The sequence below is a fragment of the Schistocerca gregaria genome, chromosome X, assembly GCF_023897955.1.
Source record: "Schistocerca gregaria isolate iqSchGreg1 chromosome X, iqSchGreg1.2, whole genome shotgun sequence".
Taxonomy (NCBI): domain Eukaryota; kingdom Metazoa; phylum Arthropoda; class Insecta; order Orthoptera; family Acrididae; genus Schistocerca; species Schistocerca gregaria.
The window spans coordinates 391,147,225-391,291,403 of record NC_064931.1 but is presented as its reverse complement, the minus strand read 5'-3'; the positions used below and the strand labels follow the sequence as shown (position 1 = coordinate 391,291,403).

Genomic DNA, 144,179 nt, shown 5'->3' with positions numbered 1-144,179 from the left:
CAGTCAATGCTTACATTGAGTCGTATTTGATTTCCGTCCTTGTGGCTGGGAGTTCGCGGTTCTTGTCTGTAGAATACAGAGAGGAGAAGATAGTATTAGATTATACTAGTCAGAGAACAGTCTTCTGCCATCCTAGTGTTTAATGAGTTATTTAATTAGTGGCTGGAGTTCTTCCATCGTCGCAGTCGTGCACGAGAAGCATCACTCCAACAGACTAACGCAGTACATTCTCTGATATTGCTAATTGCTTCGGCTTATTAGGGCTGTAAAGCTGAACAGCTGCGATCACTTAAGTTTCATTTCCACTGAGGTTGCAAACCGTTATAGATCATCTTTGAAACTAGAGTCTTCCAGCGTTTGGGACGTAGATGATGTCATTCACCTCGCTTTTCTTATATTAAGTCGTGTAGCCATAAAAAGGGGCACATTTGGGCAGTTGATCAATAATATTAGTCAGGAAATTCGTTTGTATCTCTTTATGTTCACTGCACATCGTTATATAACATTTGAAATATAGAAAGGGGTAGTCAGACAGGGCAAAATCTTTATTTTCGCATTCAGTATTTTCCATTGCACACATTCATTTCTACACCCGTATTTCAGTACCCAAAACATCTTCAATACAATCAGCCTTATTGATAAATTTCTTCGTCACCTCCTAAGTATCTACAAGAAAATAACAGTCGGCAGTTGCACTCTGCAAGACACGAAAATCATCGGCACATGCACCTCCCTCCACATCTGGTCCAGGATGCAGAAATTCGCAACTTCTCCGCCAGTGTATACCTCACTAATTATGCAAACAACAAACGAGAAGAACGAAACAGTATGACGACAAGGATACTTAATGTAATTCTATCCTAACACATAACGTTACGTAACGGTTAGTCATGACTCAACTTTACGTGTTTAAACGTAGTGAGCCACATTTATTGCTCCAAATGAAATACATTGCCCATTAAAAACGGTGAAAACTACCACAAAACTCCGACTTCTCGACAAAAATCACCTTCCCCTCCTAAGAAGCTATGCATGGTTAACAAATTGTTCAAATGGCTCTGAGCACTATGAGACTCAACATCGATGGTCATCAGTCCCCTTCATTCCAAGTTTAAACGCAGCCAAAACCTCTCAGACAAACCGAATCTAAACGATGTCAAAGTTAGCGTAGGGAGGGCTATGCGTGAAGCGCTCAGTGAATTCGAAAGTAAAATTCTATGTACCGACTTGACAGAGAATCCTAGGAAGTTCTGGTCTTACGTTAAATCAGTAAGTGGCTCGAAACAGCATATCCAGACACTCCGGGATGATGATGGCATTGAAACAGAGGATGACACGCGTAAAACTGAAATACTAAACACCTTTTTCCAAAGCTGTTTCACAGAGGAAGACCGCACTGCAGTTCCTTCTCTAAATCCTCGCACGAACGAAAAAATGGCTGACATCGAAATAAGTGTCCAAGGAATAGAAAAGCAATTGGAATCACTCAACAGTGGGAAGTCCACTGGACCTGACGGGATACCAATTCGATTCTACACAGAGTACGCGAAAGAACTTGTCCCCCTTCTAACAGCCGTGTACCGCAAGTCTCTAGAGGAACGAAAGGTTTCAAATGATTGGAAAAGAGCACAGGTAATCCCAGTCTTCAAGAAGGGTCGTCGAGCAGATGCGCAAAACTATAGACCAATATCTCTAACGTCGATCTGTTGTAGAATTTTAGAATATGTTTTTTGCTCGAGTGTCATGTCGTTTTTGGAAACCCAGAATCTACTCTGTAGGAATCAACATGGATTCCGGAAACAGCGATCGTGTGTGACCCAACTCGCTTTATTTGTTCATTAGACCCAGAAAATAGTAGATACAGGCTCCCAGGTAGATGCTATTTTCCTTGACTTCCGGAAGGCGTTCGATACAGTTCCGCACTGTCACCTGATAAACAAAGTAAGAGCCTACGGAATATCAGACCAGCTGTGTGGCTGGATTGAAGAGTTTTTAGCAAACAGAACACAGCATGTGGTTATCAATGGAGAGACGTCTACAGACGTTAAAGTAACCTCTGGCGTGTCACAGGAGAGTGTTATGGGACCTTTGCTTTTCACAATATATATAAATGACCTAGTAGATAGTGTCGGAAGTTCCATTCGGCTTTTCGCGGATGATGCTGTAGTATACAGAGAAGTTGCAGCATTAGAAAAATGTAGCGAAATGCAGGAAGATCTGCAGCGGATACGCACTTGGAGCAGGGAGTGGCAACTGACCCTTAACATAGACAAATGCAATGTATTGCGAATCCATAGAAAGAAGGATCCTTTATTGTATGATTATATGATAGCGGAACAAACACTGGTAGCAGTTACTTCTGTAAAATATCTGGGAGTATGCGTGCGGAACGATTTGAAGTGGAATGATCATACAAAATTAATTGTTGGTAAGGCGGGTACCAGGTTGAGTTTCATTGGGAGAGTCCTTAGAAAATGTAGTCCATCAACAAAGGAGGTGGCTTACAAAACACTCGTTCGACCTATACTTGAGTATTGCTCATCAGTGTGGGATACGAAGCAGGTCGGGTTGACAGAGGAGATAGAGAAGATCCAAACAAGAGCGGCGCGTTTCTTCACAGGGTTATTTGGTAAGCGTGATAGCGTTGCGGAGACGTTTAGCGAACTTAAGTGGCACACTCTTCAAAAGAGGCGCTCTGCATCGCGGTGTAGCTTGCTGTCCAGGTTTCGAGAGGGTGCGTTTCTGGATGAGGAATCGAATATATTGCTTCCCCCTACTTATACCTCCCGAGGAGATCACGAATGTAAAATTAGAGAGATTCGAGTGCGCACAGAGGCTTTCCGGCAGTCGTTCCCGCGAACCATATGTGACTGGTACAGGAAAGTGACAGTGGCACGTAAAGTGCCCTCCGCCACACACCGTTGGGTGGCTTGCGGAGTATAAATGTAGATGTAGATGTGGATGTAGATGTAGATGGTTAACATCTTATACATTTCCAGACATTGAGCCCCACTCATTGATGATAGGCAAAACTAACCTCATATTTACACATGCTCAGAACAGAGTCCGAGTTTACTTGACACATGTCACACATGAAAACAGAACTGAAAAGCTGCTAAAAGGTACAGTGACGCCACGTGATACTCGCAGGAAAAAAAAAAAAACAGTCAGTGCACTCACCCACTGCGCACTGATGCTGTCTGTTGAAAAACTGCAACCATGTAGAAATCGGGGGCATCGTATCCACATAGGTTGACTGCTAAGGTTCCTCTTTCACTGAAAAATACAGGTGACACACACCTTTGACATCAAAATGTAGAGGTTTAGGATGGATGACCTCTACACATGGAGGTCTGAGTTGAGGTGCTGGATTATTGTCGCGATGATGATCTATGGCTGTTAATAAAAACTTCACTGTTAGTCATACATTTTACTGGAGAACAAACTAAAACATTCTGTGGTGCAATGTCTTCCATATTGTGTGCTGAAGACAGCGGGTTTTAAGGAACTCACGCAACAGGTGGCCATGGTCGCAAACGACTGCCCTCTATAGCGGAAAACTGGTTGCACCTGGTAGTTGGCCCACTTACTGGAAGATGCTAAGCCCACACAACTAATCTTAAAACCAGCAGCAGGGGCCCACAGGTAGTGGAGGCCATCTCTCGAGGTGGTTGCTTGAAGCATCATGTCGCCTCGAGGAGTGGCATACAGCTCTTCTCGTAAATAGTAGCTACCAGTCTGAGACACCTTTGACTGAAAGTAATGGTATTTATGTTGGGACAGAGTGTTCTTGCTTCACAAATCACAGCATCCATCCATGCAGACCAGAAGAAGTCTGTTGATTGGATGTGTAGTAACTGGCCTAAGAACGCCTTTCTGCTGTGTCGTCGTTACGGCGGTGCCACCCCCTTTCCTGGAGCACATTGTGGGAATATGCATCGGACTTAGCAGTTAAGTCCAATAAGATTTCACATACATTTGAACATTGAACTAAACTCTACTTTTCTGACCGCTCGCAGCCCATAGCTCACAGCTCAGGTCAGTGCCTCGAATATCACATAGGGCGCAGCACGCCACCGCTTGCGCAAGCCACTGATGCAGTGACGTCACAGCCTCGCTCAGTGCGGAGCAGTGAGTCCGCGGCCCGAGGGCTGCATCTCCATACGCGACTCTGTCTAGCCCGTGGCATAGAAGTTGTTTCGCAACAGCACTGCTCGGCCCTTGGGGTGACGTCAGGGACTCGCTCGCTCGCTCGGCCCGAGGCTGCTGTAGCCCAGTGCGGCCGCATGACTCTGCACCGTGCGACCCGTCGGACCTCCATGTGACTGCCCCAGCTGAACCGGCTTCGCTGGGCAAGGCTAGCACGGCTGGTATGGCTAATCTCCTAGACGGACCGCGCTTCGATGCCCACCTCTCTTGCAAACTGCACAACAAGAGCTCACTCCCAGCCGGTTGTCACCGTCCGATTGACATCATACAAGCCAACTGCTACGTCACTCCAGCAGTGGCTGTATCAATTCCCACAGGTAGACACATCCCTGAACTGACTTAACCTTGTTGTACACGTCTTGAATGACTACTCATGTAAGAGCCAGTATCGAAGTCAAATACACACCTGGAAATTGAAATAAGAACACCGTGAATTCATTGTCCCAGGAAGGGGAAACTTTATTGACACATTCATGGGGTCAGATACATCACATGATCACACTGCCAGAACCACAGGCACATAGACACAGGCAACAGAGCATGCACAATGTCGGCACTAGTACAGTGTATATCCACCTTTCGCAGCAATGCAGGCTGCTATTCTCCCATGGAGACGATCGTAGAGATGCTGGATGTAGTCCTGTGGAACAGCTTGCCATGCCATTTCCACCTGGCGCCTCAGTTGGACCAGCGTTCGTGCTGGACGAGCAGACCGCGTGAGACGACGCTTCATCCAGTCCCAAACATGCTCAATGGGGGACAGATCCGGAGATCTTGCTGGCCAGGGTAGTTGACTTACACCTTCTAGAGCACGTTGGGTGGCACGGGATACATGCGGACGTGCATTGTCCTGTTGGAACAGCAAGTTCCCTTGCCGGTCTAGGGATTGTAGAACGATGGGTTCGATGACGGTTTGGATATACCGTGCACTATTCAGTGTCCCCTCGACGATCACCAGAGGTGTACGGCCAGTGTAGGAGATCGCTCCCCACACCATGATGACGGGTGTTGGCCCTGTGTGCCTCGGTCGTATGCAGTCCTGATTGTGGCGCTCACCTGCACGGCGCCAAACACGCATACGACCATCATTGGCACCAAGGCAGAAGCGACTCTCATCGCTGAAGACGACACGTCTCCATTCATCACTCCATTCACGCCTGTCGCGACACCACTGGAGGCGGGTTGCACGATGTTGGGGCATGAGCGGAAAACGGCCTAACGGTGTGTGGGACCGTAGCCCAGCTTCATGGAGACGGTTGCGAATGGTCCTCGCCGCTACTCCAGGAGCAACAGTGTCCCTAATTTGCTGGGAAGTGGCGGTGCGGTCCCCTACGGCACTGCGTAGGATCCTACGGTCTTGGCGTGCATCCGTGCGTCGCTGCGGTCCGGTCCCAGGTCGACGGGCACGTGCACCTTCCGCCGACCACTGGCGACAACATCGATGTACTGTGGAGACCTCACGCCCCACGTGTTGAGCAATTCGGCGGTACGTCCACCCGGCCTCCCGCATGCCCACTATACGCCCTCGCTCAAAGTCCTCCAACTGCACATACGGTTCACGTCCACTCTGTCGCGGCATGCTACCAGTGTTAAAGACTGCGATGGAGCTCCGTATGCCACGGCAAACTGGCTGTCACTGACGGCGGCGGTGCACAAATGCTGCGCAGCTAGCGCCATTCGACGGCCAACACCGCGGTTCCTGGTGTGTACGCTGTGCCGTGCGTGTGATCATTGCTTGTACAGCCCTCTCGCAGTGTCCGGAGAAAGTATGGTGGGTCTGACACACTGGTGTCAATGTGTTCTTTTTTCCATTTCCAGGAGTGTATATCGGAGGAAAATGTACGACACCAAGAAAATTTTTCTTTCTTTATGTTTATGAAATATTTGTGTACCAGAAAGTCCACAAATGTTTAATAAGTACATGTAATAGTTTCTACGACAATGAAGAGCAGAGAAGCCTTCACATTTTTTCTGCGACCAGCTAGGAGATTCCTGTCTGTTTCGTATCGTCCTTCGTTCTTCAGCTTTCGCTATGTATGCATCCATCTTTTTAGCTCTTAAATACCATGAACATATGAGGGGCATTTGAAAAGTCCGAGCAAAAATAAAAACTGCTTACGTGTTTGTAGTAAACCTTTTTTATTGTTCAACATAGTCTCCTTTTATGCTTATACAATTCGTGCCACGCTATTCTAATTTGTTCATCCTTTCCAAATAATAGGAATTGTCTAAGTCTTCGTTATAGCTAATAGCTGCTGCAATCTCCTCCTTGTATGAATCAAATCTTTGTCTCGCCAGACATTTCTTCAAATTTGGGAACAAATAGTAGTCCGAGGGAGCCAGGTCTGGAGAATAGGGGGGTATGGGGAAAAGGCTGGAATACTATTTCCATTAATTTTGCCACCAGAACTGCTTAGGTTTGTGCTGGTGCATTGTAATGATGGAAAAGGACGGTCCTATGATAATGAATAATATTCGCCTGTAATAGTTTTACCCTTCTCCAGATAGTCGATGAGGATTTTCCCTTGCGAATCCTAAAAGACAGTCGCCATAACCTTTCTGACCGAAGGAATGGTCTTCGCTTTTTTTGGAGCAGATTCTCCCGTGGTAACCTATTGTTAGATTATTGTTTGGTCTCAGGAGTATAGTGATGTATCCATATGTCATCCACAGTGACCAAACAACGCTCAAAGTCCTGCGGATTCTTCTGGACAGCTGTAACCATCCTTGCAACACTTCACACGATTCCATTTTTGGTCAAGCGTGAGCAATCGCGGAACGCACATTACGGATAGGTTTCTCATTCCAAATGTTCACGCAAAATATTATGTGTCCGTTCATTCGAGATGCCCACAGAACTAGCAATCTCACGCACCTCAACCCTTCTGTCTTCTATTACCATATTATGTATTTTATCAATGATTTCTGGAGTCGTAACCTCCGCAGGGCGTCCAGAACGTTCAGCATCACTTATGCCCATATGGCCACTACTAAAATTTTGAAATCACTTATAAACAGTTCTCATCTAAGGCGCAGAGTCCCCGTAAACTTTATTAAGCTTCTCTTTAGTCTCCTGAGGCGTTTTGCCTCTCATAAAGTAATGTTTAATCAACATACGAAATTATTTTTCGTCCATTTTTTGACAATCACTCGACTTCCTTGATTCACACGGATGCCAAACACAAATAAATAGACCTATATGACTGAAACTTGGTTTGCGTTCTTTCCAGAGATGCTACTAACTTAACATGACCTCTAAAGGCGCCGATAGTGGAATCTCGCGGACTTTGCACAGACTTTTCAAACACCCTTCGTATTCAAGTATGTTTAAATTAATACCTTTTACATGTATTAATTTAACAAACTAAACATATCGCTTTATATTAATGTCTTTATCAGCTTTGTATACAGCTAGTCATGAAAGAAATGCAAAACTGCTGATGCCGTCCGTTGTGGCCGAGCTCTTCTAGGCGCTCCAGTCCCGGACTGCGCGACTGCTACGGTCGCAAGTTGGAATCTGCTCGGGCACTGATGTGTGTGATGACCTTAGGGTAGTCACGATTAAGTAGTTTATCAGTTCTAGGGGACTGTTTAAATGATGACCTCAGATGTTAAATCCCATAGTGTTCAGAGCTATTTGAACCAATTTAAAACTGCTGCCATGGAGCCCGTCCGTCATTGGTGTGATCCAAATACTGATTAGTAATTTATCAGATCTTTTATGATGCACCAATCAACCTACTGTCTTTATGAAAAAAAGTCCGATACCAATTTAACTATACAGCATAATTCGATAGACCGACCGCGTTATGCACTTGCCTTATGAAAATAACATGGGAGCCACATCTGTAAGTTTGCGTTTCTCTCGAACACAAACCTGGAGTAACAGCAAATCACAACAGCAATCAACAAGCACTGCTCAGCAAATTTCAATTGCCAATACTGAGCTGACTATTTGCTGGTAAGTGGTAGGTGATCACGACTATTTTCTTTACATTCTCTATCTTCCTTCACTCTTCCTGCTCTTGATAGATCACTGAGCCAGTCTAACGATACTGCCTGCAATAAGCAGCCGACAATGTTAGAATGTCTTTGTGCAAGAAGCTCTCTGAGAAGGGAAAAATAGCCCGAAATGATAATACGATGATGGAAGAACCTTTTACGTTATGTATGCTATTCGATTACTGTAATTCTTATACCATATCGTTTCTTTTATAGCTTTTAAAAGATAAGAGTTTTTCTAGCTCTTCAAAGCGGTGTCCAAAGAATTAGACCTGGAGAATCACCTACACTGCACCTTCTGTTGACATGGACAATGACAAAAGTTAAAGCATTTGAGTCAGGCCCCCCAGAACAGAGAGGTTTCTGAAATTGGACTTTTACATAAACGCCTCAAATGTAAAGCTATTTGTCCAGAGATGCTGTGAGGTAGCAACATTCCTCTGGTGACCATTCGTCATTTAAAAATGGTATCTGAAGATAAGAGGCGTAAAGTCATGAAAAGGATACAATACTTTTCCTTCCTCATACTTCTCCAATCCCAGTATACACTCTAACGATATTCCCCTTTACAGCTTCTCTAACCGTCTTTTCTCTCTAGTTCTCACTAGTGGCTTCGAACGGATATGTCTTACCTTTCGATCTAGAAATAGTTATTACATTGTTCTCTGTTTTCTGGAAGTTACAAAAATAACATTTAATGCTTTGAAATATGAGATACGCTCATTCCTACATGTTCCTAGAAAACTGGTATCATGGTAATCGTTGGGAATCCATGTTTTCCTAAATTAAAGTTTGAATTTTAGCCGTATATGTACTGAAATATGACTTTGCTGTCCTGCGATAAAAAACAGAGGAGTAATGAGACTGGACATGTATTTCAGAGCCCCACCCCATCAAAGAACATATCTTGTTGAAGCACATAAATTCTGCTACTCCATCCGGTGGATTTCTAGTTGTGAAATGGGAAGATGGGAGTGAGACATTCAGGTAGCCTACACTCGATATTATTCAGCATCTACAACGAACAAGCAGTAAAGCATAAAGGGATAAATTTGTAAACAGAATTAAATATTAAGGAGAGGAAATAAACATTTTGAAGTTTACCGGTGACACTGCAATTCTGTCAGAGACACCAAAGAACTTGGAATAACAGTTGAATGGAATAGATAGTGCCCTGGAAAGGAATTATAAGATAACCCCAAATGGAACTAAATGAAAGGTATTGGAACGTATTCGAATTAAACCTAGCAGTGCCAACGGATTTTAAATATCGTGTACTACAAAGAGGGATGTCATATATGACCAACACAAAGATATACTTATTTCGTTCATTTTCGTTGTCTTTTACGCACAACACGATATAAAATAAAGACTGACTACAGCAAGAAAAATATTAATGAGAAAGAGGGATTTCGTAACATCGAATATAGATTTAAGTGTTAGGAAGTATTGCTGTAACGTATTTGTATGTTTCAGGCGGGTGCAAAAATGAGTGTGCACAATGGAAAATACTGATCACGAATGTAAAGATTTGGCCCTGTCTGACTACCACCTGAAGCAGATCTTAGGGTCTCGTAACGGTGATATTATATTCTGATTCTTGCTCTTTAACATATAAATTACAACATAAAAATAAATGTATGATTAAGGGAACTGGTAACCACTATTTATTAATGTTTTTTCTGCTTATACATTTATTGTAGATTAAAACCGATTTATACATATTAGAAATGTTTATATGTCGATTTGCAATGGCCATAAAGGTATACAATTGAATTTCCCGACTAGTATTATTAATCAACTGTCCAAATGTGCCCCTTTTTATGTCCACGCGATCTCGCGACCTAACATAAATAATTAGAGCTGACAGATATCATCTACGTCCCAACCACTAGAATACACTACTTTAAAAAAGATCTACAGTAGTGTGCAGCCTCAGTAGAAATGAAACTTACATGCACACAGCTGTTCAGCTTTATAGAATTAATAAGCCGAAGCAGTTTCCAATATCACCGTATCTACTGCGTCCGGTGAGTTGGAGTGATGGTTCTCGTACACGTCTGCGACGATGGAAGACCTCCAGCCTAAAAATAAAAAAAATCATCAAACATTAGGACGGCAGAAGGCGGTCCTTTGTCTAGTACAATCTAACACTATATTTTTCTGCATTCGACAAACAAGAAAGGCGAACTCCCACCCACAAGGAGGGAATTCAGATAACGTCTTATTGTGAGTATTGACGGGAGAAGTGCTCTCAATCACTGAGCGCTGCGTACTCAACGACGACTCCCTACCCAGAGGCGAAGTCCAGAATTGTATAAGTTAGCAACACCTTCGGTCACCTAATGAAAATTCCCTGTGCCTTGCGGCACTATATCATGCAAATTAAGCATTATTGATTTTGGCCGCATTTGTTCTATCATTACAAAAGAACACTGCGACGGTATTTCACTGGTGACAGCTTTCCCTAGCTTTAGCATTATCCCCCTAAGTTCCACTGCACGTCATCGAAAGTAAGTTTCGGCATGATGCTTGATGAGAAAGTCTATCACTGGGATTGCACAGCGATCTTCGCCTGCATCACGCATTACACTGCAAGTGTTGTCACTTTTGTCAATCTCCTAATCCACTGGCACGAGCCTTGTCAGCCCGATCATAAACCTTACAAACACATTTCCTCTTTCATCTCCTCCCACCTTCTGAGGAGGCAGTGCCGTCAAAGATGGTGCCGAACCTGCGGCCTTCGGAAATACTGAATGCGTTTGTACCATTTCAGTACCCAAAATATCTGCAATACAATCCGCCATATTGATAGCTTTCTGTGTCACCTCCTAAGTATCTAAAACAAAATTACTGTCGACAGTTGCACTCTGCAAGACACAAAAATCGTCGGCATATACACTTCCCTGTACAACTTCTCCGCCAGGAGGTCCCCCACTAATTATGCAAACAACAAACGAGGAGAAGAAAACAGTACAACAAGGAAACTTACTCTAATTCTATCCTAACACTTACTGTAACTTATCTTCTCTGCTCGAGCGGCTACTCATGTCTACTACTTTACGTGCTTAAACGCAGTGAGCCACATTTATTGCTCAAAATGAAATACATTGCTCATTCAAAATGGCGAAAACTACCACAAAATTCAGACTTCTCGATGAAACTCATATTCCCCTCCTAAGAAGCTACGCATAGTTAACACCTTATACACTTCCAGACAATCACACCCAATCAGTGATGACAGGTAAAAATGACGTTCATATTTACACATCCTCAGAACACAGTCTGAGTTTACTTGACACATGCTACACATGAAAACAGAACTGAAAAGCTGCGAAAAGGTGCACTGAGTCGACTTTATACACGTAGGGGGTAAAATACAACCGTTAGTGCACTCACCCACTGCATACTTGGCTTCAAAAGGCTCTGAGCACTATGGGACTTAACTTCTGCGGTCATCATTCCCCCAGAATTTAGAACTACTTAAACCTAACCAAGCTACGGACATCACACATATCCATGCCCGAGGTAGAATTCGAAACTGCGACTGTAGCCGTCGCGCGGCTCCAGACTGAAGCGCCTAGAACCTATCGGCCACTCAGGAGGGCCCACTGCATACTGATGCAGTGTGTCGACGAAACTGCAACCCTGAGGTAGTCGAGAGTCATTGTCTCCAGCCAGAGTGGCTGATAAGGTTCCCCAGTCACTGAAATGTAGAGGTGACACACACCTCTGACATCAACATGTGAATGTCCAGGATGGATGACTTCTACACGTAGAGGTCTGAGTTGAGGTGGTGGATTGTTGTCGGGATGATGATCGATGACGGCTCATAAAATTTTCACTGTTAGTCATACACTTTACTGAAGAACAAACTAGAACTTTCTGTAGTGCATCTTCCTCCATAGTGCGTCCTGAAGACAGCGAATGTTAAGGAACTGACGCAACAGGTGAGCATGACCTCAAACGACTGCCTTCTATGGCCGAAGGCTGGTGGCACCTGGTAGTTGTACCACAGACTGGTTGTTGCTAAGCTCACAGCACTAATCTTAAAACCAGCAGCAGGGGCCCACAGTTAGTGGGGGACAAATCCCAAGGTGGCTGCTTTTAGCCTCATGTCGCCTCGTGGAGCGCCATAAACCTCCCTTGTAAATAGTAGCTACCAGACTGTTGAACCTTTGACTGACAGTAATGGTAATTTATGTCGGGATAGAGCGTTCTTGCTTTGAAAATCAGAGCTTAAAACCATGTAGACCATAAGACGTCTGTTGGTTGATTGTGTAGTTACTGGCCTACCAACGCCTTTCTGCTGCGTCGTCGTTATGGCGGTGCCAGACCCTTTCCTAGAGCACAGTGTGGAAGTCTGCCAGTGGCATTGCAGCACCTGACGTAATGGTGTTTGGTCGGCTCTGAACTGGCCCACTCCCAAGATCTTTTGTCACACCCATGGTAACATCACAATATTTCTCAGTAGCACCGAAAATAGTGGTGGCACTGCAGATCGAGTAACTGATAAGATGATATTGTGTCGAACTGTGAAAACAAGTAATTTATGGCACAACTTCGTTTCATAGGGCATATCGTAAGGCATCAAGGAACTGTCAGTTTGGTAATGGAGAGAAATGTGTATATGTGGGTGTTAAAATTGTAGAGCGAGGGAAAGTCATGAGTACAGTTAGCAGGTGCAAAATGATATACATTGCATTAGCTGTGCAGTGCTGTAGAGACTTGTACAGAATAGACTAGCTTGGGCAGCTTCATTAAACCAGTCTTCAGACTGAAGACCACAACAACAACATTGGGGAAGGGAGGGGAGAGAGATGTACGCTTCTGGTTCAAAACTTTGCTAGTGCTGTACTGGGAGAACTCATGAGTAAGGTCGATCTTATGTGATTCAGCATCCTCAGCTGTAGACATGGGAAAAGACTTTTATATATTGCTCTTAATTAACGGCGCGGTCCATTCTTGTATGAGAAAAGCTATTTATCTCTCGCTACTGGCCGATGCAACCAACTGAGGTAGCGGTTCTTGTATTCTTTTGTTGCTGTAAACAGAAATGTGTCTGGTATGACGTTAAATTGCAACCACACGTGGAGTGACTATTGTATAAGCAACAATAGCAGCAACCTCTCTGTAACGTGGCTGAGCGAATAGAAGTTGTGACCTGTACCTGTTACCTTACCTGCTTGCGAAGGTGGAAGGAAGATAGAGAAAGCAAAGAAAATAGTCGTGATCACCAACCACTTTTCAGCAGGTAGTCAGCTCAGTAACGTTAATTGAATTAACCAAGCGTTGCTTCTTGATCCCTGTTGTTAATTCCTATTAACGCAGGATGGTGTTCGAGTGAAACGCAAAGTTACAAATATGGCTCGAATGTAATTTTCTTAAGGCAAGTGCATAATATGATCGGTCAGTCGCATCATGCTGTATAGTTAATTGAGTATCGGACTTTGTTTCTGAAAGACTGCAGATTCGTTGGTGCACCATAAAAGATCTGATAAATAGCTCATCAGTATTTAAATCACACCAATGGCGGACGGGCTCCACGTCGGCAGATTTGCATTTCTTTCACGAATAGCTGTACATGAAGATGATAAAGACATTAATACAAAGATATATGTTTAGTTTGTTAAATTAGTACATCGGAAAGGTATAAATTTAACTATACTTAAATATATTCATGATTCTTTCGAGCTAAAAAGATAGATGCTTACATAGCGAAAGCTGAAGAACAAAGAACGATACGAATCAGGAAGGCATCTCCAAGCTTGTCGCAGAAAAATGTGATGCCTAGTCTGCTCTTTATTATCATAGAAAGTATTTTATGTACTTATTAACTTTTGTGGACTCTCAGCTAAACACATATTTCATAAAAAAATAAAGAAAGAATAATATTCTTGGCGTCTTACGTTTGTCTACAATACATTTGACTACCACAATGGCCGTTACAAAAGTAGTCATTCAAATCGTAAGCACAACAAAACCACAAGATTGGTGCATACAAGAAAAAACAATACACAATTTGACATGTTTTAAACGATCAGTTTGACAAATCATTTTCATTGATATGGGAGATATTTGTACAAGATCCACTAACTTAAAATTAGAGAGTTATCATTGTTCTGAGTAAAAGAGGGTAAGTCAGTTCAGAGACGTATCTGCCCTTGGGAATGGATGCAGCGACTGCTGGAGTTGCATCGCAGTTGGTTCATATGATGTCAATCGGTTGGTGACAACAGGCTGAGAGCCAGCAGTTTGTAGCAGAGGTGGGCATCGAGGCTCGACCAGTCCGAGCGCAGCAATGTCAGCCGTGCGAGCCTTGCCTCGTGCTGCCGGTTCAATCAGGGTAGCGTCATCGAGGTCCGACGGGCCGCACGGTGTATAGTCGTGCACAGAGGCCCGACCCGAGACCTGCGGCTGCACTGGAATGCAACACTCTCGGGCCGAGGGAGTCCCTGACGTCACCCCAAGGGCAAAGCAGTGCTGTTGTGAAACCAGCTGTATGCCATGAGATCAGCAGAGTTGTGCATGGAGACACAGCCCACGGGCCGCGGCCTCACTGCTCCACACTGTGCAAGCCCATGTCGTCACTGCACCAGTGCTGCAGACTACGTCCTGTCGCTAGTACTGACCGCAGTTGCAAGATACGGGCAACGAGCGTTGACTAGAGCAGTGTTTAGTGGGGTGGTGGGATGATGATTGATGGCTGCTCATAAAAACTTCATTATTTCTCATACATTTTACTGTACTACAAACTAGAGCATTCTGTGGTCTCAAACGACTGCCTTCTATGGCCAAACGCTGGTTGTACCTGGTAGTTTGCCCACAGGCTGGAAGATGGTAGGCTCACAGCACTGATCCTAAAACCAGCAGCAGGGGCCCACAGTTAGTGGAGGACCAATCCCATGGTGGCTGCTTTTAGCCTCATGTCACCTCGTGGACCGCTATACACCTCCCCTCTTAAATAGTAGCTACCAGACTGTTACACCTTTGACTGAAAGTAATGGTAATTTATGTTGGGACAGAGCGTTCTTGCCTTGCAAATCTCAGATTGTAACCATGTAGACCATAAGAAGTCTGTTGATTGGATGTGTAGTTACTGGCCTTCCAACGCTTTTCTGCTGTGTCATGGTTATGGCGCTTCCAGTCCCATTCCTGGAGAACAATGTGGGAATCTGCCAGTGGCATTTCTCCATCGGACGAAATGGTGTTTGGTTGACTGGCCCACTAGCAAGATCTTTTGTAACATCCATGTTAACATCACAATTTCACTCAGTAGCACCTAAAAATAGTGGTAGCACTGCAAATCGAATAACTGATAAGAAGATACTGTGTCGAACTAGGGAAAACAAGAAATTTATGGCACAACTTCGTTTCATAGGGCGTATCCTGTGGCATCAAGGACTTGTCTGTTTGGTAATGGAGAGAAGTGTGTTTATGTGTGTATTGGGGAGGGGAAGGTATTGAAATTTTAGAGGGAGACGAAGTCTTGAATACAAGTAGCAGGTTAAAACCGATGCACATTGCATTAGCTGTGCAGTGCTGAAAAGGCTTGGACAGAATAGGCTAGCTTGGGCAGCGGCATCAAACTAATCTTTAGACTGAAGACCACACCAACAACATTGAGGAAGGGGGTGGGAGGGACAGATGGGCTTCTAGTGCACAATTTTGCAAATTCTTTTCTGGGACAACTCATCAGTACGGTAGATCTCGTGTGATTCAGCGCCCTCGGCTGTAGACAAGGAAAAAGACGTTTCTGTATTGCCCTAAATTAAAGGCGCTGCTCATTCTAGTATGAGAAAAGTTATTTATCTCACACTGTTCTCCTATGCAAACAACTGATGTAGCGGTTCTTGTATTATTACGTTGTTGTAAACAGAAGTGTCTCTGGTATGACGTTAAACGGCAACCATACAGTATAAGCGGTCCCTATCCGACAATAGCAACAACCACTCTCGAAGGTGGATGAGCCAGTGGAAGTTGTGAGCTGTAACTGTTACCTTGCCTGCTTGCGAAGGTGGAAGGAAGATAGAGAATGTAAAGAAAATAGTCGTGATCACCTACCACTTACCAGTAGGTAGTCAGCACAGTATTGTCAACTGAAATTAACTGAGCAGTGCTTGTTGATTCGTGATGTCATTTCCTGTTACTCTAGGTTTGTGTTCGAGAGAAACGAAAACGTTACAGATGTGGCTCCAATGTAATTTTCATAACGCAAGTGCATAACGCGATGCGTCAATCGAATTATGCTGTATAGTTAGTTGAGTATCGGACTTCGTTTCTGAAAGACTGTAGGTTCTTTGTTGCACCATAAAAGATCTGATAAGTTGATAATCAGTATTTGGATCACACCAATAGCGGAAGAGTTCCACGTCAGCAGTTTTGCATTTCTTTCACGAATAGCTGTATACGAAGCTGATAAAGACATTAATACAAAGAGATATGTTTAGTTTGTTAAATTAGTACATCTGAAATGTATTAATTTAAATATACTTAAATACGAGGTGTGTTTGAAGAGTCTGTGAAAGTCCGAGAGATGCCACCACCGGCGCCTATCGAGGTCATGTTTAGTTATTAGCATCTTTGGAAAGAACGCACACCAAGTGTCAGTCATATTGCTATTTTTTTTCTGTTGGGTATTCGTGTGAATCAAGGAAGTCGAGTGATTGTCAAAAAATGGGCGAAAAAGAATTTCGTGTGGTATTTAAACATTACTTTATGAATGGCAGAACGCCTCAGGAGACTAAAGAGAAGCTTGATTAACTCGCTTAGAACAGTTTATATGTGATTTCTAAGTTTTAGTAGTGGCCATATGGGCACAAGTGATGCTGAACGTTCTGGACACCCTGTGGAAGTTACCATTCCAGAAATAATTGATAAAATCCATGATATGGTGATGGATTACGGAAGAGTTCAGGTGCGTGAGATTGCTAGTGCTGTTGGAATCTCGAATAAACTGGTGCATTATATTTTGCATGAACTTTTGGATATCAGAAAGTTATCCGTAAGATGCGTGCCGCGATTGCCAACATTTGACCAAAACGGAACTGTGCGAAGTGTTGCAAGGGTGGTTTGCAGCTGTTCTGTAGAATCTGCAAGACTTTGAGCGTTGTTTCGTCACTGTGGATGAGACGTGGATACATTACTATACTCCTGAGACCAAACAAGAATCTAAACAATTGGTACCGAGGGAGAATCTGCACCCAAAAAGGCGAAGACAATTCCTTTGGCCGGGAAGGTTGTGGACACTGTCTTCGGGAATCTCAATGGGTAATCCTTATCGACTTTGTGGAAAAGGGTAAAACTATTACAGGTGAACCTCGGCGGTTGTGGACGCAAAACTAATGGAAAAAGGATTCCAACTCGTTTCACATCCCCCACTCCAGATATTCTCCAGACCTGGCTCGTTCGAACTACTATTTGTTCCCAAATTGAAGAAATGGCTAGTGGGACAAATATTTAATTCAAACAAGGAGGTGATTGCAGCAAGTATTAGCTATTTCACAGACTTGGTCAATTTATATTATTCGGAAAGGATCAACAAAATACACTCCTGGAAATGGAAAAAAGAACACATTGACACCGGTGTGTCAGACCCACCATACTTGCTCCGGACACTGCGAGAGGGCTGTACAAGCAATGATCACACGCACGGCACAGAGGACACACCAGGAACCGCGGTGTTGGCCGTCGAATGGCGCTAGCTGCGCAGCATTTGTGCACCGCCGCCGTCAGTGACAGCCAGTTTGCCGTGGCCTACGGAGCTCCATCGCAGTCTTTAACACTGATAGCATGCCGCGACAGCGTGGACGTGAACCGTATGTGCAGCTGACGGACTTTGAGCGAGGGCGTATAGTGGGCATGCGGGAGGCCGGGTGGACGTACCGCCGAATTGTTCAACACGTGGGGCATGAGGTCTCCACAGTACATCGATGTTGTCGCCAGTGGTCGGCGGAAGGTGCACGTGCCCGTCGACCTGGGACCGGACCGCAGCGACGCACTGATGCACACCAAGACCGTAGGATCCTACGCAGTGCCGCAGGGGACCGCACCGCCACTTCCCAGCAAATTAGGGACACTGTTGCTCCTAGGGGTATCGGCGAGGACCATTCGCAACCGTCTCCATGAAGATGGGCTACGGTCCCGCACACTGTTAGGCCGTCTTCCGCTCACGCCCCAACATCGTGCAGCCCGCCTCCAGTGGTGTCGCGACAGGCGTAAATGGAGGGACGAATGGAGACGTGTCGTCTTCAGCGATGAGAGTCGCTTCTGCCTTGGTGCCAATGATGATCGTATGCGTGTTTGGCGCCGTGCAGGTGAGCGCCACAATCAGGACTGCATACGACCGAGGCACACGGGGCCAACACCCGTCATCATGGTGTGGGGAGCGATCTCCTACACTGGCCGTACACCTCTGGTGATCGTCGAGGGGACACTGAATAGTGCACGGTACATCCAAACCGTCATCGACCCATCGTTCTACCATTCCTAGACCGGCAAGGGAACTTGCTGTTCCAACAGGACAATGCACGTCCGCATGTATCCCGTGCCACCCAACGTGCTCTAGAAGGTGTAAGTCAACTACCCTGGCCAGCAAGATCTCCGGATCTGTCCCCCATTGAGCATGTTTGGGACTGGATGAAGCGTCGTCTCACGCGGTCTGCACGTCCAGCACGAACGCTGGTCCAACTGAGGCGCCAGGTGGAAATGGCATGGCAAGCCGTTCCACAGGACTACATCCAGCATCTCTACGATCGTCTCCATGGGAGAATAGCAGCCTGCATTGCCGCGAAAGGTGGATATACACTGTACTAGTGCCGACATTGTGCATGCTCTGTTGCCTGTGTCTATGTGCCTGTGGTTCTGTCAGTGTGATCATGTGATGTATCTGACCCCAGGAATGTGTCAATAAAGTTTCCCCTTCCTGGGAGAATGAATTCACGGTGTTCTTATTTCAATTTCCAGGAGTGTATATGATGTCCTTAGGTTAGTTATGTTTAAGTAGTTTTAAGTTCTAGGGGACTGATCTCCTAAGATGTTAAGTCCCATAGTGCTCAGAGCCTTTTGAACCATTTGAACCATAGACAATGACAATGTTAAAGGATTAGAGTCAGGCGCCCCAGAAAAGAGAAGTATCTGAAATCTTACTTTTACATAAACGCCTCAAATTTTAATTAGATGGAAAGCTATTTGTCCAGAGATACGTTGAGGTAGCACCTTTCCTCTGGCCACCATTCGTCATTTAAAAATGATATCTGAATATAAGAGGCGTAAAGTCATGAAATGGATACACTAGTTTTCCTTCTTCATACTTCTCCCATCACGCAATACATTCTAACGACATTTCGCATTACTGCATCGTCAACCGTCTTTCTATTTGTTCTCGCTAGTGGGTTTGAACGGAACTGGCTTACCTTTTGATCTAGAAATACTTATCTCAACGTAGTCTGCTCTTCAGGAAGTTACTAAAACATCATTTAATGTTCGTAAATAGGAGAGACGCTCATTCCTACATATTCCACCACAACTTGTTACATGTGAAGCCTTGGGAATCCGTGTTGTCCTAAATGAAAGTTTGAATTTTTGCCGTAATGCACTGAAATACGAATTCTGCAGTCTTCAGGTAAATAGAAGAGAGGAGTAATGAGGCTGGACATGTATTTCACCGCGCCACCCCACCAAAGAACAATTCAAGTTGAAGCTCATAAATTCTGCTACTTAATCTGCTGGATTTCTAGTTGTGCAATTTGAATATGAGAGTGAGACATTCGGGTAGCCTACACTCGTTGTCCTCCCCCCATGAAGCATCGACTTTGCCGTTGGATGGGAGTCTTGCGTGCCACAGCGATGCAGATGGCTGTACCGTAGGAGCAACATCAACTTAGGGGTATCTGTTGAGAGGCCAGACAAACGTGTGGTTCCTGAAGAGGGGCAGCAGAATTTCAGTAGTTGCAGGGGCAACAGTCTGGATGACTGACTGATCTGGCCTTGTAACACTAATCAAAACGTCCTTGCTGTGCCGCTACTGCGAACTGCTAAAATCAAGGGGAAACTACAGCCGTAATTTTTCCCGAGGCCATGCAGCTTTACTGTGTGGTTAAATGATGATGGCGTCCTCTTGGGTAAAATATTCCGGAGGTAAAATAGTCCCCCATTCGGATCTCCGGGAGGGGACTACTTAGGGACTACTTAAGAGGATTCGTTATCAGGGGAAAGAAAACTGGCGTTCCACCGATCTGAGTGTGGAATGTCAGACTCCTTAATCGGGCAGGTAGGTTACAACATTTAAAAAGGGAAATGGATGGGTTAAAGTTAGACAGAGTGGGAATTAGTGAAGTTCGGTGGCAGGAGGAACAAGACTTTTGGTCAGGTGAATGCAGGGTTATAAATACAAAATAAAATAGGGGTAATGCAGGAGTAGGTTTAATAATTAATAAAAAAATAGGTTTTCGGGTAAGCTACTACAAACAGCACAGTGAATGTATTATTGTGGATACGATAGCCACGAAGCCCACGCCTACTACAGTAGTACAAGTTTATATGCCAACTAGCTGTGCAGATGATGAAGAAATTGATGTAATGTATGATGACATTAAAGAAATTATTCAGGTAGTGAAGGGAGACGAAAATTTAATAGTCATGGGTGACTGGAATTCGAGAGTAGGAAAAGAAAGAGAGGGAAGCATAGTAGGCGAATATGGATTTGGGGTAAGAAATGAAAGAGAATTTTGCACAGATCATAACTTAATCATAGCTAACACTTCGTTCAAAAATCATAATAGAAGATTGTATACATGGAGGAATCCTGGAGGTACTAAAGGTATCAGATAGATTATATAATGGTAAGACAAAGATTTAGGAACCAGGTTTCAAACTGTAAGACATTTCCAGGGGCAGATGTGGACTCTGACTACTATCTATTGGTTATGAACTGTAGGTTAAAACTGGAGAAACCGCAAAAAGGTGGGAATTTAAGGAGATTGGACTTGGATAAACTGACTAAACCAGAGGTTGTAGAGAGGTTCAAGGAGAGCTTTAGGGAATAATTGACAAGAATGGGGGAAAGAAACACAGTAGAAGAAGAGTGGGTAGGTCTGAGGGATGAAGTAGTGAAGGCAGCAGAGGGTGAAGTAGGTAAAAAGACGAGGGCTAGTATAATTCCTGGGTAACAGAAGAAATATTGAATTGAATTGATGAAAGGAGAAAATAAAAAAACGCAGTAAATGAAGCAGACAAAAAGGAATACAAACGTCTCAAAAATGAGATCGACAGGAAGTGCAAAATGACTAAGCAGGGATGGCTAGAGGTCAAAAACCAGGATGTAGAGGCTTATCTCACTAGGGATAAGATAGATACCCTTGGAGAAAAGAGAGCCACTTGTATGAATATCAAGAGCTCAGATGGAAACCCGGTTCTAAGCAAAGAGGGAAAAGCAGAAAGGTGGAAGGAGTATATAGAGGGTTTATACAAGGGCGATGTACTTGAGTACAATATTATGGAAATGGAAGAGGATGTAGATGAAGATGAAATGGGAGATACGATACTGCGTGAAGAGTTTGACAGAGCACTGAAAGACCTGAGACGAAACAAGGCCCCGGGAGTAGACAACATTCCATTAGAACCACTGATGGCCTTTTAGAGCCACTCCTGACAAAACTCTTCCAACTGGTGAGCAAGATGTATGAGACAGGCGAAATACCCTCAGACTTCAAGAAGAATATAATAATTCCAATCCCAAAGATAGCAGGTGTTGACAGATGTGAAAATTACCGAACTATCAGTTTAATAAGTCACAGCTGCAAAATACTAACACGAATTATTTACATACGAATGGAATAACTGATAGAAGCCGACCTGGGGGACGATCAGTTTGGATTCCGTAGAAATGTTGGAACACGTGAGTCAATACTGACCTTACGACTTATTTTAGAAGAAAGATTAAGGACAGGCAAACCTACGTTTCTAGCATTTGTTGACTTGCAGAAAGCTTTTGACAATGTTGACTGGAATACTCTCTTTCAAATTCTAAAGGTGGCAGGTGTAAAATACAGGGAGCGAAAGGCTATTTACAATTTGTACAGAAACCAGATTTCAGTTATAGGAGTCTAGGGACATGAAAGGGAAGCAGTGGTTGGGAAGGGTGTGAGACAGGGTTACAGCCGCTCCCCGATGTTATTCAATCTGTATATTGAGCAAGCAGTAAAGGAAACAAAAGGAAAATATGGAGCAGGTATTAAAATCCATGGAGAAGAAATAAAAACTTTGAAGTTCGCCAATGAGATTGTAATTCTGTCAGAGACAGCAAAGGACCTGGAAGAATAGTTGAACGGAATGGACAGTGTCTTGAAAGGAGGATATAAGATGAACATCAACAAAAGCAAAACGAAGATACTGGAATATATGGAAGTGAAACTTGGACGATAAATTGTTTGGACAAGAAGTGAATAGAAGCTTTCGAAATGTGGTGCTGCAGAAGAATGCTGAAGATTAGATGGATAGATTACGTAACTAATGAGGAGGTACTGAATAGAATTCGGGAGAAGATGAGTCAGTGGCACGACTTGACAAGAAGAAGGGACCGGTTGGTAGGGCATGTTCTGAGGCACCAAGGAATCACAAATTTAGCATTGGAGGGCAGCGTGGAGGGTGAAAATCGTAGAGGGAGACTAAGAGATTAATACACTAAGTAGATTCAGAAGGATGTAGGTCCCAGTAAGTACTGGGAGATGAAGAAGCTTGCACAGGATAGGGTAACATGGAGAGCTGCATCAAACCGTCTCAGGACTGAAGACCACACAACATAAACATTAATCAATTTCATTCAACATCCACTCGGAACGAGCAGTAAAGCATACAAGGATAAATTTGTAAACAGACTTAAATATCTGGGAGAAGCAATTAAAATATTGAATTTTATCGGTGACACTGCAATTCTGTCAGAGACAACAAAGAGCTTGGAATAAAGGTTGAATAAAATAGACAGTGGCTTGGAAAGGGATTATAAGACAACCCTCAATGCAACTAAATGAAAGGCAATGTAACCTATTCGAACTGAACCTAGCAGTACCAAAGGATTTTCCATAACGTGTACTACAAAAGGGGGTTGTAATATATGATCAGCACAACGATATACGGATTTCGTTAACTTTCGTTGTCTTTTACGCACAGCATACTTTTGAAAGATATATTTATGTGTAAGAAGAGTCATAAACCTAAAAATATGTATATGACACATGTTCTGAAAATTCATGTGCACTGATAAGACCTAAATCTTTTCGTTAATTTTTACTCAAAAGTTTAAAACGTAATCTGGTAGAAGAAATTATTAATAATCACAAATACATTTTTTCAAAATTTTAAAATATAATGTAATGACTAGATTGCAGCATTCTGAAAAGGTAGGCAAAAAGTACCCCTTCCCTCTCCCTTGGTATTCCGAGGGTTGAATCAGGTAGTGTTAAGGGAATCTGATTACGGAATGACACACTAAAAGAACTATTGGGCAGCAAAATAACTGATGATGGCCGAAGTAGAGAGACTACAAAATGAACAGTGTCTACAGCAAGAAACGTATTAATGAAAACGAGGGATTTGCTAACGTCGAATACAAATTTAAGTGTTAGGAAGAATTTCTTGAAGGCATTTGTATGGTTTCCAAGATGCTGCTCCAGGCGGGTGTAAAAATGAATGTGCGCAGTGGAAAGTAATGGACGCAAATATACAGATTTGACCCTGTCTGACTACCCCCGGAAAAATGTCTTAGTATCTCTTAACGGTGATATTATTTCCCGCTATTTGCTCTTTAACATATAAATAACAACATAAAAATAAATGAATGATTAAAGGGACTAGTAATAACTAAATATTAATGTTGTTTCTGATTATTAAGTTATTGTACATTTAAACCTCTTTATATGTTACAAATGTTTATATGTCGATGTGCAATGGACATAATTGATACAAATGAAGTTCCTGACTAATATTATTGATAAACTACCCAAATCTGCCCCTTTTATGGCTACGCGATCTAATATAACTAACACGAGATGACTGATATCATCTACGTCCCAAACACTAAATGACTCTACTTTCAAAGATGATCTATAGCGGTTTGCAACCTCAGTGGAAATGAAACTTAAGTGATCGCAGCTGTTCAGCTTTACAACCCTAATAAGCTGAAGCAATTAGCAATATCAGAGAATGTACTGCGTTAGTCTGTTGGAGTGATGCTTCTTGTGCACAGCTTCGACGATGGAAGAACTCCAGCCACTAAATAAGTAACTCATTAAACGCTAGGACGGCAGAAGGCGGTCCTCAGACTAGTATAATCTAATACTATCTTCTCCTCTCTGTATTCTACAGACAAGAAACGCGAACTCCCAGCCGGAAGGACGGAATTCAGATAACGTCTCAATGTGCGTATAGGCAGGAGAAGTGCTCTCAATCACTGAACGCTGAGTACTCAACGACCATTCACTACCCGGAGGCGAAGTCCAGAATCGTGTTAGTTAGCAACACCTTCGGTCACCTAAGACAAATTCCCAGTGCCTCGTGGAAATATATGACGCAGATTAAGGCTTAGTGATTTTGCCCGCATTTGTTCTATCATGATATACGAACCTTGTGACAGTATTTCACTGTCGGCAGCTTCCCCCAGCTTGAACATTATCCCCCTGAGTTCCACTGCACGTCATCGAAAGTCAGTTTCCTCATGATGCTTGATGAGAACGTCTAGCCCTGGGATTGCACAGCAGCCTTCGCCTGTATCACCTATTACACTACAAGTTTTGTCACATTTGTCAATCTCCTGATCCACTGGGACAAGCCTTGTCGGCCCGATCATAAACCTTACAAACACATACGCTTTTTCTTCTCCTCCCGCCTTCTGAGGAGGCAGTGCCATCACAGATAGTGCCGAATATGCGTCCTCCGGAAATACTAAATGCGTCTGTACCATTTCAGTACCCAAAACACCTGCAATACAATCAGTCTTATTAATAGCTTTGCATGTCACTTACTTACTATCTACAACAAAATTACTGTCAGCAGCGGCACTCTGCAAGACACCAAAATCTTCGGCACATCCACTTCGCTCCACATCTGGTCCAGGCTGCAAAGATTCGCAACCTCTCCGCCAGGGTATACCTCCCTAATTATGCAAACAATGCACACACAAACAGTGTGACTACAAGGACAATTAATGTAATTCTATCCTAACACTTACTGTTACTTAACTTCTGCACTTTAGCGGCTACTCATGACGACTACTATACGCGCTTAAGCGCAGTGAGACAAATTTATTGCTCAAAATTAAATACATTGCCCATTAAAAACAGCGAAAACTACCACAAAACTACGACTTCTCGACAAAACTCATCTTCCTCTTCTAAGAGTCTACGCATAGTTAACACCTTATACACTTCCAGTCAATGAGCCACACACATCCATAATAGGCAGAAATAACGATCGTATTTACACATGCTCAGAACACAGTGGGCGTGTACTTGGCACATGTCACACAAGGAAACAGAACTAAAAAGCTCCTAAAAGGTGCAATGCTTTAATGTGATAGTCGCAGGGGAAAAAATACAGTCAGTCCACTCACCCACTGCACACTGATGTTGTGTGCCGACGTAACTGCAACACTGAGGTAGTCGAGAATCATCGTCTCCAGGGAGAGTAGCTGGTAACGTTCCCCTGTCACTGAAATTTAGACGTGACAAGCACTTCTGACATCAAAATGTGAAGGTCCAGGATGGATGACCTCTACATGTGGAGGTCTAAGTTGAGGTGGTGGCTTGTTGTCGGGGTGATGATCGATGGCTGCTCATAAAAACTTAACTTTTAGTCATACATTTTACTGAAGAACAAACTAGAACATTCTGTGGTACAACGTCCTCCATAGTGTGTGCTGAAGACAAAGGGTGTTAAGGAACTGACTCAACAGGTGGGCATGGCCTCAAGCGACTGCCTCCTATGACCGACTGCTTGTTGCACCTGGTAGTTGGCACACGGTGTATAAGATGCTAAGCTCACAGCACTGATCTTAAAACCAGCAGCAGGCGGCCACAGTCAGTAGAGGCCAAGTAACGTGGTGGCTGCTTGTAGCCTCATGCCGTCTCGTAGAGCGCCACCTCTTCTCTTAAATATTAGCTACCTCACTGATACGTCTTTGACTGATAATTATGGTAACTCATGTTGGGACAGAGCGCAGTTCCTTTCAAATTACAGTTTGCAACCATTTAGGCTATAAGAAGTCTGCTGATTGGGTGTGCAGTAACTGGCCTACTAACGCCTTTCTGCTGAGTCGTTCTTATGGCGGTACCAGCCCTTTTCCTGGAGCACAATGTGGGAATCTGCCAGTGGCATTGCTGCATCTGACGTAATGGTGTTTCGTTGGCGCCGATTTTTTGCAATAGCCATGGCAATGTCACAATTTTACTCAGTAGCGCCGAAAAATAGTGGTGGCACTGCAGATCGAATAACTGATAAGAAGATACGGAGTCAAACTGGGGAAAACAAGGAATATATGGCACAACTTCGTTTCATAGGGTATATCCTAAGGCATCAAGGACTTGTCAGTTTGGTAATGGAAAGATGTGTGTATGTATGTGGGTGTTGGAGAGGGGGGGACATTGTTAAGATTGTAGAGGGAGACAAAGTCTTGAATACAGTTAGCAGGTCCAAACTGATTTACGTTGCGTTAGCTGTGCAGCGGTAAAGAGGCTTTCACAGAATAAACTACACTCCTGGAAACTGAAATAAGAACACCGTGAATTCATTGTCCCAGGAAGGGGAAACTTTATTGACACATTCCTGGGGTCAGATACATCACATGATCACACTGACAGAACCACAGGCACATAGACACAGGCAACAGAGCATGCACAATGTCGGCGCTAGTACAGTGTTTATCCACCTTTCGCAGCAATGCAGGCTGCTATTCTCCCATGGAGACGATCGTAGAGATGCTGGATGTAGTCCTGTGGAACGGCTTGCCATGCCATTTCCACCTGACGCCTCAGTTGGACCAGCGTACGTGCTGGACGTGCAGACCGCGTGAGAAGACGGTTCATCCAGTTCCAAACATGCTCAATGGGGGACAGATCCGGAGATCTTGCTGGCCAGGGTAGTTGACTTACACCTTCTAGAGCACGTTGGGTGGCACGGGATACATGCGGACGTGCTTTGTCCTGTTGGAACAGCAAGTTCCCTTGCCGGTCTAGGAATGGTAGAACGATGGGTTCGAAGACGGTTTGGATGTACCGTGCACTATTCAGTGTACCCTCGACGATCACCAGAGGTGTACGGCCAGTGTAGGAGATCGCTCCCCACACCATGATGCCGGGTGTTGGCCCTGTGTGCCTCGGTCGTATGCAGTCCTGATTGTGGCGCTCACCTGCACGGCGCCAAACACGCATACGACCATCATTGGCACCAAGGCATAAGCGACTCTCATCGCTGAAGACGACACATCTCCATTCGTCCCTCCATTCACGCCTGTCGCGACACCAATGGAGGCGGGCTGCACGATGTTGGGGCGTGAGCGGAAGACGGCCTAACGGTGTGCGGGGCCGTAGCCCAGCTTCATGGAGACGGTTGCGAATGGTCCTCGCCGATACCCCAGGAGCAACAGTGACCCTAATTTGCTGGGAAGTGGCGGTGCGGTCCCCTACGGCACTGCGTAGGACCCTACGGTCTTGGCGTGCATCCGTGCGTCGCTGCGGTCCGGTCCCAGGTCGACGGGCACGTGCACCTTCCACCGACCACTGGCGACAACATCGATGTACTGTGGAGACCTCACGCCCCACGTGTTGAGCAATTCGGCGGTACGTCCACCCGGCCTCCCGCATGCCCACTATACGTCCGTCAACTGCACATACGGTTCACGTCCACGCTGTCGCGGCATGCTACCAGTGTTAAAGACTGCGATGGAGCTCCGTATGCCGCGGCAAACTGGCTGACACTGACGGCGGCGGTGCACAAATGCTGCGCAGCTAGCGCCATTCGACGGCCAACACCGCGGTTCCTGGTGTGTCCGCTGTGCCGTGCGTGTGATCATTGCTTGTACAGCCCTCTCGCAGAGTCCGGAGCAAGTATGGTGGGTCTGACAAACCGGTGTCAATGTGTTCTTTTTTACATTTCCAGGAGTGTAGCTTGGGCAGCTGTATCAAACCACTCTTCAGAATGAAGACCACAACAAGAACATTAAGGAAGGAGATGGTAGCGAATGGTAGGGTTCTGGGCCATAATTGCAAGTTCTTTCCTGGGAGAACTACTGAGTAAGGTAGATCTCGTGTGATTCAGCAACTTCGGCTGTTGACAGGTTTCTATATTACTCTAAAATAACGGTGCCGCTTATTCCCGTATGTGGAAAGCTATTTAGCTCACACTATTCACCGATGCAGCGAACTGAAGTAGCGGTTCTTGTATATTTTGTTGTTGTAAACAGAAATGTCTGTGCTATGACGTTAATCTGCAACCACACGTGGAGTGACCACAGTATAAGTGGTCCCCATCCAACAACAGCAACAACCTCTCTGGTAGGTGGATGAGCGAGTGGAAGTTCTGTGCTGTAACTGTTACCTTGCCTGCTTGCGAAGGTGGAAGGATGATAGAGAATGTAAAGAAAATAGTCATGATCTCCTACCACTTACCACCAGGTAGTCAGCTCAGTAATGTCAATTGAAATTAACCGAGCATTGCTTCTTGATTCCTGTTGTGATATAATTTTACTCCAGGTTGGTGTTCGAGAGAAATGCAAAGTTACAGATGAGCCTACAATGTAAATTTCATAAGGCAAGTGCACAACGCGATCGGTCAATCGCATTATGCTGTATAATTAATTCAGTATCGGACTTCGTTTCTGAAAGACTGCAGCTTCGTTGCAGGACCATAAATATCGGATTAATTGCTAATCAGTATTTGGATCACACCAAAGGCCGTCGGGCTCCTAGTCAGCAGTTTTGCATTTCTTTTACGAATAGCTGAACACAGATCTGATAAAGACATTATACTAAGAGATACACTCATGGAAATTGAAATAAGAACACCGTGAATTCATTGTCCCAGGAAGGGGAAACTTTATTGACACATTCCTGGGGTCAGATACATCACATGATCACACGACAGAACCACAGGCACATAGACACAGGGAACAGAGCATGCACAATGTCAGCACTAGTACAGTGTATATCCACCTTTCGCAGCAATGCAGGCTGCTATTCTCCCATGGAGACGATCGTAGAGATGCTGGATGTAGTCCTGTGGAACGGCTTGCCATGCCATTTCCACCTGGCGCCTCAGTTGGACCAGCGTTCGTGCTGGACGAGCAGACCGCGTGAGACGACGCTTCATCCAGTCCCAAACATGCTCAATGGGGGACAGATCCGGAGATCTTGCTGGCCAGGGTAGTTGACTTACACATTCTAGAGCACGTTGGGTGGCACGGGATACATGCGGACATGCATTGTCCTGTTGGAACAGCAAGTTCCCTTGCCGGTCTAGGAATGGTAGAACGATGGGTTTGATGACGGTTTGGATGTACCGTGCACTATTCAGTGTCCCCTCGACGATCACCAGAGGTGTACGGCCAGTGTAGGAGATCGCTCCCCACACCATGATGCCGGGTGTTGGCCCCGTGTGCCTCGGTCGTATGCAGTCCTGATTGTGGCGCTCACCTGCACGGCGCCAAACACGCATACGATCATCATTGGCACCAAGGCAGAAGCGACTCTCATCGCTGAAGACGACACGTCTCCATTCGTCCCTCCATTCACGCCTGTCGCGACACCACTGGAGGCGGGCTGCACGATGTTGGGGCGTGAGCGGAAGACGGCCTAACGGTGTGCGGGATCGTAGCCCAGCTTCATGGAGACGGTTGCGAATGGTCCTCGCCGATACCCCAGGAGCAACAGTGTCCCTAATTTGCTGGGAAGTGACGGTGCGGTCCCCTACGGCACTGCGTAGGATCCTACGGTCTTGGCGTGCATCCGTGCGTCGCTGCAGTCTGGTCCCAGGTCGACGGGCACGTGCACCTTCCGCCGACCACTGGCGACAACATCGATGTACTGTGGAGACCTCACGCCCCACGTGTTGAGCAATTCGGCGGTACGTCCACCGGGCCTCCCGCATGCCCACTATACGCCCTCGCTCAAAGTCTGTCAACTGCACATACCGTTCACGTCCACGCTGTCGCGGCATGCTACCAGTGTTAAAGACTGCGATGGAGCTCCGTATGCCACGGCAAACTGGCTGACACTGACGGTGGCGGTGCACAAATGCTGCGCAGCTAGTGCCATTCGACGGCCAACACCGCGGTTCCTGGTGTGTCCGCTGTGCCGTGCGTGTGATCATTGCTTGTACAGCCCTCTCGCAGTGTCCGGAGCAAGTATGGTGGGTCTGACACACCGGTGTTAATGTGTTCTTTTTTCCATTTCCAGGAGTGTAGTTTGGAATAATTATTTCTCTATTTCAAGACCTTTTGTGGGGTGAATTAAATATCAGGCAAGTAATATTAAGGGGGTAGTACTCTTCGGAAGTGACCAATGGTCACAATAAAACCACATGTAACAATACGTTCAAATACTTGCGAGTGCTAGTATTAACCCTTTCGCGGCTGGAAGGCTGAGCGTCCTGCCTGCCTGGCCGGGTGACAGGGACGAGCGCACTGCGCGCCTGGCCGGCGGCGGCTGTCGCAGCCCTGTGGCCGCTGCAGGCTACGGCCGCCGCAGGCTTCCCGCGTGTTGCCGCGTGCACAGAACCACTGTTCAGCAGCACCTTAAAAAAACACTATACTCTGTATGGTCACTTTGGTTATAGTTTCTGATAACAACGAAAGAGAGCTTCGAAAATAGCCAACACTTTCAGTTATATGTTTATTATGGGCTGAAAAATGGTTGGTTTAGAAAAATGATAGGAACTTTTTTAATAGTAATTCCAAAATCCTCTAACTAGAGATTTACACCGTCGATGTATGTGCCTAAAACATATTAAAATTCCACTATCATCACATGAATGTATTTCAAGATATATAGTTTTAAATAGAGTTGTGCGTAGCGAAAACGCCCAAATCTCGAACAATATTCTTACTACGGTCTTAAATAGATAATAATTACAGAAATTTAAAACCTAATTTTGTCATGCAATCGGACTAAAAGTTAAACAAGGAATATATCTGCATAACTCATTTTGCGATAGGCCCTTGCCTTCGTTTGTAATTAAAACCTAAAGTCGATTCTCCACAGTAAGAAATTGGATAGTAAACGCCTACCTTCTTCTAGCTCGCTGTCTTCTTTTTCAGCCCGTCACGTTCAGTACGGTTTACTTTAATGGTTTCCCATCCTCATTTTCGACGCAGGCTTTGGACTGCCGCTGGCTGAGTTAAAAACCATTTTTTTTACTTTTATCTGCTTTTTTTTGTCCGCAGCTCGTGGTCTCGCGGTAGCGTTCTCGCTTCCCGAGCACGGGGTCCCGGGTTCGATTCCCGGCGGGGTCAGGGATTTTTCACCTGCCTCGTGATGACTGGGTGTTTGTGTCGTCTTCATCATCATCATCAATCATCCCCATTACGGTCGGAGGAAGGCAATGGCAAACCACCTCCACTAGGACCTTGCCTAGTATGGCGGCGCGGGTCTCCCGCGTCGCTCCCCTACGCTCGGTAAACGGAGTATGGGACTCATCATCATCATCTGCTTTTTATTTTTATTTTTTTATTTTTTACTTTTATCTATTTGAAACGTACAAAGTTACTAAAACGTGCTAATATTTCTTTAGCGTGTGGTAATTTTCGAAACATGGCACCATGCAGAGAGCCACATCGCACTTTTTGCATCTTATGCGTGTCATTTTTCGTTGTGAATGAGCAGTGCATACTACACAGCGTCTCTGGGGAATCTCCTTTTTCTCCGTTGCTACGAGGAACCCTGGATAATGTCCCTCTTTATTCTGCAGTCGGAAAGGGCTTTCTTCTTTGGTTGTCCGTGGGATCGCACTTTTACACGTTTGACTATGAAATCTGTCAAGCAATTGACGGATTAGCTCCAAGTGGTATTTCGCTAGTGGTATCTTCTGTTGCTTTTGTATTTCAAAAACAGTTTTTGCGTTCAGCACACACAAGTCAGTCAAATGAAAGAATACTTTCTTGTACCACTTCAGTGTCTTTCGGATGCACTGTACAGAAGATAATAGCATGTCTGTCTTATCCACTGCACCCATTGACTTATTATAGCTCACGACACAGGTGGGTTTCAATTTGTTTTGGCCTGTTCTATGTTCTTTCTTCTGTGTCTCCACAAACTCTGGTCCATTTACGGTCGAAAGCATCCACACTTCTTTCTTGTCCATCCATTTTAGTGCCATTAATGTTCCACAAGATTTGAACTGTACTTCCCCTTTTTTCAGCTTGTCTGGTAACGGTGGTAGATGTTTCCTGTTTTTTCGTACTGTTCCGACGGCGTTTGTACATTTTTTGTGGAGCCATAGAAATAATTCTGGGCTCGAGTACCAATTGTCCAAATAAATGGTATGACCTTTGTTGAGGTATGGCAATAACAAACTCACAACAACATCGCCTGATTTTCCCCAATCAGAATTTCCAGATTCTATTTCCGTGGCAGCACCAGTGTAGATAATATAATCCAGAATATAATTCGTTTCTACGTCACAAAGGACGAAAATTTTAATGCCAAAACGACTACGTTTATTTGGTATGTACTGCTTGAATCGGAGCCTTCCCTTGAAAAGTAGCAAACTTTCGTCGATCACTAGGTTTTCAAAGGGTACTACTGCCTCGCGGAATTTATTTCTTGTGTGACCTACAATGAGACGTATCTTTACAAGAATATCTTGAGACGCGGTGGAATTGTCACAGAAGTGCAATAAACGCAGAATCAATTTGTACCGGTCCCTGGCCATTATGTTAGAAAATATTGGTGTCTGAAGCAAAGAATCTGTCGACCAATATTCATTCACTTCTAACTTTTTACTTCTAGGCATAAGCAGAGAACATGCTAGGAAACAATAAAATTCTGATGGCTCTATATGCTTCCAGCGTGCTAATCTACTGGGCACTGTCGTCATTTTTTCAGTAATAAATTTATAATAATTATTGATCTGTGTACAAATGGCAGAAACAAATTCCATGGACATGAAGTACAAAAAGAAATCTAAATGACTTGCTGACTCTTCGAAGTCCACCTTTAACCCGCTAAATGTGTTCACAAAACGGTGTCGTTTCGTCACAGGATGATTCTCCGTCCAGTCATACTTTCTTTTTCCTGACGAAGTTTCACTTACTCTATCTTCTTTTCCGTCTTCAGAGGAAGAATCTTCTGTTCGTGATACCGAGGATTCAGCAATAAGTCCAGGAGCATCCAACTCTTCATCGGAAGAAAGCTCCGAAGTATCACTACAATCTTCGTCACTGCTATTCATGAGGATATCCATGATTTCCTTGTCCGATAAACTGTGTCCCGACATGGCAAAGTCTACACACGCGAACGCTGTCGTCTCACCAGAAGCGAAAAACGGACTAGCCGATTGTTAGACTCGTAAGCAGAAAGTGTGCAGGGGAGGGGAAAACTATAGTGCTTTCTCACTTTACAAAGAAGACCAGACAATGAAAGTGTTGTCTGAAAAGTGGACAACAGCCAGCAGCCGCTCTATTGTGAACGTTTACCTGTTCCCGAGCCCGGGCGTATATGTATGCCATTAGCCGTCTGGTATTCCCGCCTGCCGGGCGTAGATGTATGCCCGTAGCCGCCTGGACTTCCCGCCGGCTGGGCATACATCTACGCCCGTAGCCGTCTGGTCTTCTAACTGCCGGGCATACATGTATGCCCGTAGCCGCGAAAGGGTTAAGTAAAATACTTCCGAGTGCTGAAGTTAAGCTGAATTACTGGCGTGTGTACTATATGTTGGAAATATTTAAGAAATGGCGTGTGCGGGACTTGAAATTAGAGACGAGCACTTCCACGTGTTGAGTACGGTGTGAGTCTCAATCTGTGGATGACACTAGGGATAAAGAGAAGTGCTCGTGCAAGGTATCAGTTGAGGACTCGCGTGTGTGACGAATATGATCTTAATATTGCCTTTGCGTGTTATGTTTCCGTGTGACGCTTGATTCAAACTCTAATACTCTGAGAGAGAAGTATGATGAGTCAGCCGTGTATCGAGCAACGCCAGTTGCATTGCACAGAAAGACGTGCATATATCCTCCAGAGTTCATAGTAGGAAATAAAAGTTACGAAGTGGGGCAGTGTCTTGTGAAACTGGGATGAATACTAATTGAAGTGGGAAAGGTGAAAGTGAAGTGATTCTAACGTTGTGACTATTCTTTGTGGTGTATTCTGTGTTGTCAGTAGGATGTATTTCATGTAATGTAAGAATGTGTGGTCTGCATGGGAGAGTAGCAAGATAGGTTCAGAGGCAATGGGTAATTCATGTTCCTTTTTGTACCGCTCGGTCTGGAGGAAATTTTCGTGATGATGGGTGTGAGAGTTGAAGTGTGAGATATAGCAAAAGATCCACCATCCTATCCAGAAAGTGCAGTGTAGCGTTAGATAATTACGAAACCATTAGATAATCACTAATGCAAAGCCATGCCCACTGGGCGGAGTTTCTCATGTGTAATTGTAGTCTAAAATGTAATGGTGTGTTTAGGTTATCTGTGAATCATAATAGAATTTATCTGAATAAAAAAGATAGTTAAAGAAAAAGATAGGTGGCCTTGTTCTTCGAATAGTGTGTAGACATGATTTCCAGACTTTATAACGTGTGCGCCATTCATATTCTACATCTACATCTACATGACTACTGTGCAATTCACATTTAAGTGCTTGGCAGAGGGTTCATCGAACCACAATCATACTATCTCTCTACTATTCCACTCCCGAACAGCGAGCGGGAAAAACGAACACCTAAACCTTTCTGTTCGAGCTCTGATTTCTCTTATTTTATTTTGATGATCATTCCTACCTATGTGGGATGGGCTCAACAAAATATTTTCGCATTCGGAAGAGAAAGTTGGTGACTGAAATTTCGTAAAAAGGTCTCGCCGCGACGAAAAACGTCTATGCTGTAATGACTTCCATCCCAACTCGTGTATCATATCTGCCACACTCTCTCCCCTATAACGCGATAATACAAAACGAGCTGCCCTTCTTTGCACCCTCTCGATGTCCTCCGTCAATCCCACCTGGTAAGGATCCCACACCGCGCAGCAATATTCTAACAGAGGACGAACGAGTGTAGTGTAAGCTGTCTCTTTAGTGGACTTGTTTCATCTTCTAAGTGTCCTGCCAATGAAACGCAACCTTTGGCTCGCCTTCCCGACAATATTATCTATGTGGTCCTTCCAACTGAAGTTGTTCGTAATTTTAACACCCAGGTACTTAGTTGAATTGACAGCCTTGAGAATTGTACTATATATCGAGTAATCGAATTCCAACGGATTTCTTTTGGAACTTATGTGGATCACCTCACACTTTTCGTTATTTAGCGTCAACTGCTTCCTGCCACACCATACACCAATCTTTTCTAAATCGCTTTGCAGCTGATACTGGTCTTCGGATGACCTTACTAGACAGTAAATTACAGCATCATCTGCGAACAGTCTAAGAGAACTGCTCAGATTGTCACCCAGGTTATTTGTATAGATCAGGAACAGTAGAGGTCCCAGGACGCTTCCCTGGGGAACACCTGATATCACTTCAGTTTTACTCGATGATTTGCCGTCTATTACTACGAACTGCGACCTTCTTGACAGGAAATCACGAATCCAGTCGCACAACTGAGACGATACCCCATAGCTCCGCAGCTTGATTAGAAGTCGCTTGTGAGGAACGGTGTCAAAAGCTTTCCGGAAATATACAAATACGGAACCAACTTGAGATCCCCTGTCGATAGCGGCCATTACTTCGTGCGAATAAAGAGCTAGCTGCGTTGCACAAGAGCGATGTTTTCTGAAGCCATGCTGATTACGTGTCAATAGATCGTTCCCTTCGAGGTGATTCATAATGTTTGAATACAGTATATGCTCCAAAACCCTACTGCAAACCGACGTCAATGATATAGGTCTGTAGTTAAATGGATTACTCCTACTACCCTTCTTGAACACTGGTGCGACCTGCGCAATTTTCCAATCTGTAGGTACAGATCTATCGGTGAGCGAGCGGTTGTATATGAGTGCTAAGTAGGGAGCTATAGTATCAGCGTAATCTGAAAGGAACCTAATCGGTATACAATCTGGACCTGAAGACTTGCCCGTATCAAGCGATTTGAGTTGCTTCGCAACCCCTAAGGTATCTACTTCTAAGAAACTCATGCTAGCAGATGTTCGTGTTTCAAATTCTGGAATATTCCATTCGTCTTCCCTGTTGAAGGAATTTCGGAAAACTGCGTTCAATAACTCCGCTTTAGCGGCACAGTCGTCGATAACAGTACCATCGGCACTGCGCAGCGAAGGTATTGACTGCGTCTTGCCGCTTGTGTGCTTTACATACGACCAGAATTTCTTCGGATTTTCTACCAAATTTCGAGACAATGTTTCGTTGTGGAACCTATTAAAGGCATCTCGCATCGGAGTACGTGCCAAATTTCGCGCGTCTGTAAATTTTAGCCCATTTTCAGGATTTCGCGTTCTTCTGAACTTCGCATGCTTTTTCCGTTGCCTCTGCAACAGCGTTCGGACCTTTTTTGTGTACCACGGGGGATCCGTTCCATCTCTTACAAAATTGCTGTTGCTACTATATCTTTGAATTTGAGCCACATCTCGTCTACATTCGCATAGTCAGTTCGGAAGGAATGGAAATTGTCTTTTAGGAAGGCTTCTAGTGGCACTTAATCCGCTTTTTTAAATGAAATTATTTTGCGTTTGTTTCTGATGGATTTGGAAGAAATGGTATTGAGCCTAGCTACAATGACCTTGTGATCACTAATCCCTGTATCAGTCATGATGCTCTCTATCAGCTCTGGATTGTTTGTGGCCAAGAGGTCAAGTGTGTTTTCGCAACCATTTACAATTCGCGTGGGTTCGTGGACTAACTGCTCGAAATAATTTTCGGAGAATGCATTTAGGACAATCTCGGAAGACGTTTTCTGCCTACCACCGGTTTTGAACAAGTATTTTTGCCAACATACCGAGGGTAGGTTGAAGTCCCCACCAACTATAACCGTATGAGTGGGGTATTTATTTGTTACGAGACTCAAACTTTCTCTGAACTGTTCCGCAACTGTATCATCGGAGTCTGGGAGTCGGTAGAAGGAGCCAATTATTAACTTAATTCGGCTGTTAAGTATAACCTCCACCCACACCAATTCGCACGGAGTATCTACTTCGACTTCACTACAAGAAAAACCACTACTGACAGACACAAACACTCCACCACCAATTCTGCCTAATCTATCTTTCCTGAACACTGTCTGAGACATCGTAAAAATTTCTGCAGAACTTATTTCAGGCTTACCCAGCTTTCTGTACCTATAACGATATCAGCTTCTGTGCTTTCTATTAGCGCTTGAAGCTCAGGGACTTTTCCAGCGCAACTACAACAATTTACAACTAAAATTCCGACTGTTCCTTGATCCAAGCACGTCCTGTAATTGCCAAGCACCCTTTGACATTGCAGCCCATCCCGCACTTTCCCGAGGCCTTCTAACCTAAAAAACCGCCCAGTCCACGCCACACAGCCTCCGCTACCCGTGTAGCCGCCAGCTGAGTGTGGTGAACTCCTGACCTATTCAGCGGAACCCGAAACCCCACCACCCTATGGCGCAAGTCTAGGAATCTGCAGCCAATACGGTCGCAAAACCGTCTGAGCCTCTGATTCAGACCCTCCACCCGGCTCTGCACCAAAGGTCCGCAGTCGGTTCTGTCAGCGATGCTGCAGATGGTGAGCTCTGCCTTCATCTCGTAAGCAAGACCGGCAGCCTTCACCAAATCAGATAGCCGCTGGAATCCAGAGAGAATTTCCTCAGATCCAAAGCGACACACGTCATTAGTGCCGACATGTGCCACCACCTGCAGCTGGCTGCACCCTGTGCTCTTCATGGCATCCGGAAGGACCCTTTCCACATCAGGAATGACTCCTCCCGGAATGCACACGGAGTGCACACTGGATTTCTTCCCCTCCTTAGCCGCCGTATCCCTAAGGGGCCCCATTACGCGCCTAACATTGGAGCTCCCAACTACCAGTAAGCCCACCCTCTGCGATTGCCCGGACCTTGAAGGCTGAGAATGATCCTCTGAAACAGGGCAGGCAGCTGCATCTGGCTCAGCCAGAGACAGTGCCTGAAACCGGTTTGTCAGACGCACCGGGGAGGCTTTCTGATCAGCCTCCGGGGACGCCTTTCGCTGCCTGCCACGCCTTGGAACGACCTCCCAATCAACCACAGGCGAGGGCTCAGCCCCACTGCGGGCAGCAACCGGGGCAACCACAGCGGCAGACCGATCTGGGGACAGACGGGACGAGGTTGACATCCCCGTGATACCCGAGTCCGGCTCCCCACAGTGGTGCCCATTGGCAACAGCCTCAAGCTGCGCGACCGAACTCAGCGCCGATTGCAGCTGTGAGCGAAGGGATGCCAAGTCAACCCTCATCCGAACACAGCAATCGCAGTCCCTGTCCATTCTAATCGATGTTTAACAACAGTTACCGAAACACGAGTCCGTGCCTAGATAACGCAAGCGGAACACGCAAAGAATGTATCAACTAACCTGTACAAATGCCTAACGACTGCGCTACAATCTGCTGAATTTACGATTACAGTAACTAAAACTCGAAATTGCACCTCCTATACGAAACTCACACGCAATTTAAATAAGAATCTACGAAGTAAACACTAAAGCGCGATGCTACAACCCTCAAATACTATAATACGCCCGAAATATAAGAATTAAACAATGCAAGTACCCAAAAACACGCAAAGAAATTAATTAAACTATCTAACAAATAAGTAAGCTAGGGTTATACGACTTGCTGCTGCAGCTGCTTGTCCAACGGCGGCAGGGAGCTACGTGTTGATCAAAGCCGTTGGGCGAGAAAGAAAATGTGGTATTGCCAATGCATAGTGAACGATCATCCTTTTTGTGTAAATTTTTAATAGTCACACGTGCGTTATCCGTTGCGTAATATTCAACCAGGAGATAAATTTGTAGCTTAATTGTGGGTACTTGAGCTCACAATCAGTCATTGATCTTTTGCGATAAATAAGAATAAATCCACTCGCTTGGCAGACCACTCATCTTGCAGGCCTGACTGCTTGATGCCACAGTATGAGCAAGGCATGTGGGTGCCTCTCATAATTTCGACCCTGCCAGGACTGTACTATTAGGGTTTGCTGTTAAGATTTTTTAAATTTTTTGATGGGATTTGTCAAGATTTTTAAGTATATTGTGATAGCGCTAAGAAGTAAAATTTTTTGTTTGCAATTTCTTTCTGGTTTGGTGAGGATATTTTTTTTTTATGTAATTGATTGCTATGTCGTCCCAGGCTGGAAGGTCGTTGGATAATTTTTTTTTGCGAAATGTCCGTAGTGACTAGGTCGCAGTCGAAATGTGTAGTCACCATGGGGAGGAGTGATTCTGGGGTGAATGTAGCAGTGGAGCAGGAAGTAGGTGTCGACCTTGGGTTAATGAGCGAGAACGGCAAACATTCGTAAGGGGCTGATTTGGTCAGTGGACCGCGGCTAGGTGAACCTTTAGGCAGCGGGCTTTGTCCACAATCGGGAGCTTTTCCCGACGACGCTGGCGAGCCGGGACTATGTCAGGTATGCAGTGAAAGTGTAGCTACCCTTAGCGAAGCTACGGTTTCTCAGGCGAACGAGGTGAGCGCACCGAAAGTAGCAAATTACAATGTGGTACTGCAGTTTTTACAGAGGATGGATAGAGATAATAACGAAAGATTAGAAGCGATGGATAAAGATAATGAGGAAAGATTGGAAGCGGTGGATAAAGATAGTAAGGAAAGATTGGAGGCAGTGGTTAAGGGAAATAAAGAGGCAATGAGGAAGCTGCGTCTGCCCGCTGTTAATAATCGGTTAGATGAGGGGGAGAAGAATCTGGGCGCGTTGAAGCAAGTATGTGACGCCATGAAAGAAAAAGCCAATAATTTCGCGGTACAAGTGATTGCAATAGAGAGTGATATTATAGAACCTAAGGGCATGTTGCCGTATGAGCGAATCAAAGAGGAAGACGAACTCAGAGAATTAGAAGAGCAGTTGTGTCGGATAAAACAGGTGGCAAACCCAACTGGGTATAGTCCAAGGACGGAAAACATAAATGCAGAAGAAGGCACTTCCTGTCGGTACAAACGTACACTTGTTTTCCGGATCCTGATAACTACCAACATCCATGCCTGTGGCTGTCTCAATTTCAAGATTCATTACCTTCATCATGGGGACCGCTCCTCAAAATGAAGTTTGTGTGTAATCATTTGAGTGACGAGGCTAGAGCGAAAATGCAGGAAGTTATTAAAGACATTTTGTGACAAGTTTTTAAATGAACTCTGGTCGAAAAGTAAGCAGGACCAGGTTAAGCAAAGATTACTGATGATGCCAAATTGTAACGAAGGTGGTATATAAGACCCAGTGGTGTGCTATCAGGAAATGCTGAGACGAAATAGGTATTTGGATGTGCCATGCGAACCTGGGGACCTCCTTAGGATCTGTATAACGAAGTTGCCAGTGAAATTGCGCAGAGATATAGCGATAGCAGACATAGGATTAGACGATTCTGCGTCATTTCAGCACTTGTTACAGGAACTGAGTTATGAGAGCAATATCGTGAACGGAGGCACGACTTATAGGTCATACAGAGTCGAGGATAGGAACGGCAGAAACTGTCATAATGACAGGAGGTCATGGAATCCTGGCATTTCATTCTCGTCATAATGGATTGATGGGTAGGAGAAACTAATCCAACATATCAGCCCTTAGTATATTGCCTTAAAACGCATGCCGCTGGCACAGAAAATTGTCCATGTAGCAGACATACTCTACTGATATGTAGGAATGCAAATACCATACTTCTAATCATAGAATAAAACAGCAGAAATGACATATGATAGGCTGGTCTCTCAGTGCATACAGACAGTAAAGCTTACAAAAATTTGCAAATTTTGATTTGGAACACTAAATTAAAAGGACTGTTTCCTTTAAAAAATCCAGTTGCTAAAAATGTTATATAGTAATGTCAATGAGTACAGTTTAATTAGTGCGATTTGACTACCGCAAGTACTTAACACGTAATTTAAAAAGTCAACATTGTGATCTGTATGGCATGGGGTAGATTTAAACTGCTGTTACAGGTAACATCAGCTATGTGATCGAAGTTTTTAGATTAGCTGCCGACTGATATATAGTATGTCATTGCCGTGGTGACAGTTATAATGAAGTGCTGCGTATGGTTGTTCGGAATCTGGTGTTATGGAAAGAGGCCACTGGCACCAAAGTTTCTAACACTTGTGTTGTCGCTTTCTCCCAGCTTATATATTCTCTGCACACATTTAATTGTCATGTAAGCACAGATTCCTAACTAGCAAATTCTTTACTGTGTATAGTGAAACATTCAGAGTGAGGCAGATAGTCCATGAAAATGCTGTACTGATTGAGACGAGCAAGGGAAAACAATCGTGTGGGCTTTTTAACATTTTTAACATCAAATTATGGAAAAGTTAAAGATAGATCGAAAGTAGGCGAGTTATGGTAGATAGTCAGTGTATTTATTTGTGGTGTGTATCGCTGTGCAGGGTCAAATCGAACATAAGAATTTTCAGGTGGGATGCCAAGAAGAATGACAGAATAGACTGGTCGAATGAGTCATGAACAGGAGTCGACAGACAAGAAGAATGACAGAATAGACTGGTCGAATGAGTCATGAACAGGAGTCGACAGAGTGGTGTATGTACGTATTTTTGTCATAGGAATAAAGATCAAGCAGAAACGACGTGGTGATTAATGTGTGTATAACAATGGTAGATGGAGAGAGAAGCGACGTGATAAATAGTAGTGGATAAAGGTGATATTTACGGAGGGAAGCGACGTGAGGAAGTGTGATTAATAAAGAGAGATTCGACATGATGAAATAGTGGTAAATAAAGGTGAGTAGAATTGAGTAATGTGGAGATGTCTTAGATGTATGTTACAGAGAGGCCTGTGTATGCTGCAATCAAGATTGATGCGAATGGAGAAGGAAGATCAGGAAATGATGGAGTAATCGACGGACAGAGAGCCGAAATATGAAGAGATGAGGACAACTGCAACGTGAAAGGACACAAATGGAGTATGAGACCCAGATGGTGAACGTTGTGGAATACTGACGTAAGATGTAATATAAGTGTAAATCTAATTCTTACCATTAAATTTGCAATATGGCAAAAATAATATTTTTTTGTTGTTGTTGAATCCTGGTACCAGTATAACTAATCAAAACGGTCGCAAGAATGTGTACAGTTATTTTGCAGGATGAATAATTTGTGTATTTTTTGTTCTTAGATGAAATTTCGCAATTCTAAGTTGATATTTAGCAGGATGAATAATCCGTAAAGTGAATGCAGAGGTAAGCCGATAAGGAGAGGGGCCAGAGTGAAAGGACGAAATCGGAGACTGTATTGCTATCTCCGAAACAACTCCATGTGTTATGTGGTTGAGTATAAGGGAGAAAAGGTATGTTACGTTGACGGGAGTGTGGTGGTGTTAAGGTTAGCTGACTGCTATACCTATTATGTTGGTGTATTAATGGATCGAATGAGAAGGAAAAATGTGGTGTCAGTTGAGTGAGAGTCGTAGAGTAGTGTGATCAACGCGCACACCCCTGTAAACGGGATGCTACCTATCAATAAGTAAAACATTATTGTGCTTTATTGTTTGATTAGGATGAACCTCGATGGTAGATTAGGATATGACGTCATGTGGATGGAACATACATGTCCTAGAAATGTTGTTATAAATAATAAAAGGTAAAAATATGTAAAGAGATACTAATTTCTGTCTGTCACAAGCACGAAGGTGCAGTGTATATTGTAGAGTTAGAATCATCAGTTTCTAAAATGTTTATTGTGTTAGGATGTAAAAATAGTTTACTATTTAATATTATGTAATAGGTAACTGTGAGCTGTATAGATTGTTTCTTATTTTTTTGTTAGAACACTTTCAAGGGGAATTAATTTCAGTCTGTCACAAACACAAAAGTGCGTTGTATATTGTAGTTTTGCAATCAACAGTTTCTACTATATTCACTGTGATAGGATGTTAAAGTAGTCTACTATTTGATATTGTAATTATGAGCTGTATCGATTGTCTCTTATTTCTTTTTTTTTTTAACACTTTCATGTTTTATATGAGGGACGACAGTTACAATCAATAGCACAAGTGTGGGCTGTTTACAGAAAAGGGATAAATGTTGATGTTGTGTGTCTAGAAAGCTAGGGTGTATGATTTTATGTCTTTTAGAACAAAGATTCCTTTATTACCAATGTATCTAATAGATCATACATGTAATCAATGAGTATTTAAATACTGTAAGAATATCCTTTTGTCTGTAATTTTGAGAGATGCACGGAAGTGTCTGACTGATTGGGTGTCATAGTGCTGAGGTGACCACGCAGAACGCGCCCGTACCTACATAAAAATCCGGGAGGCCAAGCTGACGTCGGCATGGGAGAGGCGACAGAGCCGCTGCGTTCCCTACTCCACTGTCGGTCGGGGTACACTCCACGCGCCCGCTACAACAGGTCAACGACCTGGGGCGACACGCATCTACCACTGTCATTCATAAGTTGGGTCACCCTTACGAATGGAGACAGTAACCCGCAGAGGCAACAGCCGGTGGTTTTTCTGCTCAACGGCTCGCCTGGCGGTGGCGCGACGGTAGAATGAACGACGCGCGGCAGAGTCCGGCGGGGATTTTTTAACAGCAGCTATTAACTAGTACTGGACTGTGGAGCCGTGAAACAAGATGACTGCTCGTATGTCTCAATAAGTTGGAATGTGAAGGACTGGTGTTTCCACGTTGTGAGTGGTGGAAAAGTTTTTGTCTTTAGCAGAAAGGACGATTGTTTTGTTTTTTCTTGACCACTGGACAGTGGGATCCATAAACGTTTGGGAGTGACTTGTTAAGTGTGCTTTGTAAAATGCATGTGGGACGCTTGTTATACTTAAAGAGGACAGTTGTCTTTTGGTGACTAATTGTTGTCTGAACATAAGAACCTAAAGTGGGACATAGACATTTGCATTTGTAGTAGGAGACATTTCTTTAATTGTTGCGAGAATAAGTTCTGTTTGTTGGAACATAAAGACTTTTAATTACACCACGAACTGAAAGGAAATGACCGTTGGTAATAGTTGTTGTAGAGCCATTTCTGGACGACCAGATTCGTGTGGATGGTAATCTGAGAGTGACTATGACAATTGAGTTTAATGTGAGATACAGTTTATTGTTCAGTGCGTATTCAAAATGCCGATTTGAGTGACCTAAAGACTTTCGTCCGGGTAACCATGGAAGAGCTTTGACACCGAGGCAGTGTTTCTAGGAAAACTGTCAGCAACTTTTTGACCCCAAGAGAATCACAGAATGATATGGTTCCATGTGACTCACAAGATAGGGAATAATATATTTATTTTTGTAATTGTGTAAAAAAATTTTTATATGTTTTATTCCTGAAGGGACAGCAAGTGTAATTGTATTTCAGTAACATATGTGTTTAGAATAGTAGTGTGTGCTTTTTTTTTTTTTTTTTTTTGTTCTGGGTTATCAAGTTCATGTAGCATGTTTATTGGAGTATTTGGTAGAAGGATGCTTTAATTATTAGCCAGTGTCGCAATACTAACGTAGCGGCTCTTGTTGCATTGGTCGGAATTAACTGATGCATTTTGATGTGGTGGACAGTAATAATCTAGTTGGTGTGTTGACTGAAGCCACTTATTTGCATTATCGCAGTGGTGATATTTCACATTGAAGTGTAACGGAGGCTAGTAGAAATGCAAGTTCTTGTCATCTAGATATATAACAACAGAGAAATGAGCAGTAGAGTAAAATACGAGAGCTACTGGTGGATTCAAGCACTTATTGCTAACTATTTACTGCGTGTATTGATCGAAGATGATAGACTGACTAGCTCAGCTGCAGGTATTTATACTGCTGAACAAGGATAAGGTGGAAACTAACAGTTGAGTAGTGGTGGCAATTTTTTAAGTGATAATAGTTAATGAGGTATGACATTTTGTCTTAGATTGACTATATTACGTAACCAGTATGTAACTTGTGTCATATTTCATTGTTTTTTTCCTCTTTTTTATTTCTCTGTAGGTTTGATGTACATTTTAAAGTAATGGTATGGAGCCTGACATTCTACATGTAACTAGTGTACGCAAATTTTTTTCTTTTCTTGATTTTGTTTCGTATTTCGAAATTGCTGTGTAAAGATTATTAGCCCGAAATTTATGTATGTCAGATTACTTGCTCTGTGTGGAAGGTGAGCTATTTAAAATTTCATGAGTACAATTAGTATTTTTTTTATTTGTTATAGAATTAGTAAAGTTTCGATTACTCCTAAAAAACGGAGATCCAGGTAACTAAGCCAATTTTATCTCACCATTTTTTATTTGTATGATGTAATGTTTTATTTGTCATTTGGATTGTTGTCAATTTCTATGTGTACCTTACTCCTAATTGTTGAGAGTACAATAATACGACAACTGTGTCAATAAGTTGGTAAAGTAACAGCATTTGGATGTCTACTTAAGGTCACAAGGGACTAAGGTCTCCTTCTGGTTATTATCGTGACTTGCTACGTTTGTTCGAATACAGATTTCTTAAAAACATTTTCGGAACTACCCTCGCATTGCAAGGACAGTACCGCCTGACATTGAAAATAGGTACAACATTCTTCGTTATTCATGGCAGAACAACATATTTTTTATGGGTAATAACTCAGTTTCACTTAATACATCAAAGCCGGATACCATTGTAGGAAAGAATGACAAATTATTTATTTAATTGATCACATGTGCACTCCCACAAAACAAATCCCTACATCCAATTTGGTGAGATCTGTGAAATGAATTAATGTATGGTCGTCTTCTAAGTGCACATAGTGAATGTGCAATATATGATCACCTGTAAGACGGTCCTTTGGTCACCTTCGATTGAACCAAAGAGGAAATTTACCTGATCATTGAGCGCCTGAAATGTGGCTAACCATTACGGTAACATGGTGCTCCCCCACCTTAACGGAGGTGCGAGCTGACCTGAAGAATGGCCATGTTTCAGCACTCTGGCGCTCGATCTTGTGTTGGTAAGACCTGTCTCAGGTGTGCTCCGTAAAAGACAAAAGAGTGGAGCGATGGTATCCATGTGAAATACATAAGAGTAGTTTGGAATAAGTAGTTCTCTATTTCAGGAATTTTTGTGGAGAGAATTAAATCTCAGTCAGGTTATATTAAGGGGATTATACTACTCTTCAGAAGTGACCAATGGTCACAATGAAATCACGTGTACCAATAAGTTGAAATACTTCCGAGTTCTAGTATTAAGTTGAAATACTTCCGAGTGCTATAGTTAAGCTAAATTACTGGCGTGTGTCCTATAAGTTGGAAATATTTAATAAATGGTGTGTGCGGGACTTGAAATTAAGGACGAGCACTTCCACGTGGTGAGTACTGTAAGTAAAGTGCACTGGAGCATTAGATAATTACGAGACCATAAGATAGAGAATCACCAATGCAAAGCCATGCACTCTGGGCGGAGTTTCTCATGTGTAATCGTAGTATAAAATATAATGGTGTGTTTAGGTTTTCTGTGTGTCATAATAGAATTTATCTGAATAAAAAAGATAGTTGAAAGAAAAGGATTGGTGGCCTTGTTCTTCGAATAGTGTGTAGTCATGAAATCCAGAATTTATAACGTGTGCGCCATTCATATTCAGTGCTATGGCTACGTGTTGATTAAAGCCGTTGGGTGCTAAAGAAAATGTGTTATTGCCAGTGCGTAGTGAACAATCAGAGTGTATAAATTTTTAATGGTCAGATGTGCGTTATCAGTTTCCATTGTGTAATATTGAAACAGGAGATTAATTTGTAGCTTAATTGTGGTTACTAGAGCTCACAATAAGTCACTGATATTTTGCGATAAATAAGAATAAATCCACTCGCTTGGTAGACCACTCATCTTGCAGGCCTGACTGCTTGATGCCACAGTATGAGCAAGGCATGTGGGTGCCTCTCAAAACAATAAACATTTTGCAGTGTACCGGTGACACTGCAGTTCTATCAGAGACAGCAAAGAACTTGGAATAACCCTTTAATGGAATAGACAGTGCCCTGGAAAGGGATTATGAGATAACCCTCAATGGAACTAAATGGAAGGTAATGGAACGTATTCGATTGAACCTAGCATTACCATCGGGTTTTCCATAACGAATTCACCAAAAGGGGGGCGTATTATGTGATGAAAACAAAGATATACGGGTTTCGTTAATTTTCGTTGTCTTCTACGCTTAACATACATTTTAAAGATGTATTTATGCGTAAGGAGTGTCCTAAACCTGAAAATATGAATATCACACCTGTTCTGAAAATTCACATCCAATGAGAAGACCTAAGCTTTTCCTTTAATTTGTACTGAAATATTTAAAACAATTACTATATCTGGTAGAAGAAATCATTAAATACAACAAATATATATTTTTTATTTAAAATATGATGTACATGACTAGATTACAGTATTCTGAGAAGGTAGGCAAATAGTACCCCTTCCGTCTCCCTTGGTATCACGTGGGTTAAATCAGGAAGTCTTATGGAATCTGATTACGAAATGAGACACTAAACGGACTATTGGGCAGCAAAATAACTGATGATGACCGAAGTAGAGGGGATATAAAATGAAGACTGACTAACAAGAAACGTATTAATGAAAAAGAGGGATTTGCTAACATCAAATATAAATTTTAATGTTGGGAAGTATTTACTTAAGGTATTTGTATGGTTTCCAAGATGCTGCTCCAGGCGGATGTAAAAATGAATGTGCGCAATGGAAAATACTGAACGCGAAAATAAAGATTTGGCCCTGTCTGTCTACCCCTTGAAGCAGGTCTTAGGATCTCATACCTGTGATATTATTTCCTCCTCCTTGCCCTTAACATATAAATTACAACATAAAAATAAATGAATGACTAAGGCAACTAGCAACTACTAAATTATAAATGTTGTTTCTGCTTATAGATTTATTGTTAATTAAAACACCTTTATATATTACAAACGTTTATGTGTGGATGTGCAATGGACATATAGAGATACAAATGAATTTCCTGACTAATATTATTGATAAACTGCCAAATCTGCCGATTTTATGGCTACGTGATCTAATATAAATAACGCGAGATGACTGATATCATCTACGTCCCAAACACTAGAAGACATTGGTTCAAATGGTTCAAATGGCTCTGAGCACTATGGGACTCAACTGCTGTGGTCATCAGTCCCCTAGAACTTAGAACTACTTAAACCTAACTAACCTAAGGACATCACACACATCCATGATCGAGGTAGGATTCGAACCTGCGACCGTAGCAGTCGCACGGTTCCGGACTGCGCGCCTAGAACCGCGAGACCACCGTGGCCGGCTAGAAGACATTGCTTTCAAAGATAATCTACAGTGGTGTGCAACCTCAGTGGAAATGAAACTTACACTATCACGGCTGATCAGCTTTATAGCTCTAATATGCTTAAGCAATTAGCAATATCAAAGAATGTACTGTAGTGATGGATCTCGTGCACGTGTGCGACGATGGAAGAACTCCAGCCACAAAATAAAAACTCATTAACACCAGGATGGGAGAAGGCGGTCCTCTTACTAGTATAGTCTTCTCCTCTCTGTATTCTACAGACAAGAAACGCGAACTCCCAGCCGCAAGGACGGAATTCAGATAACGTTTCAACGTGACTATAGACAGGAGAAGTGCTCTCAATCACTGAACGCTGCGTACTCAACGACGATTCCCTACCCGGAGGTGAAGTCCAGAATCGTGTAAGTTAGCAACACCTTCGGTCACCTAAAGCAACTTCGCAGTGCCTTGTGCCCATATACCATGAAAATTAAGCTTTTGTGATTATGCCCACATTTGTCCTATCATGATAAACGAAATCTGCGACGGTATTTCACTGGTGACAGCTTCCCCGAGCTTGAACATTGTCCCTTTGGGTTCCATAGCTCCGCATGGCTAACACCTTATACACTTTCAGACAATGAGCTACACTCATTGATGATAGACAATAATAATGTTCATATTTACACACACTCGGAACACAATCAGAGTTTACTTGCCACATGTCACACATGAAAACAGAACTAAAAAGCTGCTAAGATGTGCACTGACTCGACGTGTTACTCGCAAAGTGGGTAAAATAGAACAGGCAGTGTACTCACCCACTGCATACTGATGCTCTGTGTCGACGAAACTGCAACCCTGAGGTAGTCGAGAGTCATTGTCTCCAGGGATGGTGGCTGGTAAGGTTCCCGTGTCACTGAAATTTAGACGTTACGCACACTTATGACATCATAATGTGGAGGTGCACGATGGATTGCCTCTACACGTGGTGGTCTGAGTTGAGGAGGTGAATTGTTGTTGGGATTATGATCGATGGCTGCTCATAAAAACTTCACTGTTGGGCATACATTTTACTGAAGAACAAACTAGAACATTCCGTGGTGCAACGTCCTCCATAGTGTGTGCTGAATACAGCGAGTGTTAAGAAACTGACGCAACAGGTGGCCATGGTCTCAAACGACTACCTTCTATGGCCGAAGGCTAATTGAACCTGGTAGTTGGCCGACAGGCTGGAAGATGCCAAGTTCACAGCACTGATCTTAAAGCCAGCAGCAGGGAGCCAGAGTGAGTGGAGGCCAAGTCTTGTGATGGCTGCTGGTAGCCTCATCTCGCCTCGTGGAGCGGCAACATCTCTCTTCTTAAATAGTAGCTACCGGACTGAGCACCTATTACTCAAAATAATGGTAATTTATTTTGGGATAGACCGCACATGATTTGCAAATCACAAATTGCAAACATGTTGACTATAAGAAGTTTGGTGATTTGATGTGTAGTTACTGGCTTACCAACGAATTTCTGCTGTGTCGTCGTTATGGCGGTGCCAGCTATTTTCCTGGAGCACAATGTGGAAATCTGCCAGTGGCACTGCTGCATCTGACGTAATCGTGTTACGTCGGCGCTCGGCTGGCCCAATTCCCAAGATCTTTTGCAACAGCCATGCCGACATCACAATTTTACTCAGTAGCGCCGAAAAATAGTGGGGGCACTGCAGATCGAATAACTGATAAGAAGATACTGAGTCGAGCTGGTGAAAACAAGAAATTTATGGCACAGCTTCCTTTCATGGGGCATATCCTGAGGCATCAAGGACTTCTCATTTTGGTAGGTAATGGAGAGAAGTGTGTATATGTGGGCGTTGGGGGGAAGGGGTGTTAAAATTGTAGAGGGAGACAAAGTCTATAATACCGTTAGCCGGTTCATTAGCTGTGCAGCGCTGAAGAGGCTTGCACAGAATAGACTAGCTTGGACAGCTGCATCAAACCAGTCTTCAGATTGAGTACCGCAGTAACAACATTGCGGAAGGGGCAGGAGGGAGAGGTAGGCTTCTGGTCCAAAATTTTGCGAGTTCTTTACTGGGACAAGTTGCGAGTAAGTTAGAACTAATGTGATTCAGCGCCCTCAGCTGTTGAAATGTCAAAAGACGAATATATATTGTTCTTAATTAACGGCGCTACCCATTCTCGTATGAGAATAGATATTTATTTCATACTGTTGGCCGATGCGACCAACTGATGTAGTGGTTTTTGTATTATTTTATTGTTGTAAACAGAAGTATCTCTGGTATGACGTTAAACTGCAACCATACATTGAGTGACCACAGTATAAGTGGTCCATATCCAACAACATCATCAACGTGTATGGGGGAGTGGAAGTTGTGAGCTGTAACTGTTACTTTGTCTGCTTGCGAAGGTGGAAGGATGATAGAGAATGTAAAGAAAACAGGAGTGATCACCTACCACTTACCACCAGGTAGTCAGCTCAGTAATGTCAATTGAGATTAACTGAGCTGTGGTTGTTAATTCCTGTTACTCCAGGTTGGTGTAAGAGAGAAACGCAAATCTGCACATGTGGCTCCAATGTAATTTTCATAAGGCAAGTGCATAACGTGATGGGCCAATCACATTATGCCGTATAGTTAATTGAGTATCTAACTTCGTTTCCGAAAGACTGTAGGTTCTTTGGCGCACCATAAAAGATCTGATAATTGCTAATCACTATTTGGATCACACCAACGTCGGAAGAGCTTCACGTAAGCAGTTTTGCATTTCTTTCACGAATAGCTGTATACAAAGCTGATAAAGACATTAATAAAAAGAGATATGTTTAGTTTGTTAAATTAATACGTCTGAAAGGTATTAATTTAAATATACGTAAATACGAGAGTCATTTGAAAAGTCTGTGCAAAGTCCGAGAGATGCCACCACCGGCACCTAACGAGGCCATGTTTAGTTAGTAGCATCTTTGGCAAGAACGCACATCAATATTCATTCATATTGGTCTATTTCTTTGTGTTATGCACTTGTGTGAGTCAAGGAAGTAGAGTGATTGTCAAAAAATGGATGAAAAAGAATCTTGTGTGATGATCAAACTTTTCTTTATGAAAGGCAAAAGCCCAGGAGACTAAACAGAAGCTTCATAAACGTTACGGTGACTCTGCGCCTTCGATTAGAACAATTTTTAAGTGATTTTAAAATTTTTGGAGTGGCCATATGGACACAAGTGATGCATAACGAGCCGGCCGGAGTGGCCGAGTGGTTCTAGGGGCTATAGTCTGGAACCGCTCGACCACTACAGTCGCAGGTTCGAATCCTGCTTCGGGCATGGATGTGTTTTATGTCCTTAGGTTAGTTATGTTTAAGTAGTTCTAAGTCTAGAGTACTGATGAACTCAGATGTTAAGTCGCATAGTTCTCAGAACCATTTGATGCTGAAATTTCTCGATACCCTGTGGAGGTTACAACTCCAGAAATCATTGATAAAATCCATGATAAGGTGATAGATGACAGACGAGTTAAGGTGCGTTAGATTGCTAGTGTTGCGGGCATCTAGAAGTTACGGTTACATAATATTTTGCTTGAACATTTGGACTTGAGAAAGCTATCCGCAAGATGCGTTCCGCGATTGCTCCCGCTTGACCAAAAGCGGAATTTTGCGAAGTGTTGCAAGGATGGTTACAGCTGTTCAGAAGAATCCGCAGGGCTTTGAGCGTCGTTTCGTCACTGTTAATGAAACATGGATACCTTTCTATGCTCCTGAGACCAAACAACAATCTAAACAATTGGTTACAAAGGGAGAATCTGCACCAAAACAGGCGAAGACCATTCCTTCGGCCGGAAAGGTTATGGCGACTATCTTTTGGGATTCGCGAGGAATAATCGTCATCGACTATTTGGAAAAAGGTAAAACTATTACAGGTGAATATCATTCATTGTTATAGGACCGTCCTTTCCCATCATGACAATGCACCAGGACAAATCTAAGCAGTTCTGGTGGCAAAATTAATGGGAATATGATTCCAGATTGTTTCACATACAACACTATTCTCCAGACTTGGCTCCGTCGGACTACTATTTGTTCAGCAATTTGAAGAAATGGCTGGCGGAACAAATATTTTATTCAAACGAGGAGGTGATTGCAGCAACTATTCGTTATTTTGCAGCCTTGGACAACTCCTATTGTTTGGAAGGGATCAACAAATTAGAACAGCGTTGGACGACATGTATAAGTCTAAAAGTAGACTATGTTGAAAAGTAAAAAAGGTTTACCTCAAATACGTAAGCAGTTTTTATTTTTGCAGGGACTTTTCAAACGCCCCTCGTATATTCATTGTTCTTAAGAGCTAACAAGATAGATGCGTACAAAAAATGGTTCAAATGGCTCTGAGCACTATGGGACTCAACTGCTGTGGTCATTAGTCCCCTAGAACTTAGAACTACTTAAACCTAACTAACCTAAGGACATCACACACATCCATGCCCAAGGCAGGATTCGAACCTGCGACCGTAGCAGTCACACGGTTCCGGACTGCGCGCCTAGAACTGCGAGACCATCGCGGCCGGCAGATGCGTACATAGCGAAAGCTGATGAACAAAGGACGATTCGAAACTGGAAGGCGTCTCCTAGCTGATGGCAGAAAGAAATGTCAAAGCTTCTCAGTTCTTCGTTATCGTAGAAAATATTACATGTACTTATTAACTTTTGTGGTCTTTCCGTTACACAGATATTTCATAAACATAAAGAAAGAAATTTTTTTTGGTGTCTTACATTTTCCTACGATATATTTTACTACGATAATGGTTGTTACATGAGTAGTCATTTAAGTCGTCAGTACAACAATATTACAAGATTGGTGTATACAAGCAAAAACAATACACAATTTGACATGTTGTAAATAAACAAATCAGTTTAATTGGCATACGAGATATTTTTACAAGATAGAGTAACTTAAATTTCAGAGGAATCATTGTTCTGAGGATAAGAGGTTAAGTCAGTTCAGGGAAGTTTCTGCCCATGTGATTTGACGCAGCCACTGGTGGAGTGACATCGCAGTTGGCTTGTATGATGTCAATCTGTCGGTGACGACCGGCTGAGCTGGAACTCTGGTTGTGCACTTTGTAGCAGAGGTCGGCATCGAGTTTCGGACCGTCCAGGACCTTAGACATGACACACGTGCGAGCCTTGCCTCGCGCTGCCGGTTCTGTCGCGGCAGCCGCATCGAGGTCCGACGGGCCGCACGGTGCAGAGTCATGCAGGGACAATGGGCTACAGCAGTCTCGGGCCGAGTGAGTCCCTGACGTCACCCCAAGGGCCGAGCAGCGCTGTTGCGAAACAACTTGTATGCCACGGGCTAAGCAGAGTCACGTATGGAGGCACAGCCCACGGGCCGCGGCCACACTGCTCCGCAATGAGCGAGGCTGTGACGTCACTACATCAGTGCCTTGCGCAAGCGCTGGCGTGTTGCCGCCTACGTGCTGTTGGTAGCACTGACCGCAGCTGTGAGCTACGGGCTGCAAGCCTTGAGTAGAGCAGTGTTTAGTGGGATGGTGGGATTTCTATATTTTCGTCGTAACGCACAAAATGAGGTTGGAAAGGAGAGGAAGGAGCGCATGTCAAGAAAAAGGGGAGTAAAAGAAAAATTAATCAGTGATGAGTGGAGAGCCACACAGCTTGAAGCGTATCTTAAAAGTTCAGTTTGGACCGTGTTGAAGCCTATTTTAAATGGCGTTAGGAGAAGCGTTCATTTTGTTTGCAGTTCACTGTGCTCTGAAATTTACTCTCATGCTAAAGGATCAAGTGGCACTTCGCCCATTTCTCGCCATCCATGCGTGTCTAATAAACAAGGGTCTTATGCGGACGAGGAGCAAGTTCCTAAATCTGCTCAGGAGGTAACTGTCGATAAATGCGTGGCTATGTGTGCACGAGATGTTAGGTCGTATGGAACTATAAGAGGTGAAGGTCTTATGGATCTTGTTCAGACGTTAATTGACACTGCAAAGGCAATTATGTCTCACCCCACAAATGTGTCGCGGTACATGGAAGGGAGTGTTAAAACCTTACGACATATAATTATGCCTGAGGTAATTGCTCATATAACAGAAGGTGAATACCCAGCAACTACGGACATGTGGACGTCCAATGCGAGAAGAAACCATTACTCATATGTACTGTCTCCTGTTTCGTTGACTGTACTCTCAGACCTCGCATTTTGTTTCCAACTCAGTTTCCAGATGAATCAAAAACGGGCGGTAACATTCTAAGAGAACTGTTCAGACGATTAATGTCTCTTGGTATACACGACTCTACTTTGAAAAACATACAGCACACAACTGATCAAGATACCAACGCCGTCGTTGCAAGTGCGCGATTACACAAGATTGAAATGTTCCTGCCTTATGATCGATACAAGGCTACGAAATAATTATGATGCGGAGTATATATGCGTCAATTGCCCATAACTTGATGGTCTTTTGACTGTGGCGAAAGAACGCATCAATAACGTAAACAAAAGTGGTCTTCTTAATGCTCTTGATAGATCACTGAGCCAGTCTAACGATACTCGCTGGAATAAGCAGCTGACAATGTTAGAATGCCTTTCTGCTAAAAACTCTCTGAGAAGGGAAGAATAGCCTCAAATGAAGGAACTGATATCACGCTTATGCAAGAACTTTTGACGGTATTTATGCTATTGTATTGCTGTTATACTTATATGCAAACGTTTACTTCAAAGCTTTTAAAACATGAGGGTTTTTGTAGCTCTTCAAAGCGGCGTCCAAGGAATTACAACTGGAGGAATCACCTACAGTGCACCTTATATTGACATGGACAGTGACAATGTTAAAGCATTTGAATCAAACTCCCCAGGACAGAGTAGCTTCTGAAACGGGACTTTTACATAAACACATCAAATTATTCGTAGATCAAAAGCTATTTGTCCAGATATACTGTGAGGTAGCAACTTTTCTCTGTCCACCATTCGTCATTTAAAAATGATATCTGAAAATAAGAGGCGTAAAGTCATGAAAAGGATACAATCTTCTTTCTTCCTCATACTTCTCCAATCCCACAATACACTCTAACGACATTTCCCTTTACTGCATCTCCAACCGTCTTTTCTCTTTGTTCTCGCTTGTAGGTTCGAAAGCATCTGGCTTGTCTCTCGATCTATAAATAGTTATCTCAATGTACTCTGCTCCTCTGGAAGTTACAAAAATAACATTTAATGCACTGAAATAGGAGAGACGCTCACTCCTACATGTTCCTCCACAACTGGTAACACGTGAATTCTTGGGAATCCATGCTGTCCTAAATGAAAGTTTGAATTTTTGCCATATTTGCACTGATATATGAATTTTGCTGTTCTCAGGTAAAAAGAAGAGATGTATAATGAGGCTGGACATGTATTTCAGATTTCCCCCCCCCCCCCCCCACCCCTCTCCGCCCCAAAAGAAAAAAAAACATGTTGAAACACGTAAATTCTGCTTCTCCATCCACTGTATTTCTAGATGTGCTTTTTGAAGATGGAAGTTAGACATTCGGGTAGCCGACACTCGACGTTACTCAACATCTACACTGAACAAGCAATGAAGAATACAATTATAAATTTGTGAACAGAATTAAATAAGAGGGAGAAACAATAAACGATTTGAAGTTTACTGGTGACACTCAAGTTCTGTCAGAGACAGCAAAGAAATTGGAAGAACAGTCGACTGGAATAGATAGTGCCCTGAGAAGCAATTATAAGATAACCCTCAATGGAACTAAATGAAAGGTAATGAAACGTATTTGAATTAAACCTAGCAGTACCAACGTGTTTCCCATAACGTGTACTACAAAATGGGGGCGTAGTGAATGACCAATACATAGATATACGGATTTCGTTACTTTTCGTTGTCTTTTACTCACAACATACTTTTTAAAGATACATTTATGTGTAAGAAAGGTCCTAAACCTGAAAATATGAATATGACACCTGTTCTGAAAAATTCACATTCACAGACATGACCTTAATTTTTGGGTTAAGTTTTACTGAAAAACTTAAAACAATTACGGAATCTGTTAGAAGAAATGAAATGGTTGGTTCAAATGGCTCTGAGCACTATGGAACTTAACATCTGTGGTTATCAGTCCCTTAGAAATTAGAACTACATAAACCTAACTAACCTACGGATATCACCCATATCCGTGGCCGAGGCAGGATTCGAACCTGCAACCGTAGCGGTCACGCGGTTCCAAACTGAAGCGCCTAGAACCGCATGGCCACACGGGCCGGCTAGAAGAAATCATTAAAAATCATAAATATATATTTTTTCAAAATTTTAAAATGTAATGCACATGACTAGATTACAGTGTTCTGGAAACGTAGGAATAAAGTGCCCCTTCCGTCCCCCTTGGTAATGCGAGGGCTAAACCAGGTAGTGTCAAAGGACCAGATTACGAAAAGAGATACTAGGACTGTTGGGGAGCAAAATAACTGATGATGGCGGAAGTAGAGAGGATATAGAATGAAGACTGTCTATACCAAAGAAACTATTTACTAACATCGAATATAAATTTAATGTTAGGAAGTATTTCCTGAAGGTATTTGTGTGGTTTCCTAGATGCTACTCCAGGCGGGTGTAAAAATGAATGTGCGCAATGTAAATTCCTGAACGCAAAAATAAATATTTGGCCCTGTCTGACTACCCCCTGAAGCAGGTCTTGGGATCTCTTAATGGTGATATTATTTCCTCCTTCTTGCTCTTTAACGTATAAATCACAACATAGACGTAAAAGAATGATTAACGAAACTAGTAACCACTAAATATGAATGTTCCTGCCTATACATTTATTGTAGATTAAAACCCCTTTATTTATTACAAATGTTTATATGTCAATGTGCAACGGACATAAAAAGATACAAATGAATTTCCTGACTAATATTACTGATCAACTGCCCCAAGTCTACACTTATTTATGGCTACGAGATCTAATATATATAACGTGAGATGACTGACATCATCTACGTCACAAACACTAGAAGACACTGCTTTCGAAAATGATCTACAGTGATGCGCAACCTGAGTGGAAATGAAACTGACGTGATCACAGATGTTCAGTTTTATAGCCCTAATAAGCCGAAGAAATTAGCAATATCATCGAATGTACTGCGTCCGGTGCGTCAGAGTGATGGTTGTCGTACACGTCTGCGACGATGTAAGATCTCCAGGCATAAAATAAAAAAAATACTGATTAAACACTAGGACGGCAGAATACGGTCCTCTGACTAGTATAATCTAATAGTATCTTCACCTCTCTGTATTCTACAGACAAGAAACGCGAACTTCCAGCCACAGGAACGGAATTCAGATAACGTCTCAATGTTAGTATTGACAGGAGAAGTGCTCTCAATCACTGAGCGGTGACGATTCCCTATCCACAGGGGGGAAAGTCCAGAATCGTATAAGTTAGCAACACCGTCTGTCACGTAAAGCACCTTTCTAGTGCCTTGCGGCACTATATCATGCAAATTAAGCATTAGTGATTTTCCCCACATTTGTCCTATCATGACAAACGAACATTGCGACGGTATTTCACTGGTGACAGCTTTCCCCAGCTTTAACATTATCCCACTGAGTTCCATCACACGTCTTCGAAAGTCAGTTTGGGCATGATGCTTGATGAGAAAATCTAGCCCTAGGATTGCACAGCAGCCTTCGTCTGGATGACGCATTATACTGTAAGTGTTGTCAGTTTTGTCAATCTCCTGATCCACTGGCACAATCCTTGTCGGCCCGATTATTAACATTAGAAACCATTTCGTCATTCTTCCCCTCCGACGTTTTGAGGAGGCAGTGCCGTCACAGATGGTGCAGAATCTGCATAGTTCGGAAATACTAAATGCGTCTGTACCATTTCAGTACCCAAAACATCTCCAATACAATCAGCCTTATTGATAGCTTTCTGTGCAACCACCTAAGTATCTACAAGAAAATTACTGTCTGCAGTTACCTTCTACAAGACACAAAAATCAGCGGCACATGCACTTCCCTGCACATCTGGTCCAGGCTACAGAAATTCGCAACCTCTCCGCCGGGGTATACCTCACTAATTACGCAAACAACAAACGAGGAGAACAAAACAGTACGACGACAAGTACACTGTATGCTACCGCTTCTGCCGGCCGGAGCAGCCGAGCGGTTCTAGGCGCTTCAGTCTGAAACCTCGCGACCGCTACGGTCGCAGGTTCGAATCCCGCCTCGGGCATGGATGTGTGTGCTGTCCTTAGGTAAGTTAGGTTTAAATAGTTCTAAGTTCTAGTTGACTGATGACCTCCGATGTTAAGTCCCATAGTGCTCAAAGCCATATGAACCATTTTGCTGCCGCTTCTGTTTTGCTCTTTTCTGCTGATGGGTAAGCCTGGGAGCCGAACATATTAGTGAAAAATTTTGCACAACTGATTTTATAACGCTAATTAGTTGCCCTGACACTTATACGCTCTCCAGAAGGGTAAGCTTATCCTTTGCTCTACATGTGACATCAACTAGTTGTATGCAAATCTGGTTGATGTAACATTACAGGACATATTGGGACATATTGAAGTATTCGATACTGTAGACTTTTAGGGGATGTCGATACAGATATGCAAAATGTAAAGGGAAACTTTGGTGATGTTTAAATATTGTACTGTGTCAATATTAGGACATTTTGCACAGAAAGAACAAAAATAGAATTAATGTAAATATATATTAGTGTTAGTAACCTATTTTCATTCAATTTTGTAATTATATTTCATTTTGTAAAAGAAAGACTCACTGTTTGCTGTAGCTCTGATTAATTGTATAAATTATCAGTTTTGAGCTAAATTATTTCGTATAATATGGACCAGATACTTTTAAAAACTCACCAGCTAAAGAGAAAGTCTGTAAATGAACGTTTAATGCACACTTCTGGAACTTTCTATGGAGAAATTCTATATTATGATCGCAAAAATACGAAAACTTGTGAAAACTGTTTCATAACCTAATTTCGAAACACGATTTGTATCAAGAAATATTGCTAAAAAGATTTATTTACGTTTTGAAACACGATTTAAATCATTTTACATATAAATAGTTGTTCTAAATCACTCAAGAAATATCCAGAATCAAATGTCAAGATATTTCTGGAAACATCGGTACAAATCTGATGAAGGTTATCCAGAAGCTGGTAGAAAAATGTTATAAGAAGTCTATTTGGAAATTATGCTTTTAAAAATTTATATGTGCTGATCCTTTTACTTGCTTTAATCTGTGCTAAAGTTCTGTAATGTCTGATTTGGTTTTAAGTCGTGAATTGCTATCGTATTGTGAACAAAGCATTGTCAAATACTCTCATTGTTTGGAAGGATATTAGTATACCTAGGAGTTGTCAGTTGCCAGTTCGGATATGCAGTGCGGCTAGCTCTGAGAGTCAGTTGTTGAGTCTGTGCAGTCTGTCAGTTCTGTTTGTAAATAAACGTCTGTATTGAAGAATTACTTGTTGTCAAAAATGGCTCTGAGCACTATGGGACTCAACTGCTGTGGTCATCAGTCCCCTAGAACTTAGAACTACTTAAACCTAACTAACCTAAAGACATCACACACATCCATGCCCGAGGCAGGATTCGAACCTGCGACCGTAGCAGTCGCACGGTTCCGGACTGCGCGCCTAGAACCGCGAGACCACCGCGGCCGGCTACTTGTTGTCGTCAATATGAACTCAAGACCTTTTGCACGAAGCAGACACCTCCTAATGCAACGTTTTAATTTGGTTGAGGAAGCTGGGATCGCTATAAGTGCAAACAAATTGAAGTGGAACGTTTTAATTTGGTGTTGAGGAGCTGAAATGTTATATTGGTTTCTAACAATCTCCTCAGTATAGGCTAGAATGTTGAGATGTGCTGACCTACATTAAATTCTTCACTCTTCTGAAATTTACTCTATACAAGATTACACAGTACGACCAACATTTTAGTTCTAACTATTCACATTTGGTAATCGACTGTCCTGTGATATATTCGCGGTTGTTAATCCAAGGGCGGAATACTGACATCAGCTATGGCAATTGCAATTACGTTTAGAGCTTCACTCACGACTAGCAACGTGAAGCCTCAGCATAGAACGAAAATACAGCAGTTTACTCTACTACCCTAACCATCGTTGCGAATGCACTACAGTGATCTAACGCTTATCGCTGCAAAGGTTCTCGCCTCAGCGAGATAACATAAATTCTGCCTCACCAAAAGCTTCCGTAGGCACCCCCACGGCAGCCGTGGAACACCAAACGATCCTCAGGCTCTCGCTACATGTACTCTGTCCCAGTAACGAGGCCGCACACGTCGCCAGGACCTACCTCTCTCCTCGACACCACAGGAACAAGTGTTTCACAGTCGCAACGCTTTTTCGTAGCTCCTGTTCTTCTTCCTTCCCCCCTTTAATGTGTGTGGCCAATAATTTTGCTGGAAGGCGTTCGTTTCCGATCGCTGACCAATCTCAGTTTTGCAATCGACCAAAGCTTCTAGAAGTTTCCAGACTCTTCCAGAAGCTTCTGCTCCGGCCGTTCGGAAAACCACCTACACGCCGCCACGCGTTTTGTGAGCGAGACCCTGTGTCTTCTCCTTGTCCTCGCCCATGTGGCTCCCGCTAAGCCGCGGTCCACCCGCCTGGGTTTTTACAGGAGCTTACGTTCGATGTTGTTTACAGCTCTCAGGCCTGCCTGCCTCGCTTGTGTCTTTCGCGTTCTCCTGCCAGCCTCCCGTCTCCGTCCGCTTCACTATCGCCCAACGTGCAGATATTCTGCTACAAATTAAGATCCCTAGTCGATGTTAGTATCGTTAATGGTTTCCTGTTTCGATGTTTATACTATTAAAGGGTCTTCTTTCCGGAGTGGTAGTTGTAATGTGGCTCAAAATCATGCCACCTTACAACACTTAATCTAATTTTATGCTAACACTTACTGTAACTTAACTTCTCCGCTTGAGCGGCTACTCATGACTACTACTTTATGTGCTTAAACGTAGTGAGCCACATCTATTGCTCGAAATAAAATACATTCCCCATTCAAAACGGCGTAAACTACCACAAAACTCCGACTACTAAACAAAACTCATCTTCCCCTCCTAAGAAGCTTCACATGATTAAAACCTTATACCGTTCGAGATAATGAGAAACACCCATTGATGATAGAGAAAAATAACGTTCATATTTACACATCCTCAGAACCCAGTGAGAGTTTACTTGCCACATGTCACACATGAAAACAGAACTGAAAAGCTGTTAAAAGGTGGAATGACTCGATGTGACACTCGCAGGATGAAAGCAGAGCTGACCATTTGCAGCATAGTCGACAGGACCGATTGCGGACCTCTGGTACAGAGCCGAGTGGTGGGTCTGAATCAGAGGCTCAGACGGTTCTGTGACCGTGTAGGCTACTGATTCCTAAACTTGCGCCAACTGGTGTTTGGGTTTCGGGTTCCGCTGAATAGGTCAGGTGTCCAATATACGCAGGAGGTGGCTACACGGGTAGCAGGGACTGTGTGCCGTGGATTGGGCGGTTGTTCAGGTTAGAGGGTCTCGGGTAAACGCAAGAAGGGGTTCAATCACAAAGGAAGCAAGGTGAACGCAGGAAGAACGTCGATACAGGAATCATTGGTATAAGAGTTGTAAATTGTCTTAGCTGTGTTGGGAAAGTATCAGAGCTCCAAGCGCTAATAGAAAGCACTGATGCTCAATTCGTTATAGGCACTGAAAGCTGGCTAAAATCGGATATAAGCTGAGCCGAAATTTTTGCGAAGAACCTAACGGAGTGCCGGCCGCGGTGGCCGAGCGGTTCTAGCCATTTCAGTCCGGAACTGGGAGACTGCTACTGTCGCAGATTTGAATATTGCCTGGGGCAGTGCTGGGCCCTTCTCCACCAGATGTCACGGCGCCTAGAGTATCAGCAACCAGACTGACAGCCTACAGCCGCGGGTTGCCCACCTCTCAGGCACATCGAAGCACTACACAAACGACAGGCAATATTGATGAACTTCCACAACAACAACCACAACAACAACACCACAGCAAAGACACAAGCGGCCACCAGGGCCACTACCGGCCCACATAAACATAAGGAAGACGTCACTGCAGATTTCGGAACTATTTTCACACGTCAAACCACGTTTTAGGAAATATTTCCAAGGCACTCATCCGGCAAAGCGCTATAAAGGCCGGCGCTCGGCTGCACATTGGCAGTTCATCGACCTCCAGCAGACATGGATAGCTGCCGTCACGGCAGCTCGGCTTGGATCTTGTCGCTGGTCTCTGGATTAGGCTTGGTATATCGGAGAAGTCTCTGGTGGAGACTAGTAGGAAATTATTTAAGTTGTTTTCTACATTATTCTCGTATGTAGTTGTGATTAAAATATGGGTCATTGTTTTGTGTTGGTGTTATACTTGGAGAATTTGTTTTGCTTATCTGAACAGTCCAATAAATTGTTGTCGGACATTGATCGTTAGTTGCTTCTGCTTACGCAGACATAGCACTTAGGGTAGTTGGGGTTTTAGTAGTTCTAAGTTCTAGGGGACTGATGACCTGTGATGTTACGTCCCATAGTGCTCAGAGCCATTTTGAACTTAAGTTTGAAAGAGCACATAGAAACTGTTACGGGGAAGGCAAAAGAAAGGCTGCGTTTTATTGGAAGGACACTTAGAAAATGTAACAAATCTACTAAGGAGAACACTACACTACAATTACGAAAACTTGTTTCAGTCCACAGCCCAGCATGGCAATGCTAATGCTTAGTCTCGTCTACCTATCGATCCTGTCGAAGTGTCTGATTCTTCCGAATGGTCCTGCATGTTTACTGATTCGCAAGATAAGGAATTAGCTGATGGTTTTCCGGTGGACTTTCGTCGCATTGCTTCCGCGACAGCCGTGGATGCTTCTTTGAAGATTCTTTTGCAGTATATTCGTACTCAATGGCCTCCATCTGCTATGCAGGTACGTGATCCACTTGATCGACGTTACTTTGCGCAACGTCACAACTTAGCTGCACACCAGTGATATCTTGTTACGAACTGACAGTGGTCAGTCTCGTGTGGCTGTACCTCGTTCGTTGCAGTCGAAAATTCTCTGCTTCCTGTATGCTGGTCATTGGGATATAGTGCGGATGAAGCAAATAGCGCATCGTCACTGCATTTGGGTCAGCATTGATAACCATATTGACAATTTGCTTGCTAACTGTCGCTGTCGCGAGGAGCATCAATTTGCTCCCCGCCAGCGCTTCTTTCCGTGGGGCCGAAACCTACTGCGCCTTGGAAGCACGTTCATATTTATTTTGCGGTCCGTACTGGGACACTCGATGGTTAATAGTCATTGATCCGTACAGCTACTTTCCTTTTGTTGTACCTACGTCTTCTACTAAATCTGCCAGTACTATTCTGGCTTTGCCGTCTATTTTCTGTATTGAGGGCCTTCCTGGAGTTATTACCTCCAACAATAGCCCCCATTTCGTGTCCTCAGAGTTTGAACCGTTCGGTACTGCTAATGGCATTTGCATCTGACCTCAGCCCCATTGCACCCCCAGGCAAACGGCACGGCAGAACACTTTTTGCGTACGTTTATGTCGCAGATGAGCAATTTTCGCGCCACGCATTCTTGCGAGCATGCGTTGTAGACTTTCCTTGCTTCATATTGATCGCAACCGTTCGGCACCCGTTCCCCAGTGGAATTGCTACATGGCCGCGCCCATCAGTCGCTCTTGCAGCTATTGCACCCACCGGCGCGCGCTCCCGCTGCTTCGCCTCGATGTGGGTTGGCGCCACATTGTTTAGTGTTCGATTGCGTTTACTCTAGCAGGCAGCGCTGGGAGCAGGGACTCATTCTTCTCCAGCTTGGCCGCGCCTTATTTGTTATTTCTGGTCCCTCTGGTACTGACAAGCGACACCCGAATGAAATCCGTTTCTGCCGTCCTTGGTTTTCTGCCGCTGGTTGTTTTCTGGCAGAATTGGAGGCTTCACGGATTCCGCCACATCAGCCCACGACTCCAACGATGGCCCTCAGCTCCTCGCAACCCCACCACGGTCGCCTCGCCTGCCGTCGTCGAAGTCGTTGCTGCCAATCCGGTTACCTGCACGGGACAGGCGCCTCTCGCCACCATCAAGGCGGCGGCGTCGCCGCCGCCGCCGCCGCCGCCGTGTTCCTCCGTTTTGCCGGTGCCGATGGCAGCTGAGACTGCCGTCACGCAGTCGCCGCCGCCGCCGCCGCCGCCGCCGCCGCCTGTTCATCCGAGTATACCCAGTGGCGGTGCGTGGCCTTGGCAGGTTTTCCACGAGCAATTCGGAGTCGCGAGTGGACAGCACAGCTCAGTAGTTCCACTGTCCGCCCCTTCAGCTGCGCACCCCCTGGGTTTCTCCACCTGTCGTCGGAATCCCTTCTCAATGACGTTGCATCGTTTCATGGGGTGTGATGTGGTATCGATAGCTACGATGCCACAGTGTAGGTTAAAGTTCTTAAGTTGATACTACAACAGGCACCGACGACAGTGCCCTCTGGCCGGTGCTGTGATGGTCTATGAGCTCCATAACGGATTCTGCCCATCTTGATCAAGAGCAGACCGTAGGGGGACTTTGCTTCCTATTGAGACTATGAACTACCTACGATCAGACTAAGGCTTCCCACCTTAGTGCAAAGTTACGTAATCAGGTAATATTGTGATATAGTACACCCATTCCTAAGAGCAGTACCAAGAGATTTTCACCTTTTCCTGCTCCTACTCACTTCCTTCATACACTCTAACTTGTGCACGATTTCAGTGAAGTAATGTGTTCATTGCAAATAAGTATTGTAGTAGTTCTATTACATGTTTCTTCCTTCATAAATAACTAAAATTTTATAATTCAAATTGCGTGCATTAGTGTTTGTAAAATTATTCTTACATACAGTGTTAATTAAAAAAAAGTTAACAATTCCACATGGAACCAGTGAAAAGTATATTAGCTTATTTGTTTCAGTTGTAAATATTTGTAGTGTGTTAGTGTTTTTTCTCAAATGTCCTACATCCTGGATGACCACTTCACTATGGATCAATTGAAATGAAGGTAAATCTAATCTAATCTAATCTTGAACCTCTACATTTTGATGTAAGAAGTACGTGTTCCTTCCAAATTTCACTGACAGAGGAATCTTACCAGCCACCCTGCCTGGAGACGATGAATCTCGACTACCTGAGGGTTGCAGTTTCGTCAGTACACAGCATCAATATTCAGTGGATGTGTGCACTGATTGTTCTTTTTTCCACCTGCGAGTGTCACATCAAGTCAGTACACCTTTAACCAGGTTTCAGTTCTGTTTTCATGTGACATGTGGCAAATAAACTCAGATAGTTTACTTTTGCCTATCTTCAATGAGTTTTGCTCATTGTCTGGAAGTGTATAAGCTGTTAACCATGTGTTGATGAGTTTTGTCGAGAAGTCGGAGTTTTATGGTAGCCTTTTTAATGGGCAATGTATTTCATTTTCAGCAGTAAATGTGGCTCACTGCGTTTAAGCGCGTAAAGCATTAGTGATGAGTAGTCGCCCAACTGGAGAATTTAAGTTACAGTAAGTTGTTATAGAATTAGCTCAAGTGTCCTTGTCGTGGAATTGCTATGTTCTCCTCGTTTGTAGTTTGCATAATTACTGGCGGGATACCCTGGCGGAGAGGTTGAGAATTGCTGCAACCTGGACCAGATGCTCAGGGAAGTGCATGTGCCGATGCTTCTTGTGTCTTGCAGAGTGCAACTTCCGCCAGTAATTTTGTTCTAGTTACTTAGAAGGTGACACAGAAAGCTATCAATATGACTGATTGTATTGGAGATGTTGTGGGTAATGAAATGGTACAGACGCATTTAGTACTTCCGAAGAACGCAGATTCGGCACCATCTTTGACGGCACTGCCTCTTCAGAAGGTGGGAGAAGAAGAAAGAGGAAATGTGTTTGTAAGGTTTATGATTGGGCCGACAAGGTTTGTGCCAGTGGGTCAGGAGGTTGACAAAAGTGACAAAACTTGCAGTGTAATGCGTGATGCAGGTGAAGGCTGCTGTGCATTCCCAGATCTAGATTTTCTCATCAAGCATCATGCCGAAACTGACTTTCTATGACGCGTGGTGGAACTCAGGGGGATAATGTTGAGCTGAGGAAGCAGTCATCAAGTTTCGTTTATCATGATAGGACAAATGCGGGCAAAATCACTAATGATCAATTTGCATGATATAGTGCCCCAAGGCACTGGGAAGTAGCTTTAGATGACCGAAGGTGTTGCTAACTTACACGATTCTGGACTTCGCCTACGGGTAGGGAGTCGTTGTTGAGTACGCAGCGTTCAGTGATTGAGAGCCCTTCTTTGTCTATACTCACGCTAAGACATGTAAATGCCGTTCTTGTGACTGGGAGTTCGCGTTTCTTGTCAGTGGAACACAGAGAGGAGAAGATAGTAATAGACTATACTAGTCAGAGGAGCGACTTTTGCCGTCCTAGTGTTTGAACGAGTTTTATTTTGTGGCTGGAGTTGTTCAAATGGCTCTGAGCACTATGGGACTCAACTGCTGTGGTCATCAGTCCCCTAGAACTTAGAACTACTTAAACCTACCTAACCTAAGGACATCACACACATCCATGCCCGAAGCAGGACTCGAACCTGCGACCGCAGCAGTCGCACGGTTCCGGACTGCGCGCCCAGAACCGCGAGACCACCGCGGCCGGCGCTGGAGTTGTTCCATCGTCACAAACATCTACGAAATCCATCACTCCGACGCACGGGACGCAATACATTTGGTGATATTGATTGCTTCGGCTTATTAGGGCTACAAAGCTGAACAGCTGTGACCACATTAGTTTCATTTCCGCTGATGATGCACACCACTATAGATCATCTTTTAAAGTAGTGTATTTTAGTGCTTGGGACGTAGATAGCATCACTCAACTCGCGTAATTTATATTAGATCGCGTAGCCATAAAAAGGAGCAGATTTGGGAAGCTGAGGAATAACATTAGTCAGGGAATTCATTTGTATTTCTTTATGTACATTGCACACCGACATTTTAACATTGGTAATAAAAAAGGGGTTTCAATCAACAATAAATGTATAAACAGATACATTAACATTTAGTAGTTACCAGTTCCCTTAATCATTCATTTTTATGTTGTAATTTATATGTTAAAGAGCAATAATATCACCGTTAGCAGATCCTAAGATCTGCTTCAGGGGGTACTCAGACAGGGCAAAATTTTGATTTTTCTCGTTCAGTATTTTCCACTGCGCACATTCATTTTTACACCCGCCTGGAGTAGCATCTAGGAAACCACACAAATACCTCCAGGAAATACTTCCTAACACTTAAATTTTTATTCGATGTTAGCAAATCCCTCTTTTTCATTAATAGTTTTTTTTTGTATGGGCAATCTTCATTTTATGTCCTCTCTACTTCGGCGTCATCAGTTATTTTGCTGCCCAATACACCTTTTACTGTCTAATTTCGTAATCATATTCCCTTAACAGAACCTCATTTTATCCTCACAATACCAAGGGGAGGGGTACTTTATGCTTAAGTTTCCAAAACAATGTAATCTAGTCATATACATTCTATTTTAAAATTATGAAAAAATATATTTGTGATTTTTAATATCTTCTATAAGATTCCGTAATTGTCAGTGCATGTAAAATTTCAGAACAAGTGTCATATTTATATTTTCAAGTTTTGGACCCACCTTACACATAAATATATCTTTGAAAAGTATGTTTATCGTAAATGACAACGAAAACTAACGAAACCCGTATATCTTTGTGTTGGTCATATATTACGCCCCCCCCCCCCTTTTGTTCTACACGTTAGGGAAAATCTGTTGGTACCGCTAGGTTTAATTCGAATACGTTCCACTACCTTCCAACTTGCAACTTCCCATTGCCTTGGGTCACTATATCATGCAAATTAATCATTAGTGATTTCGCCCGCATTTGTCCTATCATGATAAACGAAACTTGGTGACTGCTTCCTCAGCTCAACATTATCACCCTGAGTTCCACCACGCGTCACCGAAAGTCAGTTTCGGCATAATGCTTGATGAGAAAATCTAGATCTGGGAATGCACAGCAGCCTTCGCCTGCATCACGCATTACACTGCAAGTTTTGTCACTTTTGTCAATCTCCTGACCCACTGGCACAAACCTTGTCGGCCCAATCATAAACCTTACAAACACATTTCCTCTTTTTTCTCCTCCCACCTTCTGAAGAGGCAGTGCCGTCACAGATGGTGCCGAATTTGCGTTCTTCGGAAGTACTAAATGCGTCTGTACTATTTCAGTACCCACCACATCTCCAATACAATCAGTCATATTGATAGCTTTCTGTGTCACCTTCTAAGTAACTAGAACAAAATTACTGGCGGAAGTTGCACTCTGCAAGACTCAAGAATCATCATTACATGCACTTCCCTGAGCATCTGGTCCAGGTTGCGGAAATTCGCAACCTCTCCGCCAGGGTATCCCGCCAGTAATTATGCAAACTACAAACGAAGAGAACATAGCAGTTCCACGACAAGGACACTTCAGCGAATTCTATCCCAACTCTTACTGTAACTTAAATTCTCCAGTTGGGCGACTACTCATCACTAATGCTTTACGCGCTTAAACGCAGTGAGCCACATTTACCGCTGAAAATGAAATACATTGCCCATTAAAAAGGCTACCATAAAACTCCGATTTCTCGACAAAACTCATCAACACATGGTTAACACCTTATACACTTCCAGACAATGAGCAAAACTCATTGATGATAGGCAAAAATAAACTATCTGAGTTTATTTGCCACATGTCACACATGAAAACAGAACTGAAACCTGGTTAAAGGTGTACTGACTTGATGTGACACTCTCAGGTGGAAAAAAGAACAATCAGTGCACACATCCACTGCACATTGATGCTGTGTACTGTCGAAACTGCAACCCTCAGGTAGTCGAGATTCATCGTCTCCAGGCAGGGTGGCTGGTAAGATTCCTCTGTCAGTGAAATTTGGAAGGAACACGTACTTCTTACATCAAAATGTAGAGGTTCAAGATTAGATTAGATTAGATTTACCTTCATTCCAATTGATCCATAGTGAGGTGTTCATTCAGGGTGCAGGACGTTTCAGAAAAACACTAATACACTACCAATATTTACAACTGAAACAAATAAGCTAATATACTTTTCACAGGTCATTTGTGGAATTGTCAGCTTTTTTTTATGAAGACTATACGAAAGAATAATTTTACAAGCACTAATGCACGTAATTTGATATTTAATTTGTTTTATTTATGAAGGATTAAACATGTAATAAAACTACTGCAATACTTCTTTGGAATGAACACATAACTGCACCGAAATGGTGAAGAAGAAATCAACTGGTCCTACTGAGAAGTTCATCAATGGAGTAAGAGGAGTTGGCCACCAATAAATCCTTTAGGCTTCTCTTGAACGGAATTTAATTGGTTGTTAAGCTTTTTAGCCGGCCGAAGTGGCCGTGTGGTTCTAGGTGCTACAGTTTGGAACTAACGGGCCGCTACGGTCGCAGGTTCGAATCCTGCCTCGGGCGTGGATGTGTCTGATGTCCTTAGGTTAGTAAGGTTTAATTAGTTCTAAGTTGTAGGTGACTGATGATCTCAGAAGTTAAGTCGCATCGTGCTCAGAGCCATTTTTGTTAAGCTTTTTATGGCTGCTGGCAAGTTATTGAAAATGTTATTTCCTGAATACTGCACACATTGTTGTACAAGAGTAAGTGACTTTAATTCGTTGTGAAGATTATTCTTACTTCTAGTATTGATTCCATGAACTGAGCTGTTGGTTTGAAAAAGTGATATATTTTAATGACGAATTTCATTAAGGAATGAATATATTGAGAAGCAGGTGTTAGTATCCCCAGTTCACTAAACACGCTTCTGCAGGATGTTCTTGAGTTCACACCACATATAACTCTTACGGCACGTTTTTCTGCCAGGAAAACTTCAGCTTATCTTGATGAATCACCCCAAAAAAATAATCCCATATGACATTGTGGAATAAATGTAAGCATAGTATGCCAGTTTTTTCATGTTTATATCCCCTGGATCTGACACAATTAGCATTGCAAATACAGATTTGTTAAGATGCTACAGCAATTCTATGGTGTGCTCCTCCCATTTGAATTTATTATAAAGCTGTAAGCCCAAGAATTTGACACTGCCCACTTCTTCCATCTGCTTGTCATTGTATGTTAGGCATATACTTGTGGGACACCCCTTACAAGTTCTGAACTGCATGCAGTGATAATGTTACTGATGAAAGGTCATTGATATACAGAAGAAAAAGTAAGGACCCTAAAATGGAACCTTCTGGGACCCCACATATAATTAGTGCCCAGTTGGGTAATGACTTATAGCTTAATTCATGTCTCTTTCCTAATATCACCCTTTGTTTCCTGCAGAGATATTAGATTTGAACCATTTGCAGCATTTCCCATTACACCATAATATTCTAATTTACTTAAAGTGTTATTGTGATTTACACAGTCAAATGCCTTTGACAGATCACAAAACATACCAGTTCCATGCATTTTTTTGTATAATGAATTAAACACATTTTCACTGTAAGTATAGATAGCCTTCTCAATACTCAGAATACTTTAGAAATCCGAACTGCGACTTTGACAGTATGTTATTTGAGATAAGGTGGTGATAAAGCCGATTATACATTACTTTTTCTAATATTTTTGAGAATGCCGGCAAAAGTGAAATTGGATGGAAATTTGATGCTATTTCTTTATCTCCCTTCTTAAACGGGGACTGAACTTCAGCATATTTTAACGATTCAGGTAATATTCCACTGCTAAACGACTTGTTACACAGATAGCTTAATATGTTACTCAACTCAAAATCACATACTTCAATTAACTTTGTTGATATTTCATCATACCCACTAGATGTCTTTGATTTTTGACATTGACATTATTTCAGGTGGGGTAGTGAGTGACAAATTCATATTATGGAAGTTACTTGAAATGTCTAGTCTGAGGTATTCCATAGCAGCATCTACAGAACCAGACAACCCCATCTTTTCAGTAACAGTTATAAAATGTTCGTTGAAAAGTTGTGCAATACTATACACACCTGTCACCAATGTAACATTTACTCTTAATGCTATTTGTCCCCCTTCATGTCTGGTTCTATCGGTCTCCTCCCTCACTACATCCCATATTGTCTTTATTTTGTTATCGGATATGACTATCTTTTCCTTGTAATATATTTTGTTTGATGTTCGTATTATAGTCTTTAATATTTTGCAATATTTCTTGTAATGTGTTATAGCAACAACACAGAACTGTTTAAGATTGGCAGATACAGTTTTCATTCTGTTTTACAGGAGGAGGAGGAGATTAGTGTGTAACGTCCTGTCGACAACGAGGTCATTAGAGACGGAGCGCAAACTCGGGTTAGGGAAGGACGGGGAAGGAAATCGGCCGTGCCCTTTGAAAGGAACCATCCCGGCAATTGCCTGAAAGGATTTAGCGAAATCACGGAAAACCTAAATCAGGATGGCCGGAGATGGGATTGAACCGTCATTCTCCCGAATGCTAGTCCAGTGTGCTAACCACTGCGCCACCTCGCTCGGTTTTCTGTTTTACAAGATACCCTTATTCCTTGAGTAATGCATGGCTTCTTTGTAGACTTTGCTCTAACCTTGGTTAGTTTTGGGGGATAACAGTGTTCAAATAAGGTGAACATCGTATTAGCAAAATTGTTATATTTTTCATTCATGCCATGAGCAGTGTGTAAACATCAGTCCAGTGAATGTCTCTGAAGAGTGTCCTAAAATAATCAATTTTTGGCTTATTGATTACCCTCTTGAGCTCAGCTTTAACAGATTTTGTATCCTGTTCAGTATTAACATTTAACAGAAGGAATTGCATGTCATGGCCTGAGAGGCCATTGACTATTAGTTTTGTAATATAATTTTGTCCATTTGACTTTTCTATAAAGATACTATCAACAGCTGTTTGAGAGCAATTGGCTACCCTAGTGGGGAACTTTACAGTGGGAATTAAGTTGAATGATATTGTTACTAACTCAAATAATTTCTTATTGGGAGAGTCTTTAAGGAAATCTACATTGGAATCACCAGCGACCACTATTTCATTGTTTTTGGTTGTTAAATGGGCGAGTACAACGTCAACGTGGTTTATGAACAGATTGAAGTTACCTGCTGGTGCTCGATATACACTTAATGTTATGAAGGTTTTTTGTAAAATTCTACCTCTGTTCCACTTGCTTCCATATGCTGTTCTATGCAAAATTTGTGAATGTCTGTGTTCTCAAATTTATGACAGTTCATGATGCATGTGGCAACTCCTCCTTTCTCCATTCATGCTCTACAAAAGTGAGATGCTAACCTAAACCCTGTAAGACTAAAAAGTTCTGTAGCAGTGATCACATGATGTTTAGAGAGGCCGATTATGTCGGATGCCTTTGAGGATTCTAATTCATCTATACAGATAATTAATTCATTCATTTTATTTCTCAGTCCTCGAATATTTTGATGCAATAAAGATAGCTGACATTTCACATTGACTGAGTTAAAGTTGGGTAGTGTGGAAATATCTGTTGGTCGTTGAAAATTTTTAACGAATAGCTGTCTATGCTGATGTAATGAGCTAGAATTATGTTTTTTGGTTCCTTTCTCAAACAGAAGGTTTGTCTCAGTCCTAACCTCTCTGAAAATTGGGTTTCTTTCTGTCCTCCCTAACCTAAAAAAAATGGTGTTCTCTGAACCCTGTAACCACTGGTATTTTATCACTCATGACAGTGCATCCCCCCTTTAATTTTCCTGCTATTTTCCCAGCCACTTTACCCTTCCCTTTCCTTTTGAGGTGAAGGCCATGCCTAGTATAATCCTACCTATTGAGATAATCAACAGGAACCACACCAATGTGTGACCCTGCACACAACATAATCAGCTGTACGAACTCCAAATTAACTCTCTTGACTGAAGGGTTCAAATGAGGTCGGTCATGGCCCCCAAGAACAGATACAAACTCAACACTAGTATGCGTCGATGCTGATGCAATCTTTGCAAGGTCACACTCAATACTGTACCCAGGATCTCTGTCAACACTATTACCTGGCGCTCCCACTATAACCACGGTGTCTTCCTTAGTGAAATCTTCGCAAAGTGATAGTAAATCTTCTGTCACCTGCTCCAGACCAGCACTAGGTTTAACAAAAATTGGTGACCTGGTAATGTGATCCTAGTTCATCCTGCAAAAGTTGGCCAACACCTCTTCCATGGGAACTACCTATAAATAACACTTTCTTTTTCTTTACTGATTTCCCTACATTCTTACTTTTCAATTTGCTGCTGAAAGTTTTTTTGTGCCCTGTCTATACCTGCAACTACTTGAGGCTCTCCAGCTTATAACTGAAGCAACAGGTCAAACCTATTTTTCACATTCCCCACGAAGCTGTCAGACAAGATGGATGCCCTCTACATGTGGAGGTCTAAGTTGAGGTGGTGGATTGTTGTCGGGATGATGATCCATAGCTGCTCATAAAAACTTGACTATTATTCATACATTTTACTAAAGAACAAACTAGAACGTTCTGTGGTGCAACGTCTTCCATAGCGTGTGCTGAACATAGCGAGTTTTAAGGAACTGACGCAACAGGTAGCCATGGTCTGAAACGGCTGCCTTATATGGTCGAAGGCTGGTTGCACCTTGTAGTTGGCTCACAGGCTGGAAGATACTCAGCATTCAGCACTGATCTTAAAACCAGCAGCTGGGGCCCACAGTTATAGGAGGCTAAATCTCGTGGGGGCTGCTTGTAGCATCATGCCGCTTCGAGGAGCGGCATACACCTCTACTCGTAAATATTAGCTACCAGACTAAGACACCTTTGACTGAAAATAGCGGTTATCGATGTTGGAACAGAGCGTTCTTGCTTTGCAAATCTCAGCTTGTAACCATGTAGACCATAAGAAGTGTATTGATTGGATGTTTAGTAAATGGCCCAAAAGCGCCTTTCAGCTGTGTCGTCGTTATGGCGGTGCGAGCCCCTGGAGCACAATGTGGGAAGATGCTAGTGGCACTGCTGCATCTGACGTAATGGTGTTTGGTCGGCTCTGAGCTGGCCCACTCCCACGATCTTTTGCAACAGCCACGGCAACATCAAAATTTTACTCAGTAGCGCCGAAAAATAGTGGTGGAGCTGCATATCAAATAACTGATTTGAAGATACTGAGTCGAACCGGGGAAAACAAGAAACTTATGGCACAACTTAGTAGGGCGTATCCTGAGGAATCAAGGAATTGTCAATTTGGTAATACAAAGAAGTGTGTGTATGTGGGTGTTGGGGAGGGGGAGGTGTAAGAACTGTAGAGGGATTCAAAGTCTTGAATACAATTAGTAGATTGAAACTGATGTACTTCTATTAGCAGTGCAGCGCTGAAGAGGCTTGCACAGAACAGACTATCTTGGGTAGCTGCATCACTCTGGTTTTCAGACTGAAGACCACTACAACAATATTGGGGGAAGGGGGCAGAATGGAAAGGTAGGCTTCAGGTTCACAATTTTGCAAATTCTTTCCTGGGAGAAATCATGAGTAAGGTAGATCTCATGTGATTCAGCACCCTCGACTGTTGACATGCGAAGAGACGTTTCTACATTCCTCTAGAGAAGCCGTCCGGGGTGGCCGAGCGGTTCTAGGCGCTACAGTCTGGAACCGCGTGACCACTATGGTCACAGGTTCGAATCCTGCCTCTGGCATGGATGTGTGTGATGTCCTTAGGTTAGTTAGGTTTAAGTAGTTCTAAGTTCTAGGGGACTGATGACCTCAGAAGTTAAGTCCCATAGTGCTCAGAGTCATTTGAACCATTAGAAAATAGAGAATGTAAAGAAAATAGTCGTGTTTACCTACCACTTACCAGCTCAGTAATATCCATTAAAATTAACGGAACAGTTTTTGTTGATTAGTATTGCGATTTCCGATTACTCCAGTTTTGGGGTTCGAGAGAAAAGCTAAGTTACAGGTCTTGCTCCAATGAAATTTTCATACGGCAAGTGAATAACGCGATTGGTCAATCGCATTATGCTGTTTAGTTAATCGAGTAACGGATTTAATTTCTGAAAGGCTGTACGTTCCTTTGTGCACCATAAAAGATCGGATAAACTGCTAATCAGTATTTGGATCTCACCAATGGAGGACGGGCTCCACGTCAGCAATTTTGCATTTCTTTCACGCTACCTGTACACAAAGCTGAAAGGTATTAATTTAAATGTACGTAAATATATTCATGGTTCTTAAGAGCTAACAAGATAGATGCTTACAGAGCGAAGGCTGAAGAACAAAGTTATTAACATTTGTGGACTCTCTGGTACACAAATATTTCATAAACATAAAAAGAAAAACTTTCTTGGTGTCTTAAGTTTGCCTACGATACATTTGAGTACGATACTGGCTGTTTTATGAGTAGTTATTCAAGCCGTGTACAACTAAATTACAAGATTGTTGTATACAAGAAAAACAATGCACTATTTGACATGTTTTAAATAAATAGTTTGACAAATCATTTACATAGGCACGGGAGATTTTTGTAGAAGGTACACTTACTTAAAATTTGAGAGGTATCAACGTTCTGAGGATAAGAGGTTCAATCAGTTCAGTGATGTGTCTGCCTGTGGGAATTGTTGCAGCCACTGCTGGAGTGATGTCGCAGTTGACTTGTATGATGTTAATCGGTCGGTGACATGTTTTAAATAAATAGTTTGACAAATCATTTACATAGGCACGGGAGATTTTTGTAGAAGGTACACTTACTTAAAATTTGAGAGGTATCAACGTTCTGAGGATAAGAGGTTCAATCAGTTCAGTGATGTGTCTGCCTGTGGGAATTGTTGCATGACAAATCATTTACATAGGCACGGGAGCTTTTTGTCGAAGGTACACTTACTTAAAATTTGAGAGGTATTAACGTTCTGAGGATAAGAGGTTCAATCAGTTCAGTGATGTGTCTGCCTGTGGGAATTGTTGCAGCCACTGCTGGAGTGATGTCGCAGTTGACTTGTATGATGTTAATCGGTTGGTGACGACCGACTGAGTGCGAGCTCTGGTTGTGCACGTCGCAGCAGGGGTGGGCATCGAATCGCGGCCTGTCGAGGACTGTAGCCATGAAAGCCGCGCGAGCCTTGCCTCGCGCTGCCGGTTCACCTGGGGCAGCCGCATCGAGGTCCGACGAGACGCAAAGTGCATAGTCTCGCTACCACACTGGACTTCAGCTGTCTCAGGCCGAGCGAGTCGCTGACGTCACTCCAAGGGCCGAGCAGTGCTGTTGCGGAGCAACTTGTATCCCACTGGGACAGCAGAGTCGCGCATGTAGACCCAGCCCACGGGCCGCGGCCTCACTGCTCCGCACTGAGCGAGCTCGTAACGCCACTGTACAAGTGCCTTGCCCAAGCGCTGGTGTGCTGCGGCCTACGGGCTGTTGGTAGCACTGACTGCAGTTGTGAGCTAAGGGCTACGAGCGGTTAGTGGAGTAGAGTTTAGTTCATATGTTCAAATGTGTGTGAATTCTTATGGGACTTAACTGCTAAGGTCAGTAGTCTCTAAGCTTACACACTACTTAACCTAAATTATCCGAAGGACAAACACACGCACCCATACCCGAGGGACCATTCACACAGTCCATGACTGCAGCGCCTTAGACCGCCAGAGTTTCGTGGAGTGGTGGGATTTCTTCTTTTTTCTCGTAACGCACAAAATGGATGCGGAAACTAAACGTGGTTCGCAGAAGTAGGAGCACATGTCAAGAAAAGGGAAATAGAGAACCACAACGCCTGAAGAGAATTTTAAAGGTTCAGTTTGGCCGTGTTAAAGCATATCGTGGATGGTGTTAGGAAAAGCGTTCATTTTGTTTGCTGTTCACTATGTGATGAATTTTTCTCTCATGTTTAACGATCAAGTGGCACATCGCACATTTCTTGACATCCAGGCGTCTCTAATATACAAGAGTCTTAGGTGGGCGAGAAAACGACTTCCTAAACCCGCTCAGGAGATAACTGTCGATAAATGCATTTCTATGCGTGCACGTGACGTCAGGTCGTACGGAACTATAAGAGGTGAAGGTCTTAGAGATCTTGTTCAGGCGTTAATTGACACTGCAAAAGCTATTATGTCTCACCTCTGTCGTGGTACGTGGCAGAAAGTGTTAAAAGCCTATGACATCTAATTATGCCAGAGGTAATTGCTCATACAACAAAAGGTGAATACTCAGCAACTACAGACATGTGGACATCCAGTACGAGAAGGAAACAATTATCTGACATGTACTGTCTCCTGTTTCATTGACTAGACTCCCAGATCGCTCATTTTGTTTACAACTCAGTTTCTAGATGAACCAAAAACGGGAGGTAACATTCTAAGAGAATTGTTTAGTCGATTTATGTCTTATGCATCACCTAACTGATCAAGGTACCAACATTGTCGTTGAACTGCGCGATTATTCACAATTGATTCGTTCCTGCCATATGCTAAATACAGCTCTATGAAATAATTTTGATGCGGAGTATATATGCGTCAGTTGTCCGTTAGTTCATGGACTTTTGACTGCGGGAAAGAACGCGTCACTTACGTAAAGAAAAGTCGTCTTCTTAATGCTCTTGATAAATCACTGAGCCAGTCTAACGATACTCGCTGGAATAAGCAGCTGACAATGTTAGAATGTCTTTGTGCGAAAAGCATTCTGAGAAGGGAAAAAAAGCCCGAAATGAAGGAACTTATATCACGCTGATGAAAGAACTTTTTACGGTACGCATGTTATTCTATTACTGTAATTCTTATACGCACTCGTTTATTTTATTGCTTTTAAAACTTAATGGTTTTCGTAGCTCTTCAAAGCGGCGTCCAAGGAATTAGACCTAGTTGTGCAATTTGAAGATGGGAGTGAGATATTCGGGTAGATTACATTCGATGTCGATCATCATGTACACCGAACAAGCAGTAAACCATACAAGGATAAATTTGTAAATAGAATTAAATAACAGGGAGAAGCAAAAGACATTTTAAAGTTTACCAGTGACACTGCAGTTGTGTCAGGGACAGCAAAGTACTTAGAATAACAGTTTAATGAAACAGATAGTGCCCTGGAAAAGGATTATAAGATAACCCTCAATGGAATCAAATGAAAGGTAACGTAACCTATTTTTAAAGATATATTTGTGTGTAAGAAAGGTCCTTAACATGAAAATATTAATATGACAACTGTTCTAAAAAATTCACATCCACTGACAAGACCTAAATTTTTGCGTTAAGTTTTACTGAAAAATTTAAAACAATTACGTAATCTGCAAGAAGAACAATAAAGATCACAAATATTTTGTTTTTCAAAATGACTAGATAACACTATTCTGAAAAGGTAGGCATAAGGTACCCCTTCCCTCTGCTTTGGTATTGCGAGGGTTTAATTAGGTAGTGTTAAGGGAATGTGATTACGGAATGAGACACTCAAAGCACTATTGGGCAGCAAAATAACTGATGATGGCCGAAGTAGGGAGACTACAAAATGAATAGTGACTACAACAAGAAAAGTATTAATGAGAACGAGGGATTTGCTAACGTCGAATATAAATTTAAGTGTTACGAAATTTTTGTGGAAGGTATTTGTAAGGTTTCCAAGATGCTGTTCCAGGCGGGTGTAAAAATGAATGTGCGCAGTGGAAAATAATGGACGCAAATGTACAAATTAGGCCCTGTCTGACTACCCCCTGAAAAATATCTTAGTATCTCTTAACGGTTATATTATTTCCTGCTTCTTGCTCTTTAACATATAAATTACAACATAAAAATAAATGAATGATTAAGGGAACTAGTAATTACTAAATACTAATGTTGTTTCTGGTTATACAATTATTGTAGATTTAAACCTTTTTATATGTTACAAATGTTTATATGTCGATGTGCAATGGACATAAAGAGATAAAAATGATTTTTCCCGACTAATATTATTGATCAACTGCCCAAATCTGCCCCTTATATAGCTACGCGATCTAATATAAATAACGGGAGATATCTTAATTCATCAACATCCCAACCACTAGAACACACTACTTTCAAAGATGATCAACAGTGGTGTGCAACCTCAGTGGAAATGAAACTTACGTTATCACAGGTGTTCAGCTTTATAGCCCTAATAAGCCGTAGCAATTACCAATATCACCGAATGTACTGTGTCCCATGCGTCGGAGTGATGGTACTCGTAAACGGCTGCGACGATGGAAGGACTCCAGCCACAAGATAAAAATCTCAATAACCACTGGGATGGCAGAAGGCGGTCCTCAGACTAGTATAATCTAATGCTATCTTCTCCTCTCTGTGCTCTACAGACAAGAAACGCGAACTCCCAGCCACAAGGATGGAATTCAGAGAAGGTCTCAGCGTGAGTATTGACAGTAGAAGTGCACACAATCACTGAACGCTGCGTACTCAACGACGATTCCCCACCCGGAGGTGAAGTCCAGAATCGTATAACACCTTCGGTCACCTAAAGCATATTCCCAGTGCTTTGTGGCACTATATCATGCAAATTAAGGGTTAGTGATTTTGCCCGTATTTGTCCTATCATTATAAACTAACCCTGCCACAGTATTTCATTGGTGACAGCTTCCCCCAGCTTGAACATTATCCCTCTGAGTTCCACCGCGCGTCATCGAAAGTCAGTTTTGGTATGATGCTTGAAGAGAAAGTGTAGCCCTGGGATTGCACATCAGCCTTCACCTGCATCACACATTACACTACAAGTGTTGTCACTTTTGTCAATCTCCTGATCCACTGGCATAAGAATTGTCGGGCCCATCATAAACATTACAAACGCATTTCCTTTTTCTTCTTCTCCTCCCACCTTCTGAGGAAGCAGTGCCATCACAGATGGTGCCGAATCTGCTTCCTCTGGAAATATAAAATGCGTCTGTAGCATTTCAGTACCCAAAACATCTGCAATACAATCAGTCATACTGATAGCTTTCTGTGTCACTTTCTAAGTAACTAGAACAAAATTAATGGCGGAAGTTGCACTCTGCAAGACTCAAGAATCATCGGCATATGCACTTCCCTGAGCATCTGGTCCACGTTGCAGAAATTCGCAACCTCTCCTCCAGGGATTCCCGCCAGTAATTATGCGAACTACAAACGAGGAGAACAAAGCAGTATGACAAGGATAGTTAAGCTAATTCTATCCTAACTCTTACTGTGACTTAAATTCACCAGTTGAGTGACTACTACTCCGTTTGAGCAGCTACTCTTGACTAATACTTTACGCGCTTAAACGCAATGAGTCACATTTATTGCTTAAAATGAAATACACTCCTGGAAATGGAAAAAAGAACACATTGACACCGGTGTGTCAGACCCACCATACTTGCTCTGGATACTGCGAGAGGGCTGTACAAGCAATGATCACACGCACGGCACAGCGGACACACCAGGAACCGCGGTGTTGGCCGTCGAATGGCGCTAGCTGCGCAGCATTTGTGCACCGCCGCCGTCAGTGTCAGACAGTTTGCCGTGGCATACGGAGCTCCATCGCAGTCTTTAACACTGGTAGCATGCCGCGACAGCGTGGACGTGAACCGTATGTGCAGTTGACGGACTTTGAGCGAGGGCGTATAGTGGGCATGCGGGAGGCCGGGTGGACGTACCGCCGAATTGCTCAACACGTGGGGCGTGAGGTCTCCACAGTACATCGATGTCGTCGCCAGTGGTCGGCGGAAGGTGCACGTGCCCGTCGACCTGGGACCAGACCGCAGCGACGCACGGATGCACGCCAAGACCGTAGGATCCTACGCAGTGCCGTAGGGGACCGCACCGCCACTTCCCAGCAAATTAGGGACACTGTTACTCCTGGGGTGTCGGCGAGGACCATTCGCAACCGTCTCCATGAAGCTGGGCTACGGTCCCGCACACCGTTAGGCCGTCTTCCGCTCACGCCCCAACATCGTGCAGCCCGCCTCCAGTGGTGTCGCGACAGGCGTGAATGGAGGGACGAATGGAGACGTGTCGTCTTCAGCGATGAGAGTCGCTTCTGCCTTGGTGCTAATGATGGTCGTATGCGTGTTTGGCGCCGTGCAGGTGAGCGCCACAATCAGGACTGCATACGACCGAGGCACACAGGGCCAACACCCGGCATCATGGTGTGGGGAACGATCTCCTACACTGGCCGTACACCTCTGGTGATCGTCGAGGGGACACTGAATAGTGCACGGTACATCCAAACCGTCATCGAACCCATCGTTCTACCATTCCTAGACCGGCAAGGGAACTTGCTGTTCCAACACGACAATGCACGTCCGCATTTATCCCGTGCCACCCAACGTGCTCTAGAAGGTGTAAGTCAACTACCCTGGCCAGCAAGATCTCCGGATCTGTCCCCCATTGAGCATGTTTGGGACTGGATGAAGCGTCGTCTCACGCGGTCTGCACGTCCAGCAAGAACGCTGGTCTAACTGAGGCGCCAGGTGGAAATGGCATGGCAAGCCATTCCACAGGACTACATCCAGCATCTCTACGATCGTCTCCATGTGAGAATAGCAGCCTGCATTGCTGCGTAAGGTGGATATACACTGTACTAGTGCGGACATTGTGCATGCTCTGTTGCCTGTGTCTATGTGCCTGTGGTTCTGTCAGTGTGATCATGTGATGTATCTAACCCCAGGAATGTGTCAATAAAGTTTCCCCTTCCTGGGACAATGAATTCACGGTGTTGTTATTTCAATTTCCACGAGTGTACATCGCCCATCCAATACGGCGAAAATTACCACAAAACTCCGACATCTCGACAAAACTCATCTTCCCCTCCTAAGAAGTTACGCATGGTTAACACCTTATACAATTCCAGGCAGTGAGCAAAAGTAACGCTCATATTTACACATCCTCAGAACACAGTTGGAATTTACTTGTCACATGACGCACATGAAAACAGAACTGAAAAGCTGGATAAACGTGCTTTGACTCGACATAATACTCGCAGGGGGGAAAATTAGAACAGTTAGTGCACTCACCCATTGCGTAGTCATGCTATGTGTCGACGAAACTGCAACCCTGAGGTAGACGAGAGTCGTCGCCTCCAGGGAGGGTACCAGCCGCGGTGGTCTTACGGTTCTAGGCGCTCAGTCCGGAACCGCGCGACTGCTACGGTCGCAGGTTCGAATCCTGCCTCGGGCATGGATGTGTGTGATGTCCTTAGGTTTAAGTAGTTCTAAGTTCTAGGGACTGATGACCTAAGATGTTAAGTCCCATAGTGCTCAGAGCCATTTGAACCAGCCAGGGAGGCTGGCTGGTAAGGTTCCCGTGTCACTGACATTTAGAGGTGACACTTCTGACATCAAAATGTGTAGGTCCAGGATGGATGACCTCTACATGTGGAGGTCTTCGTTGTGATAGTGGATTGTCGCCGGGATGATGATCTATTGCTCCTCATAAAATGTTCACTATTAGTCATAAATTTTACTGACGAACAGACTAGAACATTCTGTGGTGCTACGTCCTCCATAGTGTGTGCTGAAGACAGCGTGTGTTAAGGAACGGACGCAACAGTTGGGCATGGCCTCAAAAGACTGCTTGCAATGGCCGAAATCTGGTTGCACCTGGTAGTTGGCCCACAGGCTGGAAGAAGCTAAGGTCACAGCACTGATCCTAAAACCAGCAGCAAGAACCAACAGTTAGTGGATGCCAAATCTCGTGGGGGCTGCATCTACCATAATGTCGCATCGTGGAACCGAAAAATAGTGGTGGCACTGCAGATCGAATAACTGATAAGAGGATACTGAGTCGAACTGGGAAAAACAAGAAACTTATGGCACGACTTCGATTCAGAAGGCATATCCTGAATCACCAATAACTTGTCAGTTTGGTAATGGAGAGATGTGTGTATATGGGTGTTTTGGGAGGGAGGGGGGTGTTAAAATTGTAGAGGGAGACGAAGTAATGAATACAGTTGGGAGGTTCAAACTTACGTACATTGCGTTAGCTGTGCAGCGCTGAGAAGGCTTGCGCAACATATACTGGCTTGGGCAGCTGCATCAAACCAGCCTTCAAACAGAAGAACACAGCAACAACATTGCAGAAGGGGGCGAGAGGGAGAGGTAGGCTTCTGGTCCACAATTTTGGAAGTTCTGTAGTGGGAGGACTCCTGAGTAAGGTAGATCTCGTGTGATTCAGCACCCTCGGCTGTTGACATGGCAAAAGACGTTTCTATATTGCACTAAATGAACGGCACTGCCCATTCTCGTATGAGAAAAGCTATTTCTATCACAGTGTTGGCCGATGCAACGAACTGAAGTAGCGGTTCTTGCATCATGTTGTTGTATTAAATCGAAGTGTCTCTGGTATGACGTTAAACTGTAACCACTGTATGAGCAACAATAGCAACAACCTCTCTGGAAGGTGGATGAGCTAGTGGAAGTCGTGAGCTGTAACTGTTACCTTGCCTACCTGCGATTGTTGAAGGAAGATAGAGAATGTAAAGAAAATAGTCGTGATCACCTACCACTTACCAGCAGGTAGTCATGTTAGTAATGTCAATTCAAATTAACCGAGCAGTTCTTGTTGATTCATGTTGTGATTTTTTATTACTCCAGGTTCGTGTTCGAGAGAGCCGTAAAGTTACTGGTGTTGCTCCAACGTAATTTTCATAAGGCAAGTGCATAATGTGAGCTGTTCAAATGGTTCAAATTGCTCTGAGCAGTATTGGACGTAATTTCTGAGGTCATCAGTCCCCTAGAACTTAGAGCTACTTAAACCTAACTAACCTAATGACATCAGACACATCCATGCCGGAAGCAGGATTCGAACCTTCGACCGTGACCGTTACGCGGTTCCATACTGTAGCGCCTACTACCGCTCGGCCACATCGGCCAGCAATGTGATCGGTTATTCGCATAATGCTGTGTAGTTAATTGAGTATTGGACTTCGTTTGTGAAAAACTCAGGTTCGTTGGTGCACCATAAAAGATCTGATAAATTGCTAATCAATATTTCGATCACACCAATGGCGGTCGGGCACCATGTGGGCAGTTTTGCATTTCTTTCATGAATAGCTGAACACAAAACTGAAAGTTATTATTTAAATATACTTAAATATATTAATTGTCCTTAAGAGCTAACAAGATAGATGCTTACATAGTGAAAGCGGAAGATCAAAGGACGATACGAAACAGGAAGGCATCTCCGAGCTACTCGCGGAAAAAATGTGAAGGCTTCTCTGTTCTTTATCATCATAGAAAGTATTAGATGTACTTATTAACACTTGTGGACTCTCTGGTACATATATATTTCAGAAACATAAAGAAAGAAAAATTTTCTTGGTGTCTTACGTTTGTCTACGATACATTTAACTACGATACTGACTTTTACATGAGTACTCATTCAAGTCGTGTACAACGAAATTACAAGCTTGGTGTATACAAGAAAAAACAATACAGTATTTTAAATGTTTTAAATAAACAATTTGACAAATCATTTACATTGGCATGGGAGACATTTGTAAAGGATACACTAATTTAAAATTTGAGAGGTATCAGTGTTCTGAGGATAAGAGGTTAACTCAGTTCAGTGACGTGTCTGCCCGTGGGAATTGATGCAGCCACTGCTGGAGTGACGTCGCACTTGGCTTGTATGATGTCAATCGGTCGGTGACGACCGGCTGAACGCGAGCTCTGGTTGTGCACTTCGCAGCAGAGGTGGGCTTCGAAGCGCCGCCCGTCCAGGACCATGGCCATGACAGTCGTGCGAACCTTCCCTCGCGTTGCCAGTTCAGACGGGGCAGCCGCATCGAGGTCCGACGGGAGAGTCGTGCGAAGAGTGAGAATCATCCCCTTAGTAAAATTTATGAATGATTGTGCTGGTAAACCCCTTACGTTATTTGGTTTTCAAAGAACTGAGCAAAACTGAACGTACTCAGACATTTCTCTCTTTACTTATTCTGATTGCTGTTTGTGTTAATTTGTTGTGTATTACTACATTGCCTCGTTCCTTGGTATATACATCTGAGCTCAGTAGATTTAAGTTACCTTAAGAGGGGGTAGACTATATAAGAAACTAACTATGAAGAATAGGGAAAGAATGCATTGAGAAGTTATATGAAAAAGATTTGGGCAAAAATGAGTATTGTACAATGAGAAATATTTATCTTCCTCTCTTTATATGTTTATCTCATAAGAGAAACGTTGTAGAATTTTTCTGATACTAGGCTATTTACTTTGTAAAGATGTTTAGACATTATTAATTCTGTTCTGTTTCAATGCTCATGTGTGAAATTAATGTTTTGGAAACTATTCTCATTATTTTATTTATTCACATATGTCATAATTCCTGTATCACTGATGTATATGTTTATTTCTATTCTTTTGTAAAGCCCGTATTACTACAAATGTTATCTGTATTGTTATGTTCTTTAATGATGTATTTTGTACCTTTGTAATTGTATTCTCATGTTATAAAATTGTAATTGACACCAGTTCATCAAATTAAGTAACTTGTAAGCATTAATTTCACTGCACACTGTTCTGTTGGTCATAGTATATGCACAACATGTGAGAAGTTGGGTCTGTTAGTGATTGCACGTGTGTTAATAATTCAGCAAGGGACTGGTTAGCAGCATTGCTTGTTCTAAGGACAATTCCAAAACCTTTGTGAGTGCACAAGTGGTGGTTTATGGACTTGCTATATAGTACAAGACTTTTCGCTGGTGATTGTTCATCTGCACAGTCGCAACAGATGTCTGCTGGCCGTCTTTACAAGAACTGGAGTGGGTCTGCATCTTTGATGGTCAACCAATACCATTATCTCTACAAGGACTATAGTGGGTTTCCTCTGTTGTGGCCTATTACCTGTCTGCATGTCAAGAGTCAGCACAGTCTTCCCGTTGGAAGAACAACGCTACTTCTTCAAGACTGCATGGAAATCCCCTACTTCCGTGTGCATTTTCTTTTACTACTGAGACTTTGAGAAAAAAACACTGCAATTTTGCTGTGATGAATGATCAGGAGTGTCTTTGTCGACTGTGAGAAAATCTTTGCTTTTGATCAACATTGTATCGATAAGAGTGTTCATCTGATATCTTTGTTAGCCTTAATATAAATTATTTAACAAATATGTATTGACCAGTGCCTAAAATAATTTGTAAATTTTTTTGTGGGAAGCGTGGGGGCTATGTGAGTAGGCTGCTTACGATTTTATATTGGTAACGCCACATAGCGATCTGTATGAAAATCACTGGCTGTGTTGTGTGCAGTCTGTGGCTGGTTGGCATTGTTGTAATATTCGATATTGTAGTGTTGGGCAATTTCATGTGAACAGCACGTAGCGTTGCGCAGTTCGAGGTGAGCCGCCAGCAGTGGTGCATGTGGGGAGAGAGATTGCGGAGTTTTGAGAGCGGATGATCTCGACGCGTGTCCATCAGAGAGGTGTGAATTTGTAAGACTGGATGTCATGAACTGATATGTATATTATGAATTTTGAACACTATTAAGGTAAATACATTGTTTGTTCTCTATCAAAATCTTTCATTAGCTAACTGTGCCTATCAGTAGTTAGTGATATCAGTTGCTATAATTATTTATTTAGCTGGCAGTATTGGCGCTCGCTGTATTGCAGTAGTTCGAGTAACGAAGATTTTCGTGAGGTAAGTGATTCATGAAAGGTATAGGTTGTTTTTAGTCATGGCCATTCTTTTGTAGGGACTATTGAAAGTTATATTGCGTTGCGCAAAAAAATATTGTGTGTCAGTTTAGTGATGATCATAATAAGTAAAGAGAGAAATATCTGAGTACGTTCAGTTTTGCTCAGCTGTTTGAAGATCAAATAACGTAAGCGGTTTACCAGCACAATCATTCATAAGTTTTTCTAAGGGGACGCTGCAAGAGGTCCGGCCCGCGAGCTGCGGCCGCACTCGACTACAGCAGTCTCCGGTAGAGCGAGTCCCGACGTCACCCCAAGGGCCGAGCAGTGCTGTTGCGAAAGCACCTTTATGCCACGGGCTCAGCAGAGTTGGGCATGGAGACGCAGCCCAGGGGCCGCAGACTTACTGCTCCACAGTAAGCGATCCCGTGACGTCAGTGCACCAGTGCCATGCGCAGCACTGGTGTGCTGCGGCCTACGGGCTGTTCGAAGCACTGACTGCAGTTGCGAGCTACGGGATACGAACGGTGATTAGAACAGTGTTTAGTGGAGTGGTGCGATTTCTTCATTTTTTTCGTAACGTACAAAATGGATGCGGAAACTAAAAGTGGTTTGCAGAACAAGGAGTGCATGTCGAGGAAAAAGGAATTAAATGAAAAACTGACGAGTGGCGAGTAGAGAAGAACACAGCCCGAAACAAATCTTAAAAGTCCAATTTGGACCGTGTTAAAGCCTATTAAATATTGCGTTAAGAAAAGCGTTCATTTCGTTTGCTGTTCACTGTACAGTGAAATTTACATTCATGCTGAAGGGTCAAGTGGCACTTCGCACATTTCTTGCCATCCATGCGGGTCTAATAAACAATGGCCTTATGTGGACGAGAAACGACTTCCTAAATGTGCTCAAGAGATAACTGTCGATAAATGTGTAGCTATGTGTGCACGTGAAGTGAGTTTGTGCGGAACTATAAGACGTGAAGCTCTTATGGATCTGAATCGGCACTGCAAATACCCTTATATCTGACAGCACAACTGTGTCGCAGTACATGGCAGAAAGTGCTCAAAGCCTTCGACATATAATTATGCCTGACATAATTGCTCACATAACAGAAGGCGAATACTCAGAAACTACAAACAAGTGGACATCCATCCCAGGAAGATACCATTATCGGGCATGTACTGCCTTCTATTTTATTGACAGTACCCAAATATCCCTCATTTTCTTTACAAGCCAGTTTCCACATGAACCAAAAACGGGCGGAAACATTCTAAGAGAATTGTTTAGACAATTTATGTCTCTTGGTATCCACCACTCTACTTTGAAGGATATGCAGCACACAAGTGATCAAGGTACCAACATTGTCGTTGCACTGCGTGATTATTCACGATTGAATTGTTCCTGCTATATGCTAAATACAGGGCTATGAAATAAATTTGATGCGGAGTATATATACGTCAATTGTTCATTAGTTCATGGACTTGTGATTGTGGTGAAAGAACGCGTCAATTACGTGAGGAATAGTGATCTTTTTAATGCTCTTAATAGATCACTGATCTATTCTAACGATAGTCTATTCTATTACTGTAATTCTTATTGCAATCGTTTATGTTATAGCTTTTAAAGCTTAAGGATTTTTGTAGCTCTTCAAAGCGGCGTCAAAGGAATTAGAACTGGAGAAATCACCTACACTGTACCTTCTGTTGACATGAACGATGACAATTTTAAAGCATGTGAGTCAGGCGCCCCACGACAGAGAAGCTTCTGAAATCGAACTTTACATAAACACCTCAAATTATACTTAGATGAAAAGCTATTTGTCCAGATATACTGTGAGGAAGCAACTTTCTTCTGGCCACCATTGGTCATTTAAAAATGATATCCGAAGATAAGAGGCGTAAAGTTATGAAAAGGACACAGTTATTTCCCATTCTCATAAATATATATACCAACAGCCCGTAGGCCGCATCACACCAGTGTTTGCGCACGGCACTGGAGCATTGACGTCACGGTCTTGCTCACTGAGGAGCAGCGAGGCCACTGCCCGTGGGCTGCGTCTCTATGTGCAACTCTACTGAGCCCCTGGCGTACAGGTGATTTCGCAACAGCACTGCTCGGCTCTTGGGTTGACTTCAGGGACTCGCTCAGCCCGAGACTGCTGTAGTCCAGTGCGGCCGCAGCTCGCGGGCCGAGCGTCTGTGCCCTACTCAGCACCGCCTGGTCCGTCGCACCTCGATGCCGCTGCCCTGGCTAAACCGGCAGCGCACATCAAGGCTCACACGGCTGTCATGGCTACGGTCCTGATCGGGCGTCGCCTCGATGACCACCCCTGCCGCAAAGTGCACAACCAGAGCTCGCACTCAGTCAGTCGTCTCCGACCGATTGACAGTATAGGCGCCAACTGCGACGTCACTTCAGCAGTAGATGCATCAATTCCCACGGGCAGACACGTCACTGAACTAACTTAACCTCTTATCCTCAGAACATTGATGCCTCTCAAACTTTAAGTTAGTATATCTTCTACAAATATCTCCCGTCGCAATGTAAAAGATTTTTCAAACTGTTTATGAAAACATGTCAAATAGTGTAGTGTTTCTTCTTTTACACACCAATCTTGTCATTTTGTTGTACACACCTTGAATACCTACTCTTGTAACAGCCAGTTCGTAGTCAAATGTATCTTAGGCAAGCGCAAGACACCAAGAAAATTTTTCTTCCTTTATATTTATGAAATATGTGTGTACCAGAAACACCACAAATGTTAATAAGTACGTGTTAATATTTTCTATGATAATGTAGAATAGAGAATCCTTCTTATTTTTCTGCTATCAGCTTTTTTTTGTTAAATTACATTTTGTTCGCGTTTGTTCATTGCATCTGCTCGGGGCGGACGTCGTAAGACATCCGTTTACGTTCGTTGTTGATCGATGAACTCAGTTTTTTTTTTATTACAGACGACAGCTAACCCTCTGACCGAGCACGCTGAGCCACCTTGCCGGCGCCAGCTAGGAGATGCCTTCCTGTTTCGTATCGTCTTGTGTTCTTCAGCTTTCGCTATGTAAGCATCCATCTTGTTAGCTCTTAAGAACGTCTCCCTCCTGCCCCCTTCTCCAATGTTAATGTTGTGGCCTATAGTCTGAAGACTGGTTTGATGCAGCTGCCCAAGCTTGTCTATTCTGTGCAAGCCTCTTCAGCGCTGCACAGCTAATGCAATGAACCTGCTAACTGTACTCAATACTTTGTCTTCTTCTACAATTTCAATGCGCCCCACCCGTCCACAACACCTACAGATACACACTTTTCTCCATTACCAAACTGACAATTCCTTGATGCCCTATGAAATGAAGTTGTGCCATAAATGTCTAGTTTTCTCCAGTTCAGCTCATTATCTTGATATCAGTTATTCGATCTTCAGCGCCACCACTATTTTTCGTCGCTAATGAGTAAAATTGTGATTTTGCCATGGCTGTTGCAAAACACCTTGAGAGTGGGCCAGCTCAGAGCTGACCAAACACGATATCGTCAGATGCAGCAAAGCCACTGGCAGATTCCCACACATTGTGCTCCAGGAAAGGGCCTGGCACCGCCATAACGACGACACAGCAGAAAGGCGTTGGTAGGCCAGTTACTACACATCGAATCAACTGACTTATTATGGCCTACAATGTTGCAAGCTGTGATTTGCAAAAAAATAACGCTCTGTCCCAACATAAATACCATTATTTTCAGTTAAAGGTGTCTCAGTCGGTAGCTACTATTTACGAGGAGAGATATTTGCCACTCCACAAGGCAACATGATGCTAAAAGCAGCCACCACGAGATTTGGTCTCCACTAACTGTGGGCCCCTGCTGTTGGTTTTAAGATCAGTGCTGTGGGCTTAGCATCTTCCAGCCAATGGGCCAACTGCCAGTTGCAACCAGCCTTCCGCCATAGAGAGCAATCTTTTAAGACCATGGCCACCAACTATGGTGGATGTTTCACCACCGAATGTTCTAGTTTCTTCTTCAGTAAAATGTATGACTAATAGTAAAGTTTTTATGAGCACCCATCTATCATCATCCCGACAACAATCCACCACCTCAACTCAGACTTCCATGTGTAGAGGTCAACCATCCTTGACCTCTTCATTTTGATGTCAGCAGTGTGTATCACGTCTAAATTTCAGTGACAGAGGAACCTTGCTAGCCACCCTCCCTAGAGACGATGACTCTCGACTACCTCAGGGTTGCAGTTTCGTCGAGACACAGCATCAGTATGCAGTAGGTGAGTCCACTGACTGCTCTTTATTTTCCCCTGAGAGTATCACATCGTGTCAGTGAACCTTTTAGCAGCTTTTCAGGTCTGTTTTCATGTGTGACGTGTGTCAAGTAAACTCAAACTGTGTTCTGAGGATGTATAAATATGAACGTTACTTTTGCCTATCAGCAATGGGTGTGGCTCATTGCCTGGAAGTGTATAAGGTGTTAACTATGGGTAGCTTCTTAGGAGGGGAAAATGAGTTTTGTGGTAAAGTCGGAGTTTTGTGGTAGTTTATGCCGTTTTGAACTGGCAATGTATTTCATTTTGAGCAATAAATGAGGCTCACCATATTTAAGCACGTTAAGTAGTAGTCAAGAGTAGCTGCTCAAACGGAGAAGTTAAGTTACAGTAAATGTTAGCATAGAATTAGATTAAGTGTCCTTGTCGTCGTACTGTTTTGTTCTCCTCGTTTGTTGTTTGCATAATTACTGGGGGATACTCTGGTGGAGATGTTGCCAATTTCTGCAGACTAGACCAGAAGTGGAGAGAAGCGCATATGCCGATGATTTTTGTGTCTTGCAGAGTGCAACGGCAGACAGTAATTTTGTTGTAGATGCTTGTCATGTTGTACAAAAAGCTATCAATAAGGTTGACTGTATTGCATTCCAGCCTTGGTAGCTGAATGGTCAGTGCGACAGAATGTCATACTTACCGGCCCAGTTTCGATTCCCGGCTGGGTCGGAGATTTTCTTGGCTCAGGGACTGGGTGATGTGTTCTCCTTATCATCAGAAGAAAGTCGTATACTCCTAGCTCACTCATTTGTTACATAGTTTAATTCTTAATTTCTTTGCGTGTTTTTGGTACTTGCATTCTTTAATTCATAAATTTCGGGCGTATTACAGTATTTGAGAGTTGTAGCATCGCGTTTTAGTACCTGAATAGTGTAAAATCGCTTAGTCTCCTTCCGCCGCCAAGCAGTGTGTCAGCAGTGCGCAAGTAGCAGCATTACTGCATTTACTAAGCAGTCTTGTATTTTAATAACAGTTAAAATTTTGTGTCGATTTGTTTGTACTCTCTGTAGATTAATTCAGACGTTCTTTGCACAACAGTTTTTAGCATGGATAGGGACTGCAACTGCTGTGTTCGGATGCAGGCTGAGTTGACATCCCTTCGCTCCCAGCTTCAGGCAGAGTTGGCTTCGGTCACACAGCTTGAGGCTGTTGTCAATGGGCATCACTGTGGGGGTCCGGATGGGGGTTTGTCGGGGACGGCCAGCTCGTCTCACGCATCCCCCGATCGGACTACAACTGTGGCTGCCCGGGATACTGCCCACATTGAGGCTTATCCCTCACCTGTGGTAGAGTGGGAGGTCGTCTCGAGGTGTGGCAGGGGGCGAAAGACATTCTGGGGGGCTGAACAGAAGGCCTCTCCAGTTTGTCTGACGAACCGGTTTCAGGCTCTGTCACTGGCTAATACTGACCTTCGGCCGGAGATGGCTGCTTGTCCTGTTCCAGAGGTTGCCCCTCAGTCGCAGAGGGTGGGCTTACTGGTAATTGGGAGCTCCAACATCAGGCGCGTAATGGGGCCCCTTAGGGAGATGGCAGCAAGAGAGGAAAAGAAAACCAATGTGCACTCCGTATGCATACCGGGGGGAGTCATTCCAGATGTGGAAAGGGTCCTTCCGGATGCCATGAAGGGTACAGGGTGTACCCATCTGCAGGTGGTCGATCATGTCGGCACCAATGATGTGTGTCGCTATGGATCGGACGAAATCCTCTCTGGCTTCCGGCGGCTATCTGATTTGGTGAAGACTGCGTCTCGCTAGCGGGATGAAACCAGAGCTCACCCTCGGCAGCATCGTCGACAGGACTGACTGCGGACGTTTTGTACAGAGCCGAGTGGAGGGTCTGAATCAGAGGCTGAGACGGTTCTGCTACCGTGTGGGCTGCAGATTCCTCGACTTGCGCCATAGGGTGGTGGGGTTTCGGGTTCCGCTGGATAGGTCAGGAGTCCACTACACGCACCAAGAGGCTACACGGGTAGCAGGGGTTGTGTGGCGTGGACTGGGCGTTTTTTTTTAGGTTAGATGGCCTCGGGCAAGTACAGGAAGGGCCACAGCCTCAAAGGGTGCGGGGCAAAGTCAGGACATGCGGGGACCAAGCAGCAATCGGTATTGTAATTGTAAACTTGCGAAGCTGCATTGCTAAAGTACCGGAACTTAAAGCGCTGATATAAAGCACCGAAGCTGAAATCGTTATGGGTACAGAAAGCTGGCTGGAGCCAGAGATAAATTCTGCCGAAATTTTTACAAAGGCAAAGACGGTGTTTAGAAAGGATAGATTGCATGCAACCGGTGGTGGCGTGTTTTTCGCTGTTAGTAGTAGATTATCCTGTAGTGAAGTAGAAGTGGATAGTTCCTGTGAAATATTATTGGTGGAGGTTACACTCAACAACCGAGCTAGGTTAATAATAAATTTTCTCTGCATATTATAGTCTTAGGTGGAGATTTCAATTTACCAGATGTAGACTGGGACACTCAGATGTTCAGGACGGGTGGTAGGGACAGAGCATCGAGTGACATTATACTGAGTGTACTATCCGAAAACTTCCTCGAGCAATTAAACAGAGAACCGACTCGTGGAGATAACATCTTGGACCTACTGATAACAAACAGACCCGAACTATTCGACTCTGTAAGTGCAGAACAGGGAATAAGTGATCATAAGGCCGTTGCAGCATCCCTCAATGTGGAAGTTAATAGGAATATAAAAAAAGGGAGGAAGGTTTATCTGTTTAGCAAGAGTAATAGAAGTCAGATTTCAGAGTACCTAACAGATCATTACGAAAATTTCTGTTACGACACTGACAATGTTGAGTGTTTATGGAAAAAGTTTAAGACAATTGTAAAATGCGTTTTACACAGGTACGTGCCGAGTAAAACGGTGAGGGACGGGAAAAATCCACCGTGGTTCAACAATAAAGTTAGGAAACGACTGCGGAAGCAAAGAGAGCTTCACTCCAAGTTCAAACGCAGCCAAAACCTCTCAAACAAACAGAACCTAAACGATGTCAAAGTTAGCGTTAGGAGGGCTATTTGTGATGCGTTCAGTGCATTCGAAAGTAAAATTCTATGTACCGACTTGACAGAAAATCCTAGGAAGTTCTGGTCTTACGTTAAATCAGTAAGTGTCTCGAAACAGCATATCCAGACACTCGGGGATGATGATGGCTTTGAAACAGAGGATGACACGCGTAAAGCTGAAATACTTAACACCTTTTTCCAAAGCTGTTTCACAGAGGAAGACCGCACTACAGTTCCTTCTCTAAATCCTCGCACAAACGAAAAAATGGCTTACACTGAAATTAGTGTCCAAGGAATAGAAAAGCAACTGAAATCACACAACAGAGGAAATTCCACTGGACCTGACGGAATACCAATTCGATTCTACACAGGGTACGCGAAAGAACTTGCCCCCCTTCTAACAGCCGCGTACGTCAAGTCTCTAGAGGAACGGAAGGTTCCAAATGATTGGAAAACAGGACAGGTAGTCCCAGTCTTCAAGAAGGGTCGTCGAGCAGATGCGCAAAACTATAGACCTACATCTCTGACGTCGATCTGTTGTAGAATTTTAGAACATGATTTTTGCTCGAGTATCATGTCGTTTTTGGATACCCAGAATCTACTCTGTAGGAATCAACATGGATTCCGGAAACAGCGATCGTGTGAGACCCAACTCGCTTTATTTGATCATGAGATCCAGAAAATATTAGATACAGGCTCCCAGGTAGATGCTATTTTCCTTGACTTCCGGAAGGCGTTCGATACAGTTCCGCACTGTCGCCTGATAAACAAAGTAAGAGCCTACGGAATATCAGACCAGCTGTGTGGCTGGATTGAAGAGTATTTAGCAAACAGAACACAGCATGTTGTTATCAATGGAGAGACGTCTACAGACGTTAAAGTAACCTCTGACGTGCCACAGGGGAGTGTTATGGGGCCATTGCTTTTCACAATATACATAAATGACCTAGTAGATAGTGTCGGAAGTTCCATGCGGCTTTTCGCGGATGATGCTGTAGTATACAGAGAAGTTGCAGCATTAGAAAATTGTAGCGAAATGCAGGTAGATCTGCTGCTGATAGGCACTTGTTGCAGGGAGTGGCAACTGACCCTTAACATAGACAAATGTAATGTATTGCGAATACCTAGAAAGAAGGATCCTTTATTGTATGAATATATGATAGCGGAACAAACACTGGTAGCAGTTACTTTTGTAAAATGTCCTGGAGTATGCGTGCGGAACGATTTGAAGTGGAATAGTCACATAAAATTAGTAGTTGGTAAGGCGGGTACCAGGTTGAGATTCATTAGGAGAATCCTTAGAAAATGTAGTCCATCAACAAAGTAGGTGGCTTACAGAACACTCGTTCGACCTATACTCGAGTATTGCTCATCAGTGTGGGATCCGTACCAGATCGGTTTGACGGAGGAGATAGAGAAGATCCAAAGAAGAGCGGCGCGTTTCGTCACAGGGCTATTTGGTAACCGTGATAGCGTTACAGAGATGTTTAGAAAACTCAAGTGGCAGACTCTGCAAGAGGACGCTCTGCATCGCGGTGTAGCTTGCTCGCCAGGTTTCGAGAGGGTGCGTTTCTGGATGAGGTATCGAATATATTGCTTCCCCCTACTTATACCTCCCGAGGAGATCACGAATGTAAAATTAGAGAGATTCGAGCGCGCAAGGAGGCTTTCAGACAGTCGTTCTTCCCGCGAACCATACGCAACTGGAACAGAAAAGGGAGATAATGACAGTGGCACGTAAAGTGCCCTCCACCACACACCGTTGGGTGGCTTGCGGAGTATAAATGTAGATGTAGATGTAGATCATCATTTCATCCCCATCGTCACGCAAGCCACCGAAGTGGCGTCAACTCGAAAGACTTGCACCAGGCGAACGGTCTACCCGACGGGAGCCCTAGCCACACAGCATTTTCATTTATTTTATCGCAGATGATGCAGGTAGTGGAATGGTACAGACGCATTTAGTATTTCAGAAGGACGCAGATTCGGCACCATCTGCGACGGCATTGCTTCCTCAGAACGTGCGAGTGAAGAAAGAGGGAATGTGTTTGTAAGGTTTATGTCGTAGATACTTAGGAGGTGACACAGAAACCTATCAATAAGGCTGACTGTGTTGCAGATGTTGTGGGTACTGAAATGGTACAGTCGCATTTAGCATTTCCGAAGAAAACAGATTCGGCACCATCTGTGATGGCATTGCTTCGTCAGAAGGAGGGAGGAGAAGAAAGAGGAAATGTGTTTGTGAGGTTTATGAGTGGGCCCACAAGGCTTGTGGCAGTGGATCAGGAGATTAACAAAGAGACAACACTTGCAGTGCATTGCGTGATGCATGCGAAGGCTGATGCGCAGTCCTAGAGCTATACTTTCTCATCTAGCATCAAGCCGAAAGTGACTTTCGACGGCCGGCCGGAGTGGCCGAGCGGTTCTAGGTGCTACAGTCTGGAACCGCGCGACCGCTACGGTCGCAGGTTCAAATCCTGCCTCCGATATGGATGTGTTTGATGTCCTTAGGTTAGTTAGGTTTAAGCAGTTCTAACTTCTAAGGGACTGATGACCTCAGAAGTTAAGTCCCAAAGTGCTCAGATCCATTTGATCCATTTGACATTCGACGAAGCGCGGTGGAAGCTGGGGGAAGCTGTCACCAGTGAAATACTGTCGCAAGGTTCGTTTGTCGCGAAGGACAAATGCGCGCAATATCACTAAGGCTTAATTTGCATGAAATAGTTGCAAATGGCACTTGGAAGTTGCCTTTGGTGACCGAAGGTATTGCTGACTAATACGATTCTGGACTTCGCCTCTGGGTAGGGACTCGTCGTTGATTACGGAGCATCCAGTGATTGAGAGCACTTCTTCTGTCTATACTCACGTTGAGAAGTTATCTAAATTCCGTCCTTGTGACTGGAATTTCGCGTTTCTGGTCTGTAGAATACATAGAGGAGACTGGCACAACTTCGTTTATTGGGCATATCCTGAGGCATCAAGCACTAATCAGTTTGGTAATGGAGAGAAGTGTGTATATTTGGTTGTTGGGCAGGCGGGGTGTTAAAATTGTAGCGGGAGACAAAGGCAGGAATGCAGTTAGCAGGTTCAAACTGATGCACATTGTATTAGCTGTGCAGCTCTGAAGATCTTGCACAGAATAGACTGGCTTGGGCAGCTGCATCAAACCAGTCTTCAGACTGTAGGCCACAACAACAACATTGGGGAAGGGGGCGGGAGGGAAAGGTAGGCTTCTGGTCCACATTTTTGCAAGTTCTTTACTGGGAGAACGCCTGAGTAAAGTAGATTTCGTGTGATTGAGCCCCCTTGGCTGTTGACATGGCAAAAGACGTTTCTGTATTGCTCTAAATTAACGGCGCTGCTTATTCTCGGATGAGAAAAGCTATTTGTGTCACACTATTGGTCGATACAGCGATCTGAAGTAACGGTTCTTGTATTATTTTGTTGTTGTAAACAGAAATGTCTCTGGTATGACATTAAACTGCAACCACACATAAAGTGGCCACAGTATAAGTGGACCCCATCCAGCAACAGCAACAACCTCTCTGGTAGGTGGATGAGCTACTGGAAGTTGTTAGTCACTTAAGTAATTTGAATTTAAACTAACCGAGCAGTGCTTGTAGATTCCTGTCGTGATTTATAATTACTCCAGCTTGGTTTTCAAGAGAAACGACAAGTTACAGATGTGGCTCCAATGTAATTTTCATAAGGCAAGTGAATAACGCGATCAGTCAATCGCATTATGCTCTATAGTTAATTGAGTATCGGACTTCGTTTCTGAAACACTACAGGTTCGTTGGTGCTACATAAATATCTGATAAATTGCTAATCAGTATTTGGATCACACCAATGGCGGATGGGCTCCATGTCAGCAGTTTTGCATTTCTTTCGTGAATAGCTGTACACAAAGCTGATAAAGGCATTAATGCAAAGAGATACGTTTAGTTTGTTAAATTAATATGTCTGAAAGGTATTAATTTGAATATACTTAAATACATTTATGGTCCTTAAGAGCTAACAAGGTAGATGCTTACATAGCGAAAGCTGAAGAACAAAGGCCGATACAAGACAGGAAGGCATCTACTAGCTGACCGCAGAAAAAATGTGAAGGCATCTCTGTTCTTTATTATCATAGAAAGTATTACATGTACTTACTAACATTTGTGGACCCTCTGGTAAACACATATTTCATAAACCCTAAAGAAAGAAAAAATATCTTGGTGTCTTACATTTGTCTACGATATATTTGACTGTGTTACAGGCTGTTACATGAATAGTCATTAAAGTCGTTTACAACAAAATTACGATATTGTTGTATACAAGAAAAAACAATACACACTTTGACATGTTTTGACAAACAGTTTAACAAATCATTTTCATTAGCATGGGAGATATTTGTACAAGATGCACTAACTTAAAATTTAAGAGGTATCATTGTTGTGATGATAAGGGGCTAAGTCAGTTCAGTGACGTGTCTGCCCATGACAATTAATGCAGCCACAACTGGAGTGACGTTGCAGTTAGCTTGTATGATGTCAATCGGTCGGTGACGATCTGCTGAGAGCGAGCTCTGGTCGTGCACTTCGTAGCAGAGTTGGGCATCGAGATGTGGCCCGTCCAGGAGCGTAACCATGACAGCCGTGCGAGCCTTGTGTAGCGCTGCCGGTCCAGCCAGGGCAGCCGCATGGAGGTCAGATGGTGCAGAGTCGTGCGGCCGCACTGGGCTGCAGCAGTCGCGGGCCGTGCGAGTCCCTGACGTCGCCCCAAGGGCCGAGCAGTGTTGTTGCGAAACGAACTTCTATGCTACGGGCTGAGCAGAGTCGCGTATGGAGACGCAGCCCACGGGCCGCGATCTCACTGCTACACACTGAGCGAGCCCGTGACGTCACTGCACCAGTGCCGGAGCAAGCACTGCCCTGCTGCAGCCTACCAGCTGTTGGTAGTACTGACTGCAGTTGCGAGCTACGGGCTACGAGCGGTGAGTAGAGCAGTGCTTAGTGGGGTGGGGGGCTTTCCTTAATTTTTGTTGTAACGCAAAAATGAGCGAGGAAACTAAATGTGGTTTGCAGAAGAATTAGCACATGTCAAGAAAAAGGGATGTCAAAGAAAATTAATCAGTGATAAGCAGAGAACCACACAGCACGAAGAGAATCTTAAAATTTTAGTTTGGATCGTGTTAAAGTCTCTTTTGGATGGCGTAGTAAGAACGTTCATTTTATTTCCTGTTCGCTGTGCAGTGAAATTTACTCTCATACTGAAGGGTCAAGTGGCACTTCGCACATTTCTCGCCATCCGTTCGAGTCTAATAAACAAGCGTCTTATGTGGACGAGAAAACGACTTCCTAAACCTGCTCAGGAGATAATTGTAGATAAATGCGTGGCTATGTGTGCACATGACATAAGGTCGTATGGAACTACAAGAGATGAAGGTCTTACGGATCTTGTTCAAACGTTAATTGACACTGCAAAGACCATTAGGTCTCACATCACAACTGTGTCGCCGTACATGGCAGAGAGTGTTTAAAGACTGTGACATATAATTATGCCTGAGGTAATTACTCATACAAAAAAAGGTGAATACTCAGCAACTACTGATATGTGGACATCCAGTGCGAGAAGTAAACAATTATCTGACATGTACTGCATCCTGTTTCATTTACTGGACTCTGAGATATCGCATTTTGTTTACAAGTCAGTTTCCAGATGAACCAAAAACCGGCGATAACGTTCTAAGAGAACTGTTTAGACGATTTATGTCTCTTGGTATCCACGACTCTACGTTGAAAGACATGCAGCACACGACTGCGCGATTATTCACGATTGAGTTGTTCCTGCCATATGCTGAGTACGGCTCTACGAAATAACTTTGACGAGGAGTATATATGCGTCAATTGTCCATACGTTCATGGTCTTTTGATCGCGGCGAAAGAACGCGTCACTTACGTAAAGGATTGTTGTCTTCTTAATGCTCTTGAAACTTCAATGCGCCAGTCTAACGATACTCGCTGCAATAAGCAGCTGACAATGTTAGAATGTCTTTGTGCGAATACCTCTCTGTGAAGGAAGAAGTAGAACGAACTGAAGGAACTGATTTCATGATGATGAAAGAACTTTTTACTGTATGTATGCTATTCTGTTACTGTAATTCTTATACGCAAAACGGTTATTTTATAGCTTTTAAAACTTAAGGGTTTTCGTAGATCTTCAAAGCGGCGTCCAAGGAATTAGAACTGCACCTACTGTAGACATGGACGATGACAATGTTAAAGCATTTGCGTCAGGCGCCCCAGGACAGAGAGACTTCTGTAATCGGACTTTTACATAAACGCCTCAAATTATACTTAGATGAAAAGCTATTTGTCCAGAGATACTGTGAGGTAGCAAAATTCCTCTGTCCAATATTCGTCATTTAAAAATTATATCTGAAGATACGAGGCGTAAAGTCATGAAACGGATTTCCCTTAACTGCAACACCAACTGTCTTTTCTCTTTGTTCTCGCTAATGGGTTCGAACGGAAGTGGATTACCTTTCGATCTAGAAATAGTGATATCAATGTACTCTGCTCTTCTGGAAGTTACAAAAATAACATTTAATATTCTGAAATAAGAAAGACTCACATTCCTACATGTTGCTCCACAACTGCTAGCACGTGAATCCTTCGGAATCCATGATGTCCTAAATGAAAGTTTGAATTTTTGCCGTATATGCACTGAAATATGAAATTTGATTTCCTCAGGTAAAAAGTAGAGAGATGTAATGTAGCTGGACATGTATTTCACACCCCCACCCCATCAAAGGACAAATCTTGTTGAAGCACATAAATTTTGCTACTCCATCCGCTGGATTTCTAGTTGTACAATTTGAAGATCGGAGTGAGACATTTGGGTAGCCTACACTCGATGTCATTCAAAATTTACACCGAACAATCAGTAAAGCATACAAGGATAAATTTGTAAACAGAATTAAATATTTGGGTGATGCAATAAACATTTCGAAGTTTACCGGTGACACTGCAGTTCTGTCAGAGACAGCAAAGAACTTGAAATTACAGCTGAACAGAACAGATATTGCCCTGGAAAGGGATTGTAAGATACCGCTCAATGGAACTAAATGAAAGGTAATGGAACGTATTCGAATTAAACAAAGCAGTACCAACGGATTTTCCATAACGTATACTACAAAAGGGGGGCTTAATATATGACCAACACAAAGATATACTGGTTTCGTTAATTTTCGTTTTCTTTTACGCACAACATACTTTTAAAAGATATATTTATGAGTAAGAAGGGTCCTAAACCTGAAAATACGAATATAACACCTGTTCTTAAAATTCATATCCACTGACGAAACCTAAATTTTAGCGTTACGTTTTACTGAAAAATTTAAAACAATTACAGAATCTGGTAGAAGAAATCTCTAAAAATCACAAATATATTTTTTTCAAAAATTTAAAATATAATATACATGGCTAGATTACAGTATTCTAAAAAGGTGGACATAAAGTACCCCTTCCATCTCCCCTGGTATTGCGAGGTTTAAATCAGGTAGTGTTAAGGAATCAGTTTACGAAATGAGACTATGAGACACTATAAGGACTATTGTGCAGCAAAATAACTGATGATGGCCAAAGTAGAGAGGATACTAAAGGAAGACTGACTACAGCATGAAAAGTATTAATGGACAAGAGGGATTTTTAAACGTTGAATATAAATTTAAGTGTTAGGAAGTACTTCTTGGAGGTATCTGTATGGTTTCCAAGATGCTGTTCCAGGCGGGTGTAAAAATGAATGTGCGCAGTATCAAATACTGAACGTAAATATAAAGATTTGATCCTGTCTGACTACCCCCTGAAGCAGAACTTACGATCTCTTAACGGTGATATTTTTCCTCCTCCTTGCTCTTTATACATATAAATTGCAACATAAAAATAAATAAATATTTAAGGGAACTAGTAACAACTAAATATTAAAGTTGTTTCTGCTTATACATTTATTGTAGATTGAAATCCCTTTATATATTACAAATGTTTATATGTCGATGTGCAATGGACATAAAGAGATACGAATGATTTTCCTGACTAATATTATCGATCAATTGCTCAAATCTGCCCCTTTTTATGGCTACGATATCTAATATAAATAACGTGAGATGACTGACATCATCTACGTCCCTAACACTAGAAGACACTACTAGATGATCTACAGTCGTGTGGAACCTCAGTGGAAATGCAACTTATATTATCACAGTTATTCAGCTTTATAGGCCTAATAAGCCGAAGCAATTAGCAATATCACCGAATGTACTACGTCCCATGCGTCGGAGTGATAGTTCTCGTATTTTAATTCCGCTCCTGAACCTTTCTTTTATTTCCATCATTGGTTCCTCGATGTACAGATTGAAGAGTAGTGATGGTTCTCGTACACGGATGCGAAGATGGAAGAACTCCAGCCACAAAATAAAATACTCATTAACAACTAGGATGGCAGAAGGTGGTCCTCTGACTAGTATAATCTAATACTATCCTCTCCTCTCTGTATTCTACAGACAAGAAACGCGAACTCCCAGCCACAAGGACGGAATTCAGATAACGTCTCAACGTTCCGGTTTTCCCACAGTCCATGTTTCACTACCATACAATGCTGTACTCCAGACGTACATCCTCAGAAATTTCTTCCTCAGATTAAGGCCGGTATTTGATATTAGTAGACTTCTCTTGGCCAGAAATGCCTTTTTTGCCATAGCGAGTCTGCTTTTGATGTCCTCCTTGCTCCGTCCGTCATTGGTTATTTTACTGCCTAGGTAGCAGAATTCCTTAACTTCACTGACTTCGTGACAATCAAACCTGATGTTAAGATTCTCGCTGTTCTCATTTCTACTACTTCTCATTACCTTCGTCTTTCTCCGATTTACTCTTAAACCATACTGTGTACTCATTAGACTGTTCATTCCGTTCAGCAGATCATTTAATTCTTCTTCACTTTCACTCAGGACAGCAATGTCATCAGCGAATCGTATCATTGATATCCTTTCACCTTGTATTTTAATTCCGCTCCTGAACCTTTCTTTTATTTCCATCATTGGTTCCTCGATGTACAGATTGAAGAGTAGTGATGGTTCTCGTACACGGATGCGAAGATGGAAGAACTCCAGCCACAAAATAAAATACTCATTAACAACTAGGATGGCAGAAGGTGGTCCTCTGACTAGTATAATCTAATACTATCCTCTCCTCTCTGTATTCTACAGACAAGAAACGCGTACTCCCAGCCACAAGGACGGAATTCAGATAACGTCTCAACGTGAGTATAGAGAGGAGTGCTCTCAATCACTGAACGCTGCGTACTCAACGACGATTCCCTACCCAGAGGCGAAGTCCAGAATCGTATAAGTGAATCGTATAAGTTAGCAACACCTTCTGTCACCTAAAGCTCCTTCCCAGTGCCATGGAAGTCATTCCCTCATGTCTTAGCAGATGTCCTATCATCCTGTCCCTTCTCCTTATCAGTGTTTTCCACATATTCCTTTCCTCTCCGATTCTGCGTAGAACCTCCTCATTCCTTACCTTATCAGTCCACCAAATTTTCAACATTCGTCTATAGCACCACATCTCAAATGCTTCGATTCTCTTCTGTTCCGGTTTTCCCACCGTCCATGTTTCACTACCATACAATGCTGTATTCCAGACGTACATCCTCAGAAATTTCTTCCTCAGATTAAGGCCGGTATTTGATATTAGTAGACTTCTCTTGGCCAGAAATGCCTTTTTTGCCATAGCGAGTCTGCTTTTGATGTCCTCCTTGCTCCGTCCGTCATTGGTTATTTTACTGCCTAGGTAGCAGAATTCCTTAACTTCACTGACTTCGTGACATTCAAACCTGATGTTAAGATTCTCGCTGTTCTCATTTCTACTACTTCTCATTACCTTCGTCTTTCTCCGATTTACTCTTAAACCATACTGTGTACTCATTAGACTGTTCATTCCGTTCAGCAGATCATTTAATTCTTCTTCACTTTCACTCAGGACAGCAATGTCATCAGCGAATCGTATCATTGATATCCTTTCACCTTGTATTTTAATTCCGCTCCTGAACCTTTCTTTTATTTCCATCATTGATTCCTCGATATACAGATTGAAGAGTAGGGGCGAAAGGCTACAGCCTTGTCTTACTCCCTTCTTAATACGAGCACTTCGTTCTTGATCGTCCACTCTTATTATTCCCTGTTGGTTGTTGTACATATTGTATATGACCCGTCTCTCCCTATAGCTTACCCCTACTTTTTTCAGAATCTTGAACACCTTGCACCATTTTATATTGTCGAACGCTTTTTCCAGGTCGACAAATCCTAGCTACGTGTCTTGATTTTTCTTTAGCCTTGCTTCCATTATTATCCGTAACGTCTGAATTTCCTCTCTCGTGCCTTTACTTTTCCTAAAGCCAAACTGATCGTCACCTAGCGCATTCTCAATTTTGTTTTCCATTCTTCTGTATATTATTCTTGTAAGCAGCTTCGATGCATGAGTTGTCAAGCTGATTGTGCGATAATTCTCGCACTTGTCAGATCTTGCCGTCTTCGGAATTGTGTGGATGATGCTTTTCCGAAAGTCTGATGGTATGTCGCCAGACTCATATATTCTACACACCAACGTGAATAGTCGTTTTGTTTCCCTAATGATTTTAGAAATTCTGATGGAATGTTATCTATCCCCTCTGCCTTATTTGACCGTGAGTCCTCCAAAGCTCTTTTAAATTCCGATTCTAATACTGGTTCCCCTATCTCTTCTAAATCGACTCCTGTTTCTTCTTCTATCACATCAGACAAATCTTCACCCTCATAGAGGCTTTCAATGTATTCTTTCCACCTATCTGCTCTCTCCTCTGCATTTAACAGTGGAATTCCCGTTGCACTCTTAATGTTACCACCGTTGCTTTTAATGTCACCAAAGGTTGTTTTGACTTTCCTGTATGCTGAGTCTGTCCTTCCGACAATCATATCTTTTTCGATGTCTTCACATTTTTATTGCAGCCATTTCGTCTTAGCTTCCCTGCACTTCCTATTTATTTCATGTCTCAGCGACTTGTATTTCTGTATTCCTGATTTTCCCGGAACATGTTTGTACTTCCTCCTTTCATCAATCAACTGAAGTATTTCTTCTGTTACCCATGGTTTCTTCGCAGCTACCTTCTTTGTACCTATGTTTTCCTTCCCATCTTCTGTGATGGCCCTTTTTAGAGACGTCCATTCCTCTTCAACTGTGTTGCCTTCTGCGCTATTCCTTATTGCTGTATCTATAGCGTTAGAGAACTTCAAACGTATCTCGTCATTCCTTAGAACTTCCGTATCCCACTTCTTTGCGTATTGATTCTTCCTGACTAATGTCTTGAACTTCAGCCTATTCTTCATCACTACTATAGTGTGATCTGAGTCTATATCTGCTCCTGGGTACGCCTTACAATCCAGTATCTGATTTCGGAATCTCTGTCTGACCATGATGTAATCTAATTGCAATCTTCCCGTATCTCCCTGCCTTTTCCAAGTATACCTCCTCCTCTTGTGATTCTTGAACAGGGTATTCGCTATTACTAGCTGAAACTTGTTACAGAACTCAATTAGTCTTTCTCCTCTTTCATTCCTTGTTCCAAGCCCATATTCTCCTGTAATCTTTTCTTCTACTCCTTCCCCTACAACTGCATTCCAGTCGCCCATGACTATTAGATTTTCGTCCCCGTTTACATACTGCATTACCCTTTCAATATCCTCATACACTTTCTCTATTTGTTCATCTTCAGCTTGCGACGTCGGCATGTATACCTGAACTATCGTTGTCGGTGGTGGTCTGCTGTCGATTCTGATTAGAACAACCCGGTCACTGAACTGTTCACAGTAACACACCCTCTGCCCTACCTTCCTATTCATAACGAATCCTACACCTGTTATACCATTTTCTGCTGCTGTTGATATTACCCGATACTCATCTAACCAGAAATCCTTGTCTTCCTTCCACTTCACTTCACTGACCCCTACTATATCTAGATTGAGCCTTTGCATTTCCCTTTACAGATTTTCTCGTTTCCCTACCACGTCCATGCCCCGACTCGTAGAACATTATCCTTTCGTTGATTATTCAGTCTTTTTCTCATTGTAACCTCCCCCTTGGCAGTCCCCTCCCGGAGATCCGAATGGGGGACTATTCCGGAATCTTTTCCAATGGAGAGATCATAATGACACTTCTTCAACTACAGGCCACATATCCTGTGGATACACGTTACATGCAAATGAAGCCTTAGTGATTTTGCCCGTATTTGTCCTATCATGATATACGAACCTTGCGACAGTATTTCACTGGTGACAGCTCCTCCCAACTTGGACATTATCCCCCTGAGTTCCACCGCGCGTCATCGAAAGTCAGTTTCGGCATGACGCTTGATGAGAAAGTTTAACCCTAGGACTGCACAGCAGCATTCGCCTGCGTAACGTATTACACTGCAAGTGTTAACGCTTTTGTCAATCTCCGTATCCACTGGCATAAGCCTTGCCGGCCAGATCATTAACCTTGCAAACACATTTCCTCTTTCTTCTCCTCCCACGTTCAGAGGAGGCAGTGCCGTCACAGATGGTGCAGAATCTACGTCCTTCGGAAATACTAAGTGCGTCTGTACCATTTCAGTACCCGCAACATCTGCAATACAATCTGCCTTATTCATAGCTTTCTGTGCGACCTCCAAAGTATCTACAACAAAATTACAGTCGGCAATTGCACTCTGCAAGACTAAAAAATCATCGGCACATGCGCTTCCCTGCACATCTGATCCAGGCTACTGAAATTAGCAACCTCTATGCTAGGATATCCCTACTAATTATGCAAACAACAAACGAGGAGAACAAAACAGTACAACGACAAGGACACTTAATCTAATTCCATTGTAACACTTACTGTAACTTAACTTTTACGCTTGAGCATGAACTCATGACTACTACTTTACGTGCTTAAACGTATTGAGCCACATCTATTACTCGAAATGAAATACATCCCCCACTCAAAACTGCGTAAAGTACCACAAAACTCGGACTTCTAAAGAAAACTCATCTTCCCCTCCTAAGAAGCTACACATGGTTAACACCTTATATCCTTCCAGACAATGAGCCACACCCACTGATGATAGGGAAAAATAATGTTCATATTTACACATCCTCAGAATAGATTCTGTGCTTGCTTGCCACTCGCAGGGAAAAAAAAAGAACAGTCAATGAAATCACCTACTACATAGTGATTCCGTCTGTCGACAAAACTGCAACCCTGAGGTAGTTGAGAGTCATCGTCTCCAGGGAGGGTGGCCGGTAAGGTTCCTCCTTTTACTGAAATTTCGTGGTGACACATACTTCTGACATCAAAATGTAGAGGTCACCACATGGCGAAGCAGGCAGCAAAAGACTTCCCAAGCGGCCGCATACAAGGCCTCCCCGGTTTGTCTGACAAACAGGTTCCAGGTGCTGTCTGTGGCTGACACTGTCGCTGAGCTGGATGCTGTCACCTGTCCTGTTTCAGAGGAAACCACTCAAACTGCAAGATCCGGGCAATCGTAGTGGGTGGGATTATTGGCAGTTGGGAGCTCCAACGTTAGGCGCGTTATGGGGCCCCTTAGGGCCTTGCTGACAAGGAGGGTAAGAAAATCAATGTGCATGGCGTGTGCATACCTGGTGGAGTCATTCCAGATATGGAAAGGATCCTCCCGGATGCCACGAAGAGCACAGGGTGCAGCCAACTGCAGGTGGTTGCTCACGTCAATGCCAATGATGTGTGTCACTTTCGATCAGAAGGGATTCTCCCTGGTTTCTAGCGGTTAACAGAAGTGGTAAAGGCTGCCAGTCTTGCTGCCAAGATGAAAGCAGAGCTGGCCATTTGCAGCATAGTCGACAGGACCGATTGCGGACCTCTGGTACAGAGCCGAATGGTGGGTCTGAATTTGAGACTCAGACGGTTCTGTGACCGTGTAGGCTGCTGATTCCTAGACTTGCGTCAACGGGTGGTTGGTTTTCGGGTTCCGCTGAATAGGTCAGATGTCCACTAGACGCAGGAGGCGGCTACACGTGTAGCAGGGGCTGTGTGGCGTGGATTGGGCTGTTTTTTAGGTTAGAGGGTCTCGGGAAAACACAAAAAGGTCTTCAGTCACAAAGCGTGCAAACTGAACTCAGGAAGAACGTAGATACAGGAACCAGTGGTATAACAGCTGTAAACTGTCGTAGTTTTGTTGGGAAAGTACCAGAGCTCCAAGCACTAATAGAAAGCACTGATGCTCAAATCGTTATAGGCACTGAAAGCTGGCTAAAGTTGGATATAAGCTCAATCGAAATTTTTGTGAAGAACCTAACGATGTTACGGCCGCGGTGGCCGTGCGGTTCTAGGTATTTCAGTCTGGAACTGCGAGAATACGACGGTCACAGGTTCGAAACCTGCCTCGAGCATGGTTGTGTGTGATGTCCTTAGGTTAGTTAGTTTTAAGTAGTTCTAAGATCTAGGGGACTGATAACCTCTGATGTGAAGTTCCATAGTGCTCAGAGTCATTTTTGAACCTAACTGTGTTCCGAAAAGATAGGCTAAACACGGTTGGCTTTGGCGTGTTTGTTGCTCTCAGAAGTAGTTTAACTTGTCGCAAAATTGAAGTAGATACTTCCTGTGAGTTAGTATGAGCAGAGGTCATTGTTGGCGACTGGAATAAAATAATAATTGGATCCTTTTGCTGACCTTCGAGTTCAGATGATGCAATTGCTGAAAGGTTCAAAGAAAACTTGAGTTTGATTTCAAACACGTACCAAACTCATACGATAATAGTTTGTGGTGACTTTAATTTACCCTCTATATGTTGGCGAAAATACATGTTTAGTTCCGGAAGTACACATTGTAATGTTGATGCATTAAGTTGTTCTGAAAGAGGTGATGATATTCAAGACAACAAAAGCGGGTTAAAAGCTGCGAGCTATCTTGCGAGGTTAACCTTGCATTACTGAGCGACTGTTTCACCAGGTATCCAGTCTAGCTTATCAAATTCCCAACCAGACTAACATTAATTATAATCTTTTAATAGTCATCTTACGGAAACCGGTGATATATATATATATATATATATATATATATATATATATATATATATATATATATATATAAAGAGAATTTAAATAAAAAGAAATAAATCAGTTTATATTTGGACATTTATTTCAACATTAATCATTGGCCCTTTAAAATTTTAGCATATGAAGCTTGATTCATAATTGAAATGGTGCGTTATTTAGGATTGTGAAAATGTGGGTTTGTAATCTTACGGAACATATCAAATATGGAGCCAAGATTGGGAGACTGCATACAACACTGAATTCATAAAATAACACACAAAGAACGTTGAAACATATGCAAGAGGAAATTAACCATAACCAACCTATTCAATTTTCACCCAAAGAAGTTACGTTAGTAGCGCAATCCACACACTGGTATACTAGATTCATAGAGAAACCTTCCCGAAAAGAATAGATGAGGGCTACTTTGATGATTACACCACATGCTTCACGTGGTCAACTTGGTTTACACAAAGAGTGTAACTACATAATAATTTTGATAATTAAAATAAATTACATCAAAACGCAATTTACAACAGAAAAACCTCGAACTGGTTACTATCATCTTGCTATTAACCTGATGGGTCAAACAATTGTATAAGCACGTGGTGCTGGTCTCACAAAGTGCGCTCCACGTGGGTTGAACATAAGGAAACGTTGCTATATTGAAAAATATTGTCAAGACAAGGCGTTATAATCTCACGCACATTCGCATTTAAGATTGATGATCTTAGTTACAGTTATGGCTCATCAGCATGTGGTTCCACTTTACTCACAAAACAGTGACAAAGCAACTACTAGAAGGTATTCTAAACTTCACACTAGAATTACACTGACTTGCAATTTAAGATAACATAAGCTATTTTAGTTCTAAACCTGAAATAAAGGTGATTAAATTTTCATTTAGGCTGAACTTAAGAAATCCATTGTCCTACGGACTTAGCAGAGACGCACTTAGAGAGAGATCTTAGCACTTCAGAAGCTCGCCGCAGACAGACTGCCGTGGGCCCTTACTGAGGGTGCTTCACAAATACAAACGGAAGTGATCAGAGAGGCAGCTTCCTATACTAACATGACAAGGGACGGACAGGACCATACTAAGAATAGAAACCTTTTCGCTTTTAGAAAGCTTAGCTACCTGTTCCGACATTGATCCTACTGTTCTCTAGCAGACAGGCTTGTCTGCTACCATCAAGCATGCAACTAGAAATACACACATTCTTTCACACGGAAGGGAAGGGGGATGACAGTATCTTATCATATAAGGTATATAAAAGAAAGCTGATGTAGGTTCCCTACGAGACTGTGTGACATGAATTACATATAAACTATGTTTTAAATTGTAGTAGTGTGAGACATCGTTCTTGATTATGTGTAAAAGTAACACATTCCACTGCTCAGCCTCCTCCCAGATAGTCAGGAAAACCACAGTAAAATTAGAAGTGGAATGTATGCCGTAAATGACAACAGATTTAAGAAATTAACATGAAAGGAATCCAACAGAGTCCTTTCAACATAAAATATCATCCGAAATTTTGCTAAACGCATTCTCTGAAAATTATTTTGAGCTGTTAGTTCATGAGCCGACACGATAGTAAACGGTTGTGAAAACACACTTGACCTCTTAGCAACAAATAATCCTGAGTTAATAATGAGCATCAAAACAGATATATTGATTAGTGAACACAGGGTTGTCGTAGCGACATTGACTATTGTAATCCCCTAATCCTCAAAATATGAGCGAAAAATATACCTACTCAAAAAAGCAGAAAAAATTCACTTCACGCCTTCCTGAGGCAATCTCCACTCATTCGAAATTAATAATGTAAGTCTAGACCAGATGTGGCTTAAATTCAAAGAAATAGTATCGGCAGCAATTGACAGATGTATACCAAATAAACAAACAAACGATGGAGCTGTTCCTCCTTGGTACACAAAACGGGTTAGAACACTGTTGCAGGAACAACGAAACAAACATGGCAAATTTAAACAGACGCAAAATCGCCAAGATTGGCGATCCCCTACACGAGCTCGAAATATAGGGCGGAGTTCAATGCGAGACGCCTATAACAGTTTCCACAACGAAACTTTGTCTCGAAACCTGGCAGAAAATCCAAAAAGATTCTGGTCGTATGTGAAGTGCGTTAGCGGCAAGAAACGATGAATGCCTTCACTGCGAGATAACACTGGAGATACTATCGAAGACAGTGCTGCCAAAGCAGAGTTACTAAACACAGCCTTCTGAAATGCCTTCACAAGAGAAGACTAAGTAAATATCCCAGAATTCGAATCGAGAACAGCTGACAACATGAGTAACATAGAAGTAAATATCTTCGAAGTAGTGAAGCAACTCACATCACTTAATAAAAGCAAGTCTTCTGGTCCAACTGTATACCAATTAGGTTTCTTTCCGAGTATGCTGATGCATTAGTCCATGCTTAACAATCATATACAACCGTTCGATCCACGAAAGATCCGTACCCAAAGACTGGATAGTTGCACAGCTCTCACCAATATTCAAGAAAGGTAGTAGGAGTAATCCACTAAATTACAGGCCAATATCGCTAACGTCATTATTCAGCAGGATTTAAGAACATGTATTGTGTTCCAACATTATGAATTACCTCGAAGGAAACGGCCTATTAACACACAGTCAACATGGATCTAGACAACATCGTTCTTGGGAAACACAACTAGCTCATTATTCACACGAAGTGCTGAGTGCTATTGACAAGGGATTTCAGATCGATTTCGTATTCCTGGATTACCGAAAGACTTTTGACACTGTACCACAACTAGCTGCTCGTAGTGAAATTGCATGCTTATGGAATGTTGTCTCAGTTATGTGACTGGATTTGCGATTCCCTGTCAGGGAGGTCACAGTTCGTAGTAATTAACGGAAAGTCATCAAGTGATACAGAAGTGATTTCAGGCGTTCCCCAAGGTTGTGTTATAGGCCCTTTGCTGTTCCTTATCTATATGAACGATTTGGGAGACAATCTATGCAGCCGTTGGTTGCAGATGACGCAGCTGTTTATCGACTAATAAAGTCATCAGAAGATAAAAACCAACTGCAAAACGAATTAGAAAAAAATATCTGAATGGCGCGAAAAGTGGCAGCTGACCATAAATAACGAAAAATGTGAGGTCATCCACATGAGTGATAAAAGGAACTCTTCAAAGTTCAGTTACACGATTAATCAGTCTAATCTAAAAGCAGTATATTCAAATAAATATCTAGGTATTACAATTACGATCAACTTAAAATGGAAAGAGAACAGTAAATGTTGTGGGGAAGGCTAAGGAAAGGCTGCTTTTTATTGTCAGGACACTTAGAAAATGTAACAAACCTACTAAGGAGGACACTACGCTACAAGAGGATACTACGTTTGTCTGTCCTCTTTCAGAATACTGCTGCACAGTGTGGGATCCTTACCAGATAGGACTGACGGAGAACATCGAAGAAGTTCAAATAAAAGCAGCACGATTTGTATTATCACGAAATATGGGAGAGAGTGTCATAAAAATGATACAGGATTTGGGCTGGAAATCATTAAAAGAAAGGCATTTTTCGTTGCGACAGAAATTCCAATCACCAACTTTCTCCTCTGAATGCGAAAATATTTTGTTGACGCCCACCTACATAGGGAGGAATGATAACCACGATAAAATAAGGGAAATCAGAGCTCGTACGGAAAGATATAGGTGTTGATTCTTTCCGTGCCCTATACGATATTTAAATAATAGATAATTGTGAAGGTGGTTCGATGAACCCTCTGCCAGGAACTTAAATCCGATTTGCAGTGTATCTATGTAGATGTAGATGTACATGTGGTGGTCTGAGTTGAGGTGGTGGACTGTTGTCGGGATGATGATAGATGGCTGCTTATAAAAATTTCACTATTAATCATACATTTTACTGAAGAACAAACCAGAACATTCTGTGGTGCAACGTCCTCCATAAGGTGTGCTAAAGACAGCGAGTGTTAAGGAGCTGATGCAACAAGTGTCTGTGGTCTGAAGCTACTGCCTTCAATGGCGGAAGGCTGTTTTCACATGTTAGTTGGCCCAGAGGTGGTCCACTGGCTGGAAGATGCTAAGCCACAGCACTGCTCTTGAAACCAGAAGCAGGGGCCCACAATTAGTGGAAGTCAAATCTCGTGGTTGCTGCTTGGAGCATCATGTCGCCTCGAGGAGCGGCATAGAGCTCTCCTCGTATAGTAGCTACCAGACTGAGACACCTTTGACCGAAAATAACTGTAATTTATGTTGGGACAGTGCATTCTGGCTTTGCAAATCACAGCTCGCAGCCATGTAAACCATAAGAAGTCTTTTGATTGGATGTGTAGTAACTGGCCTACAAACGCTTTTCTGCTGTGTCTTCGTAATGGCAGTGCCAGCCCCTTTCCAGGAACACAATGTGGGAATCTGCCAGTGGCATTGGTGCATCTGACGTAATGGTCTTTTGTCGGATCTGAGCTGGCCCACAAACTAAGTCTTTTGTAACAGCCTTGGCAATATCACTTTTGTATCTCGCCTGGAAGGCAACACGTGGGTCTGCTTGTGTAAAGTGAAAGATTGGCCGAGTGAAGGAAGTGAGTAGGAGCAGGAAAAGGTGAAAATCTCTCGCACTGCTCATAGAAATGGTTTTACTATATCACAACTGCAAAAAGGTGGGAATTTAAGGGGATGGGACCTGGATAAACTAAGAGAACCAGAGGTTGTACAGAGTTTCAGGGAGAGCATTAGGGAGCAATTGACAGGGATGCGGGAAAGAAATACAGTAGAAGAAGAATGGGTATCTTTGAGGGATGAAGTAGTGAAGGCAGCAGAGGATCAAGTAGGTAAAAAGACGAGGGCTAGTAGAAATCCTTGGGTAACAGAAAAAATATTGAATTTAATTGATGAAAGGAGAAAATATAAAAATGCAGTAAATGAAGCAGACAAAAAGGAATACAAACGTGTCAAAAATGAGAACGACAGGAAGTGCAAAATGGCTAAGCAGGGATGGCTAGAGAGCAAATGTAAGGATGTAGAGGTTTATCTCACTAGGGGTGAGATAGATGTTGACTACAGGAAAATTAAAGAGAGCTTTATAGAAAAGAGGACCACTTGTATGAATATTAAGAGCTCAGATAGAAACCCAGTTCTAAGCAAAGAAGGGAAAGCAGAAAGGTGGAAGGAGTATATGAGGGTCTATACAAGGGCGATGTACTTGAGGACAATACTATGAAAATGGAAGAGGATGTAGATGAAAATGAAATGGGAGATACGATACTGCGTGAAGAGTTTGACAGAGCACTGAAAGACCTGAGTCGAAGCAAGGCCCCCGGAGTAGACAACATTCCATTGGAACTACTGACGGCCTTGGGAGAACCAGTCGTGACAAAACTCTACCATCTGGTGAGCAAGATGTATGAGACAGGCGAAATACCCTCAGACTTCATGAAGAATATAATAATTCCAATCCCAAAGAAAGCAGGTGTTGACAGATGTGAAAATTACAGTTTATCAGTTTAATAAGTCACAGCTGCAAAATACTAACGCGCATTCTTTACAGACGAATGGAAAAACTAGTAGAAGCCGACCTCGGGGAAGATCAGTTCGGATTCCGTAGAAATGTTGGAACACATGAGGCAATACTGACCCCACGACGTATCTTAGAAGCTAGATTAAGGAAGGGCAAACCTACGTTTCTAGCATTTGTAGACTTAGAGAAAGCTTTTGACAATGTTGACTGGAATATTCTATTTCAAATTCTGAAGGTGGCAGACCTAAAATACAGGGAGCGAAAGGCTATTTACAATTTTTACAGAAACCAGATGGCAGTTATAAGAGTCGAGGGACATGAAAGGGAAGAAGTGGTTAGGAAGGGAGTGAGAAAGGGTTGTAGTCTCTCCCCGATGTTATTCAATCTGTATATTGAGCAAGCACTGAAACAAAAGAAAAATCGGAGTAGGTAATTAAATCCATGGAGAAGAAATAAAAACTTTGAGGTTGGCCGATGACATCGTAATTCTGTCAGAGACAGCAAAGGACTTGGAAGAGCACTTGAACGGAATGGATAGTGTCTTAAAAGGAGGATATAAGATGAACATCAAGAAAAGCAAAACGAGGATAATGGAATGTAGTCGAATAAAGTCGGGTGATGCAGAGGGAATTAGATTAGGAAATGAGACACTTAAAGTAGTAAAGGAGTTTTGCTATTTGGGGAGCAAAATAACTGATGATGGTCGAAGTAGAGAAGATATAAAATGTAGACTGGCAATGGCAAGGAAAGCGTTTCTGAAGGAGAGAAATTTGTTAACATCATGACGTCATTTCTGAAAGTATTTGTATGGAGTGTAGCCATGTATGGAAGTGAATCATGGACGATAAATAGTTTGGACAAGGAGAGAATAGAAACTTTCGGCGCTACAGAAGAATGCTGAAGATTAGATGTGTAGATCACATAACTAATGAGGAGGTATTCAATAGGATTGGGGAGAAGAGAATTTTGTGGCACAACTTGACCAGAAGAAGGGATAAATTGGTAGGACATGTTCTGAGGCATCAAGGGATCATCAATTTCGTATTGGAGGGCAGCGTGGAGGGTGAAAATCGTAGAGGGAGACCAAGAGATGGCTACACTAAGCAGATTCAGAAGGATGTAGGTTGCAGTAGGTACTGGGAGATGAAGAAACTTGCACAGGATAGAGTAGCATGGAGAGCTGAATCAAACCAATCTCAGGACTGAAGACCACAACAACAACAACATATCACAATATTAACTTAATAGATAACTTTGCACTAACATGCGAAGCCTTAGACCCATCATAAGTAGTACGTAGTCTCAATAGCAAGCAAAGTCTCCCTGCCGCCTCCTCTTCATCAAAATGGGTAGAATCTGTCACGAGATCGTAGACCTCCACAGCACCAGGTAGAGGGCGCTGTCATCGGTGTCCTTTGTAGAACCAACTTAAGAACTTTTACCTACGCCATGGCATCGTAGCTATCGATACCACATCCCTCCCCCCTAAAACGACACACCGTCGCTGAGTATGGCTTCCGAAGACAGGTGGAGGGTCCCAGGGGAGCGCAGTTGACAGCGGAACTGCCGGGGCGTGCTGGCCACCCGCGACTCCGAATTGTTCGCGAAGGGGCGAGGAAAACACCCCGTGGGAAACCAGCCCAGGCCGCGCACCATCACAGGGTATTCTCGGATGAGGAGGCAGAGCAACGACCTCTATGGGCCAGGGCGGTGGCGGCGGCGACGGCCGGGGGTGTTGACGTGGCGACAGCGAGAGGCGCCCGACCGATGCTGGTCACTGGACCGGCAGCGGTGACGGCGACGACGGCAGGCGACACCGCGGCGGGCCCGCGAGCAGCAGAGGCGCCGTCAGTGGAGTCGTGGGCTGAGGCGGCGGAATCCGTGAAGCCTCCAATTCTGCCGGAAAACAACCAGCGGCAGAAAACCGAGGACGGCACCAACGGATCTGGTTTCGGTGTCGCTTGTCACTGCTGGAGGCACCTGAAATGACAAATAAGGCGCCGCCAAGTTGGCGAAGAATGCGTCCCTGTGCCCAGCGTTGCCTGCCAGAGAAAACGCGATAGAACACTAAATCATGCGGCGCCAAGCCAAAACGAGACGAAGCAGCGGGGGCGCAAGGCGGAGGGTGCAATAGCTGCAGGAACGACAGATAGGTGCGGCCATGTAGCAGTTCGACCGGGGAACGGATGCCGAGCGGTTGCGAGCGATATGAAGCAAGGAAAGACCAGAGCGCGTGTTTGTGGGAGTGCGTGGAGCGCAACTTGCTCATCTGCGACTTAAACATACACACAAAGTGTTCAGCCTCACCGTTTGATTGGGGGTGGAACGGGGCTGAGGTCAGATAGCGAATGTCATTAGCAGCACAGAACGCTTCAAACTCTGAGAATACGAATTTGGGGCTATTGTCAGAGACAATAAGTTCAGGAAAGACTTCAATGCAGAAAATAATCGTGAAACACCGAATAGTACTGGCAGATGTACTAGAAGGCATAGGTACAACAAAAGGAAAGTTGGTGTACGCATCAATGATTATCAACCGGCGGGTGTCCCAGAAGGTACCCGCAAAATCAATATGGACGCACTGTCAAGGCGCAGTAGGAGTCGGCCACGCAAGAAAGTGCTAGCGGGAAGCAGATTGATACTCCACTCAAGAGCGACAGTTAGCATACAAATTCTCAATATGTTTATCAATGCCGACCCAAATGCACTGACGACGCGCTAACTGCTTCATCCGCACTATTCCCAAATGACCATCGTGCAGTAAGCGGAGAATTTCCGACTGCAACGAACGAGGTACAACACGCGAGACTGATTACTGTCAGTTCGCAACAATATAACACCGTGGTGTACAGACAAGTTGTGACATTGCGCAAAGTAACGTCGAACAAGTGGATCACGAATCTGCGTAGTAGCAGAGGAGGATGTTAGTGTTTAACGTCTCGTCGACAGCGAGGTCATTAGAGACGGAGCGCAAGCTCGGGTTAGGGAAGGATAGGCGAGGAAATCGGCCGTGCCCTTTCAAAGGAACCATCCCGGCATTTACCTGAAACGGTTTAGGGAAATGACGGAAAACCTAAATCAGGATGGCTGGAGACGGGATTGAACAGTCGTCCTCCAGAATGCGAGTCCAGTGTGCTAACCACTGCGCCACCTCGCTCGGTGAATCTGCGTAGTAGATGGAGGCCATTGAGTACGAATATACTGCAAAAGAATCTGCAAAGAATCATCGGCGGCTGTCGCGGAAGCAATGCGACGAAAAGCCATTGGAAAACCATCAGCTAATTCCTTATCTTGTGAATCAATAAACATGCAGAATAATTCGGAAGAATCAAACATATCGTCAGGACCGATAGGCAGACGAGACAAAGCACAGCATTGCCATACTGGGCCGTGGGCCGAAGCTAAATTTCATAATTGTAGTTAGACAAAAACAAAGGTCAACTTTGCAACTTTTGTGCAGTACGGGCCGGAACTGGCTTTGACGGGTGGAACAACGAAGTCAAAGGCTTATGGTCGGTGTCCAAATAGAACTTGCGACCATACAAAAAATCATGAAACTTTGTCACACAATATATAATAGCTAAAGCTTCTTTCTCGATCTGAGCCGCGCGGGATTAGCTGAGTGGTCTGATGCACTGCAGTCGTAGACTGTGCGGCTGGTCCCCGTGGAGGTTCGAGTCCTCCCTCGGGCATAGGTGTGTGTGTTTGTCCTTAAGATAATTTAGGTTAAGTAGTAGGTAAGCATAGGGACTGATAACCTTAGCAGTTAAGTCACATAAGATTTCACACACATTTGAACATTTTTCTCGATTTGAGAATAATTTTTCTGGGCAGAATTGAGCAACTTAGATGCAGAAGCTATAGGGCGATCGACAGATTTAATGCGGTGTGAGAGAACTGCTGCGATGCCATGAGAACATGCATCAACAGCCAAAACAACTGGTTTGGAGGGATAGAAAGGAATCAAACAGCGATCACACAAAAAAGCAGATTTGAGCTTGTGGAAAGCAGTCACACGATCCGAAGATCAAAGAAAAGGAACGTTCTTATGCCGAAGGCTATGCAAAGGAGCTGCAATCTGCGCTGCATTTGGTATAAACCGAATATAATATGAAGTTTTTCCCACCACAGACTTCAAGTTCCTGGGTGCTGGCAAGTCTCTAATTGGACTGAGATGTGAGGGCGTAGGGTGGATACCTGCTACTTAATCATATGTCCTAAATACTGAATCTCAGTTTAAAAAAGATTGCACTTGCCTCTGCTACACTTTAGTCCTGCCTCCAAAAGTAGAATAAATAAGGCACGCAAATTCTGAAAATGTTCGTGAGGGGTGCGACCTTATACCATTATATCGTCCAGATAATTTGAGCAACCAGGGACAGGGGCTCACAACTACTGTAAATAAGACTGAAAAATAGCTGGAACCGAAGCACAATCGAACGGAAGGCGGCGAAACTTCAACAATCGAAGGTGGGTGTTGATTACAAAATAGCGTTGCGACTGTACGTCGAGCGAAATCTGAAAGTATGCGTCCCGCAAGTCAGTCGTGGAAAAGAATTTTCGTGCACCAAGCTTATAAAAAATTTCTTCAGGACGCAGTAAGGGAAATGTAGCTTCCACTGTCTGGGGACTTACTGTAGCCTTAAAGTCAGCACAAATACGGAGAAGACCGTTTGGTTTCTTCACACACACTATAGGCGAAGCCCATGGCGAAGCAGAAACAGGTTCAATGACACCAATGTCTTGCAAATGTTTAATTTCAGAAGCTATGGCGTCGCGCAGTGCGTGCAGCACCGGGCGTACACCCCGAAAAATAGGCATATCTTTAACTACAACATGCGCTGCAAAGTCTGTGGCACAACCACGGCCACCAGAAAAGAGTTCAGCAAAACCGACGCATAGTGTGGCAACACTGTCTGCATGGTCAATAGCGTTGATGCAAAGTATATTGTCAAACGCATCCATTCCAAAAATATTCGTAGCATCACTAGAGCAGAGCACATGGAAAGACCCTGTACGGGTTGTGGCACCATACGTCGCTAGCAAACTACACACGCCAAGCACTGAGATTTCCTGTCCAGTAAGTGCAGTCAGCGTGGAATGTAAACGATGAAGCGGGAGTGGATAAGGCAAGTCATACGTCGATTTGTTCAGTAAAGAAACTGACGGACCAGTGTCCAGCTGCATGCGAACAAAACGTCCACAAATAAGCAAAGTCACAAAAAGTTTCCTCGCATCGCGTCGAATGCGAGAGGAAGTGTTTGGCAAAACTTGATTCACACGACTAGCTGTCGATGCACGTGAAGCAGAAGGCTTTGAATGTGAATCATGATCATGGCGGTTACCGTTGCGGTGACGCCCACGCGAGTCACGCGAACGGAAGACAATTGGTGAATTAGAGTTTCTCTTCCTACACACAGCTTGCACATGCCCTTTCTTATTACAAAAATAACACAGTGCTTGGCGGCATGGGCCACTGTCCCGTGGTTTGGCACGAAAGTAGTTCGGACATGATTTCAGTTTCTTATTGGGTGCCTGGTGTGAAATTTGTTTACCTGCGCGCGAGCGGCGCGGCGTTTCTGGCCGTGCTGCTGGGTGGGACGGTACGTGTTGTGCCGCGCTAACACTACACACACCCGGGGTCACGTCGAACGCGGAAGTAGCCGTGTCTAATGCATCTTCTCTGTCTAGCAAGTCCACTAGTTCCTGCAAAGACGGGTTTTTAAATCTGAGGATTTGTTCGCGGATGCGGTGATCCACCACATTCTGTTCAATAGCGTCTCTAATCATTACATCCGCATATAAGCGTCCACACGAGTAATTAAAGTCACAATTAGAAGTTAGTCCCTGAAGGCACGCTAACCAAGCTTTATTCGATTGAGTAGAGCCACGCCTGAGGCGAAAGAATTTGTAGCGTGCAGCTACCACATTTACACTATCACTAAAGTGGGAGTTCAAAGCATCAATCACTTCATCGTAAGTTTTAGTTTCTGGCAGGTTGTGGGAAACAATTTCACGAGCACACAGTACAACACAACACACGCATTGGCAATGAAAAAGGCAAGCCGCTCTGTACCTGGTATGTTGTAAGCTGCAAACTGTGCCTTGAGCTGTGCGATGTATTCTGGCCAGCGTTAAACACTGAAGGCACGAAATGTCGGCGCCGTCGACGACGGCATCGGTACAGGCGGTGGCGTTGGAGGCGCCGAAGTAGCTGCAATTTGTAGTGTGATCAGTCCATTTATGGCAGTAAGCGGTTGCGTCATTTGCTGATCTTGAAAACGTACAAGATCGGACAGCGAAGATCGGATAAAGAAATAAAAGTATTAATAGCGAATGCTGGGAACACTTAAAGACAGTCACTCAGCCACACGGGCATATCACAAAAAAGCTTAAGTAGTACGTAGCAAAAAAGGAAATAAGAGGAGAGGGAAAAAAATTTAATCCCTGTTCGTAGCCAAGTTTTGTATCTCGCCTGAAAGGCGAAGGGTTGGCCGAATGAAGGAAGTGAGTAGGAGCAGGAAAAGGTGAAAATCTCTCGGTACTGGTCTTATAAATGGTTTTACTATATCACAATATTAACTCAATACATAACTTTGCACTGAGGTGCGAAGCCTTAGCCGCGCGGGATTAGCCGAGCGGTCTTTTGCGCTACAGTCATGGACTGTGCGGCTGGTCCCGGCGGAGGTTCGAGTCCTCCCTCGGGCATGGGTGTATGTGATTGTCCTTAGGATAATTTAGATTAAGTAGTGTGTAAGCTTAGGGACTGATGATCTTAGCACTTAAGTCCTATAAGATTTCACACTCATTTGAACATTTTTTACCGCCGCAAGTAGTACATAGTGTCAATAGCAAGAGAAGTGTCCTGGCCGTCTGCTCTTCATCAAAATGGGCAGAATCTGTCGCGGAGCTCATACATCTCCACAGCACCGGCTAGAGGGCGCTGTCGTCGGTGCCTGTCGTAGTGCAACTTAAGAACTTTCACCTATGCCGTGAAATCGAAGCTATCGATACCACAATTGCAATTTTACTCAGTAGCGCTAAAAATTAGTGGTGGCGCTGCATATCGAATAACTGATATGAAGATACTGAGTCGAACTGGGGAAAACAATAAACTTATGGCACGACTTCGTTTCAAAGGGCATATTCTGAGGTACCAAGGAATTATCAGTTTGGTAATGGAGAGTATCGTGTATATGTGGGTGTTGGGGAGAGGGGGGTATTAAAATTGTAGAGTGAGACAATGGCCTGAATACAGTTAGCAGGTTAAAACTGATGCGCATTGCAGTAGCTGTGCAGCGCTGAAGACCCTTACACAGAATAGACTAGCTTGGGCAGCTGCATCAAACCCGTCTTCAGACTTTATGCCACAACAACATTGGGGAAGGTTGCGGGAGGGAGAGGTAGGCTTCTGGTTCACAATTCTGCAAGTTCTTTACTGGGAGAACTCATGAGTAAGGTAGATGTCGTGCGATGCTGCGCCCTCGGCTGTTGACATGGCAAAAGACGTTTCTGTATTGCTCTAAATTAACGGCGCTGCTCATTGTCGTATGAGAAAAGCTATTTATCTAACACTTTTGGCCGATGCCACGAACTGAGGTATTGGTTCGTGTATTATTTTGTTGTTGTAAACAGAAATGTCGCTGGTATGATGTTAAACTGCAACCACGCACGGAGTGACCACAATGTAAGTGCTCCCCAGCCAGCAATAACAACACCCTCTCTGGCAGGTGGATGAGCGAGTGGAAGCTGCGAGCTGTAACTGTTGCCTTGCCTGCTTGCGAAGGTGGAAGGAAGATAGAGAATGTAAAGAAAGTAGTTGTGATCACCTACCACTTATCAGCTCATAGTCAGCTCAGTCATGTCAGTTGACCTTACCCGAGCAGTGCTTGTTGATTGCTGTTGTGATATCCTATTACTCCAGGTTGGTGTTCGAGAGAAACGCATAGTTACAGATATGGTTCCAATGTAATTTTCATACAACAAGTGCATAACGCGATCGGTCAATCGCTTCATGTTGTATAGTTAGTTGAGTATCGGACTTCGTTTCTGAAAGACTGAAGTTTTGTATGTGCACCATAATTGATATGATCAATTGCTAATCAGTATTTGGATCACACCAATGGCGGACGGGCTCCATGTCAGCAGATTTGCATTTCTTTCACGAACAGCTGATAAAGACATTAACACAAAAATGTAAAAAAAATAATTGTAGTACTGAGTTTCAGGGAGTGCATGAGGGAACAATTGACAAGAATGGGGGAAAGATATACAGCAGAAGAAGAATGCGTAGGTTTGAGGCATGAAATAGTGAAGGCAGCAGATGATAAAGTAGATAAAAAGACGAGGGCTAATAGAAACCCTTGGGTAACAGAAGAAATATTGAACTTAATTGATGAAAGGAGAAAATATAAAAATGCAGTAAATGAAGCAGGCAAAAAGGAACACAAACGTCTCAAAAGTAAGATCTACAGGAAGTACAAAATAGCTAATCAGGGATGGCTAGAGGACAAATGTGAGGATGTAGAGGCTTATCTCACCAGGGGAAAGATAGATACTGGCTACAGGATAATTAAAGAGACCTTTGGAGAAAATATAACCACTTGTATGAATATCAAGTGCTCGGATGGAAACCCAGTTTAAGCAAAGAAGGGAAAGCAGAAAGGTGGAAGGAGTGTATTCAGGGTCTATACAAGGGCGATGTTCTTGAGGACATTATTATGGAAATGGATAAGGATGTAGATGAAGATGAAATGGGAGATATGATACTGCGTGAAGAGTTTGACAGAGCACTGGAAGACCTGAGTCGAAACAAGGCCCAGGATTAGACAACATTCCAATAGAACTACTGACGATCTTGGGAGCCAGTCCTGACAAAAGTCTACCATCCGGCGAGAAAAATATATGAGACAGGCGAAATCCCTCATACTTCATGAAGAATATAATAATTCCGATCCCAAAGAAAGCAAGTGTTGACAAATGCGAAAATTACCGAACTATCAGTTTAATAAGTCACGGCTGCAAAATACGAACGCGAATGCTTCACAGAAGAATGGAAAAACTAGTAGAAGCCGACCTCGGGGAAGATCAGTTTGGATTCCGTAGAAATATTGGAACACGAGAGGCAATACTGACCCCACGACTTATCTTAGAAGCTAGACTAAGGAAAGGCAAATGTACGTTTCTAGCATTTGTAGACTTAGAGAAAGCGTTTGACAGTGTTGACTGGAATACTCTTTCAATTTCTGTAGGTGGCAAGGGTTAAATACAGGGAGCGAAAGGCTACTTACAATTTGTACAGAAACCAGATGGCAGTTATAAGAGCCGAGAGATACGAAAGGGAAGCAGTGGTTGGGAAGGGAGTGAGACAGGGTTGTAGCCTCTCCCCGATGTTATTGAATCTGTATATTGAGTAAGCACTGAAGGAAACAAAAGAAAAATTTGGAGTAGGTATTAAAATCCATGGAGAAGAAATAAAAACTTTGAGGTTCGCCGATGACATTGTAATTCTGTCAGAGATAGCAAAGGACTTGGAAGAGCAGTTGAACGGAATAGATAGTGTCTTGAAAGGAGGATATAAGATGAACATCAACAAAAGCAAAACGAGGATGATGGAATGTAGTCGAATTAAGTCGGGTGAAGCTGAGGGAATTAGATTAGGAAATGAGACACTTAATGTAGTAAAAGGGTTTTGCTATTTGTGGAGCAAAATAACTGATTATGGTCTAAGTAGTGAGGATATAAAATGTAGACTGGCAATGGCAAGGAAAGCGTTTCTGAAGGAGAGAAATTTGTTAACATCAGGTATAGATTTAAAGGTGAGGAAGTCGTTTCTAAAAGTATTTGTATGGAGTGTAGCCATGTATGGAAGTGAATCATGGACGATAAATAGTTTGGACAAGGAGAGAATAGAAACTTTCGAAATATGGCGCTACAGAAGAATGCTGAAGATTAGATGGGTAGATCACATAACTAATGAGGAGGTATTCAATAGGATTGGGGAGAAGAGAATTTTGTGGCACAACTGGACTAGAACAAAGCATCGGTTGGTAGGACATGTTCTGAGGCATCAAGGGATCACCAATTTAGTATTGGAGGGCAGCGTGGAGGGTGAAAATCGTAGAGGGAGACCAAGAGATGGCTACACTAAGCAGATTCAGAAGGATGTGGGTTGCAATAGTTACTGGGAGATGAAGCAGCTTGCACAGGATAGAATAGCATGGAGAGCTGCATCAAACCAGTCTCAGGACTGAAGACAACAACAACAACAGCACATTGAAGGCCGGGACGACCATATGCAGAGAAGTTCGGCCGCCGTATTGCAAGTCCTTCTTAGTTGATGCTACATCGGCGAGTTCCATTCATAGTAATTTAGAGCTAACAAGATAGATGCTTACATAGCGAAAGCTGAAGAACAAAGGACGATACGAAACAGGAAGGCATCTCCTAGCTGATCGCAGAAAAAAAGGAGAAGGCTCCTCTGTTCTTTATTATCATAGCAAATATTAACACGTATTTATTAATATTTGTGCACTCTTTGGCACACACATATTTCATAAACACAAAAAGGAAAAATTTTATTGGTGTCGTACATTTGCCCTCTTGAGTGACTATGATACTGGCTGTTACATGAGCAGTCATTCAAGTCGTTAAAGTACAACTAAATTACAAGATTGGTGTATACAAGAAGAAACAATACACAATTTGACATTTTTTAAATAACCTGTTTGACAAATCATGCCGGCCGGAGTATCCGAGCGGTTCTATTCGCTACAGTCTGGAACCGCGCGGCCGCTATGGTCGCACGTTCGTATCCTACCTCGGGCATGGTTGTGTGTGATGTTCTTAGGTTAGTTACGTGTAAGCAGTTCTATGTTCTAGGGGACTGATGGCCTCAGATGTTGAGTCCCATAGTCCTCAGAGCCCTTTTAACCATTTTTTGTTTGAACAAATCATTGTAATTAGCATGGGAGATATTTGTACAAGATGCACTAACTTAAGAGATATCATTGTTTTAAGGATAAGAGGTTAAGTCTGTTCAGTGATGTGTCTGCCTGTAGGAATTGATGCAGCCACTGCTGGAGTGACGTCGCAGACGGCTATTATGATGTCAATCAAAAAAATGGTTCAAATTGCTCCGAGCACTATTGGACTTAACTTCTGAGGTCATCAGTCCCTAGAACTTACAACTACCTAATCCTAACTAACCTAACGACATCACTCACACCCATGAGCGAGGCAGGATTCGAACCTATGACCGTAGCGGTCACACGGTTCCAGACTGTAGTGCCTAGAACCGCTCGGCCACCTGGCTGGCCTGTGTCAGCCGATCAGTGATGACCGGCTGAGTGCAAGCTGTGGTTGTGCACATCGCTGCAGAGGTGGGCATCGAGGTGTGGCACGTTCAGGACCGTGAGCATGACAGCCGTGCGAGCCTTGCCTCGCGCTGCCGGCTCAGCTGGGCCAGCCGCAGCGAGGTCTGATGGGCAGCACGGTGCAAGGTCGTGCACAGAAGCTAGGCCCGCGAACTGCGGCGCACTGGCCTACAGGAGCCGCCGACCGACCGAGTCCCTGACGTCACCCCAAGCGCGGAGGAGTGCTGTTGCGAAAGAATCTGTGTGCCACGGCCTCAGCAGAGTTGCGTATAGTGACGAAGCCCACCGGCCGTTCGCTCACTGCTCCGCACTGAGCAAGCCCGTGACGTCACTGCACCAATGCCGTGCGCAGGCACTGGCGTGCTGCGGCCTACGGGCAGTTGGTAGCACTGACCGCAGATGCGAGCTACGGACTACGAGCGATGAGGAGAGCAGTGTTTAGTGGGATGGTGGGTTTTCATCGTTTCGGTCGTAACGCACATAAACGTAGTCTGCAGAGGAAGGAGCGCATGTCAAGAACAAGGGTAGCAAAAGGAAAAGTTATCAGTGATGAGTAGTGACCACACAGCTTGAAGCGAATCTTAAGAACTCTGTTGGGACCGTGTTAAAGCCTCTTGTGGATGGCGCTAGGAAAAGCATTCATTTTGCTTGCTGTCCGCTGTGCTGTGAAATTTACTCTATTGCTGAAGGGTCAAGTGGCACTTCGCACATTTCTTGCCATCCAAGCGTGTCTAATAAACAAGGGTCTTATGTGGACGAGAAACGACTTTCGAAACGTGCTCAGGAGGTAGCTGTCGATAAATGTGTGGCTATACGAGAACGATAAGTAAGATCGTATGGAACTATAATAGGTGAAGGTCTTATGGATCTTGTTCAGACGTTAATTGACACTCAAAAGGCCATTATGTCTCAACCCACAACTGTGTCGTGGTACATGGCAGAAAGTGCTAAAAGCCTACAACATATAATTATGACTGAGGTAATTGGTCATACAACAGAAGGTGAATACATAGCATCTACAGGCATGTGGACATCCAGTGCGAGATTAAACAATTATCTAACATGTACTGTCTCTTGTTTCATTGACTGGAATCTCAGACCTCTCATTTGGTTTACAACCCACTTGAAAAATTGTTCAAAAGGTTCTGAGCACATTGGGACTTAACATCTGAGGTCATCAATCCCCTAGAACTTATGTTTCCACTCAACTATTATTCCAAGTTATTTGCTCTGACAGAATTACAATGTCATCGATAAACTTCAAAATGTTTATTGCTTCTGTTTAATAGTTTATTCTGTTTACAATTTTATACTTGTATGCTTTACCACTTGTTCGGTGTAGATGTTGAATAACACCGAGTGTAGGCTACCCCAATGTCTCACTCCCATCTTCAAATTGCACAACTACAAATCAACCGGATGAAGTAGCAGAATTTATGTTCTTCAACAAGATTTGTGTTTTCATGGTGTCAGGCTCTGAAATACATGTCCAGCCTCATTATACCTCTTTCTTTTTTACATGAGGACAGCAAAATTAATATTTCAGTGCATATATGGCAAAAATTCGAACTTTCGTTTAGGACAACATGGATTCCCAACGATTCATGTGTTACCAGTTGTGGAATAACATGTAGGAATGAGCGTCTCTCCTATTTCAGAACATTAAATGTTATTTTTGTAACTTCCAGAAGAGAAGAGTACATTGAGATAACTACTTCTAGATCTAAAGGTAAGCAAGTTCCGTTCGAACCCACTAGCGAGAACAAACAGATGCAGTAAAGGGAAATGTCGTTAGAGTGTATTGTGTGATTGGACAAGTATGAGGAAGGAAAACTGTTGTATCCTTCTCATGACTTTACGCCTCTTATCTTCAGATATCATTTTTAAATGACGAATGGTGGCCAGCGGAAAGTTGCTACCACACAGTATATCTGGACAAATAGCTTTTCATCTAAGTACAATTTGAGGCGCTTATGTATAAGTCCGATTTCAGAAGCTTCTGTGTCCTGGGGCGCCTGACTCAAATGCTTTAACATTGTTATTATCAATGCCAACTGATGGTGGAGTGTAGGTGATCCTCCAGCTGTAAGTCCTTGGACGCCGCTTTGAAGAGCTACAAAAACCCTTATGTTTTAAAAGCTATAATATAAACTATTCTGTATAAGAATTAGAGTAAAACGATGGCATACATACCGTAAAAAGTTCTTTCATCAGCTTGATATCAGTTTCTTGAATTTGGGCTATTACTCCCTTCTCAGAGAGCTTTTCGCACAAAGACATTCTAACATTGTCTGCTGCTTATTCCACCGAGTATAGTTATACGGGCTCACTGATATTTCAAGAGCATTAAGAAAACCACTTTTCTTTACGTAAGTAACACTTTCTTTCGCCACAGTCAAAAGACCATGAATGAATGGAGAATTAACGCATATAGGCTCCGCATCAAAATTATTTCATAGCCCTGTATTTAACATATGGCAGGATTAATTCAATCGTGAATGATCGCACATTGCAACGATAATGTTGGTAACTTCATCAATCATGTGCTCCATGGTTCAAATGGCTATGAGCACTATGGGGCTTAACTTCTGAGGTCATTTGCCCCTAGAACTTCGAACTACTTAAACGTAACTAACATAAGGACATCATACACATCCATGCACGAGGCAAGATGCGAACGTGCGACCATAACGGCAGCGCGGTTAAGAATGAAGCGCTATTACCGTTCCGTTACTCCGGACGGCGTGTGCTGCACGTCTGTCGCGGATACCAAGAGACATTAATGGTCTAAACAATTATTTAGAATATTACCGACCGTTTTTGGTTCATCTGGAAACTGGGTTGTAAACAAAATGCGAGATCTGAGAATCTAGTCAATAAAACAGAAGACAGTACATGTCAGCTAATGGTTTCATCTCACTCTGGACGTCCATATGTCTGTAGTTGATGAGTGTTCACCTTCTGTTATATGAGAAATTACCTCAGGCATAATTATATGTCGTAGGCTTTTAACACTTTCTGCCACATAACGCGACACAGCTGTGGGGTGAGATATAACGGCCTTTGCAGTGTCGATTAACGTCTTAATAAGATCCATAAGAACTTCAATTCTTATAGCTCCGTACGGCCTTATGTCTCGTGCACATATAGCCACGCATTTATCGACAGCTATCTCATGAGCAGGTTTAGAAAGTCGTTTCTCGTCCACACAAGACACTTGTTTATTAAACACGCAAGGATGGCGACAAATGTGCGGAGTGCCACTTGAACCTTTAGCATGAGAGTAAATTTCACAGCACACGAACAGCAAACAAATTGAACGTTTTTCCTAACGTCATCCACAATAGGCTTTAACACGGTCCAAACTGAACTTTTAAGGTTCGCTTCAAGCTGTGTGGTTCTACACGTCACTGCATAATTTTTCTTTTACTTCCCTTTTTCTTGACATTCGCTCCTTCCTCTGCAGACCACGTTTAGTTTCCGAGCTCATTTTGTGCGTTGCGACAAAAATGAAGAAATTCTACTGCTCTGCGTAGCCCGCAGCCCACCAGTGGTTGGGCACCGCACTGGTGCAGTGATGTCACAGGATCGCTCAGTGCAGAGGAGTAACGCCGCGGCCCGTTTGCTGCGTCTCCATGCGCGACTTTGCTGAGCCCGTCGCTTACAATTTGTTTCGTAACAGCACTGCTCGGCCGTTGGGGTGACGTGAGGGACTCGCTCGGCCCGAGACTGGTGCAGTCCAGTGTGGCAGCAGCTCGCTGGCAGGGCCTCTTTGCACGACTCGGCACCGTGCTGCCCATCGAACCTCGATGCGACTGTCCCGGCTAAACCGGCAGCGCGCATCAAGGCTCGCACGGCTGTCATGGCTACGGTGCTGGTCGGGCATCGCCTCGATGACCACCCCTGCCGCAAAGGTGCACAACCAGAGTTCGCACTCAGTCAGTCGTCTCCGACCGATTGACAGTATAGGCGCCAACTGCGACGTCACTTCAGCAGTAGATGCATCAATTCCCACCGGCAAACACGTCACTGAACTGACTTTACCTATTATCCTCAGAACATTGATACGTCTCAAATTTTAATTTAGTATATCTTCTACAAATATCTCCCATGGCAATGTAAATGATTTTTCAAACTGTTTATGAAAACATGTTAAATAGTGTATTGTTTCTTCTTGTATACACCAATCTTGTAATTTTGTTGTTCTGACGACTTGAATGACTTTTCATGTAGCAGCCAGTATCGTTGTCAAACATATCGTAGGAAAATGTAAGGCACCAAGAAAAATTTTCTTTCTTTATCTATATGAAATATGAATGTAGCAGATAGTCCACAAATGCTAATAAGTACATGTAATACTTTCTACGAGAATGAAGAAAAGAGAAGCGTTCACACTTTTTCTGCGAACAGCTAGGAGATGCCTTCCTGTTTCGTATCGTCCTTTGTTCTTCGGCTTTCGCTCTGTATGCGTCTATCTTGTTAGCTCTTAAGAACTATGAATATACGACGGGCATTTGAAAAGTCCGTGCAAAAATAAAGACTGCTTACATGTTTGGGGTAAACCTTTTTTCATTTTTTAACATAGCCATCTTTTAGACTTATACACTTCGTCCAACGCTGTTCTAATTTGTTGATCCCTTCCGAAACGACTGGAACCCTATTTCCATTAATTTTTCGACCACAACTGCTGAGGTGTGTGCTGGTGCATTGTCGTGATGAAAAAGGACGGTCCAATAACGATGAATAATATTCACCTGTAATAGTTTTAGTCTTTACGAGACGGTCGATGAGGATTATCCCTTGCGAATCAAAAAGACAGTCACAATAACCTTTCCGGCCGATGGAATGGTCTTCGCCTTTTTTGGTGCAGATTCTCCCTTGGTAACCCATTGTTTAGATTGTTGTTTGGTCTCAGGAGTATAGTAATGTATCCATGTTTCATGCACAGTGACGGAACGACGCTCAAAGTCCTGCGGATTCTTCTGAACAGGTGCAAACCATCCTTGCAACACTTCGCACAATTCCGTTTTTGGTCAAGCGTGAGCAATCGCGGAACGCATCATGCAGATAGCTTTCTCATGCCCAAATATTTATGCAAAATATAATGTACCCATTTATTCGAGATGCCCTCAGCACTAGCAATCTCACACACCTTAACGTTTCTGTCATCCGGAGTTTATCAATGATTTCTTTAGTTGTGACCTCCAAAGGGTGTCCAGAACGTTCAGCATCACTTGTGCCCATATGACCACTCCTAAAATTTTGAAACCACTTATAAACTGTTCTAATCGAAGGCGCAGAGTCACCGTTATGTTTTTTCAAGCTTCTCTTTAGTCTCCTGAGGCGTTTTGCCTTTCATAAAGTAAGTTTAATCACCACACGAAATTCTTTTTCTTCCATTTCTTGACAATCACTCGACTTCCTTGATTCACATGAATGCCAAACACAAACAAATAGACCAATATGACTGAAACTTTGTGTGCGTTCTTTCCAAAGATGCTACTAACTAAACATGACCTCGATAGTCGACGGTGGTGGCATCTCTCGGACTTTGCACAGACTTCTCAAACTCACCTTGTATTTAAGTAAATTTAAATTAATACCATTCAGATGTATTAATTTTACAAACTAATCATATCTCTTTGTTACAGCTATTCGTTACAGAAATGCAAAACTGCTGACTTGGAGAACGTCCGCCATTGGTGTGATCCAAATACTAATTAGCAATGTTTCAGACCTTTTATGGTGCACCAAATAACCTACAGTCTTTCAGAAATGAAGTCCGATACTCAGTTAACTATACAGCATAATTCGATTGACCGATCGCGTTATGCACTTGCCTTATGAAAATCACTTTGGAGCCATATCTGTAAATTTGAGATTCTCTCGAACTCCAACCTGGAGTAATAGGATATCACAACAGGAATCAACAAGCTCTACTCGGTTAATTTCAGTTGACGTTACCGAGCTGACTACCTGTTGTAAATGGTAGGTGACCACGACTATTTTATTTACATTCTCTATCTTCCTTCCACCTTCGCAAGCACCAAGGTAACACTTACAGCTCACAGCTTCCACTCGATGTCTATATCGTGCAGTAACTTTTTGGTGAACAGAATTTCTAATAACAAGTGTCCGTAAAAACATCAATTTCAGTAGAGAAATTTACTTCTATTTAATAGCTTGCTGTCTCAGAGTAGAGTGAGAAATCTGCGCAGCAACGTTTAGTGTAACTTTATTCTCCTTTGGTATATTTTGTATACAATTCAAACTCAGTAGCCCCATTTGAGACCTTATATCTGTTTATACACAGTACGATATGGCTAGGGAGTGTGCTTGTTGTGAGCGGACACAAGGAGAGTTAGCTGCTGTCCGAAAACAGCTGGAAGCTACGTTGGCTACCGTCGGTAAGCATCCAGCTAATGCTTTAAGTTGAGGTGAAGTCGCGGCGCCGCTTGAACCCCTGGTGGCCCCGTTTTCCTGCCCACTCCAGACAAGTAGAAATGGTAGGTATGCTTGTCATTAGGAGCTCCAACGTTAGGCGGGTGATGGAGCCCCTCAGCAGGCGAGGCGGGAAAGAATTCCAGAGAGCATTCTGTATGTTTGCCTGGAGGTCTCATCCGTGATGTGGGGGGAGGCCCTGCCGGCGGCTATCAAACGCACTGGGTGATCCCGGCTGCATGTAGTGGCGCATGTCGGCACGAATGACTCCTGCTGCTTGGGTTGTGAGGCCATACACGGCTCCTTTCGGTGACTGGTTGATTTGGTGAAGGCAACTAGCAACGCACGCGGGGTGCAAGCTAAGTTGTCTATTTGTGGCGTCGTATCCAGGGTTTATCGCGGTCGTCTGGTTTGATGCAGAGTGGAAGGTCTAAACCAGAGGCTCAGACGACTCTGCGACGGTTTAGGATGCGAATTTCTCGACCTCTGCTATATGGTGCAGAATTGTAGGGCACCCGTAACAAGTCAGGCGTGCATTACACACAGAAAGCGGCTACTAGGGTAGCGGAGTACGTGTTGCGTGCACATGGGGCTTTTTTTAGGCTAGACAACCCCTCCCTTAGGATCAAAGACGATGTGCCTGCTAAATCAGCCACAGTGACCTCAGAGAATCTTGGTCCTCGTAAATCAGAGATAGAAAAGATTAAGATGATTTCAATAAACTGCAGGAAAATCCAAGAAAATGTCCCAGAATTAGTATTATTTACTGAAAGTTATAATGCACAGATACTATTGGGAACAGCAAGCTGCTTGAAACCAGACGTCAGTGAGAACGAAATCCTAAGTTCAGATTGGAATGTTTGTCGTAAGGACAGATCAGTCGCCAATGGTTGCGGTGTGTTCATTGCAGTAAAAAATTCGATAAAATCTAGCGAGATTATCACGGATTCCGAATGTGAATTAATGTGGGTGAAATTGAGTATCAAAGAACGGTTAAAATGGTGATCAGGTGCTTCTATAGACCACGTGGGTCAGGATCTGTAGTTGTGGAGCGCTTCAGACAGAACTTGCACAATATCATTCGTATTTTTCCTGATCATGCCGTTATAATAGGGGGTGACTTCAACTTACCAGGTATAAATTGGGAGTGTTATGCCATCAAAACTAGTGCCAGAGGAAGGGAGGGATTCGTGTGGAATTGTTCAGGGTGTCTTGTCCGAAAATTACTTTCAGCAGATAGTTAGCGAGCCAACTAGTGAGGTTAACGTCTTAGACCTACTGGCAACAAACAGACCTGACCTTATTGAATCAGGTAACGAAGATGAAGGTATCAGTGATCATAAGACTGTGACAGCATCTATGACCACCAATCCTACAAGGAATGTTAAGAAAGGTAGGAAGATATATTTGCTCAGCAAGGGTGACAGGATACAAATCTCAGACTATCTGAGCAGTCAACATCAACTACTCGGTCTTGAAAACTAAGATGTGGAGAACAAATGGAAAAAAATTCAAAGGCATATTTAAATTATCCCCTAGACAAGTATGTTCCGAGTAAGTCTTTAAGGAAAGGGAATGATCCACCATGGTTTAATAGCTATGTGAGAAAAGCGCTACGTAAACGTAGAGCACTTCATCTCAGATTCAAGATAAGTAAAATACTAGCTGACAAACAAAAGATGAACGAAGCGAAAATGAGCGTAAGGAAAGCAATGACAGAAGCGTTCAATGATTTTGAAAGTAAGACGTTGTCACCCGACCTGAGTTAAAACCCGAAGATGAAAAATCAGTAAATGGGTCAAAATCATCTGTTCATTCTCTCAGCGACCACACCGGTACCAAAACGGAAGATAACAGAGAGAAGGTCGAAATACTGAATTCGGTCTACCGAAACTGTTTCACCGCGTAATATCGTAACACTGTCCCTCCTTTCAATCGTCGTGCGAACTTCGAAATGGCAGATATTGAGATAACCGGCAGTGAAATTGAAAACAGCTACAATCGCTTAATAGTGGAAAGGCGTAAGGACCAGATGAGATACCTTTGAGATTATATAAAGATTATGCGAAATAACTTGCTATCATTCTAGCAGTAATTTATCGTATATCGCTGGAGCAACGAAAGGTACCTAAGGACTGGAAAAAGCGCAGGTCATTTCCGTTTTTAAGAAATGCCGTAAGACAGTTCCACACAATTATAGACCTATATCGTTGACGTTGACGTGTTGTAGAATTATGGAACATGTTTTATGCTCAAGAATTATGACGTTTTCGGAAAATGAACTCCTCTATAAAAAATCAACATGAATTTCGCAAACAGATGTCCTCCGAAACTCAGCTCGCTCTCTTCCTCCATCAGATCCACAGCGCAGTTGACAACGGCACTCAGGTTGATACCGTGTACTTGATTTCAGTAAGGCATTTGACACCGTCCCACATTGAAATTTAATGAAAAACATACGAGCTTACGGACTATCGGAGCAGACTTGCGATTGGATTCAAGAGATTCTTGCAGATACAACTTAACACGTCGCTCTTAACGGAACAAAATCGACAGCCGGAGTACCAGAGGGTAGTGTGATAGGACCGTTACTGTTTACAATATATATAAATGATCTAGTAGAAAGCGTCGGATGCTCTTTAAGGCTATTCGCAGAAGATGCAGTTCCCTATACCAAAGTATCAATGCCAGAAGATAGTAAGAATTTGCAGAACGACCTGCAGAAAATTGATGATTGGTGCAAGCTCTGTCAGTTGACCCTGAACGTAAATAAATGTAACATATTGCACATACATATGGTAAAAAATACACTACTGTACAGCTGTACTATTGATGACAAACAGCTGGAGACAGCGTCTGCCGTAAAATATCTAGGTGTAACTATCCAGGGCGACCCTAAGTGGAATGACCATATAAAACAGATAATGGGAAAAGCACAAACCAGACTCAGATTCACCGGAAGAGTCTTAAGGAAATGTAACTGATCCACGAAAGAAGTGGCTTATAAGACGCTTGTTCGCCCGATTCTTGAGTATTGTTCAGCCATCTGGGATCATTATCAGGTAGAACTGATAGAGGGGATAGAGAAGATCCGACAAAGAGCGGCGCGTTTCGTCACGGGATCGTTTTGCTGGCAGGAAAGCGTTACAGAGATGTTAAACAAACTTCACTGGCAGACGTTACGAGACAGGCATTGTGCATCACGGTGAGAGTTACTATTGAAATTTCGGGACAGAACTTTTCAGGAGTCGGACAATGTATTACTACCTCCCACATACATCTCACGCATTGACCACGAGGAGAAAATTCGAGAAATTAGAGCCAATACAAAAGTTTACCTACAATCATTCTTCCCAAGCACTATTCGTGAGTGGAACTGGGTTGGAGGGATCAGACAGTGGTAACAAAAGTACCCTTCACCACATACCATTAGGTGGCTTGCGGAGTATGATGTAAATGTTTATGTAGATGAGAATGACATGCAGTGTGTCTGGCCAGCGTTACAGCGATATGATTCGCCAGCATGTCATATCCGCACTACAGGAGAGAGACAGAAGTAGTGCTGGCAACGACTCGGGTCCATGGTGCTCGTCAGGCACCTGACAATGCAATGAGTGCATGTCCCCTCAGGGTCAACAACCCTCATCTGAGGACATGTACTTTTCAGTAAACAACATAGTGCAAACATAAACTTTTCTGATTTTTAAGTATGTTAGAAATAAATTATTATCTTGTGGAGTTCTTTGCACTCTCATAAAGTCACCATAATCATCATTACTTATGTTTTCAGATTTCTCACACTACATTCCCCTATCTTCATAATTAGACTGGCAACAATGAGTATTCAATTGAAAACTATCAGTTCCTAAACAAAGTCAAACAGTACACTACAGTAAATAAGAAACAACCTTCCCCAGGTCTCAAGGTCAACAATACAATAATTCACTTTCAGGTAACACTCAGATACAATAATAATAATGTCATGCATTATATTAAAATTATATATACATACATCCTGCCCCCAGTCTCTTTATTAACCAAGCAGTCTTTTATGGTTCATAAAACGATTACTTAAGTCGGGCGGCTTTCTATGTCTCCTATCTTCTACATCTTTTACTAACCTATTCAGATCTTGTCAACGTTTTGTTTCACCAGGTGGCTTCTTAGGTTTTGGAATATCAAAGTGTTTAGAAAGATACAACATCTCCTGTCCAGCTATTATTTTATCAGGTGGTTCTTTTTGTTCCTGCAATTCACACTCCTTCAAGCCATTTGTTAAGGCTTGCCCCAGTATAGTATCATCTGGAGGCTCTTTCGGTTTTGTTTCGGTTATACATTCCGGATTTTGCTTCGAAATGATGTCATTAACTTTTTCGTAACCTCTTTCTGTAAAGGTATAATTATTTTGGCGACCTCTGGAAACTCATCTGTGTCTGAATCTGTAGTCTCTCCTTCGTCTGAGCTATCACTAGATTCTGTTTCGTTATCAGATTCGAGCAGGAAAGCAACTTTTAAACAGTGAGGCAGATTATCAGTAGATGTTTCAGCCATTTCGTTTTTCGACTCAATTTCCACACAATGCACATCGTTTGGACAGTCAGGCACTTCTGTTGTATTCCTTTGAACGATTGCAGCCTTAACTTCATACTTAGTATAATTGTCATATACTTCGATAACCTTCATTTCATTTTCTTCCTTACTATCAGTTTCAAACAACTGGGCGAAATTCCTACTAGACCCTTCTGCTTTAGAATCACAGAACACCTTTCCATCAACAATAACTTCAACTGCACTGCTTATAATGTCTTGTTTACTAACGTCCTCCTTTACATCTCTTTCACCTATTGTTAATTGTGCACACGTCTTTTGCGTGGCATATTCTACTTTCCTTTCCTCTTTATTCATCATAATCTCCCCCACATCTACGTCTTTTACCTCATACACATCATTAACAGTACAAATATTCTCATTTTCACTCGCCTTTTCTGGCTGCCTTTCATTCTTTAATGGTGCCTTTTCGCACGATTTCGATATCGAGTTACCTTTATCGTATGACATATTAACTTTATTTTCAGTTTTACATTCGTCTGTTACTGAAACCGGCCAACGGAAGTGTCCGATCCCGCCTCTTCTGTTTCTCTCTACTGGAGCCATCTTGTTCTGACGTCTGCCATTTGTGTGTGCTACCAAGTGCAATGTACGGTGCTCCCGCAAGCGATGGCCGGAGCATAAACGGTCACGTGACTTCGCACTGGATCGCCACTATGTATCACTCCGCGCACGTCTTCCATAAGCGCATCCTTTACCTTCCAGCCCTGTAGTGTATATCTTTCCTTCTCGAATCTATTGTTTGACATCTTTTCTTTGGGCCCAAAAAGCGGTTTCCGTTTCGTCTCTAGTTTGGAAATTCCGCGCCATTTATCCTCTGCCGCGCGTCGTATAATTTCCCCTACCTCTCGCACGACCTCTTTGAATCGTATTTACACGATATCTATTGTTTTCAGGTCGTTTGTTTTGCTTACTACTTTCTCTCAAATAATTGTTATTATCGTGGGGACGGGTCTAGCGATTTCTCCGCCAGTGATCTTCATCCTCTACTCTTTCCAAGAAAGCAGAAAAACTTTTGTGGGTACTCCCAACGTATCGTTTATAATCCTTAGGCAGTTTCTGCCAAAGAACCCAAACGATCTCTGCTTCAGTCCTTCTTGCTTTTAGGTGTATCAGTTTTCTATATCAAAATTCGCAAAACTCTTTCATGGTTTGTCTACCCCTGCTATCATACAGCCTGGCCATTAGGAACTCACGCCACAACTGGTCTTGCTTTTGTTCCGACCAGTATTCGTCAATAACTTTTTGCTTAAAGTTTTCAAAAGACATCTGGTCAGTATCCAGATTCAGCCCCCACCTTTTTGCTTCTCCCGTTAAGGCACTGAGTACCACATTAATTTTTTCCTGGTCAGATAAATATTCAGGAAAGTTTCTTTCGCAGTTCTTCTCAAAATCTAGGGGGCCATCCGTTATGCCTCTTTGCAGGGTCGAATTTTTCCTCGCCATCTAAGATTTTACTGAAAGGCATTTTTTCAGTAAAATGTGTAGGTCCTGATTGTATTTTTCTTTCCAAGTCATACATTTTGCCTTGGATTTGTGAAGTGTTATGTTCAAACTTCTTTTCGCAAGTAACAATCTGTTTGGTTAATTCTCTACTTGTTTCTGTTACAGATTGTTTAATCTGTGCAAATTCCGCAATACATTCTGTATGTATTTCGGATTTAATACCGAATACCTTTTCGTCCACTTTAGTGATGAATAAGGGTTCTATTTGATCTTGAATTTTTATTACTTCAGTGTCAAATCTTTCGTTAATGTCATCAATTTGTCCTTGTACATTGGCAATATTGCCATTGATGACAGTAATTTTGCTTTTAATACTTTTGATTTCATTACTCACTGTTCCTACCCTTGAGTTAACTTCTTCAATTGGTTTACTAAGTCTGGTACCCTGCGTTTCGATTAGTTTACTTTGTGCTGCGATTTGTGCCTTAATATTGTCGTTGAGCGCTACAATTTGTGTTGCAAATTGCGTAGACAACATCCTGAGCAAATCGGCCACAAGTGGTGTCTTTTCAATTTTGGTTTCTATTGCATTTTCGTGTTCTAGTCCTACGTCCCTTTCAGGTTTTGGTGATTCAAACATAACCCGCGATTCATTAACATAGCCACGGTCTTCCACAACATTGCTCATATTGTCTTGCTTAGTACGCGCGACATGCATAGCTTCTATCTGTTTATTGACATCGGCGTGGTATCGTACGTAATTTAACTCGCGCATAGTGCCATCTGTTGGTGTGCTACCTGAACTACCCTCTATTGCATTCTGCTCTCGCGTATCTAGATTCATTTCTAGTTTCCTGTCCATTTTAGTTGCTATTAAGTATTGGTATCTTTTATTTTCGATTTAAGCTGAACTTTCACTACCAGTTCTGTCAAATAAGTTACAGGTTCGTGCCGCTGGACGTTTTATGTTCACTCTATGTTTGTAAAATGCTAAATACTTATAATTTTTCCGGCTGTAGGTGCAAACTGAAGAGAGGTAGTCTACTTACCTACGGATGTGCTTCGTCCTGCAGTGCAGAAGGTAATCCTGCCCTTTCAGATTCTCCTGGACACTTATGGGCGCCATTTTGAGCCCATTTAGTGCCAGTAATGGTATCGCTATGTAATGGTACAATGTATCGTAGCAGTACATTAGAAGTGCTTCAGCGGAACTGATTCTGCATTATTTATCATCCTCATGTCCTTGACATTAACGCTATTAAGTTTGGTCCCGTACGGCAGTTAGTTTCCTTGTTATAACGTATTAAATAGGGAAAGTTTAATTGTAACCAACCGGTACATCGATAAAACGAATATCGCACAAGACTAATTCGTGAGCGCTTTATCTAATGGGTATGTAAAATTCTGATTTAAAAATAATTAAATTTTAATGGGAAACAAATCGATGCTTTCTGTTGACGCTGGGCTTTGCATGAAAGCCGTGACGAACAGTAATTATTAGGGCTGAGTCCAGCTACACAGTGCTAACACTAAATTGCAAATATCTGCCGAAACACCAGAGAAAATGCGCCTGACGACTCTTAGGAGAGACACCCGTTATATGTAGGGTTATTTCGTGCTGATCGTGTAAACATTCTGGGATGATAGAGAATTACGAGAGTATCAATTTGAGTAAGGGACCGTACTTCATAAAGGACCGAGCCGAAAATTATAAGCGAAAATCGTTCTGATACCTCTGACAGTGGAATACATTCACCGGTATTGCTGTTGGCGAGATTGTAGAGTAGGCAACGTTCAGAGGTAGTAGTATGGACCAAAACAAGAAAAAAAGTTGCCATTAGGAACGGGCTCTAATTTTAAGAGATATCGACACTTGTTCAGAGAAGAGATGTGTTTCATAGTAGCGAAGATTAACAAGTGCTGATAGCTCTTAAGCAGTGCCGGATTAGTCGCGTAGCAGGAGTTCGACAATGATACGTGCCCCACGCATTAGGGGGCGCCGCTCCAGCGTGTACAAACATCTGTCGCTAGGTGTGATTCGTCTTCTACCTACCGTTCAATGGAAAGATGCTGGCGTCCAAAGATACAGTGAGCAATAACAATGTTAACTGGCCAAAAATGGTTCAAATGGCTCTGAGCACTATGAGACTCAACTGCTGTGGTCATTAGTCCCCTAGAACTTAGAACTACTTAAACCTAACTAACCTAAGGACATCACACACATCCATGCCCGAGGCATGATTCGAACCTGCGACCGTAGCAGTCGCACGGTTCCGGACTGCGCGCCTAGAACCGCGAGACCGCCGCGGCCGGCTTAACTGGCCAAACCATACATTAAGTGTCATAATTGACAACACTGAAAAACCTACAGGGGAATTCCCTAATGTAGCTCGAGGTAGTCGTAAGAACCCGATCAATAAGAGAGAGCTCTATTGATGACAAATAAGGAAGTAACTAATGCATACCGTATTTATTTTTGTAAGTCTATTATTACAGTTGTTAATCATTTCTACAGTGTAGTTATTACCTGTCTTACAGTACCTTTGCTACGAGCCGTCTAGAGTGAAGGTTACTTTCTTGTTGGTGAACTATTGTCGTATAACGTGTTCTATCTTAACGGTTCCTGCGTTACTTTTGTGTTTTCGTGTCTCTGCCGATCCAGTGGACAAATAAGATACAATACTGCGGTTAGACACTAGGCGATATTAAAAGAATGAAATATAATTTCATTGAGTGATAGCGAAATTTGCTGACAGGCAAATGGGAAGCATTGAAGAATAAAATAAGCTTATTTGTTTTGTTTACGCTACCAAATTTTAAAAAAACCAAGTAGGTTCTATGTGCAACGTATGGAACAGTGGTTCCCAAACTAAGGGTAATTACCACCTGAGGAGCAAAACGAAATTTTCTGAGAGGTAAAAATTAAACGATTCGATTCCGTTTCAGTCACGAAACTAAGTTATTTTTAAAAGATCATTACTATTATCACAATTTTGTAAGACTTTAATATTGATTATATAAGTTATCAATAACTACTTTTTCTCAATTAGTGTCATTAATGCGGTGGAGGTTACAGGTTCGTCACATAGTCCACGCACTACACAGTCATGTTGTGCTTTGTCTCGCACATCTCTGATGATAAAAGTGAAACGTATACGTAACAAATGCTAAATATATCAAGGAAATGTCTTCTCCAAGTTGTAGATAATAACTGCAGTCGTCCAGAAATTGCTTCATTATTCTCGTTGAGACCGTTGAGACACATACATGAATAAATTGGCAGTATGACACAGCACTAACTACATACGGGTTACTATAGTGCTGTAAAGAGTGATATTATTATTATTATTATTATTATTATTATTATTATTATTATTATTATTAGAGCGGTTAGACACAAAGCATTAACAGCGTGAAGTCATGCAATATCTACCGGTTCGGAAGTTAGGAGTGCAGCTATTAAATGATTCACAAAATATAAGTGTAGTGCACACATTTGAACCTGTTTGATTTTAAATGGGGTTGCAGTGTGCACGTCAGGTGGAGGGGTGATTCAGGGGAAGTATTTTTTGTAACAAGGGTCTATCCTCACTATGGATAGTTGGCTTACTTATCTGAGAAGGAGTTGTGGGCAGCACTTGCGATGTACCACAAATTTGTTCATCATTCATCCTAACACCCCTACTCCTCCTCCCCCCCCCCTCACACACATACACAAACTAAATACCATTCATCTTTCACAATTTTAAAAAGAAAAGTTTTCCAGGAAAAGTCTTTCATTCTACAGTTTAGTTAGTTGCTTAACTTTGTAATAATGTGGGGGAGGGGATAACAGATGGCAGAAGGGGATGGGTGAGGACGTGGGTACTAGCTAAGGTCTGATTGCACTAAGGGATAATGCTCTAAGAAAGGTTGGGAACCACTGGTTTAGAAAGATGTAGTTATCAATTATCGGTTTTTGATCTGATGAATAACTGTTTTAATAATTCAGACGAACTTTGAGATGATATAAATGCAGAGAACTCGTAGCTAATACTCTACCACATAGGTCAACAAATAAATCGGATAAGGAACAAATTTGAGATAATCGGCCGTAGGTAAATTCACTGTCCACAAAGCATGTAAGCTAACACAGTGTATTGAACCCCAAAAACAAATTTGAAGACTGGACGGTGCATTACAATATTAAATTAGCAACGATATGAAACTTCCTGGCAGATTAAAACTCAGTGCCGGTCCGAGGCTCGAACTCGGGACCTTTGCCTTTCGCTGGCAAGCACTCTACCGACTGAGCTACCCAATCACGGCTTGCGCCCCATCCTCACAGCTTTAATTCCGGCAGTACTTCGTCTGCTACCTTCTAAACTTCACAGTAGCTCTCCTGCGAAGCCTTGCGGAACTATCACTCCTGCTTGGATGGCGTGTACAGGTACTGTTGCCCATGCAGCTTCAACACGATACCACAGTTCATCAAGAGTAGTGATTGGCGTATTGTGACGAGCCAGTTGCTCGGCCACCATTGACCAGACGTTTTCAGTTGGTGAGAGATCTGCAGAATGTGCTGGCCAGGGCAGCAGCCGAACATTTTCTGTATCCACAAGGGCCCATGCAGGACCTGCAACATGCGGTCGTGCACTATCCTGCTGAAATGTAGGGTTTCGCAGGGATCGAATGAAGGGTAGAGCCACGGGTCGTAACACATCTGAAATGTAACGTCCAATGTTCAAAGTGCCGCAATCCCAACAAGAGGTGACCGAGACGTGTAACCAATGGCACCCCATATTATCACGCCGGGTGTGATCACGAATACATGCTTCCAATGTGCGTTCACCGCGATGTCGCCAAACACGGATGCGAC

The 144,179-nt window shown here is 43.2% G+C and overlaps 1 protein-coding gene across 1 annotated transcript; it reads left to right on the top strand.

Moving 5' to 3' along the window:
* The first annotated feature begins 40,122 nt into the window (after positions 1 to 40,122).
* LOC126298080 (uncharacterized) lies at positions 40,123 to 117,440 on the top strand. The gene is made up of 3 exons (XM_049989398.1): positions 40,123 to 40,287; positions 64,792 to 65,092; positions 117,061 to 117,440. Exons 1-3 carry the CDS (start codon positions 40,123 to 40,125, stop codon positions 117,438 to 117,440), a joined length of 846 nt encoding a protein of 281 aa, XP_049845355.1.
* The last annotated feature ends 26,739 nt before the right edge of the window (positions 117,441 to 144,179 follow it).

Coding starts and splice junctions, on each gene's coding strand:
- LOC126298080 (XM_049989398.1), top strand. CDS start 40,123: ATGGATAAAGATAATGAGGAAAGATTGGAAGCGGTGGATAAAGATAGT. Junction 40,288..64,791: donor ATCTGGGCGCGTTGAAGCAA/GTATGTGACGCC, acceptor GTTTTCTGGCAG/AATTGGAGGCTTCACGGATT. Junction 65,093..117,060: donor TCCGAGTATACCCAGTGGCG/GTGCGTGGCCTT, acceptor TTGTTCGCGAAG/GGGCGAGGAAAACACCCCGT.